At 38.1% G+C, this 144,179-nt stretch overlaps 11 protein-coding genes and 5 pseudogenes across 12 annotated transcripts in view; 8 read left to right on the forward strand and 8 right to left on the reverse strand.

Moving 5' to 3' along the window:
* Window positions 1-10,204: 10,204 nt before the first annotated feature.
* Window positions 10,205-12,674, reverse strand: LOC145482821 (uncharacterized). The gene is made up of 3 exons (XM_081461464.1): window positions 11,606-12,674; window positions 11,389-11,451; window positions 10,205-10,258 (listed from the first exon to the last, which is right to left on the reverse strand). Exons 1-3 carry the CDS (start codon window positions 12,611-12,613, stop codon window positions 10,205-10,207), a joined length of 1,125 nt encoding a protein of 374 aa, XP_081317590.1. The 5' UTR covers window positions 12,614-12,674.
* A 9,864-nt stretch (window positions 12,675-22,538) lies between these two features.
* Window positions 22,539-24,011, forward strand: LOC145482839 (neuromedin-U receptor 2-like; annotated as a pseudogene).
* Window positions 24,012-25,429: 1,418 nt separating this feature from the next.
* On the forward strand, window positions 25,430-27,797 carry LOC145482448 (uncharacterized). The gene is made up of 3 exons (XM_081461063.1): window positions 25,430-26,302; window positions 26,813-26,875; window positions 27,701-27,797. The coding sequence occupies exons 1-3, from the start codon at window positions 25,430-25,432 to the stop codon at window positions 27,713-27,715; spliced, it is 951 nt and encodes a 316-aa protein (XP_081317189.1). The 3' UTR covers window positions 27,716-27,797.
* A 1,105-nt stretch (window positions 27,798-28,902) lies between these two features.
* LOC145482843 (trace amine-associated receptor 7f-like) lies at window positions 28,903-33,100 on the reverse strand. Its single transcript, XM_081461481.1, has one exon. It carries the CDS (start codon window positions 30,531-30,533, stop codon window positions 29,562-29,564), a length of 972 nt encoding a protein of 323 aa, XP_081317607.1. The 5' UTR covers window positions 30,534-33,100; the 3' UTR covers window positions 28,903-29,561.
* Window positions 33,101-43,890: 10,790 nt separating this feature from the next.
* On the forward strand, window positions 43,891-49,347 carry LOC145482449 (uncharacterized). The gene has a single exon (XM_081461064.1). The coding sequence runs from the start codon at window positions 43,891-43,893 to the stop codon at window positions 49,345-49,347; it is 5,457 nt and encodes a 1,818-aa protein (XP_081317190.1).
* Window positions 49,348-56,015: 6,668 nt separating this feature from the next.
* On the reverse strand, window positions 56,016-58,352 carry LOC145482911 (uncharacterized). Its single transcript, XM_081461557.1, has 4 exons — window positions 58,323-58,352; window positions 57,980-58,039; window positions 57,266-57,364; window positions 56,016-56,069 (listed from the first exon to the last, which is right to left on the reverse strand). Exons 1-4 carry the CDS (start codon window positions 58,350-58,352, stop codon window positions 56,016-56,018), a joined length of 243 nt encoding a protein of 80 aa, XP_081317683.1.
* A 2,128-nt stretch (window positions 58,353-60,480) lies between these two features.
* On the reverse strand, window positions 60,481-66,624 carry LOC145482451 (uncharacterized). Its single transcript, XM_081461065.1, has 4 exons — window positions 66,595-66,624; window positions 61,451-61,510; window positions 61,224-61,313; window positions 60,481-60,534 (listed from the first exon to the last, which is right to left on the reverse strand). The coding sequence occupies exons 1-4, from the start codon at window positions 66,622-66,624 to the stop codon at window positions 60,481-60,483; spliced, it is 234 nt and encodes a 77-aa protein (XP_081317191.1).
* Window positions 66,625-71,349: 4,725 nt separating this feature from the next.
* On the reverse strand, window positions 71,350-74,962 carry LOC145482452 (uncharacterized; annotated as a pseudogene).
* A 1,998-nt stretch (window positions 74,963-76,960) lies between these two features.
* Window positions 76,961-82,160, reverse strand: LOC145482807 (steroid 17-alpha-hydroxylase/17,20 lyase-like). Its single transcript, XM_081461448.1, has 3 exons — window positions 81,617-82,160; window positions 79,727-79,884; window positions 76,961-78,263 (listed from the first exon to the last, which is right to left on the reverse strand). Exons 1-3 carry the CDS (start codon window positions 81,898-81,900, stop codon window positions 77,092-77,094), a joined length of 1,614 nt encoding a protein of 537 aa, XP_081317574.1. The 5' UTR covers window positions 81,901-82,160; the 3' UTR covers window positions 76,961-77,091.
* Window positions 82,161-84,775: 2,615 nt separating this feature from the next.
* On the forward strand, window positions 84,776-85,792 carry LOC145482878 (uncharacterized). The gene has a single exon (XM_081461518.1). The coding sequence runs from the start codon at window positions 85,060-85,062 to the stop codon at window positions 85,600-85,602; it is 543 nt and encodes a 180-aa protein (XP_081317644.1). The 5' UTR covers window positions 84,776-85,059; the 3' UTR covers window positions 85,603-85,792.
* Window positions 85,793-97,008: 11,216 nt separating this feature from the next.
* LOC145482828 (histamine H2 receptor-like) lies at window positions 97,009-101,367 on the forward strand. The gene is made up of 2 exons (XM_081461467.1): window positions 97,009-97,276; window positions 99,558-101,367. The coding sequence occupies exon 2, from the start codon at window positions 99,591-99,593 to the stop codon at window positions 100,626-100,628; it is 1,038 nt and encodes a 345-aa protein (XP_081317593.1). The 5' UTR covers window positions 97,009-97,276; window positions 99,558-99,590; the 3' UTR covers window positions 100,629-101,367.
* On the forward strand, window positions 100,807-104,274 carry LOC145482453 (uncharacterized; annotated as a pseudogene).
* A 2,382-nt stretch (window positions 104,275-106,656) lies between these two features.
* Window positions 106,657-111,715, forward strand: LOC145482924 (uncharacterized; annotated as a pseudogene).
* A 2-nt stretch (window positions 111,716-111,717) lies between these two features.
* LOC145482814 (uncharacterized) lies at window positions 111,718-118,602 on the forward strand (annotated as a pseudogene). Its single transcript, XR_014048820.1, has 4 exons — window positions 111,718-112,850; window positions 114,188-114,256; window positions 114,766-114,855; window positions 115,873-118,602. The product of XR_014048820.1 is annotated as an uncharacterized LOC145482814 (transcript).
* A 12,945-nt stretch (window positions 118,603-131,547) lies between these two features.
* LOC145482909 (uncharacterized) lies at window positions 131,548-133,605 on the reverse strand. The gene is made up of 4 exons (XM_081461555.1): window positions 132,963-133,605; window positions 132,606-132,665; window positions 132,255-132,344; window positions 131,548-131,601 (listed from the first exon to the last, which is right to left on the reverse strand). The coding sequence occupies exons 1-4, from the start codon at window positions 133,032-133,034 to the stop codon at window positions 131,548-131,550; spliced, it is 276 nt and encodes a 91-aa protein (XP_081317681.1). The 5' UTR covers window positions 133,035-133,605.
* A 7,761-nt stretch (window positions 133,606-141,366) lies between these two features.
* LOC145482805 (steroid 17-alpha-hydroxylase/17,20 lyase-like) overlaps window positions 141,367-144,179 on the reverse strand; it is an 8,558-nt gene continuing 5,745 nt past the window's right edge. The window contains exon 3 of the mRNA XM_081461446.1: window positions 141,367-143,773. Within this exon, the coding sequence (XP_081317572.1) occupies window positions 142,602-143,773 (1,172 nt within the window). The 3' untranslated portion in view covers window positions 141,367-142,601. The remainder of the gene's footprint in view (window positions 143,774-144,179) is intronic.

Consider the following 144,179-nt stretch of genomic DNA (forward strand, 5'->3'; position numbering starts at 1 on the left):
GGCTGTCAAAGCATTTTTGGGTTATTTGTGGTTCATATTCTATCAAAACTGGACAGGATTTTTCTTTTTTTTTTAAGAACTGTATCATCTAGAATCTAGCATCTGTATCATCTACGATTTGGACGGCTGCGAAGTATAAGTGCGGGTCGCCATAAATGTATAAATAATGGCTGAAGAGTTAACTTACAGCTCTCAAAGAACGATAAAGATGTCAATGAACACAAAGAGTTGGTAATTTGACTGAACAGAGCGTGCAGATTTCGGAGTGTCAAAACACATTAATTTTGTGAAGTATATATGAAATAATTCATATTTGAACTGCGGTAGTAGATGAAAGTGAAATATGATCATCGCAGTAAATTTTCCAATTTAAGCAACTGGAAAGAAGAAGCCTGAAAAAAAAAAAAAAAAAAAAAAAAAAAAAATCAGGGCTTCAACGGGATTCGAACCCATGACCTCTGCGATACCGGTGCGATGCTCTACCAACTGAGCTTAAGGAACACATTGGGAGCGAGGTCAATTAATTAAGTTCATATCTTCCCGTGAGTGAAATGATGTGAAGTATATATGAAATAATTCATATTTGAACTGCGGTAGTAGATGAAAGTGAAGTATGATCATCGCAGTAAATTTTCCAATTTAAGCAACTGGAAAGAAGAAGCCTGAAAAAAAAAAAAAAAAAAAAAAAAAAAAAAAAAAAAATCAGGGCTTCAACGGGATTCGAACCCATGATCTCCGCGATACCGGTGCGATGCTCTACCAACTGAGCTATGAAGCAACACATTGGGAGCGAGGTCAATTAATTGAGTTCATATCTTCCCGTGAGTGAAATGATGTGAAGTATATATGAAATAATTCATATTTGAACTGCGGTAGTAGATGAAAGTGAAGTATGATCATCGCAGTAAATTTTCCAATTTAAGCAACTGGAAAGAAGAAGCCTGAAAAAAAAAAAAAAAAAAAAAAAAAAAAATCAGGGCTTCAACGGGATTCGAACCCATGACCTCTGCGATACCGGTGCGATGCTCTACCAACTGAGCTTAAGGAACACATTGGGAGCGAGGTCAATTAATTAAGTTCATATCTTCCCGTGAGTGAAATGATGTGAAGTATATATGAAATAATTCATATTTGAACTGCGGTAGTAGATGAAAGTGAAGTATGATCATCGCAGTAAATTTTCCAATTTAAGCAACTGGAAAGAAGAAGCCTGAAAAAAAAAAAAAAAAAAAAAAAAAAAAAAAAAATCAGGGCTTCAACGGGATTCGAACCCATGATCTCCGCGATACCGGTGCGATGCTCTACCAACTGAGCTATGAAGCAACACATTGGGAGCGAGGTCAATTAATTGAGTTCATATCTTCCCGTGAGTGAAATGATGTGAAGTATATATGAAATAATTCATATTTGAACTGCGGTAGTAGATGAAAGTGAAGTATGATCATCGCAGTAAATTTTCCAATTTAAGCAACTGGAAAGAAGAAGCCTGAAAAAAAAAAAAAAAAAAAAAAAAAAAAATCAGGGCTTCAACGGGATTCGAACCCATGATCTCCGCGATACCGGTGCGATGCTCTACCAACTGAGCTATGAAGCCACACATTGGGAGCGAGGTCAATTAATTGAGTTCATATTTATGAAATAATTCACATCATTTCACTCACGGGAAGATATGAACTCAATTAATTGACCTCGCTCCCAATGTGTGGCTTCATAGCTCAGTTGGTAGAGCATCGCACCGGTATCGCGGAGGTCATGGGTTCGAATCCCGTTGAAGCCCTGATTTTTTTTTTCAGGCTTCTTCTTTCCAGTTGCTTAAATTGGCTTTCCACCAGAGATAGAAAAGAATATACAGGCCATGAAAGTATTTATGTTTTTACAGTAGCGGCGAACCCGAGATCGAAGAAATCCTCGATGACTCCCCGGCTTTAGCTTCGCACAGATTAGCCCACTTCTCTAGTCTTTTTCTCGTTTCTGGTCGAGTTTCATCGGGATAGAGGTATTGAATGAAGAGGAATACTCTATCCTACTCATCCTGTATTGCTACAGCCTCCAACAACACATCTTTGCTTTCTGCAACGATTTTGACACACACTGTCGGATGTTCGGATACATTCCTCTCAGAAACAAAATATTGTTATTCCCGAAATGACGTACCGCGTCAGGAGCCAACTCGTCCCATTCTCCGCTATTCCTAGTTCGTTAACATGGAAAAGGGCAATTTTGCAAACTTTGAAAATTCATACAAAATTAACGAAAATAGCAGCAAGGAAAATTTTTTCGCAGTGGTGATCAGGAGAGAAAGAAAATTTATATTAGTTTCGGGTTAGTGGCACTTTAATGTTAATGTTACATATTATTCCGTATTTCCATTCCCCAGTTGCTGCTTTTTCTGTTTTACTTAAACGGAGAACCAAAAGGCCTTTCCATTGGAGGACTCGTAGTTATCACCAAGTCATTATCTTTAACGGTATGAGAAGAATTGAATGATACTACATTTGCTATTGTTGATGTTTAGAAATCCCGAAACATTCTCAAATTATTTTATTTCCCATTTGATATTATTAACTCAAAATTTTGGTTTATCATAACGAATATAGACTATATTCTCTATTTATTTCCAGATTGTCGGAATCCTTGTTTCCTATTTTGCTGTTATGCTTACATTGCCTAAATAAATGGAAGCGGATTAAAGATGATCCTATGCAAGCACATAGTTCTATTTCTTTCTCCAACTCATTAATAATTCATGAAGATTAAACACAGGAAATCATAACTGTGATATCTGATCTCAGTTAGCACAGCTGTTTACTATTTTTTCTCCTTCATTTTAGTTTCAATTAAGAAGATATATCAAACACTCAAGACAATGTTTAGCCACATTTCTAAACCTCTTAAAGTTGGTCAAAAATACTCCGTTGCGCGTCGTATTTTCAACTCTCTTCTCGGTGTTTGGAAATGTGGTCAAAAACGGTCTTTCGCGTTGATATATGACGTTAACTTGCGGGAAGTTTACACCAAATTGTAAACTGTCAAATAAGTGTACTTGAGAAATGAAGATACTTTTCAAAACTCAATGACGTAGTGCGGAAGTATGCGGCTAAATAAATGATATCTTTATTTAGTAAACCATTTAGCCAATAACAAACAACTTATTTCCGTATACAAATAAGCACTAGGAATTGAATTGTTTCTTTCCTTGATGTTTGATGAAACGATAAACTGCTTCTAAGTCGCGTCATATCGCAATCTTATATCTGATATTTTAGGAGCACGAAAATATCCGTTTAAGAATTTCTTCTTCTTACGTCCAAATCTTTGCCCGGCTTACTGCTTACGCCAGCATGCTGTAGCTAAAGCTCTTACAGGTTCAACGACGCTAATAAATGCTTAAGTTATACTTATGATATCCTACATTTCGATGCAAGAAATAATTGCTACATACAGACAAAAAAAAAAAAAAAAAAAATTGAAGAGATGTAAATCATTGCCACATCAGGCTTTTATCGAAAAACCCCGTCAACCTTTTGTAACATTGTCAGGTAATAGTATTCAGATCAGGAAGGACTGCATAACAGTACTAAATGAATTTTGATGTAATAGAAAGCGTCTTGTAAGTATAAAAGAGTACATGAAGCGTAAAAAGAGCATTAAAATATATAGTAAAGACAATATTATGTTATGTAATGAAAGGAAACTAACATTATTTAAGTTATAATGTTTTATTTTCTAATTTAATAAAAGTGGTGTAAATAGCTTATATCTTAAGTAAATACCAAGTGTATCGCGAGCAACGCATTGCCATGTATTGTTACTTTCTTTTCTCGTGTAATATATCAAATTTAATGCCAGTAAATAGGGCCTGTGCGAAACGTATCGTTAAGTAATACAGCAAATGAGAGGTTTATTTGCATGTAATTTGAACCCATGTAGAAAGAAATAAGAATCGTCGCCTTGGTCATTGTCATTGTTGTTGTTGTCGTTTTTGTTTGATGTTCATTATTCCAGGCTGATCTTCAGTTTTAAGATGGCAGAGTTAACAACACTGCAAGGTATGAGATGATAATTCCTACAATCTGAAATGTAATCAAATCAAAATAGATAATTCTAAGATATAATATAGCTAGAGACGGTACATTTGAACACATATGAAGTGTGCTTTATAAAGTCTTTGAATATTAAACAAAGAAATCAAGGAAATTAAAAAAAAAGAGGGAAAGGAAGAAAGAGACAAATGGAGATAAAAAAGGGGGGGGGAGAAGGAGAGAATGAAAAAAAGAAAAGAAAAGAAAAGAAAAGAAAAGAAAAGAAAAGAAAAGAAAAGAAAAGAAAATACTTAAATCAAAATATATTCGTTTGGAACATACCGAGAGAGCAAGAGATTTGTTTATCACTACCAATCCTCCTACGGACAATCCGATTGGCTCTCCACCAAGATGTATCAGGAATTGCAATAGCTGAAAAAATTATGAACAACTGGCTTTCGATCTGTCGATATAATATAATATACATGGAAGTTCGTGCTATTGGAGCTAAATTACGAAGCACGTGATGACGAAATATCAACACATGGTGGTTCATCAAAGTTTACAAAACTCTACAATCCCGCAGTTACTTCACATTAAAAGTAATGACAGGATATGTCACAGGAATTGTAGTGACGGGCAACATAATTATACGTACCTGCAGATGCTCTTTTTTGTCTGGTGTGCCTACATTATAAATGGTGTCATAGAAACTGTGAATCTAAGAAAAAAAATATTCATTTCACAACTACAGTACAAAATAAATCGCTGAATCAGTGGTACAAATAAAGCGCCTGGAACATAGTTAATACATGGGACTGGTTATGAAGCCCGGAAAACATCAAAGGAGAAAACAAAGATGCCAAGATTTATGTTGGAAGGTCCAAAACCGTGCGCAATCTTTTGATTTGCGCTCATACACTCTGCATGAGTTACGTAACCAAAACATTTCTATTGGTTGATTCCTAGGTCAGTAGTAAACAACTATTGTGTTTTGTGCACGGTTAAGGCGAAAAAAGAGAACAAAAACATACAACACAGAACTTTTGTTGAGTTTCATAGCAATTTCACTCTATTAACTATGGCCTGGAAGTATACCGAATGTATATATAAAAATATATACTGCTGTTGTAAGCTTGTTAAGTTAGTTAAAAGATTGCCACAGAAATCGTAACCGTGTGCGTTCTTCGTTTTATAACCAGTTTAAAATCAGTCGGATAATAAACATATTATTAGTAAGTCAAATGCCTTCTTATCGCAGAATATTTTTGTTGCATAATTATAATTTAGTTGTTGTTCGGGTCTCGACACATTTGGTGGGTTTGTCTTCTGTTTAGCAGGTCTCGATAAAATTTACAGCAAGGATCATACTTAACAGTCCAATATGGTTAAGATACGCTATATAAGTCTGTTTGTTTGTTTTTTCTGTTACCATTACCAGTGTAACCAGTAAGAAAAGGACATATGGCATGAAATGTGGTGATATTCAAAACCCCACCGCAAGAAATTTAAAGCATGGCCAAGAACAACGGTTACGTAAAGCAAAACAACAACAATAACACTTGCTTGCAGCTAGAATAAAACAACGACAACAAAATTTGACAGGAACAGCTGTTACCGCAATAAATAGCTAGTTTTCTGCAGGTTGCAAAAAAGACAGGGTAAAGGCGAGCTTACTGAACATAACCAACCGTGCTCTCACCTTCTCATTGACTCTTATTCCAAACACAAGGATAAGAGCGACTTCCCCCGACAGGCCCATCCACCAGTAAAGAACAGTAATGATGTAAGATACGTCATCTTCATTTGAATTCTTTAACAACTGATGAAAATTGAAGCAAATAAGAGGAATATGCAGGGACATTACAATAAAGAGGTACGGCGAAAAGACTTTATCGGCCAAAGCAACTGTTTCACAGAGTTTGTGATGCTCCTGCCTCAGCCATCCGATGTTGATAGAAGTGGAATTCTGCGTGGATAACTTCTTGTGCAAATTCTCAAACATTCCTGACAAAACCGTGCATACGACACAAAACAACAACCCTGGTAATACCCATGCAAACGAGTTAAAAGCGCCAAACACTAAGTGAAGCAAGCGGTATGCCAAAAATCCATTCCACGGTTGAAACCGCGCTACCGAGATACATCGGTAAAAATCTAGAGCTGCGAGGCAGATAGAGTTAAAGGCAACGGCACAGCATGCTATAGCCAAAAGGGTACTCAGCCTTCGCTTGGTCAGTCCACTGAGATCAGATTCTTTTGTGAATAAGTTGCTAACAAGTTTTGACAAACGCGATGGCTGTTTCTGGGATTTAGGCAAAACAAAAAGGCATATGATGTTAGTTCCCATGCATTCTAAATACCAAATGCTAAACGTCAGTAAAAAGTAAGTATTTTGCATTTGGGTAAAACCTTCAAAGAAAATGCTCATGACTGCTTGTACAAAGATGATGCACTGTCCCAGCAACACACTTGCACAGTAAAATCGCGAAAAACAGTTTGAGCCCCCTTGTGGAGTTTCCAAAAAGGACGAGTCACCATAGAACTCTCCAGCCAGTTTCATCATCTTCAAAATAGGACGAAGCCTGTACGAAATTTCCATGCGACGATTATTGCAATTGTCCAGTTCCGTTCCAAGTTCGTTTGCCTGAGACGCTTCGTGTATCTCTTCCATTTCAAGGTTTTCTATTCGCGGCATTCTTTGGTTTTATACGGCGACGAGGGATGATCTTCATTGAGGCGAATCACCTGCATACAGAACTGTCCCTGTGACTAACATTTTTATACCACTGTTGAAAGAAAAATAACGGTGCCCGTGACTTTCTTTAGAGGATGTCCAATAGTTCTCTTTTCTCACGCATATAGTTGTTTTCATAAGTAATGTTCTGCGGGATATCAATTAACACCCTTCCGGACTTTTTTTTTTTCATTAGCAGCAATAAATTGACCCAAAACTTCACTGCATTTTTTCACTCCAGAAATCTCAAAACAAAACATTGGAAATGCGAAACTGATAGACTACTGAAAAAGGGATATGCTAAACAGATTTTTGAAAACGTTTACGTACTTCTCCTGGAAAATTAAAATCGTCTTCAAAACAGTAAAAAGTAATTATTTTTGCGATAAGAAACATGAAAAGGCGCAAGGTCAACTAGCTGAAATGAAAAACAATAAAAGCCTTTCAACTGTCAAAACTTAAATGCAATTGATGTTCGGAAATTGGACGCAGAATCGTGGCTGGAGGTGATCTTAATTAAAAAAACCCCAGAAGTAATTTAAAAAAATATATATTTCTTAATCAAAAAATAACACTATGGTCATTTATCTCTACTAAAAACTCAAAATGTGTTTTCAGCAAATTTCATTGTGAATGGTAGGATAAATTTGTTCTTTGACGTTCCTAAAATATATATACTTTATAGAGGTATTTTATAGAGGTAGCAAGCTCGAAGTAAAAAGGGGAAGAAGAGGCACATCCATGGAGTGAAATGCAACTCTCAATCTTCCTCAATCAATTGAAATTTTCCCGTTGCCTTCAATAGTTTACTCTTTACACCCGTAGATACAAAGGAATGACGTGCAAAGGGTATTAATGTGGTGCAAATACTCTTAAAATTATTTGAGCAGGGAAAGGAAAGTAATAATAATAATAACAAAAAAATAATAATAATAGCAAAAAAATTAATAATAACAAGCAGACATCCAGATTAACAACAACAACAATAACAACAAAAACGTTAAGATTGCTATCACTGTACTGTAGAATGAAATGAGTGATTAAAAACAAGACTTTGACAATATATTGCGGAGCCTTGAGTTCATTATTTATCCATCTTGATCTGGGACTGAAATAAGAGCTGTAGAAAAATATTTCTGATTCTAAAATTACAGTGGTAGCAAATGGAAAGTCATTTAATCTAAATTAAAATGGCGCCACTGTGCTTCCTCGCAACTGCGCGCAAGCGCTTTAATCAAACGCTATACATTATACAAACCTTACTCCAGTTACAAGGAAAAAGGAATTTAAAACACTTTACCTCTTTTTGTCAGTTTTACAGAATTTGCAGATAGTTTACTTTGACGCTAAGTAAAGGCAGCAAGGTGTACCAACTCCAAAACTATGTTTACTAGCAAATAACAAATATACGAAGAGTGCGAATCGACCTTTTTCTTCAATTGCAAACAGGAACACTATGGCATTGTCATTAAGTTGACGATTTACGTTTTTATTAACTTTCGATTTTGATTAGTATATACCTAAAATGAATGAAACGAATAAAGGTCATGTTAAGAACATTCTCATTTGGATCATTGTAACGTAGGCTCCGCAGATTCTACTGTACAGTCCTTCGAAAGTTAGCCTTCGTCCAAAACTAGGACACTTCAGCAATATGCAAAATGAATCGTCTTATTTTAGAAAAGAGTTTACTGCGTTAACTGACGGGCGTTGATCATCCAAAGGGTTTAAGAGTTGTGGGAGTGGATTCTAGCACATAGCATCCTGTTTTTCTATTTTTTTTTTCCTTTATAGGGGGACTAACGACAGATGTTATTAAGGGATTTATCTCATGAGGGTCATTATGTTCCATAACGAGGCAGCTGTGGATACACAGCGATCCGTGGCCTTATTCAGGGCGAACACGCTCATGTATTACCCTCTGACGCGTAATAGAATTATTTTAACTTTGTTTTCTTTTCCTTTTTAAACTTTAAATAAACTAGATATAATTTATGAGTTCCAATGATGAAAGCGCCCAGTAGAAGCAGTGGCATCACTTTTTCTCTTAAAAAAACAGGGTTAGCTATGCATCAGGCATTGACACTGAGTTGAGATAACGTTATTCTCGTAAGACAAGACGAGCCATAAATGCCAATTCCTGAACTGGACGGAAAACTCCAAAACTCGCAAGGTCTCTTTTAGATTATAATCAGTTAATCGCTCAATTTCAAGTGATAATATAGAAAAAAAAAAAAGGACAATTTCATAGCTTCGATAGATTACTGTTTTCCTACGAAGTGATTATATTCCTTTTAATTATGAAGGCGGTATGGTTGATCATCGCAGTTATACACACAACTTAAGCTGTTGTTTGTATAATCTCGTTGGTGCGTTTCTATCTTAATAAACTACTATTTCAGGTTTCATTCAATTTAAAGGTAATTTAGTATGTGGCCAAAATACGTCATACACTGTAACTGAACTCCTTCAATGATGAGGACAGTTCTACCCACACATTATTTTTTCTTAAAAAAAAAAAAAAATGTTGCGCAACATTTAAAGCGACTCTACGCATTAACTGTCAGAAAAGAGGGCGCTTTGACATACGCTTGTAATTTACTGAAATGTTCAGCAACCTTGCCCTTAAAACGGATTCGATGTTCCAAATTTTTCTACAATAATATTTATGTGTTTTAGGCTTTGGAAGGTAGGTAGTAAGGGACAGCTAGATAGCCCTACGTTTGATGGAAATGGCGGCGTATTAGCCCATGCGTATTAATCATTCCGTTAATTGTACTACGACGCTCAGAATACTAACAAAACATACGCTTTCGGCTCATGATGAAGCCAGCCCAGAATTATATCGTCAGTTGTTGTCGTTGTTGTTGTTTTTTTTGGTGGGGGGGGGGGGGGGTGGGGGGGATTTTTGGGGGATTTCTGGTTATATGTTTTAGCCTCGAATAATCTCAAACTGCAAAAAGCCATTATCAATGAAAAACACATTTTAAAAAAATAGAAATTAAATCCTGGATTAACGTTCAATAGGGCCTACCTGTAGGCTTACTACTTTTGTAGTAATATTAGGGAGCTTATAGCTAGAACGACAGCATATCGTCGAAGCCTAGCGCAACGTCGATTGAGCGTCGATTAATTTAACCTACAAATCAGCGAAATTCTAGAGTAATTCAGTTTATCTATTACTGTCAGAGCAATCTCAAAACTGATATCATAAACTGAAAGATTAAAATTTGTACAGTGTAGAATGTATTATTGCCGTTAATTATATGAAAAGATATCGTTTGGTAATCATCAAAAAAATGAAAAAAAAAAAAAGCGTTCATTGCTGGGCTTTCATTACTGCCAGTTGGGAGTAGAGTCCTCGAGACGCGTGATATATAATTTGCGCATAAACCAGACATGGAAGAGGAAGCCTGTATGTACGAGGAAGAAGATCACGATTGATTTAACTTGGCAACGTTATGAGCACTGCGAAGTATGAGATGATTATCCCGACGAGCTGCAATGAAACAGAAAATGTCTATTAGATTATTACTGTAAAATGTTTAGTTTTGGGAAGTAAAACACTTCAGAGTCTATAAAGTACACTTTTTTAATGCAAATAAGGTTTAGACATCATTGAAATAATTCGCTAAACGATTAAATATGCTTTTCCTACACGATCTTCGATAGTAAAACTAAAAATGCTTGATCGCTTCAGCTGGGGCGTTTCCTTTAAAGTATTTAATTGTGGGTCAGTGCCATTAAGCTCTTAACGCCGTTTCTTAGAAGGCTCCGGGCTGTCTCTTAGTTTCGAAATGATATTGCATGCAGGTCACCAAATATAAAAATAAATTTTAGAATGAGAAGATGCACACCAACATACAACAAGAACATCTGTGAACGAGAAGTGCATGATTACATTAACTGTTTTAAACTACTCACTTTTGAAATTTGTTATTAGTTTTGTGTCGATAAATTGTAGCATGCTCCGCCCCTGATACTCATTAACACACGATGGATCAGCCGCAACAGCCTACCCGAAGGTTTTAAGTTTATGAATACGACTTAGTTAAATCACTAGTTATTGCTCCATTTTGCTCTGGCTCTGCTTTTGTCGACAGTTTTTGTTTTATTGGTAGTTTTGTCAAAAACTAAATTTGGGTAAATTCATACCGAGAGTACAAGTGATCTGTTTATCACTGCCAATCCTCCTGCCGACAATCCGATTGGTTCTCCACGAAGATGCATCAGGAAATGCAGCAGCTAAAATAAAAGGAAATACTCTCCTGTTTATAGAGGATTTTGCACCTCTCTGAAGACAGAGGTGGAGGACTTTCAAACCGAACTATCGATCTGCTTGATGGGTGTCTAATTCAATTTTGTTATTTGTTTTTGGTGTTTATTTATAAAACTGAAGACAAATGTGCATCATGCCATTTGAAAGAGAGTGATAGCTTCCTACTGTTGCCCGTTACAATAATCAGCTGACTTTAATACTGGCATTATTCTGTAACTTATCTACTCATGCGTAAGCAATGTCTCGATTCATACCAAAACAATCCCCTGCTAACATAAAAAAAAATATATATTATTATTACAAAATTGAAATAACAACATTTTCTTCCGAAATATAAAAAGTAAACTAACCTCCAAATGCTCTTTACAGTCAGCAACATCAATGTTCTGCAGGGTGTCATAAAGGCTATGAATCTAGGCGGAAAAAGTTTAATAAATTGCATAATTATGGTTTCTCCTAAAATGAATATAAAATTGAGAATAACCCAGATCTAGACTTAATCTGGAGTCCAACACACTACCTAAGCTCCTTCCTTCCTTCTTAATGGCAGGAGGATGCGCAACTCACCTTCTCATTGACTTTTACCCCAGACCACATGACAAAGGCTAACTTAACCGTGAGTCCAATGCACCAATACGAAACATTAACAATAAATATGATGTTTTTGTCGCTAGAAAATGGAGATCTCACGAGCTGGTGGAAATTGATGCACATCAAGGGGACGTCCAAAATAACTGTCAACAAAATCAGAGGTGAGAATACTTTGTCGGCGAGAGTAACTATTTCGCAGAGTTTACCGTGTTCCAATCTCAGAGATCGAATATTGGGGACATAGGGACTCTCTGTTGAAACTTTTTTCGCCAAATTGTCAAATATTTGGACCAAAAATTCGCATGAGACATAAAACAATGTACATGCTAATCCCCATGCGAGGGTGCCAAAACCAGAAAACGTTAACTGAATCCAACGAAATGTAATTAATCCATTCCATGGTCGGAAACGGGCTACCGAGACATTTTCGTAAAAATCTAGCATCAAAAGCAAAACAGTATTGAGAAAAGCGAAGGTGCAAGCAAACGTCAGTGTTAAATACACTTTATGTGTCGTCTTTCCACTGAAATCAGATGTTGTTGATAGTAAGCTGTCGAAAAATCGTCTAAAGCGAGACGACTCTGCTCGCCTTTTGGGCAAATTAATGAGGCTGATCGTGGTAAATGCCGCACATTGGACATACCAGATGGTGAAGATCAATAAAAAGTAAAATGTCTTCATCTCCCTTAGGCCTTCAAAGAAAAGGCTGGTGGAAGCTTGTACCACAAGAAACCACTGACCGATCAATACCATCCCACAGTAAAAACGAGAAAAGAAGCTGGAGTCCGACTGCACCCCTTCATCCATTGAAATATCCCCATAGTATTCTCCGAATAGTTTCATTAACCGCAGAATGGGACGAATTTTGCAAGATAAATCTTCGCGATTGTCCTTCTCTATTCGTGACTCGATCGATTGACTTTCGTTTACGAAAGACCCTACTGACTGAATGTCCTCAAGCTCAAAGTTATGTACTCGTGACATTGTTTGTAAAAGCGGAAGAGAAAAAGTATCAAAGTGAACGTCTATACCGGAGTCTTTTAAGCGGGTCGATGACCGTAAAGCTCAAGACAACAGCCAGCTTGCAGCTGTTCAGAAATATATCCCTATTTCTCTTTAATAACTTGAGTATTTATGTTCTATGAATAGTGGGTGGTCGATTTCCTTTCAAAAAACATAACTAATGTTAACTTCAGTAATTGCTTTTATTCTTATTCTGACTTGCAGGATATGAAGAAAAGAGTTAAAATGTGCCAAAATAATTAGATATTGTTCATATTTAAAGAAAAGATTAGAATTTCAAAAACCCAAAAGGCTATGTACAATTTAAACTCATTTTGAACCCTGTACGGCTTTCTAAAGAAAAGAAGTAATTAAAAACCTAGATTTAGCATACGGTGACTTGTAAATGTCACTTACTTGTGCAAGCAAGATGTCACGTTTCCATTTGGAACGATAAGCTGACTGGTAGAAATTGTTTTCGTGCTGTAAAATGACATAACGAATACCGCCCATCTTTTCAAGAGGTCTAGAAAAAAAAATTGTTCTATTTTGTTTTTGCTTACATTTTTTATAACTGTTCACTGCCGGGTTTCGCATCAGCTTATCAGAGTTCCCTTAAATTTCGTGCTTTTATCGCGAAGGAACAATCTTCTTTTAAAAGAAGGTAATGTCAACACCGCCGGATACCAAAGCCACGTCGTAGAAATAGAGGCCTCAGTACACCCATATGCTGAAATCAGCTGCAGCGCCTCAAACTCTGGTGGGAGAGATATTCGGGTACAAATTAACAATCGCTAAGAGTAAATCTCTCAAAATTTATACTGTAAAATTTGGTGATGGAGGGAGATGTTGACTTACGCATATCTCAAATCAGTACTGTACCCATAAAACCCTTAACTCGAACTCAATCCTCTGATTCGTGCTGACAACCTGGCTACTTCAGCGCGCGCTTGTTCTGCAGTGCTACATTGTCAGAAGTTATATTTGTTTTCGCTGTTCACTTCACCCTCACTCAAGTTTAAGGTGATGGTGAACTTTGAAACTTCTTATTTTTCATCAAGAATCAGGAATACTCAGATAAATTTTTAAAAAGTAAATATAATTAGTCCAGTTTAAGAGATTTCCATTTGTACTAGTAATCAAAGTTCGTCATTGTGTATCTGTTACTGTAATTGTAAAGATTCTAGAGGTTGCTTCTTACTCAAATCTTAAACAACTACAGGGGTAGCGCGGCGCGAGATATTCGAACTCCACTTGGTAGATTCAAACTGATTTAATGACAGATCAAGTCCATAGACCCAGTTGACAATAGGTAGCGACTGACGAAATGGCGAAAACCAGTAGATCGCTACTGTTAGCAGATACGAATAGGAGTAGTAGTCGTACAAGTAGATGTAGTAGTAGTAGGTTCGAACTGAAAAGCGATAGTTATGAATACGTCCTACTTAGATAAGGCATAAAATGTAAATCTAACAGGATAGAAAAATCATAATAAAACTAACAAGATCACAGCGTGAAACAAATAGACGTGACAATTGATACTTGAAACTAATAAAACTGAGACGATAACAACTCTTGTCATAACAAACGAAGATATCAACGGCTATCGCGCAAAATATAGCTAAATATAGCGTGAAAGAATCACAATTTGGTAATCATATGACAATAAGCCTTAGCAATAGTAGAGCTGTGAAAGCGATTTCAACAAAACCTAGATAAACTAAATGAAACCTTTTCGTGATAAAAGAAAAGACTAACAATTCGCAACTTAGCAAATATCTACAACAATAAGAACTTACGTACTTTGGTTGACGACTCGTACCAAAAGGTAGCAGAGAGACAGCAAAATACACTTGAAATAGCGGTAACTTGGATTCTCTGATCGTAGCACGGTAGCGGTGTAACTTCACTAACAATGTCTGACTAAAAGAAGTTGCGCGTCGTCTTATATTGCCTATGCTACGTGAAAAAACGAGGGCGTTGTGAGAAACGTGGCGCCCACAATAAAGACAACTTCCTAGCGGCAAAATTCTGGAACTATTACATACGTGTGAAAGTCACGATTTTATGAAAGCTCTGATTTTGAAATCACGTACTTGGCTTGAATAATAACTGATAATAAATCAGTAGGAAGTTGCATAGGAAATTGATAAACGATCGGCGTTTCAAAACTGACAGTTACAATGATATAAAATAATTGGTACATGCTTTTAGCAGTTCTCTTAGAAAGTAGAGTTGCTCTTGGCTAGGCCTCGAGCAACTCTTCCGCTTCTTCCGCATCTTCTTATCTCCAGCGTGCATCCATAATTCGATGGACGCGCGCTAAGGAATAGGCAATTCTTAAAGGATTGATCCTCTGATCTATTTGTTTAAGAAGTCAATTAAGACTTGGATAGCATCGAGGGTAGAGCACATACAATATGTGTTGCAGCTAGACTATCAAGAAAACGTACAAATAAAAAGTGCATTAGTGTGTGGCGTGTTACCCATCATTTGTGACTGTACTTGAATCCGGCCATAAATAATATTTGTCAAACTGTGTTCTTAATTCTAACTCATTTACTGAAGAAAAGGAAAAGGAAATCTAGAGCAAGGACGTGGGCTTAAATTTGGCCCTCGTGCTCCATCTCCTAAATATTATCCTAATGGAAAACTGGGATGCCAATTCTTATTTGAATCACTACTGTTGTAGGCAGATGTCATTCCGCAAAAAGAATTATTTATGTTTTTTCCTCCGGGCTTCTCCTATTAACGTATCAACTGAGTGCTGTATTGACTGAGCTCGTTTACTGGCCAACAATAATTTTACTCTCACACAAACGTTTGGAGTAAAATGGCTGAGGGAAAGCCCGAAGCCGCTTTTATTGAAATAATCAATTTATAGTTCATATAAAATTTACAATCTGTTAGAAATCTTTTGGCCCAGTATAGGTGAGGGCAACCAAAACGCCATGCCATATGGCTTACATCCTGCATAAACATAAACAAGGTGGACAGGATCAGGGGAGGAGGAGGTGTGAGTTCAAATAAGTGTCTTCACTCGATGGAAAATCTGAGGGAATGCACAACCACGCTCGATAGCGAGGTTACTAAGCAAGCAGTTTGCCTAGAGGGGTTGCAATGTATTGCCCCTATCCTCCACCCCTAACCTGTGTCACGCAATACTACTTGACTGTAACACTGCAATAAGACCAGAGGGAAAAAAAAAAAACATAAAAAATTCCTTTCACAGACAAATATTTTATATTTAATGGAAAAAAAATTCATAAGACGTAGGCTTTAAGTAACATTTATATTGGTAGAAAGTAGTGGGTGGACCTTGATTCACTAACAGCTTCAATTGCTTCAAATGTGGTTCACTCCAGTAATGTCTAGCAGTTGCATTTAAACACCGAAAAAAACATATGCTACTCGCAAAAATAGCCTGGTTGCCCGACCAAATAAAATATGGTCCCAGCTATTACCTATATATGTTCTTTGCCGTGTCTCCTTTCAGAGGAACTTGCATTTGATTATCCCATAGCAGTTTGCTTATTTGGAAGGGAAAAAAGCTCACTTCTTGTTTGTTAGACTGAGTGTTGCATACGGGAACGGAACAGTATCTCGGTTCTTTTGAGAATGACTAGGACTTGCTTTTTAGGACCTGCTCTTTACAACCCACCTTTTTATCCTTTTCGTGGTCACTCCGCTGTTAGTGAAACGTTTCCTTTCTTATTTAAATTGGTAAAACGCCGTAGATGCTGTCCTTGATAGACTAGGACAACTTTCGCAAAAGTAGACTTCTGTCGGCAAATTCGAGGAAAAGTTGGGAAACACACTTTTTTGGATAAAAATTATGCGCTGAACACGAAACTCTTCTTTACCAAGTTTGGTTCTGCCATTTTGACCTTCAAATCAGCTATTTATATTACCATACATAATTAAGACATGAAGTCGAGGCTATACGTTGTATCACGCCACAACACACGTTAAAACTCTTTAAATATCAATAAAATGCAGCGGGTTACAGACGCAATATATGTTTGTCAAGTGCTCTGTTGGTATTACACGGTAATTACATGATTTTCTGTTCACGTGATTCTTGAAAACGAGGCTAGTAGCTATTTCCTGATTAAGTTAAGTAAGAAGGAGAAGAAGATTCACATACGTTTTCGAAGCAAGAGAAAACAGTTTCAAATACAATTTGTTTCATTCTATACAAATACAGTAGCACAAGGATGAGTTGGAAGGCATCTTAAAATCCTCGTCTGAGCATCCTACGAACAATCTGAATGCCATGAAATCCTTCAGATAGCAGACAAATACAGCGTCTCTGATGTCGAAATCTGATGAAACGCTCGGCAGTAGCAACAGGACATTCTTGATATTTGATATTCGTCCTATAGAAGGAGAGACTAAATTTCAGATCAGCTGTTTGAATAAACCTAATTTTAAAAGATATTAAAATATCCTAAACAATCTAACAGTACTGTACCATTCAATGCCCTTGGTTTTCAATAGTGTCATCATTAGGAACATTTTGGCAGCGGACATCTTTAGTACCTCTGCATTTGCATGCTCCAATGCATGGTAGTCCTAAATTCCGGCTGCTACACTTCATTGTTTTGCATCCTGATTTGCAGCCACAGTTTACCATCTCATCACAGCTTTCAGATACATGAGCAAGAGATAATATTATTAGCTTGGGTACGAGCTTGTCATTCAGTCTCGACCAGCCCATAGTCTCTGGAAGTGGTAGGGTAGGGGTTGTCAGGTGGGCTTGTTTCCATATCACTGCTTGTAAGTGGGCCCTTCTAATATGCAATCGCGCTGCATCACTCGTCGGGGGAAGAACTTCTGGTGACCGACATCTAGAAAATAACATTGTGCGTGCTTCATTGCAGCTCTCAGCATCAGCAACATTATATACTCTGCAGATGAATTTCTCAGAGGACGTCAGTGTCAAGTTGTCCAGGTCACCATTTCCTAGGTTTCTCAGCAGCATGTGGTGTTCTGTGAACTTCTTACACGATGTTTTCTTGCAATGGTCATCAAAGTAGGAGACCGTATCGCACCCTGTTATTGCATGAAAGGAGAGCATGGTATCTTCTACAGGAATTGTTTCCTTCAGAAGTTCACGAATCGAGTGGATTAGCAGATACATGGGCTTCTTTGATGTTCAAGCTTTCATCCACAACTGCTTGCAGCTCGTTTTGTCCAGCTGTGAAACTAAAAGGAAGAAAACATCCGTGTCTTGACACGAGATGACAAGGAATTCTGCATCCGAGTGTACACAGGCTAGTGTAGAATCATTCGATGTCCCCCTCTTCATGGAAACCTTTAAGCGTTCTGATGTCAATGTTCCGGCTGGAACACTTGACTGCAACTTCCTCTTCGAATCCACCACCAACAATGACGATCTTATCCGCTGGAGCTCCTGCAAGAATTTTATCTGATGAGAAACGTGCTAGATATGACTTGTTTTTTATCGAGAGCCACGAAATTGGACCAGGACTAGCGATAGCGACTAGGTAGCTATAGTGAGCCATCTTGAATAATTCTTCGAATGGGTGCGTAGCCTTGAGAACGCTTCTTTCTAGTCGCACACTTGATCGACGTTTCCCTGTATCTGTCAAATGCCACGTCTATTCGATGAAAGTCCTTTCCAGAGGCAAGAACAGCTTTCACAAATTTATCCTCGAGATCGTCGAATGTGTTGCAATCTGAGGGTCTTCCTAGCGCAATTACCAGTGCTTGACCATCTACTAGTAGCGTCGATCTCCCTGCGATTGGCGTGACCAGAGGACGTTCCGTACCACTACTCAAAACTTCCATCATGACCGATATATTTCCAGTCCGCAACTGACTAATGGCATTAAAGATGGCGAGGGGAACTGCCATTAGTTTATAGCTGAGGATTCTTGAGGCAAATCTACTCTTCTACCGACATCGTATGCTGTACTAATGCACTGAAGGGTGTTTCTGTCGGCTTTGATGGCTGCACACTTTTCAATATCGTTCTTCTTGACCTCATAAAGGGTTGAAAATGTGGGAGCCTTATATTTAGGAAGAGTGTCTCGGAGCTTCTTATGATGCCCATTTTCTCTTGGCGCCATAAGTCTGTCCTTCAAAAAGGTGATCAGCTCTTCCTGGCCGAGATTGTTTGCTTTAAGTAGGGACTCTTCTATCCGTGTCGTTGCCACGTCTTTGGTCACCATTTCCTGCAACCTTTCAGGGATCGTTGCCTGATTGTTTAGCATTGAAAACAGGGCAAAGCGATAACTTTTTTTCATCGGAATTATCTCGCGGTTTCCTTGACGGGTTGTACTCGTTGCATACGATCTGATCATCGTTGGCAACATGGAACATCTCCCTTGCTAATACAGTAATATGTGGAGGTTATATCACAGTGTCTATCTGCACAGCGCTGCTGTCGTCTTGGTTATGCCAACTATCCCACCACTTCTCTTTCCGGTACCATTGAGCCACTCCTGACCTTGATCCAGATCTACGTGATTAAATTGTCGACAAGAACCTTTAACTACCCAGTTGCCCTTGTTAAACTCAGTTTGTACCTCTACTGGAGGCTGTTTCATTTGCGCAAGGTACACAGCACCCCATTGAGCGTAATTGTTGTGATCATAATGATGGAAAAATTGCAGCATCTTTTGAAAGGCATACAGATGTAGGACCGTTATAAAATCGCCCGTTCTTCCATTATTTTAACCATGTAATCTCTCAACACAACCCGCCATGGAGCTCTCCGAGCTACCTGCTCGATTTAGCAGCCAGGCAAGTTCACTGGGACTGGGACGGCAGCGCAGGATAAAAAGCTTTACCAATATTGAAACTTGTGAATAAAATTATATTTCCTTGAATGAAAATGTCTTTTGTTCTCAACCAGAACTTAATAACGTTTCTCTTTTCGAAGTCCAAGTATCATAATTTTCATTTTTAATTCAAATTTGATTCATTTGCAAAAACAATATTCCTACACGCATTGCTGAATTACGTTTTCGATCAGAGTCAAAGCTCAAGGTATACGTGTGGGTTTCTCTGTGTGTTTAAAATTGCCGCTTTCATTTTATCGCGTAGTATTAGCTTTTAGATTCTTCAACCATTTAATCACAACCCTGGAGGGTCTCAGAAACAAAGTCCATTTCTTAAAAGCTTTACAATATAATAATAAGAAAAACATATCTATTTCTTAAAGTGGACATATCCTTGCGGTTGCAGCCTGCATAAATGACCTCTGGAGACGAAATAGTTTCGATATAACACGTCTAATTAAAGCATCCACCATCAATTTGTGCTTTTTTTTCTTGTGAAATATTTATAGTAAGCTGATTTAGAAAAATATTGCGATTCAAAACTAACTTTCGCCTCGTTTTCATGCTTGGTATTTGGGTCAGTTATTTAAAGCTGAAATTCCACGGTTAAAAACTCAAAATCAGGCCTGGTAAACAGTTTTTTCGTGTTCAGCGAATAATTTTCAACTAAAAAAGTGCGTTTACCAATTTTTCCTCGAGTTTGCCGACAGAAGTGTAAAATAGCAGGCTTTCTTGGAATTTGTCCCAGTCTACGAATAAGATTAATAATTGATGTTGTTAAAACGCGAGGAGAGAGAATCCACCATCTCACGTTCTTTGTTGACAGCTGTGTGTGAAACCACTTCTACATGAAGGAACTATCCTTACAATGATGAAAAAGCTTCCTTAAACCCATTCCAAATCAGTCTAACAAAACCTGATTCAATCGAGTTTGTTCTGCTACATGTAAATACACATCATGAGGCCTAAGGGAACATAAGGGATGTGCTGCTGGGTCCAGAAATGATTTTTGATTTGAGAATTAAAAATTGCTCGATATCAAATTGCCTTCCAGGTGAATATTTTTGCAATAATGAAATGTATTTTATTTATTTATTTATTTATTTATTTATTATTTCTGACTAACCTTTCAGTGCCAGTGATTTTTACCGAAACCCTTGTGCTTCTGATATTAATAGTTCAAAACAAGGCTCTGATAAATCGAGTCGATTATCAAGGGGTTGTAACAGTCCAAGACGTCCATTGATACAAAACGTGGACTCAGAAAATTACAAATACAGGTGCTTAAATATATTTCTTTTATATTAAGTTATTTATTTACCCGTGACCTGAATTTCAGGAGCAGTTCTTTTTGCTATTCTGCTTAGATCATAATCTGGAAGGTCTCCAACTAAATACCTAAACTTTACACGTTTGAGATTACTGTCTGTGGGAACTAAAGAAAACCAGACAACTCAGTCTGACGTACGCAAATATATGATGATGATGATGAAACAACAAAAACGATTGGAAATTAATTCTTCAATGGAAACTGGCCATGATTAAAACCTTTGCAGAGGTTTCGACCAAGGTTAGCACGACTGCCGAGACGTGGTAGCCAAGAGAACATTCACTTTACTTTACAAAATTATGCAGCTGGCTGACTCTCATTGAACAACATCCGTTACCATGTTCCAATTTTTTAATCTTTGTTTCGCTATTGAGAAAAATAAGAACTGATTCAGCCTGTTCGCGAAATGTGACAGTGCGAAAAGCGCCTTTTGTTTTGCTAACATGTTTTTAAGAAACCACCAGCAAAATATCTTTACCCAAGAAAAAAAGAAAAGAAAAAAATTGCCAACCTTATTGTCATCCGTTTCCTTTAGTTGTTTTCCTTTGATCTTTATGGCTAAGAACTGTTTCTAGTTGACAACCGACACTTTAAAATGGGCTCAAAAACAAACAGATAAGCTATCTAACAAACAACAAATACAAGGTACGTTTCTTGTTTGTGAACAGAATAAGAACCGCGAGCTTTACAGAATGTTCACAGTAGTTGTAAATAATACTATATTTTCAGCACCGATTCATAACAGAGACATACTTGGCTTGTGCTTTAGATTGGTCCAATGATGACTTATTTGATTATCTCATTGTAAATGGCAAATCGTCTTTAGTATGTCTTTTTCTACAAATAAATCCAGTGATTTATCTTCTATTTATCATTATAGGTCTGGATTTATGAAAACTAGGTCAAAACTTGGGGCAAAACTTTTTCGCCTAAAAGCTGGGGATAGCCAGCCGTTAGGCTGCTGCTGCGCTCGAAAACCCAACGGGGCTTTCGTCAAAGAGGGTTGGGGCAGACAGCCCAATTCCTTGGCTACCAGCTGATACCAGTCCGGGGCCCAAGGACCTAAGCCCCAGGGGGGTGGGTGAGTCACAGAGAAAGACATATTTGTCAATAAAACTGGTCATTTTCTTTGCAGGACAGCTTGGCCGACCGTGTCGTGCAGACTTAGGGACTGGCAGCCAGTCAGCTACACACAAACAAGGTTGGTGGGTAGGCTGTGTAGTGACAGACTGCCTATGATTGACTGATTAAAAAAGCCTGGGTATTTTCTTGGAAAAGTGGCAGGATCTTTTAGTTGACAGTTACATTGTTTTCATAAATCCAGACATACACCATTATGCTTGTTTTTACAAGTGCATAAGCAGTAAGTATAACTAACATATGCAGACGGAGTGGATTTTCCTAACAAAAGCGTTCTAATTATCAATATCTTACTTCGTCTTAAGGGATATCTCAATGATCTTAAGGGATTTCATTTTCAAGGAAGTCAATTATTCACCATCTATGCAAATATACAGTTTTAATTTCAGTGATACCTAGGACTATGATGTTCGTTATAAAGAATTTGAGTCACTTCCCTCCATGTCATTCAAACTGACGCGGTGTACAATTATCATACCAGAAAAGTACGCGTTACCATGACTTTATTCTAATTGACTTTATGAGTACCTTATGATTTATTGAATACGTAAACAGTTTGGTGTCTCGTGTTAACTTTGCATTAGCATTCTTTGCCACGTTTTAGTAATCTGTAGTTCGTCATCGTGTATTTGTTCTCTATATATGGTTATTTTTAGCGACACTAAATGGTAAATTTATCAATTTTTTCGTTGTTATTTCCTTTGCTGAGGCCCTTGAACTCAATTTGAAGTTGACGAAAATGACGGTGGAGGTAATAGTTACCAAGGCTATTCACTCAGTGTTAGTAGCAGCAACGTTGGTTGGAAATGTTTTGGTCTGTCTTGCTGTCCTGAGGAACAAAGTTTTACAGACCCCAGTGAACTATCTGCTTATGAATCTTGCCATTGCCGATATGATGATGGTGATTTCATTCACGCCAAGGCATATCCTCGAAGGACTCTACCATCATCCGCGTGGATTGGTAGGAGAAATATTATGTAAAACAATAACGTCGGATACATTTACCTGGGTTGAGGTGTAGCTTCGGCGATAAGCTTGGTAGTGATGGCATACGAGCGGTTTGCAGCGATTACAGCCCAATTCGGAAGGCTAGCTACTTTTAATCATCGAAAATTGAGGATCGTGGTCGTCTTTTGCTGGACTGCTGGGATAATATTCAACGTTCCATTATTTTGCGTAAGACATCTTAACAGCGAGCGTGGATTCTGTGAGAGCCATTGGCCAAGTGTAAAATTTGCACTAGGTAATAATTTTGCCTGGTTGATCTTAATTAGAATAGTTCCGTTCAGCCTCATGACATTTTTCTACGGGAAGGTGGTGATGCACTTAAGGAGAGAGGTTGTACCTAGACAACATTTATCAGTACCCATGATGAAATCCAGAAAGAAAGTCACCAAGATGCTCATGACAGTAACAGCTATATACGGGATCTGCTGGATCCCTAACTTAATTCTTTACGTTGTTTGGTACTTTGCTTCGGAAGAAGATGTCATGTATACTATAAATAAGGTTTTTTTAGTTTTAATATTGGTAAATTCATGTGCCAATCCTATTGTTTACGCTCTACAGAGTAGATTATTCAGAAAGCACATGGTAAATATTTTCTGCTTGTGCAAAAGGCGTTTTGGAAATCGACAGGATTTTTGTATAGCTCTCAAAAAATGGGAAGGAAACACAAGTTCATCGAACCCAAAACCTATCCGCCTCGTGCAACGTGGGGACGAAGTAAGGGTGTTGAAATTTCCTAGTTAGGGGCATTGTGATAAGTTGACATTGTTGTAAAAGTTGTGTCCGTGGCTCGCTATAAATCGGTCCTCATTTGCATATTTTCCTTCGTCTGAGTAAACAAAGTAGAAAGCATTTTGTTTTTTAAAATTCTGACTCTTTATTTATTCACGTGACAGGACAAAGAAACAGAAATATTTTACACCCACTCAAGATGCTACAGCAAGTTTTCAATGTCCTAGTGTTTGTTATATAACACATATCACATAGGCCCAAGAATTAAATGAATACCTGTTTACATTTTGCGTTTTGCAAATTTTGAATAACGCATTAGTTAACTATTAAAGAGCCAAACGAAATCTTACTTTAAGCACATTTAATATTCTGCTTTCCTTTGATGCTCAATTTACAAGTAGTAACGTCTTAACATAATTGAAATATTAGTAAGTTTAAAGTCAAAACAAAACCAGACCTGGCTGAAGAAGCTACTGTGATGAAATAAAATCCGCAATTTAGACTGGGAAGCCATATAATCATTATAACATAACAATGCAGAATTTTTAATACTTCAGTCCTTTTTACATCAATTTTGTTTGGTTGTGTGGAATTTTAACTGACTTGATACGGCGTTTTTGAATTACATAAATGTGGTTCCTTTTTATGTTAACGTTTGGTGTGTAGGCGCAATTATTTGATTCATAAATAATCATAACTACATTGCAAGTTAAAAAATTATATATGTTGATAATAAAAATGTAACATATCAACCCGCTACCACGGGGCAAGGCAAAATGCGAAATGAAGTCAGTTTAGTAAAACGTTTGCCTTAATGACAAAAAGGAGATGCGCTTGTCTTTTCTGTACATGACGCAGTCAACAGATTCCAATGAAAACTGCAAGGCAGGTTCAAAGTCCGACCGAGGTATCAGCGTTTAGTAGAAATAAAAACTAATTTAAAAAACATTGTAAAATGACATTACTTTTTTTTCACCAGGAGGTACCATAAATTAAACGAAACCCTAAAATCTACTTAAGGTGGAATAATTCGTATGGGATGAAATTATTAAAAGATAAGGTAATGATATATCTTCTCAGATAACATCGATATATGAATAACGCCATAAAATAACACTTTTACTTACTTCCGATCATTTCTTTTTTTTACTGGCAAGCTCTGGTTCGCCGCACCCATATCACATAACAATGCAAATGACTAATAATGGAATTCGCCACTGCCACCTTCAATAGCTTTTATTTTTTCAGCTGTGTTTAGGAAAATGAATTTCATCAAAACAGCAATTAAGTTTACTTCAGGTCCAACCTAAAACACCCTTTATATGAATTTATAATAAAGCTCAAAAATAGGAATTCAGGGTATTATACTGATAGATCGTTTCTATCTAGTGTTTAAAATCTAGTTTTATCTAGCGCGTAAGTATTAACAACACAGGCAGAATCAGGAAGATGATGAATCATCGCGTTTTCTTTGGAATATTTTACAACAAAAGGCGCTACCTAGCAATATCTTACTCCGTCTCCGTATGTTACTTACGCTTATGGGCAAGAAAAACCAGTCTCAACAGCGCAGCTGGTCACACAGTTCTACGAAAAAATAACTACCTGTTATGGTCTCTTGCACGGACTGAGTAGATTTATTGTAACAAACAATGACGCAAGTACACTGCTTACAGTTAGAAGACTTGCACTCACAAATTTCCGTGGCAAATGAAAGTACGCAAGATTCAGGAAATGACTATCTACGCCGCATAAAGGTTTCGTCCTATTTTACGGTTAATGAAACTAACTGGAGAGTTCTATGGGGATGTTACAATGGACGAGATTTTACAAGAAGATTGGAGCGTCTTTTCTCGTTTTTGCTGTGGGTTGGTGCTTCTAGGTCAATGGTTTATCGTCGTGCAGGCTGTGACGAGTCTATTCTTTGAAGGCGTAGCTCAGATGAACACGTTTTTCTTCTTATTGACCTTTAGCATTTGGTATCTGCAGTCTGCAATAGTTAACACAATCTGTCTTTTCATTTTACCCAAAGGTCAGAAAAAGCCATCTCGTCTTGGGCAGTTTCTTGGTAACTTACTCGCAACAACATCTGATGGAGGGATAAATACATGTAATATGTATAAAGTGTCTTCATTACTAGCCTTGGCGTGTAACTTTGCACTCTTCAACACTGTTTGCCTTACGCTACTAGATCTTTATCGAAATAGCTCGATAGGCCGTTTTCGACCATGGAATGGTTTATTGGCATATCGCTTGATTCACTTGATATTTTGTGCTTTTGATGCCTTTGCATGGGCTCTACCATATACACTGTTTTATGTCTCATGCAAATTGCTGGTCGGTCTATTTGAGAATTTGGAGAACAAAATAACAGCAGGTAGCCCTGATGTTCGCAGGATTGAATCACTACGCAAAGAACATAGTAAACTTTGCGGAACGGTTGCTCTCGCCGACAAAGTATTTTCACCTCTCATGTTGGCAGCCGTTGGTTCGGACGTTCCCTTGATATGCATCAACTTTTACCAGCTGGTAAAACCCCCAGATTCAAGCAAAGAGGACATAACATTTGTTGCCACTGTCTTTTATTGGTGTATTACAGTGACTGTAAAAATAGTCTTTATTACGATATCTGGAGTGCGAGTCAACGAAAAGGTAAGATATCACTCAATGTTTAGATAAATAGCACGTTACTTTTTGGACATATGTTATTTATGTTGAGGCTTTTGATGTACAGTTTTCTTAAATCCCATTTCGTGTTTCAAAAAGTCTTCACTGCATTCAATGTCCAATAATCTTAGACACTTTCGCATCCTGAAAAAAACAAAATTGTCATCCTTTGGAAATGACAATTAAAAAAAGGTTCCTGAATATGATTTTTAATATTTTCGGGAATTTTGTCTCATATTCCTAACACAACACTGCCGTCGAAATACAATATACCACCACCCTTTGGATTTGGAGAATTCTCTAGTGAGAAACCACCGGAAGATTAAAAGTTCCAAAAAATTAACGCGCCACTCTCACCATACTCTCTTGCGTGTAAGCATGAAAGATGTCCCTAGCTCTGCTGATAAATATTGCTTCACACTCTGAGATCTTGTCAATGGATCACAAAAATACTGTTAATCTATATACCAATAAAGTTTATTTTCCTCTCTCTAGATTCACAGCTTCTATGACATTCTGCACAAAATAACTGTGTCAGACTGTAAAGAGCATCTGGAAGTAAGTTTGCTTGTCTTTGAGTTTCTAGAAAAAAGAAAAGAAACATAAAAATGAATAATAAACACAATAAACATAACGGCAATAGAGGAACGTTGAGTCGTGATGTTTGCCGTGTGAACATTCTGAAATAATGACATAGAACCATAACCGTATGAACATAACGACATTGGGAAAAATACTCATCCTTTCCCTTTGTCTTTGTGTCGATGTTTACCGTGATTTCTTATATGCCGTGGTGTCACTATGGCTAGGGCGAACCAGGCTTTATGACGTCCAAATATGGTAAGAACAGAAAAGTGGCAAACGAGCCGTTAGGCGAGTGTGTCACTGATGTTCTTACTACATATTGAAACTAGTCTTCTGTTCTCTATTACTGAACGAACGCACGGTAAACTAGAATTCGTCGGTGTTATATTGTAAAGAAAACAAAATAAAAATGTTACTGACGTCATATGTACGTCTGTCCTCAAATATATGGTGAGTAAGAACCAATCAAAATACGAGAATAATTAACAAGCATGCACACAGGGGAAGAAATGTGACAACGCACGGTTTTCGTAACATGTTAGAGCGTGACAACGACACTAAAGGAAAAGCGGAAGAGCATGTTATGTGAATTGATACCGTGGCATGGATAAATAAAGAACACCTACCTACCTACCTACCTACCTACCTCCTACCTGCTGGTCAATACAATTAGCAGTATATGCATTCTAACTAAGCCGATGGATATTACACACATGTAGAGCTACTGATAGACAGTTTAGAGGGAGAAATGGAGTGTGAATTACATACCTGTAGTAATATTTATTCCCATCGTTTAAGCTGTTCAGTTTCTGATGCATCTTCGTGGAGAACCCATCGGGTTGTCTGTTGGAGGATTGGTAGCGATAAACAAATCCCTTGGACTTTCGGTACGTTTGTTAAGACACTTACACTGAAAGGTTTGCTTTGATTATTTAAAATTTAAAAAAAAAAAACACTTCTGACCATAGAAAGCTTATGAGAAAACTATTATCCGACGGAAAGAGGTGACTTACCTCTCTCACTTCCTGCGTACTTCATTCAAATTTTCAAAATCCCTCAATTCTTACTTAGATCATGTGCAGGCTGTTACTCAACTTAGATATGATGAAAGTAGCTTGTTCGAATTTGGTGGGTTTGGTAGGCGGGGGATTGCCTGTGATTGTACAATGTGACGATATTTGGTCGCAACACTGTGAGTCATGATCCATTTTTTAAGCGGAAAAATAGGCGTTACTTAAGAGAATTTCAGTTTTCTAAGTAGAAGGTAGCTTACGTATTGAAATCCGAGAAGCGCACGATATGAAGGCAATTCCCATGGTAATTGGTTTAACGCATCGCTAAACATTAAACTTTTGGCGCCCAGTTCAATGTTACTTCCGATGTAAAATCGTTTTGTTCGTTGCTAAACGTATATACAGACGGTGGGACACAGGGCTTAAGGCCAAATGATTGAGACAAATTAAACCAAGCTTTGTGTGCTTATTTTATTGCAGCTCGTCGGGATAGTCGTCTCGTGCTTCGCAGTGTTGATAACTCTGCCAAGTTAAGATTATTACCGCAGTGAAGACACGTACCTATCAGAGCATCACGCTGTTTGGAGGCTTAGAAGAAAGCGAAAAACACACGGGGGTGGGGAAAAGAAAAACGATTTAATTTTCGTTAATTTTGGGAGACTACCCTGATTTATTTAATTTATTAGGAAATGGTCGCTCATCATGGATATTCTTTATAAGCATAATTATTGGATTTGGTGTTAGTACGGTGGAAAAATAGATTAAATCGTGTTCGGCGATTTATGTAAACAACTTGTGAACAAATAACATTAGGAAATACGATTACCATACTAGTAAAATTGAGCGAATCATCTGATTCTGGTAATTTTCAACGTCATGAAATGCGGTACTCTTCTATGAGAATTATTATCGAGTGAGACGAAAAATTGATTACATTCCAAATATCTTTCTGTTTCTTTTTGTTTTGTTTGTTTTGCCTTTGTTTTCGTTTTCATTTTGTTTTTGTTTTGTTTTGTTTTGTTTTTGTTTTTGTTTTTGTTTTAAATTTCTGCGAGGATTACTGATTAAAAGTTAACTGCGAATGCATTAGGTGAATTAAGATCCGTTTTCAAAAACAGCTCTCCAACATATGATTTATCAATCAGCTCTAAACCCGAGTTAAAGGAATGCCATATACCTCCAATGTGCAGTATTTCTAGAAACAAAATTTATTCATTAATTTCATTATTTCTTTAAAATGTATTTATTTATTCATTTTGTAGAATTCAGACCATTTTTTCCGCATTAAACACGGATCATGTTACTATACGAGATTTATCCTTTCTTACGTACGTTTTGCACTGCTTTTACAACTACCCCAGGCCAACAATTCTGATTAACTAGAGCAATAATTAGATGTCATATTTTGGCGTCAAAAATTAGCGTTCATTTTTCTTAGGAACATTTATTTGACGTAGTTATTTACATAAAATCCCACTCGTTTCTGGGCAATATACGTGCATATTGTGCACACATATTCTCTCAGTCAGTAAATGTGTCACTAGTACTGTCGAAAGGCTGCCAATTTCATTTCCTTACCTGAATAGAGATTGTGCAATCTAATGAGAGTTTTCGACTTGTCGCAAACCTGGTTAGTGGGAAACACTCTAGAAGATACTGTCAAGGTTTATGATAGTCATATATGCATTGTTTTGGCTCTGTCTGTCCCTGTTTAATGCTGTCGGACGTACAGTATTTCTTTTCTTGAATTTGAGGCACTTTCGCAACGAACGCCGAAACTTTGGCACCCTCCAGGCGTACATAAAAGGATCCATTAGCGAAGACAAGTACAGAAAAATATGAGCAACAAAGGAAAACTTTCTGTATGGCTTAGAATCTAGACATCTACAGAAATTTAAAATCTGGATCTTTATATAACATGGCAAAAATGATGCACAAAACAAGATCAAGATCATCAGGCATGTGCTTGCCATTTTCCTTTCTGTCTCAAGAGTGTGACGGAGCGTCATCGTTGAAATGGACGCGGTTAGTCTCACGAGCTCCGATCTTCGTCTGGACAGCGAACGAAAAATGCGAAAATAAACAACCAGCAACAAAAGAACGGGAATTGTAAAATGTGTATGGGAGAACGCTAATAAAACGATTGGCCAAGATTTCCCTGCAAACGAATAGGACACTGGTAATGTCATCGCCAGCGGCCAACTGTGTAAGATGTACAAAACCACTCGACGTGCTGTTACTCTCTCGCTGTAGCGTAAAGGATCGGTGACTGCTAGGTAGCGGTCTAATACCAGTGCTATTACTGTCCATATCCCACAAACAAGAGTTGCTCCCCCTCCTATATTGATGACAGTGGCTATCCACTTTGGTTCGGGTTCGTCGACATACTGAAGGTATTCAACCACAGCGCGGCCGTAACCGATTAAAAGTCCAACTAAGAGGTCGCTGAAAGCCAAGTTGGCGATCAAATACGTAGTGGGTGTGCGAAGACATCGAAGTGGATCGAACAATATGGTGATAAGAAGAAGGAGATTTCCGCAAATGGTGAGGGTCGCTAGGATGAAGTCGATGATTGTCAAGGAAAGAAAAAAGGAAGAGGTATTCTCCACAACAGACATTTAGTTTCCCCTAGAAATCAAAATACGCCGTTTTGGGACCGCTCTAACCGGATCGTGCACATTTTTCTGAGGCATGGTCGATTTACATTTAAAATTAAGTCGATTACCTCGCAAAACAAACATAGCAGGTTAACTTCCAGTTTCTCTCAATCGCCGCTCAGTTGAGCAAGGCAGTGTCTATCAGCCGCCGACAGTTCTAAAAGTGGAAAGATTTAACTTTTTTGCTGCTATTTCAAAATCGTGTCAGCATTTGTACCTGCTTGAGGCTATCACGTTTTCACTGCGTTTAACAATCATATAGAAAAAGGAAAACTGTGATCTGTTTACTTAAGTTTTAATTAAATGTAAATACTTTAGGCCATCTGCTTCTTCTTCTTAATAATAATAATAATAATAATAATAATAATAATAATGTAAAGTGGTAAAAAATAACCTTCTGCGTCCACTATGTATTCTTCGCCTATTTATTATTGCACCCAGAAGACGAGTACTTTAGGCAGACCGCTTTTCTAAAAGTCATTAAACAGGCAGTCTGTTATTAACAGCTAAGTCCTGTGGGAAGATTTTGGAAAATTGAACGGGATATGATAAGAGGAACTAAAAAAAAAAAAAAATTACCAAAACATAAAACGAAACAAAGCAACAACAAAAAATTAACACCACATCGGTATAGTCTGAGAATCTGCGGTACGTACGTAGAGAAACATCTTGTAGAGCCTATTTGAAACGGGATTATTATATTTACGTAGGAAGATTCAGGAAACCAGGTCGACCAAAAATAAACCTGGCGCCGAACTGTCATGGCTGAGCTCAGTTGAGTAAAACTCACTTTTGGTGAGTCACTGCATTTCGCACAAAATAGGGATATGTCAGGAGGAATCATCGTTGCCTTACGTCCCACAGAGGACTGAGAGGATTTTGTGAGTAAGTAAGAGAGATTCGGACATTGAAGAAGCTCTGCACCGAGTCTTTTTATAACGCTGATCAAGAACAGGAACAAACACAACAACAACTTCACTAGTAAGAACATCGCCGGTCCATGGCACGGCCGAACCCATTGACACACGTCAAAGTAACAGCTCTTGGACGTATTATATTCAATGCAAGCTTCATTAACATACAGTGGCTTTAACTGATATTCTGGAATAGTTGATGCGAGAAATAATTAATGAAAAAAGAACCTATGCCGTGAGTCTGATTTTCAGTCAGAATAGACCAGTTTTATTGAACCTGACCCAGTTTACAAGGCAACCATTTACAGTGAGGAAAGATCTCAAGTAGGGTACCGTATGTAATTGAACTTGAACTTGAGCTATATTGTGTGACGAAGAGCTACAGACTGTTCAAATATCAGTGAAGTATAGAGCGCTGCTGAATACGAAGCTTCCATCAGACTAACAGTAAAATAAATACTTAATAATGCAAATGAGCAGCTCAAAATTTGGGCTTAAATATTCATTTACAATAAGCTTTTATATTGCAAATATGTATGTAGTATATGTATCTCGTAAAGTTACATAGCATATGTATATAATTATATAGAGAGAGATATTGCAAGGAGATAAAACTGTATAAAGATTCTCTCCTTTAGGGTAATTATGTTCAAATCTGTGAGACATACTGGGGGATCAGTGCTGTAAACGGGCTCAGTTGACGACCTTTAGACGTTAAGTTGTAGCTGTGTAGTATTTTTTTGAGTGCAAAATACAACTAAAGTGTTGATAATCACAGCATCCCCATATGCTGTAATATTTATGATGTTCCCGCTAAAAAAAAAATAAAAAATAAAAAAACTGTAAACTTATTTTAACATTTTTACATTTCTTATCTTACTTAAGGATAGTTTTTATCTGTACAATCAGGAGCCATAATCGGGGACGGAGACCGTAAGTCTTGGGATCCGCGCGAACCTATGATATGGGACAATTTTTCTATTTTTAGAACAAATTGCGCCATCCTGACGTCATATATCCGCGCGGATGCACGCACATGTCGGGGGCTCTCGCGTGGATGTTGTCACGTTGCGTGATCAAATGGTGAGAGTTGAGAGATTATCTTGCGTATTTTTCACAGCCATGGCAGGGAATAAGACAGGAAATACGAACAAGAGCGCTTATATGTAGTTTTATGCTCTGAGCTAACGGAAAAGGTGCGTTTTTCCAGGGTCGAAAACAAGACTTCAATCTCGCGCTGGGAATGAATAATAAGATCTGCTCGCGCTAGTTGTAAGCTTACGCGTATGTTTTTGCGTTTGTTCTCACTTAAGAATATAGCGAGAAAGCTCTCTACTCTGGTATCGAGTTAATTTGTGAGTTTCTCAGACAATGGTTAATCATAACCAAAGCCTGTTTTGATGGTTTCTTATTGTTTCTGCTTGTTTGGTGAGCTTGCAAAAGTTTTCGAAAGGAAAGTCTGACGCGTACAATTAGCTCATTTGCATAGTGCAGCTCGTGCACTTTCAAGTCCGACTCTTCTTGACAGAGATTTCTTTCGTTATCTTTTGTGCTGAGATGCTTCAACAAATTTCACGAACGCAAAAAAGGCTACTGACATCGTGTGTTTCTTCAACATAAGCATAGTGAAGTTTTACACTGCGAAAATGAAAATAGACAAGGAGTTTTGATAACTCGATCAACAAAATCGAAATCGTCATTCGAAGTTGATTAAAGAAAGCGTCATCGTAACTTTGCTGATTATTTCTGCTTTATTCACATATTTTCAGCTAAGCTTCTAATATGTTTTCAAACATTTATCAGTCTTAAACATGTTTAAAAACTATAGAGTTATTGTTTGAGTTCGATGTACGCTTTCACACGAAAGTGCGGCGGAAGTACAATTTGTCATGTTTACTGACTGTAGAAAACACGCATCGGCGGGCGCTCTCATTCATCGACAACAGAGACTTAACTGGATTTTTACACAAATAACACTGAGCAGTATCTACGGACGTAAAGTTATTGAGCCTTGATGAAACATCAAGCGTTGCGTACAATTCAGACGAAACTCAAACTAGCAATTATTTTGTTTTACTTTTCGGTCGCGATAGACTGGCAAATTCCTCGCAAGCGTGTGGTAAGAGGAGCTAGGAAACTGTGAAGTCCTGAAGCTCTGCTATATCTTAATATATCCAGCTAGTTTTTTTCTGTGTAATGGAAAAGCTGTTAATCTTCAACATATGTGAAATTTAAAGTGGAATAATGTACAGCTCATGTAAAAGAAGCATCCGTCGGAACACAACTTGGTCAGCGATATATATCTAAGCTTAAAGCGGAACATACCTAAATTCGACACTGTCTTACTTCACTCAAACTGGAGCAGCTTACGACGAAAATACTTGAGCAAAATTCCAACAGACGTAAACGCGTTGAGTTCTGGGCGAAAAACATGAAAAATGTCGGGAATTTCGGACGCCATTTCCCCCGCGCGACATCCGCAAAAATCCTCGCAGCATGTACGCGCGTGTGCTGTAGGCGATGGCGCAATCTGTTCTAAAAATAGAATTATTGTCCCATATCATGGGGACAACCCCAATACTTGAAATGGCGCGCGCTTACGGTCTCCGTCCCCGATTATGGCTCCTGGTACAATTTATATTCTTTATTCTTAGATAGTCTTAGTTTAATATTTATAACCAATTGTATGCACATATTTACTTTGTTGTTTTGTTTTTTTGACGCACCTGTAAATTAGCCGGTGCGTTCTGTAGACTCTGCTTATCAAGTCTATGGGACGCATCGTTACCATAGCTAAGTGTGTTGTCCAAGTGAAATAAACTTTCTAGGTCTATGTCTATGTCTATTTTACGCGGAAGCACGAACTGATACCAAAATCCAAAGTCATGATTAACTACTTAATAACCGAGAGTGAGGTCATTACGGGGAAATCTCAAACTGAAGCCTTGCCGTGTTGACCCAGCGATAGCGAGGTCAATACGGTAGGCCGAGGTTTGAAATTTTCCCGTAACGACCAAACGGTCGAAGTTATTTACTTGTTTATTATATGGCTTATGAATTAAAGAAGTGAAAAAAATTATTCGAGCGGAAATCGTCAACTTACATCCGGCGATGCGCGCGTTTACCGATTCATTCATCTTCTCAAACCCAGGGAAAACTACACAGTCAGTGAACTTTACCACTGTATTATGTATTCTGATAAAAACAGATTTCTTTACGGGAAAAATGATTGTCACAGCCTGAAAAAGGTATTTTAGAATCGTGGTGCCACAACTTGATGTGGGAGTTTTTCAGACGTTTGTGGCGAAACGTCAACGCATATAGAAAAGACAGAAAGTGCTTCAAAATAGTTCAAAAAACGGTCTTTGGGTGAAAGAAAATACTAATGCTTCAGAAGGCACTGCTCAGAATAAATCCAACTTTTGCATTCGCTTTCGACAACATATCTTCGCCTTCTTCATTCTGGGATTTATGGATGAACTTTTCAAGCCTTGTGAACGTCTAAAACTTCCCGCAGTTATCAGAAACACTGCTACCGACAGAAGCCACCTGATTGTTTACATCTGATGATCCTGGAAGCGATTTACCCTTGCTTGTGTTAAAGCGATGAAATCTATTTGATGAGAACTGTGACGGAGTTCAACATTTCGGTAATTGTTTTGACTAAGATGATGACTTATAAGTTTCTTCGTGGTGCTCTGCTCAGGATGCATGACAGATCTGCCGATGGTGTTTTTCACTTAGCACTTTTAGTGTTACTTAATTAAGATTCGGCAAACTTTGATTGTTTTTGATCACTAGTGCCCGCCAAGGTTACTGGCTGGTAAGTCAAAAACGACCTCTATATAAATTGTATTAAAGAAAATCCCTAAACTTTTGGCTACTCGGAATTAAATTTACTCTCTCTTACTGTTTTTAATCGGCTTTCAATAATATAATAATCAATTTTTATTTGTACTCACTCTTGCTAAAGAAAAAATTACAATTTCAATGAAAATATTAAAAGTAAAAATTAGAGTATTAGCTGCCTGGAATAACCATAGGGGCTAGCGGAGCCAGGCAGCCAGTTAACATCAGCATTAAATAGAAAGAAAATACAGGTCAGCAAGAAAAATTCAGCACAAATGCACACACAAGAAGAAAAAAAAAAGAAGAGGAAAAACGCAATGTCTATGCTATGAAGGAAGTCTAAAATAGTTTAAGTTATATATGAATACAAAACATTAATATAAGAAGAGCACACAATAGCTATGGCAACTAATAAAAGCCATATATTAAACTGTAAAAGAAAGACTTGAAAAGGTGACTTTCATCGTTTCAATGGGCTTGAATTTTCAGAGCCGGGCTCTCCTTAATTTGCATAATCCGTAATCGGCCCGTGGGCATTACTTAGCTCTTATTAACCGAGCAGGAGGTCTGTATGGGAGAATCTTGACCGAGGTCCTGAGTACAGACCGAACGCAGTGAGGTCTGTACACACGACCGAGGTCAAGATTCTCCCATACAGACCGACTTAGCTCGGTTAATAAGACGTTTATTATATGGCAAAGAAGAAAACTTTAATTCGTTTAATGTATGGTTTGCTGACATTTTGCTAGCGAACGGCGATGAGCTTGACTTAATTTACCGAAATTTGCTCGTCCTCTTTGGTTCTTTTTTGTCATGAGGCTTTTTGGCACTTCCATAAATGATTGAGAAGAAAATAAAAGAAAATGGTGCCCATTTTTGTATTTTAGTTTGCTACTTTTGCAACGCAAAATGAAACCAATCTACAGATGCCGGTCTAGATGGGAAAATCTATACCGCGGTCAATATCGATTTCAGCCAATCAAATTCGTGAATTCGGTAGTTCCCAGTCCTTGTGAGACGCAGCCATATAATAAGGCTGCTTATTACATGGCCAGCTCCGTGAGCGGGCAAGATGAATCAAATCCTGCGCTGTGATTGGCTGCCTGAGCGGGCAAGATGGAGCTATCTTGCCCGCTCGGGACTACCCGCCGTGTCCCGCAAGAAAAATTTCCCCGAAAGCCATATAATAAATCCTTTACTGACCAAGCTTGTTCGGCCAAGATGGCTGGATATTGGCCTCGTTCTTTTTTCGCGAGTTTATGGACCTCGACTCCGTCTTGTTCCATAAACACGCAAAATAAGAACTCGGCCAATATCCAGCCATCTTGACCTCACACTTGGTCAATAACCCATATATAATGACCGCTCAGATTTCGCTCTTAGCCGATCAGAGCGCGCGTTATATCGGCCACAAGCCACATAATAAAACGAAATAATGGAATAAAGCATTTTCGTATCTCGGTATTGGACTGGAACTACCTTGCAACTGAGGCTAATTAATGCAGTGAGTCTTTCAATCGCAAATGGCATTCATCTTTTTTTAGTGATATTCCCCCGCGTGAGTCTTCACTACAGGATTGTTCCAGTCTAATACCGAAAATACGAATAATTGCCTATTATGGATTTGGCAGATGCGGCGTTGTTGATTCACAATTAGCTGCATCATAAATTATTTTATTGGTCACGGTAACTCATTTACTTTGGCAGGGACAACATAACAGTAAAGTACGAAACAATCATTCCAGCAATCTGAAAAATAAGAAATGAGCTGCAGATGATTTAAAAATTAACCAAGGGAATGTCTCCAATTTCTTTGTGATAATGGAGAAGGGAACATAACAATAAAAGATAAATGCTAGACTAGAAAGATTGCTCAAATTAACGTTAATTTCACAAACAATACTTTCTTTAATAAATACTTTCTTTAATAAAGTGCATAGATCTCCCTGTCAACAACATCAATCCGTTTCACCATGGAGATCGAGAACAACAACAAGATCGCCTTTCTCGACACGTCAGTTTACAGAGAACCTGATAGCCGCCTTACCACCAGTGTCTACAGGAAACCAACACATACTGATCAGTACCTAGCGTATGATTCACACCACCCTCGTTCAGTAAAGGGCGGTATTGTGAAGAGTCTGTACGACCGGGCTAAACGTCTCGTCACCAAACCATCAGTAATCGCTGGAGAGAAGAAACATCTGTCATCTGTACTTGTTTCTAACCGATATCCCTCCTCTTTTGTACAGAAGATCACAAAGGCACGAACAACCCCAAGAAGAGAGCCTGTCGCGGAATTTAAATCCACCGCCGTTTTACCTTATGTCCAAGGAGTTTCGGAGTCTCTCCGCCGCTGCCTAGAACAACAAGGCATTCGCACCGTCTTTAAGTCCGACACGACACTTCGGTCACACTTAGTGCGACCAAAGGACACCGTCAACCCGGCTAAACAAGATGGTGTTGTCTACAGGATTCCCTGTGAGTGCGGCAAAGTCTACATCGGGGAAACAGGGAGATCTATGCAGGAGAGGATCAAAGAACACGACAGGGATATACGACTCGCCCGAACTCAGACCTCCGCCGTTTCTGAACACACCCACGAGACCGGCCACTATCCTATCTGGAATGAGGTCAAGTTTATTGATCGAGATCCTCACTGGTACAGACGTAGGGTCAAGGAAGCTATTCACATAAGACTTCACCCTAACAACATCAACAGGGATAGTGGAATTGAAATTCCTGAAGCATGGATACCCACGATCAAGAAACACAACAACAGGAGAACGGTACAACAGCGGACCACTGAGGGAACAGCTACTCGCCGGAATAATGGAACAATAGGAGGATTGAAATGCACCAATCACAGCCGACCTTTGTGATATAAATGATACCGTGCAATCAGTCGACCTTATCGCCTGAAGAAGACTAGCAGTAAGCAGTCGAAACGTCGCGATCTACATCTCAAGTGACTACATCGTGAGACAAACGATAATACACTTTATTATTGCATCTACCACGATGAATAACAACAACCTTTTCCTCGACAATACTTTCTTTTTGTTTCAAAACATTTTCAATATTTCTTTTTTAGTTTATCAGATAAATATACTTTGGGTTTTTCAAATTTAAGTGGAGTAATCAAGATCGACATTAAACCATTATATTGTAGATACTGCACATCCTGTTTAACAGAAATTATTCTCTCTTTCAGCAATTTTTACAATTGTAATCATTCAGAAATACTTCCTCTACTATTAAATACCAGCGTCCTGAAAATGTGTCGACATAAAAAAGCGCCTTTTCTTTTTTGTGTTGTAACCCCCAACGAAAACCACCATGAAAGGCAGACATTTAGACTTTGTCGTTGGTTTGTTCCACAATTTTAGGAAGGGAAATGCTTACAATCAGTCTGTGATATCCCCCTTACTAGTAACTGACTGGTTTCACCGTTAGTGACGTGGACTTGGAAATTAAGATCAAATCCCCGATGGAAAGACCCTTTGGTTCACCTTAAGGTCCAACATAAGCGATACTAACTGAAATACAATTAAAGTCAACCTACAAAATAACTCCTCTAATTTATAAATGAGGAAGAACGTCTTCATGAAATCACTCATAAATTGTTAACTCTTCGGATTTGTTTGTACTTGAATATTTAGTTACTAAGTCTTGTTATTCATTTCTATTTCTCTCTGCCTTTCTCTCTCACTTTCTATTTTTCTATATTTCTTTCTGTTTTCCGTTTTTTTTCCTTTTTTCATTGTGGAGGGGGGAGGGTGGATGGTGGGACAGAAGATGTTTCTTGCTGGACAATGTTTCATAAAAAGAAATAAATAAAATAAGTTAATGATAAATAACAATATTTAGGGACGAAACAACATCAGCCTTATCTGGTTTACATTCGGATTCTCCGATTTATCCTGGTCGAATTTACGGAATTTGGAGTGTTGGAGGGAGGAAAACCAGAAAACCCGGAGAAAAACCCTCGGAGAAAGGCGAAAACCAACAACAAACTCAGCCCACATATGGCACCGGGCAGGAATCGAAACCGGGCCACATCGGTGGAAGGCGAGCGCTCTCACCACTGTGTGATCCCTTCTCCCCATCTTCGTGAATATTTAGGAAAATACATTTCCCACTCCTGTAGAGCAGCAAACACCTCCCTTTCGTCTTCCTTTGATCCAAGAGAAGTTTGTAAGATATTTTGGAAGTTGTGAATCTCAAAAAGGAGTATCAAATTCACGATACGATACATTCATTCTTAACATGGGAGTGCTTTGCAAGTTAGCATATGAAAGTAAAAAATAGATGTTTAATTATAAGAAAATAGGAGAGTAGCAACAGAAAGACTCTAAACACTTCAACTTACCTGCAATGAACGAAAGGAGAAATGTGCACTTAATGGTGATAGAAGAAGGGCATTTAAATGCGAAAAAAAAAAAAAATAGAAAGGAAGAAATTGAGTAACTAAACTATAGTTTAAAAAAGATTCAATGCTGCATACCTTTTCGCATACTTTAGATCCAAATATCATGATAAGTGCTAGGAGACCAGAAGAAATCAAAAGCAAAAATATATTCCCGACGAGGAATATAATTGTCTCTTCCTCGGGTAAATTAATAGCTCTGTAACAATTGAAGCAAATCAGAGGAATGTGCAGAGAGACCAGTTCGAGTAAAATAGGGGCGAGCATCTTGTCGGCAGTCTGGACCACTTCACACAATCTGTAATGTTCCATCTTAAAGGTTCCTATGTCCACGATGACTGAATGATATGATGACATTCGCTTATGCAGATCATCAAAGAATGCCTCAAGTATCAAGCAAGTAATGTAGAAAAACAAGATAGGAAGAAACCACACACCCATACCATAAATAACAAAGACAAGGGAAAGTATTCTAAAACCAAACCATCGATTCCAGGGTGTAACGGCTGCAGGGCTGATTAGGTAACTCACCAAAGCGCCGATTGCACCACAAACAAAAAGAAAACAAAAGATTACAAAACCCCTTTTTGCTTTAATTTTCACCTTCTCTAAATTACCATTGTTGTTGATTACGGTTTAACTTCGAAAGAAATTTTCGAATCGAGATTTCCGCGAGTCTCCTAAAGGCAAGTACAGTACAGTCCAGCAAATCGTGGCGCTCAGAACAATCAAAAGACACCACAAGCTGAACATAAAGAAGAGATAAATGTTATTTCTAAAGAAAAGATCGGCAAAGGAGATAATGAAATTCAACCAGAAACCAGAAAGTACCACAACGCAATAAATGCGTGGAAATTGTTTCCCGTGACGACCAGAAGCATTTGACAAGTGTTGTAAATTTGTCTGTTCAGATTATATTCCAAAACACTTCATCAGTTTCAACGCCGGACTGTAGATTTCGTCGATTAATATTTTGATTGCCTTTTGGTTGGCATCTGCTCCTCCAGCAATCGAGTCTTCGACTTTGTAACATTATTCCTCGTAGACTGAATTGAAACTGTGGAAAGCATTTCGTGATCGCTAGGCATGGAAGGTTCGTTAGGCGTCGCTCTTGAAGGCATGATTTACGATCGCTAGTGATGCAATTGGGGCTCAAACGTAACAAGTTTCACTTTGATATCAGTCTTAAAAGTGAATTACCTTTTTTTTCATTTGGTATGGGTTTTAATTAAGATTTAAATTTGTCTTTAACAACAACGTGCATTTAATTTGACTCATTGTGAAGTTACGATTCTTTTATCTTGAATGACCTGCAGAGAGGTTGCCATTATCTCTTAAGGTTGGTTATTTTGCTGCATTGTTTTTTTTTGTTTTTGTTTGTTTGTTTGTTTGTTTTTACATGAGAAAAGTCCAGATGTTTCTCATTATTGTTGTATAATTCTGTGCTCTCCTGTTTAACTTCCAATGAAGAAATAAATCATGAGTAGATGAATATATAAATAAACGTTACAGGTAGAAATCGAGTGAAACATATATTCGTAAACAAACTGTGCCACTCGGAGCGCACGGGAAAAGTTGAAAATTTCTAAGGAAATGTTAATTTGTATGTAAATCTTGATTTGCATATTTCTGTAAAATTGTAAATTGCATGTTGAGGTTCTGTAAAAATAAAATTACTGGAAACTTAAAGCTTTTAACACAGCAGGTACATTTCCCGTGTAAAATGTGATTTACACTGTCCTTTTCTACAATGATACTTTGAAGAACATATGAAAAACATGTAAAAATATTTTACGTTCTTTTACAGTACCTCCCGTTGTAAAAAAAAAAAAACTTGTAAATTGCTTTACTAAAGCATGTGAAATACGTGGAAATAATTCAACGGAATGCTGTGAAAAGTTTGGAAATGTTTTTGTTTGTAACCCTGTAAAAACCATATAAATGAAAAAGGGGAGCCCGTAAGAAACATGTAAAAAAAAAAACATGAAAATGAAAAAAAGGGGGACTGTGTGAAACATGTAGAACCCATCTCAATGAAAAAAGGGAGCCTGTAAGAGACATGCATGTAAAAACCATGTAGATGAAACGAGGGGCCTGTAAGGAAAATGTAAAACCCATGTAAATGAAAAAGGAGCCTTTAAGAAACAAGTAAAGACCATGTTTAAAAACCACAAATAAACAAGGGGCCTCTAAGAATTGTGTAAAAACCATGTAAATTAAAAACGGAGCCTGTAAGAAACATGAAAGGACCATGTAATTGGAACTAGCTAGGGGGTTATAGTCACCTGTAAATAGCCTGTAAACACCATGTAAATTAACAAGGGGTGCCTTGAAAAGGCTGTGAAAACAGTGGGGGCTTTTCGAAAACATGAAAAAAACATGTTAATGAAAAATGGAGACTCTTAAAAAAAGATCTAATTTTAAATGAGGGCCTGTTTAAACCTTGCAAAAAAGTAGGTACTGAAAAAATGGGTGTTATTTATAGAACCCTCATGTAACCGGTTAGACCAACGTGGACTGTTCAAACGCTGTAAATTCCAAGTTATTTACAAAATGGGACTTTCACGACACGAAATGGCAAAGTTGGAAAGAGCATTAGAACTGTACAACATTTTAGTTTGGCGCACGCGCGTAAGCCAAAATTTGGACTTTTTTTGCCATTGCCCGTTCCAAGTTTTTTTCCTTGCCCCTTTGCTTTCCTTTTTCCCGGACCTTTTACTCTCGCTACCCTTTGCGTTTCATATTCTCTCTGACTGCCACAAAAAGTTGGGCATTAGTTATAGGCAAAGCCTGGAAATGGGACTTAGGTATAATGGGCCATTTTACCACCATTTTTGCATCAAAACCGACAACGTTGTTTTTGAATTTGCCGTGTCAAACAAAACTCTGTTAAGAAAAATCAGTTACACCATGTTGTATATGCGCTATTATATATACACCAGCAAACTCTACAATGGATCAATTACTCTCTTTGCTTTCGTCAATAAATTAAACACAAAATATAGCGCTGAAAATATAGATTAAAATTCATCTAATAGTTAAATATCTTAAGGAAGATTCTCCTTCAAGGCATCGCTCTAGTTCGTTTTATTTATTTAGTGTACGAGTAGATATTTGCATTTCCTTACGTAGGTGTTATAAATAATGATAATGGAACATTTAAATAGAACTGAACTGGAATATTATGTTTTTATCTTGTAAGTAGTTTGCAAGCGTACTTGACTGTCACACTATGTTGTAAATAATGTTTGTATTTTGGAATTAAGCATAGGTAAAAAAAAAAAAACATGGTGAAATTTGAACTGATGACGTCACAAGTGGTATAAAGAACACGACCACTCAGGGCGTGTACGCCGTTGGCAGTCAAAGGGTTAAAATGAAGTTACGCAACAGAAATTTAGTTTCCACTAGAAATCAAAATACGCCTCTTTGGGACCGCACTGAGCGGATATATAGAGTTTACTATGTCTGAGGCATTGTAAATTTACATTTAAAATTAAGTCGATTACATTACCTCGCAAAACAAACACGCAAGTCAACTTCCCATTTCTCTCAATCACCGCTCAGTTGAGCGAGTGCAGTCTCTATTAGCTGCCTAAAATTCGTGAAATGGAAAGATCTTTTTTTTAAGCTAGCTTTTTCAAAATCGTGTCAGCATTTGTACTTGTTTGATGCTATCACATTTTCACTGCGTTTAACAATCATATCTAAAAAAAACTGTGATCTGTTCACTTCAGTTTTAATGAAATGTAGATACTTCAGGCCTTTGACCTCTTCTTTGATCTTAATTGAAAATAGGATAAATAGAAAAATAAATTTTCTGGCTCTGTTGAAAACTGGGACCGAGCTTGTCACGTGACTTACACGATTTGACCCCCTTGGACACTGAACTGAAAGGGAACGAATGCAAAACTAATGCGAAGTCGTTGTTCTTGAATTGTATTCTGGAGTTTTTTTGTCTTTGAATAGAGTCTTTATCTACGAAAGTGTCGTTTGAATACGTTTTCTACATTTGGTGCCGAGACCCGGGAATTGAAACTGGGATTCTAGCGTTGTGAAGAACGTCTCAAAGGAAGCTGTTGTGAAGTCAAAGCTGCACTAGCTGAAAGCACGTGGGCGACCAACTATGCCGCCGAAATTGAGGAATTTGAAAAAATTTCGCGATGGTCACCGAAAGTTCGTCCAGAAAACTATCGAACAAGCCAAAGGGCTAATCTCTGAAGGCAATTCCATCGAAGTGAAAAGGCTGAAATTTCTTCGAACCGCCCTTGAAACGAAAATGTCGGAGCTTCAATCGCTCGACCGCGAAATTGTGGAGCTGGTGGACGACGTAAAAACCATCGATACCGAAGTCTCTGAGAGCTGTGAGATAATGAGTTCCATTCAGGAGTGTATTGTTGAGTTAGAATCTGTTTTGGAAGCTCAAGAAATGCAGGGTAAGAGTCAGGAATTCCCTTCTGTGGCGCAACTTCCTCCTTCCGAAAGCGCGGGAACTTCTCAAGATCACGTTTCGAAGGCAAAGTTGCCGAAGCTCGAGCTTAAGAAGTTTCACGGAAATCCCATACACTGGTATCCCTTTTGGGAATCTTTCGAGTCTGCGGTTCATAAGAACCCAAATTTGTCTTCAGTGGATAAATTCAATTATTTGCAGTCACTTCTTACTGGCACCGCGCGTAGTACGATCGCTGGTCTGGCCCTGACGAGTGCAAACTACGAAAAGGCAGTTGGACTGCTTAAACAAAGATTCGGAAATCGACAGATAGTGATCTCCAGCCACATGGAAGTGCTCACTAAACTCCCCAAGGTGGAATCGATAAGCGAAGTAAAGAAACTCCGAAGCTTGTACGACACAGTGGAATCTCATGTTCGTGGATTGGAAAGTATGGAAATCTCATCTGAAATGTATGGTTGCTTCTTGACACCAATCGTTATGCAGAAATTACCGGAGGAATTTCGGATCGCTATCACACGAAATTTGGAATCGGAGACATGGAATCTGAAAGATATTTTGGGTGAATTTCACAAGGAACTGCAACTGAGAGAACAATGTCTTGTCAATAACAAGGATTCCAGGCCTTCACATCAGAGAGGTGAGTCGCCATTTTCTACATCAGCTTTGTACACTGACAGTTCTGAGAATAAACAGTCTCCTCGTGTTTGGTGCTCATTCTGTAATCAAAATCATCAGAGCTCTAAATGTAATGTTGTCACAAGTATTGAATCTAGAAGGGAAGTTCTTAAAAGGAAGGGCAAGTGTTTTCTCTGTCTCAAGCAAGGACATTTGGCACGTAACTGTCAAGCACCTATGAAGTGTCTTAAATGTCAAGGTGCCCATCATGTAGCAATTTGTGGTAACCCTGATCCAACCCTGGGTGGGCAAGATCGAGAACATGTGGCCAGTGTCTCTACTAGTATGTATGTGGATCAGTCTAGAGGGTCGGTGTTGTTGCAAACCGCAACCGCTGAAGTTGTGCGTCCGGATAATGACAGTTTTCCACTAAGTGTTCGTCTGGTTTTTGACTCATGCAGTCAGCGATCATACATGACTAAGGACCTTAAAGACAAACTGGGGTTATCAGTAATTGGTAGAGAGTCACTTCTAGTCAAAACCTTTGGTGAGTCTGACGCCAGGCTACGAACATGTGAAATTGTTCAAGTGGGTATCAAAACCAGATGCGATGCAATTGTGTACATTCAAGCCTATGTGGTGCCAGTCATATGTGGCCCTCTGACCCAACAACCCACAGAGCTTGCTCAGTCTAGCTACGAACATCTGCATGACCTCAGTTTAGCCGACAGGTGTGGCGGCAGAGATTTGCCCATCAGCATTCTCATTGGTGCTGATTATTATTGGTCATTGGTCGAAGGTACTATTGTGAGAGGTGCACCGTGGGAACCTGTTGCTCTTGCTACAAAGCTAGGATATGTCCTCTCCGGACCCACTATGATTGTGTCTAACCGTGACAATGGTAACACTGTGAATCTTACTGCGACGCATGTACTGAAAGTGGAAGCAAGTGTCGTCGGTCAAGATGAACTCGCCTCTGAACTTGGAAAATTCTGGGACTATGAGTCACTTGGCATTCGAGATAAAGGTTCGTCTCTGTATGACAAATTTGTTAGCGAAGTTGAATTCACTGAAGGAAGATATCAAGTACAGCTACCTTTCAAAGAGGACCATGAGCTGCTTCCAGATAATTTTGCTTTGTGCAAATCAAGGTTGGTCTCACTACTGAAACGTCTGAAATTAAAGCCCGAGATGTTAAAGCACTATGATGATGTCATCCAAGATCAGCAACAACAAGGAATTGTGGAACCTGTGGATCAAGGTGTCAACAATGGTGTGGGAAAAGTACATTACATTCCTCATCATGAAGTGATTCGCGTGGACAAGGACACCACAAAACTTCGTATTGTTTATGATGCCAGTGCACGATCAGGAAAGAACACATCAAGTCTCAATGACTGTTTGTATGCTGGTCCACCACTATCTCCCCTCATCTATGACATCCTCCTGAGGTTCCGGGCTCACAAGACAGCCCTCATAGGAGACATTGAGAAAGCTTTTCTAAATGTTTCAGTTCACCCCAAAGATCGTGACTATCTTCGTTTCCTGTGGGTTGATGATGTCACAAGCAGCCACCCGAACCTACAAGTTTATCGATTTGCAAGAGTTGCATTTGGCGTCTCCGCAAGTCCGTTCCTATTGAATGCAACAATTCGTCATCACTTGACTTCTGCTGACATCCCCAAAGAATTTGCTGAGAGAGTTCTGAAAAGTCTGTATGTGGATGACTTTGTTGGTGGAGATGATTCTGACAATTCTGTTTTCGAGATGTATGAGAATCTGAAGTCATCCTTCAAGAGCGGAGGCTTCAATATGAGAAAATGGGTCTCCAACTCTGAAGCCCTTCAGGAAAGAATTGAACAATCTGAAAGCCAGTCTTCTCAAGTTACAAGCAAGTCTGTCAAGGAGCACCCTGTTCAAGAGGAAGATCAAACCTTCTCGAGTTTCCTGTTTGAGACGTCAAAGAACCCCAGCACAGTAAAACTGAAAGTACTGGGAGTTGGATGGGATAGACGAAATGATTTATTACTCTTGGATCTGGCCTCTCCACTAGAAACTAGCAATACTTGTCCAGTTACGAAGAGAGCAATTCTTGGTACAACAAGCAAGTTGTATGATCCCCTGGGACTAATTAGTCCAGTCATCATTCTACTGAAGATCATCTTTCAATCTATTTGCAAGACAAGAGTGGGTTGGGATGACCCCGTGGATTCATTCATCCATGAACAGTGGTTAAAGCTTGTTCAAGATGCTAAGAAGGTGGGGGTGGTGGAAGTGAGGAGACACTACCACCTTGGCTTGTCATCAGGAGATTTACAAAGCATTCAACTCCATGGTTTTGCGGATGCAAGTGAGAAAGCCTATGGAGCAGTTGTGTATTTACGCCTTGAAACAACTACTGGAACTGTCTTCACCCAGCTTTTATCGTCAAAAACCAGAGTTGCTCCGATAAATGGAGAAACCATACCTCGACTGGAGTTACTAGGTGCTCTTGTTCTGGCCCGACTGGTCAATACTGTGTTGACAGCATTTGACGGAACATTGGAAGTTGATGCTGTGTTCTTCTGGTCAGATTCGCAAATTGTTCTGTGGTGGATTTGGGGTGTAAACAGAGAATTCAAGCAATTCATTCAAAACAGAGTGGTTGAGATCCGTCGACTTACAAAGCCAACTCAGTGGAATTATTGCCCCACAGAATCCAATCCAGCTGACATCTGCTCACGTGGTACGATGACCTCGAAACTGATCACCAACCAATTGTGGTGGAGTGGTCCTGAGTTCCTTAGAAAGGAAAAGCAGTGGTGGCCAAGTCTTGCAATGAACTCTGCTGAAGTCACAAGTGACGATTCAGATCCTTGCCTAGAACTGAAGAAGGGAAGCTGTAACAGCCACACAAAGCAGCATGATGGTACAGTTCTTGCAAACATTGCCTCTGGAGAGGTGACATCAGAAAAGTCACTAAATCTTGATTGCATCATTCCCTTGGAAAGGTTCAGTAGTCTTCAAAGACTTGTGCGAGTCACTGCATATGTTGTGCGATTTGTTTCTAATCTCAAGCAGAGTAAAATGAAGAAGAGGTTAGTGGATGGAGTAATAAGGCATGAAGAGGTGGATTGTGCAAGAGAGCTTTGGATCAAGGAGGTTCAGAAATCTGTATACAACAACAAGAACTTTGACCAGGTCAAGATCTCATTATCACTGTTTACAGATGACAAGGGAATTCTGAGGTGTGGTGGTCGTCTTAAAAATGCCCTGATTCCGTATGATGCTCGTTTTCCAATATTCCTTCCAAGATGTTCACGACTAACTTACCTAGTGATAAATGATTGTCATCTCAAGGTTCTTCACAATGGTGTGAGGGACACTCTCACAGAGCTAAGGTCAAGATTCTGGGTAACAAAAGGAAGGCAGACTGTGAAAACTGCGATAGGAAAATGTTCTGTTTGTAAGAAGTTAGAGGGCAGAAGCTATGCAGTTCCTCCTCCCCCACCTCTTCCTGAATTTCGATTGAGCGATGACTTTGCTTTTACTCGAGTAGGAGTGGACTTCGCTGGGCCCATGTATGTCAAGGATGTATTCTCAAAGAATGGAGATTTGAACAAGGTCTATATAGCTTTGTTCACGTGCGCTGCAACCCGAGCTGTTCATCTGGAACTTGTCCCAAATCTGAGTGCGGAAAGTTTTATCAGAGCCCTTACTCGCTTTAAAGGGAGACGAGGAATTCCTGTCTTGATTGTCAGTGACAATGGGAAAACATTTAAGGATTCAAGAGTGCAGGCATATTGTCAGTGCGACGGTACACAGTGGAGGTTCAATGTCGAAGCGGCCCCTTGGTGGGGTGGTTTCTTTGAACGTCTAGTAAAATCAGTCAAGTTGAGTTTGAAGAAGGTCATACGAAATGCCCGGTTAAACTATGACGAGCTGTCTACTGTCCTTGTAGAAGTGGAAGCAGCCTTGAATTCACGACCCTTGACATATGTCTTCGATGAAATGGAGGAACCATTAACACCTTCACACCTGATTGTGGGCCGCAGAATTTTGTCAGTACCATCAAAGAACTCATCGAACGAAGTTGATCAAACTGAGGGAACACTTACAAGAAGAGCCAAATTCTTACAGCGAACACTGAATCATTTTTGGAACCGATGGAAGTCTGAGTATCTCACACAACTTAGAGAGTACCATCGCTACTCAAAGAGAGCAAATTCTGTCCGTAAAGTGCAAGTGGGAGATATTGTGTGTCTACATGAGAACAAAACCCCGAGACAGCAGTGGCGGCTTGGGAAGATCGAACGATTACTTCCTGGTCGAGATGGTCATGTTCGAAGTGCAGTGGTGAGAGTCAAGTCTGGTAATTCGCCAACCGCGGAATGGAGACGCCCATTGCAGAGGCTCTATCCCCTGGAAGTGAGGTTGGATAATGGAACTGCCAACCCTGTGCCCCGAGTGGCAAATGTTCCTGTTACAGTAGTGAGGGACGAGGATGTCCCAGTTGTCGTCGTGAATTCTGACTAAGATAGATGTATTGAGTTCATTCTGTTATATAGAGTTTATGCTCGTAAGATTGTTTCAACTTTAAATGAACTTTAAACTTTGATTGATGACGTCAATCAACGCGGGGGAGTGTGTTGAAAACTGGGACCGAGCTTGTCACGTGACTTACACGATTTGACCCCCTTGGACACTGAACTGAAAGGGAACGAATGCAAAACTAATGCGAAGTCGTTGTTCTTGAATTGTATTCTGGAGTTTTTTTGTCTTTGAATAGAGTCTTTATCTACGAAAGTGTCGTTTGAATACGTTTTCTACAGGCTCAGATCTTTGACTTGTGCTCGTACAATGTCGGCTGAAGCATTTAAATGGCGGAGAAACGCGAACACGATCATTGTTAACAGCTGGTAACTCGGGAACAGGCTGATCAGAAGCTTTGACTGGAATAAAGCGCTAGATGGTGGGATTAATTAGCCTGTCTCGGTAACTCAGTCGAGAAAACACCATTTTGAGCGTATCACATTCCTTGGAAAAGTAGGACCAGTTAAAGCCACGATTTAGTAAGCCGCCCTTGTAGCGATCATCAACATGGCTCTTGTAATGCAGCAGAAGGCCAGTGTTGGTAGGTTTGGCGTATACTTTTGTTTGGATTTATATAGATTTGTTAAGAATGGCTTACTGTTAGGATCGAGAAACGCCTGTCAACGACCCATTTGGCAAATCGCTCATATTTTGCCCAAAGATACCCTTTGGTGACCTTATTCTAAAAATCATATTTAAAGGTTCCAGCAAATTTTTATTTTTCAGAAACTCGCGAAAATTTGAAAGCGCGGTCAAAGTGTGGTCTTTCTTGTAATAAAATAACCGAAATAAGTTGCGAGGACGAAGCGCTGCCAAAGTCTTAAAATAAATTCAATTGACTTCATACTTCACACAAATGTGGCACAACCACTCTAATTTATTCCTCGTTTTATATTAATCTCAGAGATGTTGATATAGTGGTTTTCCGAACCATTTTAAAAACACCTCTGAAGCGTGTGAAAAATAACGGTAAAATATAGGTCATGTTTAACAACATAAAAATGCATCTGGTACCTCACTTTCCGATTATTTTACTTCACGGCCTTAAAATATCATTATTAAACATATATCATGCCAAGTTTCATGCTCGAACTCGCAGTATTTCCCTTTGAGAAAAACAAGAATCTATGTCAATGTGTTGGGCGCAAATAACGCAATAATTATACACGAACAAGAGACAAATCAGTTTCAACGGCGAAAGTAAAAGGCTATCATTCATTAAAATGCCGTCAATTCACTGCTATCAGTAGAAACATAATGTCCATGACGCAAAAACTGTTTTTAGACTTTTTCGAAACATTGCGTGCTGGACAACGCTAAATCACAATGTGCAACAGGCTTTTCGGGTTTAACTGTTTTTCAACCTGTCAATGCAATATACGCGCCAACAGGTAATTGACTCTGCGGAGCTAAACTCAAAATTATTTAGCTTAGTGACCCCTGTGATACTTCGAGAATCATCTGGTGTTTCAGTGTTAGCGTTAAGAGCTGGAGACCACTTAATCTTCCACGGCATATAGGTATCCGAAATTTCCAGGAGTACCCTCTTTCCCCTCCCCGACTGTAGCTACTACTAAGAGCCATTCAAGAACAAGAAATAATTGCACCTGGATAGGTCAGCTTTAAAAAGCGCATTTCAATCTACTGTCACTACTTTAAACTTGTAATCGGTTTAGGTAAATTGCGAAATGTTGTACATTTGCGCAAGAGCAACGAAAGCGTGACTGGGCTGCTCGTACGGTTGTGTGACAACTTTTACTGAGTCTGGAATATCAGCCACGCAGCATGGTTGCCGATACGATAAAAACAGATTCATGAGGCCCCTTATTCTTACAGCAGAAAGCTTGGGCTCTTTGAGGCAATGTGGAGTGGTATTGAGGGGAATCGACGGCTTTTAGGTATGTTTTCTGTAACATTTTAGGATTAACTTAGTCGTATTAATAGTTTGTTTATTTGTTTCAGGTCAGACCGTTTCACTTCTTGTTTCCAATTTATGTAGGCGAAATTTATTTGGAACTTGCCACTACACTTTTAAACTTACACTTTTGATGACTTCGGTTTGATTTTGTTGTTGTACCAGTAATACATTGCCAAATTAACCTCTCCACTTCTTGAACTTGAACGGAGGTCGGCTGTTTACCAAATTAGAATAAGGGCACGATTTTGATTTGCTTCAAGATATTTCAACTCGATTAATTTACAGTCCTTTAACGTCCTTAATGCTAAACAGCATTCCAAGTTGACCCATTATTGTGTCTGAACGAACTTAAAGCGTTTTGTTGAATCGAAAACATTAAGGTTACAGGAAATATCTTGCGTTTGTTATGACAACCATTCACAGTGTTGTTTACATTAAGGAAATACACGCGATGACAAACTAGACATGACAGCGGACAGGAAATTAAACAAAGTTAACGCGCAATGTTTCGAAAACGTCTAAAAACAGTTTTTATGTAGTGGACGTTATGTTTCTACTGATAGCAGTGAATTGACGGCATTTTAATGAATGATAGCCTTTTACTTTCGCTGTTGAAACTGATTTGTCTCTTGTTCGTGTGTAATTATTGTGTTATTTGCGCCCAACACATTGACATAGATTCTTGTTTTCCTCAAAGGGAAATACTGCGAGTTCGAGCATGAAACTTGGCATGATATATGTTTAATAATGATATTTTAAGGCCGTGAAGTAAAATAATCGGAAAGTGAGGTACCAGATGCATTTTTATGTTGTTAAACATGACCTATATTTTACCGTTATTTTTTCACGCGCTTCAGAGGTGTTTTTAAAATGGTTCGGAAAACCACTAAATCAACATCTCTGAGATTAGTTTAAAACGAGGAATAAATTAGAGTGGTTGTTCCACATTTGTGTGAAGTTTGAAGTCAATTTAATATGTTTTAAGACTTTAGCAGCGCTTCGTCCTCGCAACTTATTTCGGTCATTTTATTACACGAAAGACCGCACTTTGACCGCGCTTTCAAATTTTCGCGGTCTACCTCTACTCTTTGGTCTCTCCGGATCAACCATTATGAATTTGGTGGCATTATTTATTGATGCATTAGCTAGCAAACGTAAGTATTAATCCTTGTCCATCACTACCGCTCCCGATCCTTTGTCAGGATTGCGTTATTCTTCCATTTAAAGACCAGGCTTCAGCTGATATCGTAGCATCACAACTCAAAGATATGAGCCAGAAGATACAAGTGGCAGTCCAGCCCACGTTTGTAAGTCACAAGGTCAAGCAACATCCGAAACCGCTCGAAGTCAAGCCGTGTGTTGTTAACCAACAATCCCTTGTCTATCAATTTAAATGTGACCTGTGGGATACAGATTATGTTGGTTACACGCGGCGGCATTTGCATCAATATAAGACGTAGACGTAGACGTATAGGGGTTTAGGTATCTACAGTTTAAACCGGACGCGCGACATCGTTTGGACCTGAGACACCTCTAAAGGTATAAACGGTAACCTTGAACAAATATACACATATACAACAATCTATGCTGCGGGTCTTTTTGATTTCCAATCAGAATGGACAAGTTTTATTCAAGCTCACTTTTATTTAAATGTATGTACAGTTACGGTACATAAGCATGAGAGATCACAAACTGCCAACAACAGCGCAACATCAACAGAAATTTAATACTTAAAACAATTTCTAGGATACGTTTAACAAAGCAACTATGTACATTGAGTAGGAGATCTCGAGCTGGCCAACGTATATGTTTGAACTTAAATTTGAGCTCCGGACGGCGTAGCAATCGTAAAACCATCAGTAAAATGAAGAGCGCTAACGATGGCGAAGCTACTGTCAAACTACCAGTAAAATTAGTCCTTAAAAATGGAACTATGCAGCTCAAACTTGGCCTTAAACATTCATTTACAAGAAGCATTTATATTAAAATTATATGTGTAGTATATAAGGTGCATGACACAAATATTATATAGTCATATGGTAAGTGGATAAAAGTTTATAATAGTTCTCTTCATGGAGTTTTGTTCAAACTGAGAGGCATTACACATAACCTCAATTCTCGCCTTCACTATAGCTACCATAAGTGTTGTGGGCTCTCTCAACCACCGATCGCAGACACATACCCGTGTAATTTTATTGTATTTTATCATTTATTTATTTACTTTTTTCATTTTATCTTCCCGCAAACACCTCAGAAAGTAGTAACAAGACAACCACTCTAGCAACGAATAAAGTCGCCATTAAGTATTCAGACTGAATTGAAGTCGCCATTAAGTATTCAGACTGAATTGATTTTATTCGAAACTGCTTGTAGTTTATGAAAGTAAAGTCTGTGCAACAAGGTACAATAGTCTCCGTGAATATCCCTTGGTTACGGCTGATAACAGTAATAACTCACAAAAGAAGAAAAAAAAAAAAACTTCGTCCGGTAATTGTTAATGCTTTCTTATGTTTAATGCGAAGGGACGTCCTTAAAAGGCTATTGCAATGTACTGTAGTGCAGTGCAGTGCACTGCACTGGGCTGTATTACATGGCTTGTGTTTGTAGCCGATATAACGCGCGCTCTGATTGGCCAATTGTAGGGCAATATTCTCCCGTAATGTCCACGGGCCGATTACAGACCCGAAAAACCAAAGCAAAAAGCCACACAATAAACAACTTATTAACCTCGAACGTTTAGTCTTAACGGGAAAATCTCCAACCGAGACCTCACTCTCGGTAAATAAGTGGTTATTATTTTTTTCTCAAGCATCTGAGCGGGCTGGATTCCTAAATCCTCGAATTTGATTGGCTAATCATACGCACGTGACCGGTCCAGCTTTTTACGATACGGCCCACGGGCCGGATTTTTTTCCCGCTGCCTAAATTTCGCTCCTAAAAGTAAGCGGCAATCGTCAATCTTTTGCCTTTTTACACATCCATCGACGATTAGTCAACGCAAGTTTATCTTTGTTCACTTTAAAATGGCAAGGAAAGTCACGGTAAGTAAATTCAATATACTGTTTTGAAGTTGTGAGAGTTTGCTTGGTTGTTTATGGCTTGGCGCCGTAATGGCGCGTAATCTTGTGTTTCAGTCTCGCCGTAAAATTTGAGTCAATTTCAGTCGAGTTTAACTTCTCTTATCGTTGCTGTATTTAGAAGAATTTCTGTGGAATACACTTAACGAATTTCCTTGCTTTCTGCTATTCAATTTAGCGTAGAAACGCGACGAAGTGATTTTAAAAGCAATGACTGACAGAAATTGTTTTTGTAGTAAAACTTCAAACTTCGCACGAATTTTCACACCGCAAAAACAACTTTGGAGAACTTAACTGGTGAAATAAATGCAACTAGCACAAAGTAGTTCGGAAAAAAATTTGTTCTTTAATACATCTTTCTTTGTCTACTATCTGACTTACTCGCTCGTTGCCGAGATTTCTTAAAAATCGTTAGTAAGCGGCGCGCAAGCCGATTCAATGACAAGAGTTGCGTAAACAAACCCATTTGTAATCTGTAAAACCAATTTACTGCAGGAAAAAAAGTAATAAACATGTTATTTGCCGGCTTAGGGTCGGTCCGTGTAGTGAAAAACTGTGACCTCGGGCTTGAAAATGCCGTCCTCGGCCTGCGGCCTCGGGCAGCATTTTCAAGCCCTCGGTCACAGTTTTTCACCATACGGACCTCCCAGCCGGCAAATAACATATATGTACTGTACTGTACTGCACAGCACTGCACTGTACTGCACAGCACTGTACTGTACTGCACTGCACTGCACTGCACTGTAGTGTGCTGTAATATGCTGTTTTAGTGGAGCTCCAGGGGCCGCCAAGCGGAGCCCCATACTCATATAGGAAAGAAAAGGAAACCCATGAGTTGATTTTCTCATGGTTATCATGGCTAGTGCTATTGCTCGTGGGCGCGTACGCACGAAGACGACGGCCGCGGAGTTGCCCAACATGGCGGCCATACTCCAAATAATAGGTTGACAGAGACATGCAGCCTTGGTTTACCGTGTACTTCCTTGATATTGGACATCCATGTTATGATCAATTGACACCTGTCAAAACAAGGTATCCGCTGACCAATATCACGTGACCATATCGCAGGCTCAGGTTTACAGCTCCTCGAGGCCACGTGTTTTCTTGAAGTTGACAGCTGACCAAGCGCTGGTTATCGATTGGATCGTGGGCTCATATTGGGTTAGCTTGTTGGAAACAGGGCAGGATTGCTCGGAAGCCGGTTTACGCTAACCCAGGATTGAAAGTTAATCGAATTATAACTTTTTCTTCTATACAAATGGCTTTTGCTGTTTTGTTTTGTGTATATGGTGATTATTAAAACTCAAAACAGAAGGCCAAACAATATACAGAAACCTCACCGCAAAGTTACAAAACTCAAATCAAAATTCTACCTTTTTCTGGGTTAGCTTAATCGGGCTTTGAACACCCCGGCCCAGGAGCTACGCTTTTAGGCTGGCCTAAATCTATATATTATTTTGTATTGTACTGTCCATCTGATTTAATAATTATGTTTTCCGCATTTTACGCGGAAGTACCTATTAATACCAAAGCCAAGATTATGAGAATGAAATAATGTAACTATGGATTGCACAGATGTTACGTAGTTGATTTACAAGTAGGTGACGGTTACTCCTTTACTTTGGCAGGGACAACATAACAGTAAAGTACGAAACAATAATTCCAACAATCTGAAAAGTAAGAAATGAGATACAGACATTACCAAATTAACATAGGGCTGACCATCTTCATAGTATTTCTCCAACTCCATTTTCTTAATGGAACGGGTATACATAATAATGAAAGTTAAATGCTAGACTAAAGAGATTACTCAAGTTAAAGTTAATTTCACGGACAATACTTTCCTTTTCAATATTTTTAATATTTGCTTAGGTAAGATAGAGTCTGCATACGGGCCAAGTGGTCCATCAGGCCGGAGCTTATCCCGGTTTCTGTAGCATGAAGCGACTAGGAGTATTTCTACTCTTCTCTGGATGGGATGCTAGTCCATCGCAGTGTTGCTCCCAGCATTAAGGGCGCCGTTGCCCATTTGTAAACTTGGGTGGAGAGAGGCACTGTGAGAGTAAAGTGTCTTGTCCAAGAACACAACACAATGTCCCTGGCCAGGGCTCGAACCCGGACCGGGTCCGGAGACGAGCGCACTAACCATAAGCAAACCGCGCCTCCCACCAATATTTGCTTACAGACTTATAATTTATGGTTTATCAGATAAAAGGTACTTTTTGGGTTTCTTGTAAATTCGTGCAGTGATCAAGATGGATGCTAAGCCATTATATTGTAGATATAATGGGTGTAGAGAGGCATTGTGAGGGTAAAGAGTCTTACTTGAGTAAAGCTAAGTGTATACACAATAAACGTGACTTACTTACCTACTTACTTACTTAGTCACTTGTCCAAGAACACAACACAATGGCCTTGGCCAGGGCTCGAACCCGGACCACTAGGTCCGGAGACTTGCGCGCTAACCATAAGCAAACCGCGCCTCCCACAAATATAGTTTATAGTTTAAAAGATACTTTGGGTTTCTTGTAAATTAAAGTGCAGTGATCAAGATGGAAACTAAGCCATTATATTGTAGATACTGTACATCATCTTTAACAACAATTTTTTTTTCTGGCAATTGTTTCAATTGTAACCATTTCGAAATACCTCCTCAGCTATTACATGTACATATCAGTAACAATCAAATGCGTCCTAAAAATGTGTCGAAATTAAAAAAAGGAGTTTTCTTTTTTATGCTATAACCTCCACCGCAAAAAAATCATGAAAGTTAGACATTTGGACCTTTTTCGCTGATTTATTGCACAATTTTTGGAAAGGAAATGCTTATAATCAGTCTGTGATATATACGTTATTAGTAACGGACTGGTTTTATCGTTAGTGACGTGGACGTGGAAACTACAATCAATCCCCCAATGGAAAGACCCTTTGGATCACCTTGAAGGTCCAACATAAACGACACCAACTGCAATACAATTAAACGTCAACTTACATAGCAACTTCTCCAGTTTACCAAGCATGAGGAACGTCCTCATTGGCCCATAAATTATTTACTCCTACAGTTTGTTTGTTTATTTCAATACTTGGCTACAAAGTCTTGTTATGCATTTCTGTCTCTCTTCCTTTCTCACTCCCTTTCTCCCTTTCTTTCTGTTTTTTTTTTTTTTTCCTTTGTTTTCTTATTACGGAGGGAGATGGTGGAGCAGGGTGTTTCTTTGCTGGAAAAATTTTAATGAAAATGAATAATAAACTACAACAATAAATTGCAACATATAGAGAAGAAGCCACATCAGCCTTTGCTGGTTTTCATTCGGGTCCACTGGTCTATCCTCGTCGAATTGGAATTTAGAGTGTTGGTTTTTGAGGAGGGAGGGAAACTGTAAAACCCAGGAAAAAAATATCAGAGAAACGTGGGAACCGACAACAAACTCAGCGCACATATGGCAACGGGCCGGAATCGAACTCCGGCCGCATAAGTTGGAGGGGGAGGGGTGGGTGGGGGGGGGGACGCTATCAGCACTGCGCCATTCGGTGAATATTAAAGAAAAGACAATTTATGTACCTGTAGAGCACCAAACACCTTCCTTTCGTCTTCCTCCGATCCAAGAGAAGTTTGTAAGATATTCTGGAAGTTGTGAATCTAAAACAGAAATATCAAATCCACGATATGATAAATACATTGTCAACTTGGGAGTGCTTTTTAAGTCAGCAAATGAAAGTAGAACAGAGAGGTTTATAAGGCAAAGTGAGAGTAGCAACAGAAAGATCTTAAACACTTAAACTTACCATGCAATGAATGAAAGGAGAAATGTGTAAATTGATGATAGAAGCAGGGTATTTAAATGCGAAAAAAAAAAAATAGAAAGAAAGAAATTGAGTAACGAAACTACAGTTAAAAAAAAAGAAAATGCGATGCTTCATACCTTTTGGCATACTTTAGATCCAAATATCATAATGACTGCTAAAAGACCACAAGAAGTCAAAAGCCAAAATATATTGCTGACGAGGATAACATATTTGTCTTCTTCAGGTAAGTTAATAGCTCTGTAACAATTGAAGCAAATCAACGGAATGTATAGAGAGACCAGTCCAAATAAAACAGGAGCGAGTATCTTGTCAGCCATCTGGACCACTTCACACAATCTGTAATGTTCCATCCTGAAGGTTCCTATCTTTACGAAGACCGAATGACATGATGACATTCGCATATGCAGATCATCAAAGAATGCCTCTAGTATCAAGCATGTAATATAGAAAAACAGGATAGGAAGATACCACACACCCATACCATAAATAATAAAGACGAGGGAAAGCATTCTAAAACCAAACCATCGACTCCAAGGTTTAACAGCTGCAATACTTATGTCCAACATTAGGTAACTCACCAAAGCAGCGATTGCACCACAGACAAAAAGGAAACAAAAGATTACAACACATCTTTCCGCCTTAATTTTCACCTTTTCTAAATTTGCATTGCTATTGATTGCGGGTAAACTTCGAAAGAAATTTTCAAATCGAGATTTCCGTGAGTCTCCTAGAGGCAAGCACAGTACAATCCAGCAAATCGTGGCGCTCAGAGCGATCAAAAGACACCACAAGCTGAACATAAAGAAGAGATAAATGTTATTTCCAAAGAAAATATCGGCAAAAGACATAGTGAAATTCGACCAGAAACCAGAAAGTACCACAACGCAATAGATGCGTGGAACCAGTTTCCCACGTCGACCAGAAGCATTTGGCAAATGTTTTAAACTTGTCTGTTCAGAGTATATTCCAAAACATTTCATCAGTTTCAACGTTGGACTGTAGATTTCGTCGATTGTTTTGAGCGTCTGTTCGTTGGCATCTGCTCTTTCAGCAATCGAGTCCTCGACTATTATAAAATCATTCCTCGTAGACTGAATTGAAATTGTGGAAAGCATTTCGTGATCACTAGGCATGGAAGCTTTGTTAGGCATCACTCTTGAAGGCATGATTTACGATCGTTAGTAATGCAACCGGGGCTCAAAACGTAAAAAGTTTCACTTCGTTATCAGTCTTAAAAGTAAATTACTTATTTATTTTCATTTGATAGGTTTTTTGTTTCGTTTCCTTTAATAGCGTCTGTAGGCATTAGAGTATGTATTCTTAATTAAGATTTGAATTTCTCTTAAACAACAAGGTGCATTTAATTTGAATCAGTGAGCAATTACGATTCTCTTCTCTTAAATGACCTGGAGAGAGGTTGCAATTATCTCTGTGCAAGCTAAGTTCAAGTTAATTATTCCTTATGTTTTCAAATAGGGAAGATGGACGAAAACAAGATGTTTTATTGTCCCGCATCAAAGGTTTATTTAAAATCCTTTATATAGACAGAACGTTTGGTTTTTTTTTTTTTTTTTTTTCATGAGAAAAGTCCAGATGTTTTTCCTTACAATGCTGAGTACCTACAATGATGACAGTTGTATAATTTTGTGCTCTCCTGTTAGCATGCAATGAAATAAATAAAATATATATAAATAAAAGTTGAAGGTAGAAATCAAGAGAAGCATATAGTCGTAAATAAACTTTGCCACTCTAGGCCATATAATTATTTGATCGATTTGACTCTTCAGCGCGACTATCAGAAGCAAAATAAAAGTCGACAATCTTTACTACATCCACATTAATTTATTTATTTTATTTTTACATATTAACTTTACATTAAACTTTCATTTCTAAAATTTTAGTCAATCGATCTAGAAGCAATATACTTTAGACATCCTATAGAATACCGCTATTCTGGGTTATATTTTAAGCTCTACCGCATCATGTGTTCTGTGCATCTTTGTTAAATGTAATAGGAAATTAAATCAAAAATTAAAAAAAAAAAAAAAAAAAAAAAAAAAACACTTTTGGTTGTCGTCCAATTATGCCAAACTTTCCCCTTTCCTTTGATATTACATCGATCTCAGAACTGTTGGGTACTTCACAACTCTATTAACGACTTATACATTGTTCAAATATAATCGACGAAAACAAAAACTAAGGTCAACGGTAGAGGGAGTGCCGGATCAAAACGTTGTTCTCGTTTTTCTTCACAGCTTTTCCTCTGGGTATGAGTTAGCTTGGGAGACTCAACATGACAGCAAAGTAAGAAATAATTATTCCAACAACCTGGAAAAAGACAACACCAAAGATTTAGAACATAGTTACTTTTTAATCAAATAATAATAATATAATGAATGGAGCTTTACGGAAATTTGTACCCTTTTTGAACTTAGGGTCTCTCTTTGGTTTTAGTGAGGCCGTATGCATAGGTATAACTAATGAGGGTAAACTCGTAAGGATACATATTGACCATATTGAAGTAGTAAGGTAAAGGTAAAGTCTGCATACGAGCCAAGCGGCCCGCCAGAGCGAAGCTTATCCCGGTTTCCTTAGCATGAAGCGACTAGGGGTGTTTCTATTCCCCCCATGGAATGGTAGTCCATCGCAGGGTTACCCTCAGCATTAAATTGGCTGGTACCCATTTAAACACCTGGGTGGACAGAGGCACTGTGAGAGTAGAGTGTCTGGCCCAAGAACACAACACAATGTCCCCGGCCAGGGCTCGAACCCGGACCGTTCGATCCGGAGACAAGCGCACTAACCATGAGGCCACTGCACCTCCACACATATTAAAGTAGTGGTTCACTGAAAATTTCATTTGCTAAATACGAAGTTGAACTGACAGCACACATGTACATTTTTTTATCATTTATCACCATCACAAAGTACACAAAAAGGCAAATGTTGGAACAACAAATGCCCTAGGCTACTCATCGTCGATTTTTCTAAACATTTGACATAAAAACAGACTTTACCGTTAGAGACATGGATTTATTGATGACAGCCAGTCCTCCAACGGAAAGACCCTTGGGGTCGCCTTGAATATCCAGCACAAACATCAGTAACTGAAAAAAAAAAGTTACAAAGAAAAATTGAGGGTCCACTCGCTTATGTCCAAATAGAGAGTTAAAGTGGTTTGTATATAACATGTTCAAATGGGTACGTAGGGTATAAACGTCCTCAATTTTGGTATAATAAATACCTTCGATTCATCTGCTGTTGAGACAGGAAACATTTGCAAAACTTTTTGAAAGCTATAAATCTGAAAACCAAAAACATAAAATAAAGAAACAAATAATGGCAATACTAATAAAATAGGATTTAAGATACATACATCATCAGAAAAATGTGGGCTTTCAAACTGATGTAGCTGATTTTCACGTACGTTTTAAATTGTTTTAAATTATTGGAACTTGATTCGGGCCAAAAAAAAAAAAATATTGCAACCTCAAAAGAGTGCTTTCCAGCGTGTAAAAACAACTAAATTTATCAGACGGCGCATTTTTTGACGAAATTCGAGGTGTATGGATATGACCCAGATATGAGATTTTCTTAACCTTAGGAATTCTTTTTTGTTTTTTGTTTTTTGTTTTTTGGCTAAGAGCATCGAACACTTTAAATACCTTAAACAAAATGAATAACATCCTAAAAAAGTCTGTATAATATCGGTTACCCAAATACATTTACCGCCACAGAAATGATTTCCTTTGTTATAACAGTTTGGTATGAGTTTGAGAAATTATGAAGGAATGACTTTCTAAGCTATACCTTTTCGCCGACTTTGGATCCAAACACCAAAATAACTCCTAAGATAGCAGCTGCTAAGAGAAACCAGAACAGATTGTACAAAAAGAATATTTGCGAATCTTCGTCACGGGGTTTAGCAACATTGTAGAAACTGAAGCAAAGGAGCGGAATGTACACAGAAACAAACACGAGAAGAAGAGGGGCAAGCACTTTGTCAGCAAGCTCAACTACTTCACATAGTTTGTGATACTCTCTTTTCAAGGCTGTCAGGTCCATTGGGGTCGAATGTGATAGCAACATTCTCCTATGCAGATCTTCGAAAATAGTCTCCAGCATCAGGCTTGTAATGCAGAAAAAGATAATTGGTAGCAGCCACGAACCGACTCCGATGATCAGGAAAGTTGGTGAGAATACCCTAAAACCAAACCATCCATGCCAAGGCTTAAATATACCAATGTTGAATTCATTAAAAAACAGTAATCCAGCGAGGATACCTGCTGCGGAGAAAATGAAGAGGATATAAAACACAGCTAAGGCTATTCTGGAGTTCTTTTTCACCTTTTCTAAATTAATCGTCTTAACGGTAGCCAAGAGATAACAAAGACACTTTTCTAATCGAGATTTCTTCGTTCCAGTTATAGGTAAGACCACCAAGCTTATCGTAGCGTTGAGTGCAATAAATAAACACCAGAGAGTCATCATTAGAACGACATATATATCATTCTCAAACATCATTGCCATAAAGGACAAAATACAATTAAGCCAGAAGCCAGAAGCTAACACACAACAATAAATGCGGGTAAGACCATTCCGTTTCCTGTACGGACTAGAGGTGCCTCTAAAATGTTTTAAAGTCACATCTCCAAAATATATTCCAAAACTCTTCATTACTCTCAGCAACGGACTGTATACATCTTCGACTGCTTTAAGAAACCGCTCGTCGGCATTTTCTTGCTCTTGACTTTCAACATTGAAGGGAACGTCATTTGTCACACTTGGTGCTGCGGCTGCTGAGATCCGTATTTCTTGGTTCCCAATAAAGGAAGCTTGGAAAGGTGTCACTCGAGAAGGCATGATTACATTGACTCCTGGTTACTGAAGGAAAAGGGTGATTATATTTCCTAATTTAGACGTCGATGTTTTTTTTTTTTCATAGTGTTGATAAACTGAACCCCTTGCAGTGAAATGAAAATCATTTTCACTAGAAGCGATAATGGACTTTATATTTTCAATTTAAATACATTAAGTCAATATCAACAGGCATAGTTCATTTCCCTTATCAAATTGTAATAGGAAGCAAATTATTAATTATTGATCTGCTTATCGCAATTCTTTGGTACTTTTTTCTAGTTTTCGTCCTTTGTTGTAAATTCATATAATTTGTTGGAAGATATATATTTGTGTCGCTTTTAATTTGCTTTATAGATTTTTATGTGAAATTGCCTCCATCTCGCGATCTCAGTGGCGTGGTTCCTCTATTGAAGTGCAAATGATTTCCTTGGGCAAAGTTCTGTACAATGAAATACAACTTGTTTTCTAAACGTTCGGAAATTCTTAATAATCCATCTCCTGGTCGGTGTTCCCTCTTGTTAATTCAATCTAGCACTTTAATTAAAATTCACTGTTATTAACACATTTGAAATTTCAAAGAAGAAAAATAAATAAACAGTATTATCACCAGCAGTGTGATTTAATTAAAAACGTACAGTACCGAGAAATGAATCGGTCTCTATGACATTTACGATCCACACAAGCTGTTTTTGAATGTTTAATTCTTTTCTTCGTGTGTGGGAATTGTAAGTAATGAATTCGCGGTAAAGATACCAGTAATAATTTACAATTTTTGAAACTGCAAAAGAGTTTCGCCACGCAAGCTTTTGTGGTGAAAATTTCAAGTCAATATCACTGACCTAGCCAGAAGTAATTTTTTTTTTGCGTCACCATTTATAAGTTCTCTGAGTAACTCAGTAGAATGAGTAACTCAGAAATGGCATTTATAGAGACTGAATAAATAATAACTTTTCCAGAAAAAGCTAGATGTGATCATCTAGCTGAATATGGATTGAGTTTGCGAGACAATTGTTTACGTTTATGAAACGTTTACCCAAATCCCTGTCGTTTGTTCGCCTCCCTGTCAATACTTTTCTTATCAGATCTATGCGCGAAACCAATCTTGCAATAGGTGGGCGGCTTACGCACTGATCTATACTGACTGTTTTTGTTTTTGTTGTCGTTTGTTTGTTTGTTCTTGTTTGTTTGTTTGTTTGTTTCTTTATTTTTTTATTTTTTATTTGTTTCTTTTTTTTTTTTTGCTGAGAGTGAAAAGTTATGAGGCTAATGATTTTGATGAACCAAAATATTAGAAGTTTGGAATTGTGTCGAACGGTTCTATATACAAAAGACCGATGGCCCGTAGCTGTTCTGAATAGCGGCTAACTTGGGTTATTTCTATGTCTAGTATGGTGACAGCTTATGGACATGGCTCTACTCGCGGATATGCCAAGCTAATATGCCTGAGAAAGAACGTTCTGGCATTCAACACCATTACGGTGTCTCTGTACTCAGGTCGCTGGGCAACCGGAGGCCAATAGAGAGTTCCATTCAGCATTGAGACTCTTTGCTAATATTTCGAAATGATAGCAATCTGAGAGCATTGTTTGGTTGTTTTATTATTATTATTATTATTATTATTATTATTATTATTGCCATTTATAAATACATTTACAAAATGTCAATTCAAAGGAATTTCACCCCTTCCTCCTCCACTCTGTTATCTTCCTATTCCTGCTCTTCTCTATTTTTACCTTTATTTTGTCATTTATTTATATTTAACTATTTTGACATCATTTGGAGTTATTTTGAGGCTGTTAGGAATCGTGATATCAAAGTGCGCAGGTCATTTGGTGCAAAAGAATGTATTTTACATCGACAACAATTTTCCTTTAACTAAACTTTGCCAGAAGAGTGCAGTTGTAAAGATATGAAATGTGTAAAAACACACACATGATTTAAAATGTTGTTCGCATTTTACACGAAAGCATCTCAGATACCAAAAGCCAAGATCATGAGAATTAAGTCAGTACAAGTCATGGATTATGATTTAAACAACTTTGACGTAGTTGGTTCACATTATCTTCAGTTTTTATCGGTGACCTTTGCTCTATTACTTTGGCAGGGTCAACATAATAGCAAAGTATGAGACAATTGATCCAACAATCTAAAAAACGAGAAAGATATGTAGACATTTAAAAATTAAAACAGAGCTAACCTCTTTCCTTGTAGTTTCTCAATTACGTTGTCATAATGGGGAGACAAAATGATAAAAGATAAACGCTGGACATCACTTTTTTGTATGAAACCATTTTCAGTATTTGCATAGGTTTTGAACTAATTTCGAGGGCAACGGGGAATAATTGATTACAAGTAATTGGAAAAACTAAAAGGAAAAGAGACTTGGGATTAATTGACGTGTTCTCAGCCAACCAGCATGCTGATTGAATGTACAGTATTAGTTGTGATATTTCGAAATATCTCGTGATATTTCGTGTTTCTTGCAAATTTCAGTCGAATGATCAATATCCACACTACGCTAATATAATGTAGATACTGCCGCCCAGTTCAATTGTAACTATCAGGATATTTCTCTTCAACGATTTCAAACAAGTGACAATGCAAAAAAGAAAAAAAACCCTCTTAAAAACATGTCTAACACAGACGAAAATCGGTCCTTTTCTTTTTTAATATGGTATATTTTCTTACGGCTAAAATCGTGGAAGGCAGACATTCCACATTTGTTGCAGATTTATTTCGCCATTTTGTAAAGAACATGCTTATAATCAGTCTGTAATAGCTTCTTACTGGTAACTGACTCGTTTTACCGTTAGTGACGTGGACTACGACCAGTTCCCCAATGGAAAGACCCTTTGGTTCACCTTGAAGGTCCAACATAAACGACACTAACTGAAATACAATTAAATAAAAGTTAACGTTAAGTAATTTGTCTAGTATACAAAGGACAGTTAGCGTCGTCCTTGACTCACACAGAAACTTTATATCTGATATCATAATCATATTTATTTAATGATACTTTTGGTTTGTTTGTTTGTTTGTTTGTTTGTTAACTTAATTAATAAGTTTTGGGGTGGGGGAGGGGAGAAGGGGAAGGGGAGGGGAGGAGGAGGGGAGGAGGGGAGGATGGGAGAAGGGGAGGACGGGAAGTACCTGTATAGCAACAAACACCTTCCTTTCGTCTTCCTTTGACCCAAGAGAGGTTTGTAAGATATTTCGGAAGTTGTGAATCTGAAACAGAAATATCAAAACACACGTCGACAAATGCAAAGTCAAACAAATGGAATACAAAGTGAGTACTACAGTAGCGCTAGAAAGTCTCCAAGCATTTCAATTGACCATGTACATGTAATGAATGAAGGGGGAAAAGTGACAATGATAAAAAAAAAAAAAAAAAGATATTTGAAATTCAAAAACAGGTAAACAACAAATAAAATGAAAGACATCAATGAACAAAACTATTTGAAAATAGTTATTGTTGTTATTGTCAAAGAATAAATTTATCCGATGCTATGAACACAATTGATGTACCTTGTCGCAGACTTTGGATCCAAATGACATGATGACTGCTAAAAGACTAGAACACGTCAGAAACCAAAATATATTGCTTACGAGTGACACAACTTTGTCTTCTTCAGGTAAATTAACCGCTTGGTAGAAATTGAAGCAAATCAGCGGAATATATAAAGAGACCAGTCCAAATAAAAGACGGGCGAGCATCTTGTCAGCAATCTGGACTACTTCGCACAATCTGAAATGTTCCATCTTAAACGTTCCTATTTCGACTAGGACCGAATGAAATGACGACATTCGCATATGCAGATCATCAAACAGAGCCTCAAGTATCAAACACGTAATATAGAAAAAAGGATAGTAAGAAGACACACACCCATACCATAGATAAAGAAGATGAGGGAAATTATTCTAATACCAAACCATCCATCCCAAGGTTTGAGAGCTGCAATGCTAAAGTCCAACATTAGATAGGTTGTTAAGGTACCTATGGCACCACAGACAAAAAAAGAACAAAATATAACTATGCCCTTTTTGGACTTACTTTTCACCTTTTCTAAATTAACATTGCTATTGATGGCGATTAAATTTCGAAAGAAATTTTCAAAACGGGATTTCTTCGAATCTCCTAGAGGCACCCATTGTACAATCAAGGAAATTGTGACGCTCAGTGCAATCAAAAGACACCATAAGCTGACCGTTATGAAAAGATAAATGTTATTTCCAAGAAAAACTCCGGCAAAAGACATAATGAAATTCAACCAGAACCCGGAAACTACCACAACACAATAAATGCGTGTGAGATAAACCAGTTTTCTGCAACGACCAGAAGCATATACCAAGTGTTTTAAGTTTGTCTGTCCAGAGTATATTCCAAAATACTTCATCAGTTTTAACACCGGACTATAGACGTCGTCGATTATTTTAAGCATCTGTTCGTTGCATTTGTTTCTGCAGAAATCGAGTTGTCAGCTGCTGTCACATCACTCCTCGTAGGTTGAATTGAAATCGATGAAGGCATTCCCTGTTCACTGTGCATAGGAACTTCGTTAGATGTCACTCTTGAAGGCATGATCATTGATCGGTTGAGATTCAAAGAAACCTCAAATCGTAGAAAGTTTCACTTTGTTATCAGTCTTGCAAGTTAATTACTTTTTTTTCAATGGGTATGTTTTTGTTTCATCGTCTTTAATAGCGTTGGGAGAGACGCCAGCCTGTATTCTTAATTAATATTTGAAATTCACTTTTAACAATATCGCATATTTAATTTAAATTAGTATGCAGTTGATTTTTTTTTCTCTTCAGTGACCTGCAGAGGGCCTGCAATTAACTCCGTTAATAATTCGTCTCTTTTTAAAAGGTTCGTTAGAAATAAAAGCTATGTACTATGTATCGTGTTGTCCTGCATCAAATGTTTAAAAGGAGAGTGCACGGGTGTTTTTCTTACATGGGAAATTCCCAGATGTTTATCATTACAATACCTTATACAAACAATCTTTTCTTTACTTTTCTTTTCTTCTTTTCCTTCTTTTCTTTCTTTTCTTTGTGTTTTCCCTTTTCTTTCTTAACATGAAATAAATAGAAAAAGGAAGGGAAAAAATCAAGCAAAACTCAAACGCGTTGAAGACAAGATATTTAGATGCGCAAATATTCAAATGTGCCACAACGGGCTATTTAACGATTTCATCGATTTCACGAACGATTTGAGACGCTATCAGAAAAAAAATAAGAGTCGACAAGTTTTACTCCTTTTCCGTTATGTTATTCATTCTTTTATTATTGTTCTGTACCTTACAGTTCGTTTTTTTTATGCCTTTGTGAAACGTAATGAACATGTTAATATGTTTTTTTTAAAGACAGAAATAAAAAAAGGGAGAAACAAACGAACCAGTCAAACATAAAAAGAAAGTCAGAGAAAAATTATTCCCTGATTCATTCCTGCCAGCATTGAAGTGTTGTTAAGTGTGCGCAAATAAACCCTGCATGTTTAATTATACAAAACCAAAATTGCGCCTTCCTTTTGCTATTTTTTGATGATTTTTATTTCACGTGCCTGGAAGATCTCATTGAGTATAGGGAGAGAACGAACTTGACAAGTGTTATCATTGTTGAAATAAAATAGGGGAAACATTAATGTCTACGGTGTTTTGCTTGCATGGACCATATAATCGAGATCAAAACGGTTGTTCTGGGTTTTGTTCACTCCATCTTCATGCGAGTTAACTTCGTAGCTAAGGTAAGGTCTGGTGGCTCATCAGGCCGGAGCTTATCCCGGCTTCTGTTGCGTAAAGCGACTAAGAGTATTTCTACTCCCCCCTGGTTGGGATGCTAGTCCATCGCAGGTTACCTCCAGCATTAAGTTCTGCTGTACCCATTTATACACCTGGGTGGAGGCGGCACTGTGAGAGTAGCGTCTTGCTAAAGACTACAGCGCAATGTCCTCGGCCAGGAATCGAACTCGGATCGTTCGATCCGGAGACGAGTCAATTTGTAACTGCAAGCCGGATAGTTTAACCATGCTTTCTCGATCTTTTCTTTTTTTCTAATTTTTTTGGGAATAACAACAAAGCGAGAATGGTTTGTTTTACTCAACATATTCAAATAGGTCCAGAAACATTGGCAAGGTACCTACATCTTCAAACTGCCTATAATAAGCAACTTCAATTCGTCGGCTGTTGATAGAGAGAGCCGTGAATGTGAAAGCGAATTTGATTACAAAGTGATGACATTTGAGGTCGGCATGTCTTGCTCCCCACTGACGAAAGCTTCCAACAAAGCTGTCACTTGAGAAGATATAATTACAGTAGGAGAATGGTGATTATTTCGATGTTTTTTTCTTGCTATTTATAAGCTCAGCCCCTCGTAGTGAAATGAAAATCACATTATTTTACTAGAAGTGGTAAAAGACTTCTGAAATTTCAATTTGAATACGTTAACACAGTTTCAACAGGCATATAGTTCATTATCTTGTTCCCATTGTAAAGTCAGTAGAAAGTAAATATTTGTTATTTATCTTCCTATTACAGATCATTGGTAGTGGTGCGTTTAATTTTCTTTATAGTTTTGTTTTTATGTACTTTGTGTCACCTCCTTTATTTATTTCTTTTCTGTTAGTCCTTCTTGAAATTACCTCCATTTGAAGAAACTATAGGGATCTCATGGGCGTTGTTTCTCTATTTAAATGAAAATGATTTCATCGGGCAAATCATTAGTTGTGTTCGATATAATGCAAACATTTTCGTAGACTCCTTCCGAGGCTTTCAATTTCTATCTTCCGGTGGATGTTTCACTCTTTCTAATTCAACCCTAGAAATTTGATTAAAATTTATTGCTAGTAATACGTATGACGTTTTGAAAATGTTTGGAGAGCATTTGCAATGTATTACCACCGGCCGCGCGATTTAATTAAAAACAAAAAGTACCAAGAAAACCGTGTTTCTACATGACGCAAAGGAACTCACCAGCTGTTTTTGGATGTTAACTGTTCTCTCCGTGTGAGATAACTGGAAGTTATGAATTCACAACAAACATGCTACTATACTATACAAACTTCAAACTATTAAAGCATTTCACCATGCAAGCTTTTATTGTGCAAATTTCAATATCATATAACTACCTATTCAGGATAATACGTTGTCACTGGCAAAGCGTTTATAGTTCTCTTTCTAACTTAATAGCTCCCTTCAAAGGTTACAATTATTCAGCCTTTTTTTTTTCTCGTCAAATCAATTGGAAAGAGCTTCGCGTTGGCATCGATGACACATTAACTTTTCTTTTTAAATTAAGTTATCGAGAAATCTCCTGATCCTCTGGCATTGTTTTGACAACAACACAGTTTTTCACCTGAACGTTACCTTCGTAGGATTACATGTTTTTCCCCTTCCGTCTCACGCGCGCGTTTGAAGTCGGTAGTATTTCAGGGCCCGCCTAGTTTGTAACTTTGGGATAACATCCGGCTTATTCCGGACCGAGTTTAATATAATCTTTATGAAAGGCCTGCAATCCCTCCAATTTTCATTGTAAAGACTGAATATTCTCAAAGATACAAGGTGTGGGCCTCAAACCACCGTCCCTTCTCGAGTGTAATTCGCTCCTGGTGCAGAAAACCAGCAAGACTATTATCATGGCTACAAAAAAGATTACCTTCTTTCGACAACTGACAAGGAAGCTTCTTTCTGAGACCTTTTGTGTTTATAACTAGTAAATAGTGACAAGAATAGTGCCATTATAACAGTTGCGACATTTACGCTAAGCTTTTGATCAGCAACTGAATAGATATGTTGAAAGAAAAAAATTGAACCTGAAGTTCTTCCATTTATCTCAATGACTGGCTGGATGGATGGACGGACAGACAGTGTACTTCACTGAATAGCTGTAAGTGAAGAGGGTGAATCGATTCGTCTGCTAAATTAAAATGACAATAGAAAAAAGTTCTAATTTTGCAATGGCCTTGAGAAAAAGACCTGCGCAGGAAAATGCGATTGCTGTGACGATATAACATGAGAAAGTCAGAAAGTTCTACCACTATAGCTTTTAAGTAATAGCAATTTGAAATCAGCGCGGATCTTGCTATTGTTATTGTTTTTCCTGCTTATATGACATAAGAATTGCGAGTTGCAAAATAATTACACCTGGGCTAACCCTAGTTTGAAATCTAAAAGGATATACATTTATTTTTTTCCAGTAAACAATATATATCAATAAGGAAATATTTGCTGTTATCAAGTCATTCATTACTTGGAAGTTGGTTATGTTGGAAATGCTTTTTTATTTTCAAACTTCGCTTGGCAGAGTTAGCATAACAGCAAAGTAAGAGGCAATTACTCCAGCAATCTGAAAAAGATAAAATGCAGAAGTGCCGTCACCTACATAAATTTTACAGTGCAATTGATTAGTCAATAGCTTATTCTTAGAAAAAAAGACCTCTTTGTAAAGAGGTCTCTGTGTTTTGTTGTATCTAGGAAGCGAGTAAATTTCTAAATTCACAGTTAATGCAAGAGGCTCAAAGTTTCCTCCAGCGCCACTGCTATGATTATTAGCTCTTAACCTTTATAGGCAAAGAAACTGTCTTTCAAAGAATTGCTTCATTTTTTCACGTAATAAATAACAAAAAATAGAAATATACAAGTATAAAATTTACTGATTAATGTAATCATCAGACTTTAGACTTCTGGAATTAAAAATGCCTATTCTCAATAACAGACGAAAGTTGTGTTTTTTTCCAAGTTGTTATCAATAATGTTTATCAATTATTCTCATAGCCCGAATCAACTAAAACTGATTTACTTTGAATTACGTCGGGTTTTTTTTTTTTTTTTTTTCTTTGCGTTCTTTCCTTTGTATTTCGCCATGGTATTTTGACAGTGTGGTGTAAATCATAATAGTTACTGACATTGCGTTAAAAGAAGAAAACCAAAAAAATTATCTTTAATTCTGGAAAAATGAATAAGTAAACTTACCGTTAGGGACATCGATTTAGTGATGACTGCCAGTCCTCCAATAGAGATGCTCTTTGGATAACCTTGAAGGTCCAATAGAAACATAACTAGCCGGAATGAGAAAGCAACCTTAACTTAACAATCTTGTAACTGCTAGGAGTGGTGTTAACTGGCATTCCTTTTCGTAGTTTGTACTGCAAAAAGAATACGGAAGGAGTGATTTTCTGACTTCGTTCATAGGTGTGAATACACGAATTTAAGTATAGTTATTGATCGATACGTGGCATGTTATAATACCATGATAGTCATAGTCACCTTTCTTTCTTCAGCTCTTTCCACTGAAAAAGTTTGCAATACCGTTTGGAAACTGTAAATCTGAAATGAGAATGAAAAGGATAAATTCAGGCAAAATTAATAAGACTATACAGTTTTTTTTTTGTGTGTGTGAAATTTAAATGCCCATTATTCACGCCACTATACAACAATGCAAATTTTATATATTCTCTTAACGATACTTACATGAACGAAGCGAACTGTTTAAGCGAATATTAGTTTGCTTTTTGTTTGTTGTTGTTGTTGTTGTTTGTTTTTGTTTTTGTTTTTGTTTTTGTACGTTTGTTGTTGATGTTTTGCAAAATTTCCGTGCTATACCTTTTCACTGACTTTGGATCCAAACAATGAGATAACTCCTAAAACACCAGTTGCAACGCAAGCAGAAACCAGACTGAATTATTCGCCAAGAACACTAGCGAATTTTCTTCAGGTAAGTGAATAATACTATAAAAACTAAAACAAAGAAGAGGAATATACAGGGAAACTTCAGGGCTGTCATTAAGGGCCGTAACCCGTAACACCTGTTGCGGCTGAGTTCACTTGATGTTACGGGTGAAGATGTCGTTTGATGGTACGAACATGCTTCACTTACCTCATTTATTTTTAAACATTTACCTATTGAAATAAACATAACTGTTTCTTGGTGTCTTGCCTCCTTGGTTCTACTATTTATATTCTACTCTGGAGATGAACTTTCAGTTTGCTTTATCGCCGTGAATTACATTTAGACGCCATTTTAAGCAGCAGAACTTATTACGCAATGCGTTGCTCCTACCTTTTGAGAAATTCCGCCGACCGATGTAGAGTGTTGTCCAGGCTGATCGATCGTGTTTGGTCCCGCGCGTGTGTAGAGAAAATTATGTTTTAATATGAATAAGAGAAAAGAACCCACGTCAAAACAGCCTGGGATCGACAGATTTTTTTCAAAATCCCAACGGACCGATGGAAATGAGGAAGCTTACAAAATAGCCGGTTGAGGCGGTCGACAAATACCAACGATCCAGCTTCAAGTACTGCAAGTACTTCAGCCGCACATGGGCAGCCTGTAGAACCGAATACTATGATACAAAGAGTGGAAGAAAAATTTACCGAGTCTAGAAATTGTAAAGCATTTCATTCTTATTACCACTGTAACGGACAGAGATGTTCAATGTCTGATCCAGCTTATTTGAGCTCCTCTAACGGTAAGATAGCTCGGTAAGGTAGAGATGATATAATAATTTTTATTTCCGGTTTCACTCCCGTTTTATTCATTTGACCATAATAACGAATTATTATAACTGCTAGCAAACATCAAACCATATTGCTGACTATGGACTGTCATTTATTTTATTTTTTTTAAACAGGGAACACTCGAGTCTGTTGGAGATATTTTGTAACTTTCTTCATTTGATCTCTGTAAATTAAGGTGCCTGAATTTGAAATTATGCACTGTGAAAAACAAACAGTACTAAAATAAGGACCACTTGCATAGGTTAGTGCAACAAAGATGTTATTTCACTATTTGCTGATGATGTACTATAACATATCACTCTGTTTTATCAGCATTTTTGATTAGGAAAATTGCCATTTTCATGCCCTAGAAAGCAGGAAAATGCATTTCCAGGGGTTTCGCGTTCAAAAAATTTCTGGGGGGTATGCCCCCAGACCCCCTAGATGCTCAGGCCCTTTCGGGCCTTCGGAACGTGTGGCCGTTGGTCACGTATTTCATTGCTACGGGTGATAACTTACATGCAACGGCTGCTTCAAAACTTAATGACAGCCCTGACTGAAACCATTCCAAACAGAAGAGGCGCTAGGAGCTTGTCTGCAAGTTCAATAACACTACATAGTTTTCGATACTCCATCTTTAAGGCTGCAAGGTCCATTGAGGTCGAATGAAATGATGAAATTCCTTTATGTAAATTATTGCAAAATCCTACAAGTATAAGGCACGTGTTACAGAAAAAGAGAACTGATAGAAACCACACACTATTACCAATAATAAGGAAGATCGAGCGAAGTATTCTCAAGCCAAACCAATGATTCCAGGGCTCAAAAGTTGCTAGATTAGGTCTATCAATACTTCAAGGACTATGACAGTCACTACAGTGGCTAGAAAGAGATAGAAAAATGCAATTAAACCTTCTCTTGATTTAGCTTTCACCCTCTCTAAATTAGCGCTCCTGATGACCGCCAGTGCCTTTGCAAGGAACATTTCGAATCGAAATTTCCTCCTATCAGTTAAAGGCAGTACGCTTACGGATATCGTGCTATTGAGTGCGATAAAAATAAAAAAAGAGGCTCGACTTGATGAAAAGAAATATATCTCGTTTAATGAGGATCTCGACGAACGCCATAACGAAATTAAGCCAGAAACCAAAAATGGCTACCACGCAATAAATTTGTGCAGGATGGATATCGATCTGCTTTCTGCTTTGAACGAAAGTAAAATCCACTTGTATTACACTGGTTTAACCAAAGTACTTTCCAAACAACTTCATCAGGCTAAGTACTGGACTGTATTTTTCATCAAACCCTTTACGCAGCTTTTCGTTAACATTTTCTTGCTCGTGAATTTCAACCGCAAACGGAACGTCGTTTATCGCATGTTGCGCTGAAATTGATGTGGCCATTTCTTGCGCGCTCGGAAACTTCGTAAGGTATCACTTGACAAAGTTTGATCACGATCAGCCGAGATTTCAGAAGAAAAGAAAAAGCTGATTATATTTCTAAGAATTCCGTATGAACCTTTTTCTCATATTACATTTTACACGCGCCTGTGAATTAGTCAGAAAAAGTTACATAATCAGGGACCTTGTATTGTGTGTCTTTGCATTCCGTTTGAATTCAAATATCAATGGACTGAAATGAAAGTCATTTGCTGAGCCCAAATTAATGTAGATCGAATCATTTGTTCGGTGATTATTGATGAATTGTCCTTTCCTGTTGATCGTCTTCCTGTTTTGCAAAATGAATTCTGTGCAATTAAATTAGAAATTATTATTATTATTTTTTTTTTAACTAAAATAAATGAGTCATCTCATATATATTATTTTTTTAATTAAAAGACGCCCAATAAACATCAGCAGGCGTAGAGTATTACTTTTAATCTACGATGTGAGAGTGATTCATACTCCTAGATCGACTCCTAGACCTCCCTTGTAATTAAATTCGTGAAATTATTATTTAACAAAAAAAGGTATCTTAATATCAATGTAAGAAAAAAAAAAAGGAAAAAAAAAAACTCTAAAAGGTCTGGTTTAGAAGTCTGGAAAATATTCAGAAGCATATAGATATACCTAGAACCAATTGTGTCCTTAATTCCAGCTGAGCAGTGCAGTTCCATTTGAAAACTCACCGTACCAACAAATAATAGAATCTCGACGGGACACAATGGACCATGTAAACTGTTTTATTAATGTTTAGAAAAGAGCCCGAAGAAAATAAGTGCGCTGATTTGTTTAAAATCGTGTTTCTATGACTTGATAAGAAACACAGAACTAGCGCGAGCAAAGTAAACAAGTTGCTTCTCGTTTTTTCGTCGCGGATTTTTCTAAAAGAAGTAGAAAACATGTTCTCCGTGTTACTATCGGTTATAGAAACACACTCGTGGAAGTTTGGGAGAACTAGAAAAAGCTGTGGAAACACTCGCCTTCCCTTAGCATTTCTCTTTCTCCCAAACTTTCACTCGTGTCTCTATAACACGATAGAAACACGGTGCGTACATGTTTTCTATTTCTCAATTTCACTGTCGTAATTCAATTTGCTTTAGTCCTTGAGTTTCGGAGACCATCTATGTCAATAGGGAAGTATTTTGATAGCCGCGAGTCTATTTCTTTACATGTACATCAACTAAATATAAAAAAGCCTACTTTATCTAAAATTATGGAAAGTTATTAATAAGATAATGTTTGCTTCGAGTGAGTGCAGAAATTTTAACCAAGTAGCTTCTATATAAGCCTCCTTCCCCCTCCCCCATCCCCTACCCTCCTATATAGGATCCTCCCATCAAGTTACAGGACGAATAAAAAGTATCTGCTTTAGCTGGCTTCCTTACTTTATTGCGACCATTAATATTTTGAATTCTATACATGATCAACTTGTGCAGCATCTGGAACCAAGAAATTTATTGTCGGCCTTTCCACATCTCTTCAGGATATATTCAACTTCCTACCCCGCACCAGATGACCATGTAGCTGAAGTTGCAAGACAACAGAACGTTTACAAATGCCATTTTCATTTGACCTCTAATTTTTCTGCAAGGGCCTCCTGTGCCCCACTGCAGCCACTTTCTGCTAAGACGAAATTTACATTTACACATCTAGTGCGCTATACAGGCATCTCAATAGCTAGAGCTTTTCCTCTCTGATCAGCTCTAAATATTTTGTTTACACTAACTATGTCACTCTGTTGAAACGTATATATACCAAAGGTGTTCGGTAATCACTGTCATGCACTACTACATAGTATAACACAAATACCATCCATTTAGTTTAGCTATGATACTACATCATTATTAACTTGAAAGCCATCAGGTACCTTGGCCAACATCACACTTGCTGCTTTAGAATCAGGAAAAAAAAAAAACAACAACAACAACAAAAACCAAACAAAACAGAAACTTTTTTCACGAACTTTTCGAAGTATATGCTTTTTATTATTATCATTGTTATTTTAAATTGCTTTTATCTTGAGAGGAGCTCGAGTGGGATGCTGAGATAAGCACAAAACATTTTGCAACTGTTAAATCCGTGTGATTACTCTAATTTCTCTTTATCGCTCTTATCTTGAAGGGTGCAGGGTACTGAGTGATAGCCCTTCGATGCTTTATTTCAGGAGGTTCTCGTCCTTCTTCTGGAAGAAACGTAAACTTGCTCAGCATCCATGATAGGAACACAAACATTTCCAGTTTAGCCAGAGCCTCTCCCGGGCAAACGCGGCGTCCTGCGCCAAAGGGATAGAAGTTGCCTTGATTGGTGATCAAGTTGCCTTCTTTGTCAATGTGACGGTACGGGTTGAAAACCTTTGGGTTCTCCCAGCATTCTGAGTCAAGATGCACAGCTTCGGTATCAGGATAAACAATGGTATCTTTAGGAACACGGTAACCACATAGTGAGGTGTCTTCTACCACTCGGTGAGGCAAGGCTTGTGGTACGACGTTTCCTAACCTCAGGCTTTCCATGATGGTAGCATTGATCAGTGGGAGCCCAAGACGATCATCCAAGAGTGGCATTCGGTGTCGACCAACGACGTCATCCAGTTGCTGTTGGATATCAATCTGATATTTAGGGTGCTGTACCAGATAGCCAAGAGTGAATGCCAGCCCATGGGCGGTTGTCTCGTAACCAGCAGTAAACATGTTTTGTATAGCGCCTATGAGATGATCTTCAGACAATACAGAAATCTCCTCTTCTTTGTTTTCCTCGATGGCTTCTCTCTGTGAGAGCAATAAAGCCTCCATTAAATTACCAGCAGGTTTCTGAGGATCAAATGTTAGTGTTCTTTCTCTCAGCTTCAGGCGAATAATCTCAAGAGTGGAAAGAAATGTGTCAAATATTTTCTTATGGGACTTCACGGGAAAGTATTTGGCCACTGGAAAGAAATCGAGAAACATGACGACTTGAAAATCCTTGTAACTTTTCAATCCGAGCTCGTTCAAATAGATCAATTTGTCAATGTTAGGGTTGGTAATATCCCAGTAATTGCCGAATATTATTCTTCCTAATACTTCTACGATACTCTGATTCAAGAGTTGAGCGGGATCAAAACTATTCTCTTCTTGTTCGTCAAACAACTGCAACAGTTTTCCAGCTGCTTGAGTCACGCGTTCCTCGATTAAAGGTGTGTTGGTGAGGTGTTGCCTTAAAGTAGAGACCAGAATACGTTTGTGGTATTTCCAAGTCCAACCATCGCTGAAAGCTACGTCCTTGTAACCTTATACGGAATAAAAGAAATAAATAGCGAATTAATTTGAGTACAACTATCTTACCAGTTACAAGACAGCATGAGCAAAAAAATGTTTACTACTTCCAACCACTGGTTTGTTGCAGTTTATCGTAGATCGTTGAGGTCGCAGTTTCACTTTTCATTTCTCGCATGTTTTAATTTCTTCCGTTTCGTCCAATTGTGGGGAATGTTTTGCCCACTTAGGTATAACCCCTTCTCTTTTCCGTGGATTGTTGAAAAATCACTGCAACGTTTATGTACCCTGTAAGTGAAATCTTATAACCAAGGGGCCATTATATAGGCGTTCTAATGTTCTCAAAATATTGTCTTTTTCAGATTCTTAAGGCAACAGTAGACTTATCGAATCTTAGATCCACGGATCAAAACACAGGCGACCCAAGCTCTCTCTGCGAGGAGTTGTTTTTTTTTTTTTTGAAAATTCTGAAAAGAATAAGCTGAATAATTGCTGACTGGATGCAATGGATTTCCTCTGAGTTTGTGAGATCTTTCTTTTGTAAACACGACTCAACTTGATTTTGATTGGCCGATGGTAACAATGCGCCTCTTGGTGGGTTTGTCAAATAAACCACGAGGGTACCCGGGGAGCATTTTGGTTAGCGTGTTGACAAATCGTTACTGACTACCCCAGGTTGGACTAATTATAGTTATCCGACGTACTATGCGAACCGCGAAAGTGTCCTAACTTTTGTGAAGCGGCTGTTTTTCGAATTTGGGAGCGAAGCAATCTCGAAATAAATGTTTCGTAGCGAAGGCGTTGTGGACGTAATTGCGCAGCGAGTGAACTGCCATGGAACTTCAACATCTCTTTCTCGATTCTACGGAGGAATTGAGCCAGCAGGGTTAACGTTATTTTCAGTGGATTTATTCGCTTCGAGCGGCGGGCACTACAGAAATCAGTGTCCGGACTTGTCTTTCTTTTATAGTGGAGACCCACAGAACGATAACTCGCCGAAATCGCGTTAGATCGGCCTGAGCAGCTGGCAAACAAAGAATACAACACAGCAACAGGGTAAGTAGATTTTATTCACAAAATATAAGAATAATTGACTTTTCAAGCAAAACAGTTGCATTCCCATACAAACCTTTATAAATTCAAACCGTTGTAACACAACACCTCCATATGCTTTAAGGCCAGAGTCACGTTTCGCGTGATCAAATTCGGTCGTTATGTAATAGTACATGCCATATTGCCATATGTCACGTTACGCTGAACGTTCGCTTTAAAAGTAAAGGAAACAAAAAAAAAAACTCCTCGCAGAGAGAGCTTGGGTCGCCTGTGATCAAAAGGGCCAGTGTCTCCACCAAGTTACCACCATGCATGCAAAGAATACTCCTGTTCCTGTTTGAGCTCTTAACATAGTAAAATTGTGTCTAACTTTTAGCGTGAGGCTCCGCGCGCTTTGCAAGAAATAAGAGTGGGCATAACTTACCTTTGCTCAACACTTCCAAGGCGTGTGTCTTAGGTCTACCACAGAATTTGGCTGATCTCGTTACCAAAACCTCCCTGACGGCCCCCGATGAGCCAGCGACAACAAGCTTGTAGCTTCCGAGTTTCAGGGAGAATAGTCGTCCGTATTTACTTCTCAGGCTGCAAGGAAATAAACACCAAGGAGTCAAATTAAAAGACCATCGTCTCTTGGTCAAATTTAGTGCACGGAATGGTTTATTTGGGGCACGGATCTGAGAAATTTTAGACACTAAAACCCTCGTTACACCAATTCCGAAAGATTCAATGGAATATTTACTATTTTGTGCACCATTGTAGTAAATCTTTACTAAAAATTAACAAAAAAAAAAAAAAAAAAAAATGGGAATCTTGAAGAGCATAGCGGCATATCTGACACCTCGCGAGTCGTTAGTGCGAACTCTCGCAATTAAGGACACCAAATGACGGTCCGTAGGGTGTCCTATAAAAAGAGTTGACTGAAATGGTTCGCTATTAAAGGCTGATTTGATTATTCAACTTTAACTCGCTATTTCTATTGAGGCCCGTCTAACGGGACTCGGGTCGTTTACGGCGTAAGATTGCAGATTGTAATTATGTTAAGACAAAAAAACTTAGGCCCAGACGTACGGCTTTTAAACGTATCAGTTTTCCTATGCCAAAATGAAGAAAATGTTTTCGCCCACACTAGCCTTTTCGTTTTAATTTGATTTCACCTTTCCCCGCTAACGGGTTTTCATTCACCGTTTTAATCCGGGTGTTTTGTTGTGGACAACAGGCGAAAACGCATCAAAAAGTATGCGTTTACAACCGCATTAGTTTGGACCTGCATATAGGGACGTCGAGATCTTTTATCGGAGTTGGATTTGACAGACTGTCTTTGAACGATGAAATTTAATAAACCGTGACCAATGGTATTGCAAATTTTAAAAGGATATTTTAATTCCCTGAGGGCATGAGACTGCAGAAAGAAATTAAACTTTAGAAAATAACTTTCATAACATCAAACGTTTTTGCAGTGTGACTATTTTATCCAAATGTTGAAATCACAGAACATGAAATTTTTAAATTGAAGTTAAAACTTTGGATGACGGTCGTTGATATATTCAAGTTGCGTCGTTCAATTTAGCAACACGTTGTGTGATTATAATTTAGAGAAAAGATCCTAATTAAGTTATCTTAGTTAACTTGGCTATTTCGAGCACTTCAAGCAAGAAATTTGTCTGCGAGGTCAAATAATGATACTCAGGACACAATATCTTGCTGAGCATCTATCATTTGTTAGTGTCACGCGGCAGAGCATTTTGATCAGTGATTGCTAGTCAGACGAAAATTTTGCATACTTTTTGAAGGACCATTCGCCACCCCTGCTGTTATCGTTGAATATTCACTAACAACTTCACGGGTCTCGCAATCTCGTTTATTGAGCGGTTATGTACATCTTGCTGTCTCGATTTTTTTCACAAAGTCGTCTTGCAGTCTCGATTTTTTGCAAGACTGAGAAAGTCTCGAAGCAATGATTTGTTTGTTATTCAGTTTTATAAGTGAAATCCGAACGTCTTCGAGCTGAACGTCTCGAGCTCGCATTTTAAACTCTTTAAAGTCTCAGTTCGTAATTGAATAAGTGAAAATGTCTCGGGCTCGCAAACAAAACCGCTTGTCTCGCCTCATGGCAAAGTCTCGCATTTACCATTCATCACGTTAACAGTAGAACTTCCGATAGATCTTGATATTAACTGTAGCGCAGCAACTGGAGTTTCGAAAGAAACATTAAAAGCATCAATTCAAATCACGAAGTGGACTACAAAGAAGAACGAATAAACAGGTCGCTCACAAGGCTCATGCAATTATCATTTTGAAAGGATAACTAACCTACCTTGCAACTACATCTTGAAAGATCTCGCCATCAAAGTTGAAACTGAAAAGGTTTCCGATCAGCGGGAGATTGGTGAATCGTGGGCCAGGCGGCATATCTCTGAACTGGTACAACTCGATCATCTGGTACGCCATGAACGCCATCAGTATGACAAGAAGTATATTTCCAAAGCTGAAATACTCCGTGACGGAAGCCATCTTTGCCAACATCGCAAGCGCGCGGTTAAGCCTGGTTCTCATATGCCGCCGACATACCTGGGACACCGTTACGGCATACGTGTACATTTATTGCCGAATCATAATCTGTCCCAGGCATTGACCGCCGGCTTGCCTGCGAAGTTGAGCCGAGTTCAACTTCACAGGCAAGCTGGCAGTTGTCGGCGGTTGTCGGCGATGAAAATATTTTATGTGAACATCATCTGCGGACGCAACATACTCTAGTAAGACGATTCCGGATCCATATTTACAGGTGAAATGGTTGACAATTGCAGTTGCAACCGCGGATTAAATAAGACGCGAACTGAACCATTTATAACGTGACGAGTGTGGCTTATATGTTGGATGTACATCCCGACATATCTTTCAACGCATCGCCAAACATAAACATTCTGCTATTGGTAAACACCTGAAAGAAGAACACAAGTTGCAAGCAACTAATCTACAAGACCAATTTATAGTTTTAAAGAAATGCCGCACAAAGTTTGACTGCTTGATCTACGGAGATGCTGTTCATCAGGAACATTAAACCAAAACTTAACACGCAGTCAGATTCAGTTCGCGCCAAACTCTTTAAATAACAATGGAATACTTTAACACCCTTTTAATTCCCTAATTATTTTCACACTATTTTTATTATTTATATTTATTCAATTCTATCATGTATTTCGAACTTGAGAATGATGAGATGGAGTCATCGAAATGTCGTTCACTTTTCATATCGCTTATTTTCCCTCTAAAGTGTCATACGAAACCTTTTATTATTAGTATATTTCCCTCATTTTATTCTGTATTACCCATTTCTTGCTGCGCAGGTGAATATTTAGCTGTGATCTACTTGAGAATTACGTCTTGTTTTCTCTGATTATCCATTTCATGGCGTAACAGAACTCAGACGCAGACTTGATTTTTATACTGACTCTATGTTCCAAAAGGCATGGAGAGGCGCAATTTGATTACCCTCTTCCAGCAGTTCGGTAAGTTTGTGGCGGAGCGCAAACACGGCGAGCAAAATTGAAGAGAGGGACTTGGTGCGAGCAGCCTTCTGGGAGAAGCTATGTCTGATCGTGCAAAATCATCGCACGCTCACGTGAATTTATAGTTCTTTTTTCACTCAAACAGATAGAAATACTATAGTCATCACATCTTCTTACCTTGGGTCATAGTTAATGAAAAAAAATTATAAACGAAAGAAAGGTGGGTTTATAGAAAATCTTTCTCTGTGTCGTTGCTATCATTGTTTACCTAAATAGCTAGGAATAGAATCAAATAAACATTTTGTATCCTGTATAAACAAACGGTACGCTGTCAGTTTGGGCAGAAAGGGTCCAAATTCATACGTGCTTTTCCGTTACGCGTGCAATAAAAAGTTGTTTTACACCAAAGAACAAAAACCCAGGTTGACACGTTTATCTATGTTGTTTTGTTGGCCACAATTTCAACAGGTTATTTCAGTAAGTATGTAATATATTGAGACGAGGGATTAAATATCGGATTGATTCTGATTTATAATCTGTCTTGTGAAATTACTTTGTAAAGCTTTATTTGCTAGTCTCGAGAGCTTATATAATACTGTCAGAACTTTCTTACGTCAAGAATCCATCTCATCGTAACTTCGAAAGGCAGCTTATATCGACAGCCGCAGAACGCTAGATGAACTTTACATTCAGCTGCGCACCCAGTTCGTAACAATGTCTAACACCTGCAAAAGATGACGCATTTTGTAGATACACATATAAGACAGCAGGGATTATAAAATTGTTCAGCAAACATGTTAACTGCGGCATTTTATCCTGCGGCATAAACAAAGAGCCATTACAAGTTTCATTGAAAGTTTTGTCTTCCTCTCCGGTTGGTAAGTATATGAAAAATCTCACACTTCATAGTTAGTCCAGTTTGGTAGAGTTACATGCTATAGTACGTGTGCCTCGGTTAAGTTATCTCCTTTATTAGCTAATTTCTGGTATTTAGGATTTAGCCTAAAGTGGGATGAATAGTATGCAATACACATGCAACATGCGCCGTTACAAGTTTGTCAGAAAAGTTACAAGCAGATTTTAGTGAGCACTCTTAGTGAGCACTCGGTATAGGTCAATCTGTTCAAGACCACAAAAATTACTTTCACCACTTAACTGACGATAATAAAAAAAAACAACAATTGTAATAAAGCCCTAGTAATGCTGGATTACAGCGGTCCATTTTTTAAGTAAGCGTCCATGGGCGCTTTATGGAAAAATCAAGCTAAGTACTGCGTGAGTAGTCAAATGGCTGCTGCACCTTTACTACATGGAATTGCAATATGTGGTAAGAAAATGTAATGTAAACCATATTCATGTTACATGAAATCTAAGGGAGGTTTTAATATGAGAGTTACTAAGCTCGAAAGGCAAAAATATTGTAAACACTTGCAATACCCATATGAATCATGTACGTTCTGATTTGCACTCGACACATTTATGTAGTAATCTATATTTTGTTTTTTTAACAGGTAGAAAAAGGAGGAACACACAACTGGGGACTTTGCACACGGTCATGACTGCTGTTTTCCTTCTTTCGACCATTCAATTCTTTTTGCCTTTCGTTGCATGCATGCGATCAGGGTAAGTTTAATCATAAAATGCATTTTCTCTTCTTTTCATTGTTTTTGTTTTTGTTCATGCTAGAACACCACTTACACGAAGGGAACTGTTTATTATTATTATTATTATTAGTATTATTATTATTATTATTATTAATTCTACATTCCATAAGTACAAAAACGAATCCTAAAGCAAACAAGTTATTGAGGGCGAAGGGTATAATTGTTTTAGTATCACCCAACTAGTCGGACAGAAAAGGCAATAATAAAGTTAGCAAATGCAAGTTGAAGAAATATTTATTTGGGAATAAAACAAAAGAAAGCGTCACAATCGATTGCGCCAACTTCGCCACTCGAGGGCTATTACCAATAGTCCTCTAGTAGCCTAGCCAATTAAAATGCAGGATTTGCATTAGTCCACTAGTTGGGTGATACTAAAGTACGGATAGCAAAGGGTCAGGGCTGATTATCAATATTAAAAACGCTGAAATTATGATAAATTTTGGTTTCTATAGAACAAAGTAAATTTTCTGGTTGTAATGCTTATCAGTAAAAAGCTGTTCAACCGCACAATCTGTGATGTAAAGGAAAATGCAATAACATAACTGAAAAGTATGTAATTTTCTAGCTGCGTGGATGGCTATTGCGCAATGGAGGGCTGCCGAAGCAGTTCTGGCTCTGGATTCTCAAACTTCTGCTGGATGTCGGGTTATGACGACGGTTATTATGAAAGATGCGGTGGCAATAGCGAATGCCGCGCTGCCGTGAAAGCGGGAGGTTCCTGTAAAGCTTTCTCGTGTGCCTTTTTCCGGGCGCCGAACCCATTCACATCACATGAAAAGACATGCAGTTACAAGATTGCGAAGACGCTTAGAGATTTGCAAAGCGAATGCAGTGCCGAAGGAGCCACTTTCGATTCCTGGGCTCAAGCATATCGGACGAGTGGAGACCTGTACCGCAAATTCGAGCCTTGTACTGGCCATTTGATCGAGGAGAAGACCAAAAAGGTGATCAACTTCTGTTACTGCTACAACTTCTGTGGAACTGGGCAGGTTTACAATGGCTGTGAGGTTGATGGACTTGAAGGCAGATTGGATAAGGGCGCCAACTTGTTTTCTTCTTACAGAGCAATGTATGTTGATAGATTTCTGTCTTATTGTGTACGTGTTTTATTTTATTCTTTATTTTCTTGATTTGTCGTAGCTGTTATTGTTGTTGTTGTTATTATTTTTTTTTCTAACATTCATTGATCTTTTGATTATTGCTCAGTACAACTATAGGGCGCTCTCCAGTGGCGAATAGAACTTACGTTCCATTTGATATTTCCCTTGGAATTTCCAGAATTTTCAGTTGAATGGAACACCTTTTTGAAACTAAGAAGTTTTCGAAATTTTAAAAAAATGTCAAACAATTTGCCTCGGTGTTGAAAGTTCCGGAATTTTTTGATTGAATTGAAAGCGCCCGTGATCTTACGTTTACTCAAGCATATTTTTTCTCTGGGAGGGGAGTGCTTATTTAACTTTGTAATTCTCCAACTATCTTCAACAACACTGAGGAAGCAAAGTAACAACTTCAGACTAGTGGACAAAAATTGTTTCCGGTACAAATTTTATTGATAAATGAGGTCCATGCCGATCAATAATCTGTACCAATATGTATGCTGTAAGACTTTTCCTTTGTTTGATTAGATGCAACATTGACTGCAAACCAGTGGATAAGGTAAAGAATTTATTACCATTCCCTCTGCCCTTTGTTTATAGTAATATGAGCCTAGGAACTCGAGATCTGTATAGACATGGCATGTTTCGTGGATACATTTCTTTCTTTCAGTTTAAGTGGCATGCCTGTGAACTAGCTAGGTGAGACCAAGGCGCATTGACCACTAAAAACAGCATCATTTAAACATTTTGAACGTTGCAGGCAAGAAAAACTAGACTAGTAGAACAAACAAAACAATAGTCGTTTTAACTTGCTTTTTTTCTATACAGGCCTTGGTCGTTTCAGGGCTTCTGATGTGAATATATTTTCTATATATGAATTATTTAAACAGCTTGACCGTATTTCAACGTTAAGAAACGAGCTGAGTGACGGAATAGTCACCAAGGTGGTTACAATCACTGAGGGGACCACATCCTCACGAACCAGCTCAGCCGGTGGAAGCAGCAGCGACTCCATATCTGCGACTGTTTGAGCGAACCTGAAGAGCATCGTCTCGGTTGACCTCGGTTATTCTAAGACCACAGGATTTGACTGGAGTTATAGTTCCACCAGCTCCTTCTCTCGGAAGGAGAGTCACCAAGCTCGCATACCGGTCAAATCAGGGGATGAAGTCAGTGTGTACCAGGTGGTTGGGATCTGTGACAACAGCGATGGAACAGTTTACACCGTCAACACAAAGACGCTGGTCATTCGAGGAAAAGATGGTACCAGTACCGAGGTTGTCCCAGAATGAATGAGGAAGCAAATAATTAATTGAACTGCAGGGGTTAGGAGATCTTTCACTTGGTTGAACTCTCAACTGTACCAGAATGATTAAAAGAAGTATATATTGACTTTCGACCTTCAAATTGTCCTATTCTTATATGTAAAAATATAGATCACGGCCACACTTTTCTCTCAACTGAAAACAATTTTCATGTGGTACTCGCCCCGAATATATCAAATAGCCTTGATTTGAAGTTCGAGTCTCGTATACTGCTCATATTTGCTGACCATAGACAACCTCGAGCTACTAAATGAAAAACAAACAAACAAAAAAAAAATGGAATAACCCTCCCATTGAAAGTTCAATGGATTTGTATTTTTTAAAGTCAGTTCCCCTAGGGCTTCCTCCGCAAAGTCTCCCCGCGTGCAATATCGACTTTTGCTGGGTAGCAGATAAAATATTGATGGCGACGGCATAAGCATTATAGTTATCATCAGTGGTTTTGAAAGAAGAAAACTTTCATAAAACAAGTGCAATGATCGTTGCTTCGAATAGGAGTGAGTGAGTGTTTTACACGCATGTATTAACACCGAGGCTCGCTGTATCAACGCTATATCACGTTAAAAAACCCTCATCAATGCAAAAAAAGTTCTTGAAACATAACAGTAATATAAAATGAAGGGGTGATCGGATATTGATCAAATAACCACAATCCTACATTCTGCCTGGCCTTGTTCTACCAATTAGCATGTGAGATAACATCTTGATCACTTGACTTAAATCCTGGATTTTGATTGGCCTAGTCCTATATTGTCCCCTATAGTACTCATTACGCGTCGGTGAGTGAGTAACAGAATAAAAAAGCCAAATCTTTTGGGACCAGGATAAGAAAGCCTTGAACTTCGGAGCATTCTAAGAACATAAATATGCCTGTGACGTTGGTGAGCTTTTTAACGGTTTTTGCTTTTGCTCGACACTCAAAGTAATGGAATTATTCCTGAATTATCCCCTTGGTTGTTTCTTATTAGGGTGGCTTCAACACTTTTCCATTTTGTTTAAGCCAGAACAGTCAAAAATACGAATTCACGGCAAAAGTGGGATACCGTAGAATTCCGAAAGTAACGCCTCCCTCCCTCCCCCCGAAAACAACGGCTCCCCGAAAGTAACGTTTTTTACCTTCCTATTGAGGCCCGAAATCAACGGCCTACCCGATAGTAGCAGCCCTTTAAAGAAGTCACTAAAAGAGAACCATCCTGATCTCAAACACAATGCGGATGGAGGAGCCTGACTACAGGACTGAACAACTTGAAGAGTTAGTTGTGATTCAATTTCGAACTTAAGGTGGCTCGTTCCAGTTATCAGGTTTTTGATGGCTCTTAACTTTGTAAGAATAGAACAAAAAGGCAGACCAGGGCCACCGTAATATTTTTGTAGGTTTGGATTATATAATTTATACTTGACCTAAACCAGCTGTTATTTTGTCGTCAGCAGTTACCATGGCAACATTCCAAAAGGATTTTTCAGACCTGATTTTTCGCTTATGTCACTAATAACTAAAAAATTAACCCACTGACCCCGAGTTTTTTTTTAATCAGTAACTTTTAGCATCAGAAAATGAAAATGCACAACAATTTTGAAATAAGTTTACAGAGCCGATTTCTTGTAAACTTAGAAAAACGACAATTTGCCCAAAGTGCAAATTTCCTTCCGTAGAATTTTTATTATTATTATTTTTTTTCTGACGTTTCCTTTCAATAATAATATAATATTAAAACAATAAAAAGAAGGTATCACCGGGCTTGTTTTCATGTAAAAGCCTTCACGAGTTCCGTTATTCCCACGCGCGTAGACACGCATTCAAAAATCCAGACTTATAAGATCAGCAGTTGCTCATGAGCTGTTTTGACTACCGCTGACTGCTTCGTGTGCCCGCGCAGGCGAGCGGGCTCCAAACAGGCGTTTTGTTTTGTTTGCTGCTAAAACATCATTTACAGTTGTAGTTGTCGTTAAATACAACCTCTTGGGCTTGCTCTGTAGGGTTTTTATACAAATTCTGGGTAGATTTGCTATGTTTTGCGAGTCCTTTATACGCTCCCGGTGGCTGTCACGATCGATCGAGTTGCCTTTGAAATTTGGGAAACATTGAATTCCCGAAACAATTTTTCTTAAATACACAGAATTGACGAAAGTTGTTCTAGCAGGTAAAGCCTTCTTTATATGCGAATTTCGTCTCCAACAGTACAAAAGTGACCTTGCGCGAAAAAAGTCGCGCGCCGCCATATTTGTTTTGGTCTTTCGGGTTTTAAATCTCGCGGCTCTATCGTGCGTGTTTCCCACGCGTGACGCACGATGGTGATCTACTCCCCGCGGGAGAAAACTGGTACCAGCGACCTTAAACATCAACATCACAATTTTCGTTTACGTTCCAGCACAGCGGTTTAAAAAAATGTTTTTTTTTTTCCTTTGAAATTGCCTTGAAGATGGATGTTTTCGAAGGTAAAAATAAGCTATATCACAAACGGCCCACTAAACTTTGCGGAAACCGAGTTTTACGAGGTAGGCCTCGCGCCGCCACATTTGTTGTGCGTTTTGCAAGCTTTAGATCTCGCGCGCCATTACGCGACCCCTCGTGTGATGGCGTGATGCTTCGTGCTGAAGTGCGCGTTAGAGCCCAGGCTTCTCACGGAAAAATTACTGTTTTGTGGCACCTTAAATGGCAAGTCTCTTTAGCGAAACATATAAGTTTTCTGATAGAAATACACTTGGGCGCCGCCGAAATAAAATGTGTCATTGATATTATTAAAATGAGATTGACAATTAAGTCATCAAAAAACATGTTTCTGGATTTTGACGGGAAATAGTTTATTATTATTATTATTATTATTATTATTATTATTATTATTATTATTCAAACGAAGACGTTTTCACTCGACTGAAACTACAGTGGAACCTCTGGTTGCGACCACTTCTCGTAAGCGACCTCAGCGACCAGGTTTCGAAAATACCAAAATTTTCTGAGTCAAATCACTATATTTGGAACCTCTTGTAAGCGAACACCTCTCGTAAGCCACCGCGACCAGTTTTAGAACTAAGATTTTGAAATTTTCTTTTGTTTTTCACCTTCCATAAGTAACCACTTGACAGATAATAGAGCGGAAATTGGATAATAAGGTGTTGTAACTGATTATCGCATTCCTGGGTAGTACAAGAGATGGAAATTTCTCAATGGGAAGTATCGAAATTGACTTTTCACGCGAATAAAACATTTAAAACATGGGGTAAGTCTCTTCAGTTACCATATGCTAATGAGGCAAAATTTTGATCCAATATGGTGTAAGCTCTCGTAAGCGACCACCTCCCTTAAGCAGCCGCCTAGGCTTGACATTTTGGGTGGTCGCTTACGGGATGCTCAACTCAAATGAAAAAGGATATACTTGCCGGCTTTACAAATTCGACACCTTAGCTGTGTAACTGGAAACTGACGTGGAGAAGCCGAATTCTTTTTAATTCTACTTGTTTTTAACTTCACTTGCTTCTCTTCAAAATGATTTTTGCTAGTTGGGTTAACTTAGGCAAGATGCAGTTTAATGTTCAAGGCGTCAAACACGACCTTCGAGGCTTCAGACATTGGTTTCGTTTTAGTATAAAAGCCAAGATAATCAGCGTGTAATTCATGCAATAGCAAGCAAAGTATTCAACACTAAAAGACTGCAAACAAGTCAGACGGGTTTATTGCATTCCAACACGCCAGTAAATGACTTCCTTTTGGGGTTTTGGGAGTTTGAAAACCCGCGCAAGCGGAGAAGTGTCCTGGGCAAGCAAAACTTGAGAGTTACTAATCCAAAGGAAAAAACAATTCAAAAATTTTTCGAGCCCTGGAAGCAGAAGAAAACATGATAAATACTTTAATGAAAAAATCTTGACCGAGGTTTGAGCTAGTAGGCGGCCGCTCTGATAGAAGTGGCCACTAAATAAAGGTTTTATTTACAGTGTTTTACTAACAATACTTTCAGCACTTTGATAACTGGCCGCCTAATAGGGGATGGCCGCTTGATGGGGTGCCACTTAATAGGGAGGGTTAGACTGTAATAGTGTTAACTGTAATAAAATTAAATTTTCGCCTATAACACCGCACAGCTCACCATAACATAATACCACATTCACGACTTGGCTCACATGTATTGAGCTCTTTGATTTGTTTATACAGTCTGCTTTGGTTATGGGTAGTTAGGAACAAACATAAACGAAACTTTTAATTTTGTGTGTTACGCGTCCGCTTTGTCTGAAACGACTGATGGCGTACAAACGTTTTTAAACATCCGAAAGTTACGGCTACCTGTAAGTAACAACTACCTCAAAGTAGCGGCCCCTTTTGCCTGCGAAATCCGAAAGTAACCGGGGCCGTTACTTTCGGGATTCTACGGTAGGTCTGATAATTGCCCCGCTACTTCAGAGAAGAGTGTCCCGTTTTAAACTGAGCCAACACCACTGTGATGAAATTGCGTGCAATCTGCATGAGAAACTAATTATGCTGGATACAATCGCGGACACCTGCACCTGAAATGCTAGCTTAAATGCTTACATTCTGAAATGTTTTTCCAAATGTCCGAAATAGATAGTGGCCTTTGTCTGCATGAACAGCTGGGAAGTTCTCATCAATACAATACACCGTTATAACTATCATTGTCTGTTTTTCTTTTCTCATTATCATCAGCCTGAAACTGTCTAAATATGTATGACGGCTTATTCTGAAGTTTTATTTGAATTTAGAAAGCAAAAGAACATAGCTGTAGTTAATATGTTCCTTTCCGAACATTATTTATCGACAATTTCGGTGCATAGCCCAACTTTCCCGTTTTCTACGTACGTATAATATTCTGGTGCTACTTCTGATAGCGCATGTGCATAGAGGATAGCATAGCATGGGTAATTATCGCGCTTAACCGATACTAACACCAGGTAAAGCCAGAGGGTAACAACAATACACGATGTTGACGGAAGCAAAATTGCCTAACATTTCCGAGGTTTAAAAATAGATGAGTAACCAGGATAACACATTTGGAAATATAGAAAAACAATCTCTGGTTAAAAATTTGTTTTAAAAGGAGCTTTCGACCACCAGTCTGTAGTCTTTAACGAGTAATAGCTAGAAAACGCGAACGTTGAAATATATACTAAGAAAAGTGTGAAAAAACAAAATTATAATAAAAACAATAGAAATGCTTGTGTGCGAGTAAACAAATGCTAATGTGAGGTTCAAAATAAAATTGAATATTGTCTTGGTAATTGTTTCGCATTATTGTCAGCATGGTTCGTAATTGCTGTGTGCCAGGATTCCAAAGTTTTTCTAACACGGAAATTTCCCTTGTCAATCACATTAGCATTTTTTTACTCGCACACAAGCATTTCTATTGTTTTATTATAATTTTGTTTTTTTCACACTTTTCTCAGTATATATTTCAACGTTCGCGCTTTCTATCTATTACTCATTAAAGACTACAGACTGGTAGTCGAAAGCTCGTTTTAAACAAATTTTTAACCAGAGATCGTTTTCCTATTTTTACAAATTTCCGAGGTATTAGAGAAAAAATATCAAGAAGAAATATATTATTTTGTCTCTATGCAATCACCATAGAATCCACCTTTAGCGGGGTAGATAGCGGATGGGTGCTTACTGTGATGAAGGGAAGAATATAATAAAAAACTCCCAGCCAGAAAGTCCATAAAGAAAAGCATTACTTTGCTAGTTAAATACAGCTGAACTTGGATATTTTGCAAGAAAGGGCAAAACGCACACTTATACTCTGTGAAGTATGTCAATAAAGTTTTATACCGGGCAGAACTCAACTGAAATGTCGTGTTAGCCTTCTGTCATACATTCCGGTGTTAATGAGAATCATTTAACTCTTATATTTTTGAGATATTTTTATGTATTTGATTAATATTTACTGATATGAAAAGTGCACATCACATACACCTACATTTACATATTCGCATCTCAGTTCCTATTAATTCTTCTTTACTTCTACATGTTAGTGTAGAATTGATAACGCTGATACTGAGCGCAGCAATAACACGAAGCTTGTTAAAAAAAAAAAAAAAAAAAAAAAAAAAAAAAAAACTGGATTTGTCCTTGCCCCATTCCATATTCTGAGCTGCAAATGTACACATTACAGATTTATTTGAAAGGTACTGGGAACAATTTGATATGAGTTCCTTTTTTTATGGCACGTGGTGTTTCCATGGCAACCACATATTGACAGGTACTATTTTCCAAATTTCGAATTGTCTTTTGTTTTTTAAGAGTGTGTCTATGAGAAGACCAGGCAAAAGGTGATACAACAAAAATTACCTTTTCTGACCTAAACTCGCCACAAATGTTGGGTTTGGTGAGTGAATGATTATGGCAGAAACAGTAAGTCAAAATACTTTATTCGCTTAAGGTTAAGGGGACCCCCTGCAAAAAAAAACAAAAAAACTGGCCACTTCACACTAGTCTATGCATAGTTAATTAGCTGTCGTCTGTTTAGTATTTCTAAAACAACAAAGGCCATGTGAAAATGAAATCCACTGGGTCATGTTCTGCAATTAACAGTCTCAAAGTGCAAATATTCATTTTAAATAGGAAATTTGTTTGTTATTCATGGTTCCTTCATTAGTAAGCTGCATAAATGCTTAGCTAGTTAAGTCTTGTTAAAACTGCAGAAAAGCGGCTTTTGTGTTTTAGTCAATGTTCAAGAAATGGCCATGAATCATAAAGACCTATGAAAAGAATACGCCAGCGCAGAAAAAAATATAGAAGGTTCCAAACATTTTACGGCATTTTTGGGAACTTAAGTGATTCCTCCCACTATCCATGTTAGAATAATGTGCCTTTGCTGTTGCTCATAGCAGAAATTTGACGTGAAACGAAACGTGTTCATTTGAACATAATCGAAAGCGTTCCTAAAACACTAAAACTAGTAATAGTTATCACTAAAGCTACCCCCGCTTTCTTTTATTTCTGCTAATTGGAAACGTGACAATAATATTGAACAGTTTTATAAGAACTATTAAACACTCTCACAAAGCATGTACAACAGAGCAGTTTACCATATCTCGTTAGAAAGGACGCAAAAAGTACTTTCTGGGAAAAAAAATATAGGTTGCCTTCATGGAAACCAATATTTCTTTTACAAAAATTTCACTCAATAGAACTTTGTGAGGAAAAAAAAAAGGTTAAAAAGTTATAGCGAAACAAAAAATTAAGTCAAACTACTCTGCTTTTCGAATTTGATGCTTAAACAAACCATTTGTCTTGATATATGATATATGAGCAAACGTATCTCGAAAGTAGAACGGAAGTCGATTTTTTTTTTTCGAGACGTAAACAGAAGGTCCGGGTCCGAGCCCTGGCCGGGGACATTGTGTTGTGCTCTTGGGCAAGACACTTTACTCTCACAGTGCCTCTCTCCACCCAGGTGTATAAATGGGTACCGGCGAACTTAATGCTGGGGGTAACCCTGCGATGGACTAGCATCCCATCCAGGGGGGAGTAGAAATACTCCTAGTCGCTTCATGTTACAGAAACCGGGATAAGCTCCGGCCTGATGGGCCACTTGGCTCGCATACAGACTTTACCTTTACTATAAACAGAAGTATAAGAAGTATCGCGTTACAGTCACCATATATGCAAATTAGAGTCAAGCTTTTTGACCTCAACGAAAACGCTGCAAAAACATTTACATTTACATTTGGATCCCTGCAAAGTCACCCAACCCACACATAAGTTCTACGCCACGTAAGATTACTCAATACAAATAAGCGATCCGAATAAACGAGATGCCAAAGCTGGCGATCGGAAGGGTATTAAGTTATTTAGTTGCAATTGAGCCATGCCACACTGACCTCGAATTTCTAGTATACTTCAGAATTTCTTACGATACCTTCTGAGTTGTTTTTCTCCCAAAATCCGTCTTCAGGATCTTTGAAATCTTTTTCAATTTGTCCTAGATGAGAATCTCGGCCATTACGAAGCGACTTTATTTGATCGCACTAAAATCGTCATAATGCAGGCCATATTGCATATTGTAATTGGAGTGTATTTTTGACCTCGAAATGCCTCTCGAAGATGGCGAAATGCGAACTCGTGGTTCGGAGACCTTGAAATGCTGCTCGAAGATGGCGAAACGCGAACTCGTGGCTACAGGAACCTTGAAATGCTGCTAGAAGATGGCGAAACGCAAACTCCTGGTTGCGAGAACCTTGAAATCAAGAGTAGGCTCGATTATACAGCCGTTTTGTGAGCCCGCGTTCCTTGCCTTACATTACCCGAGACCAGCGTGCGCGCTTAGTTTCATCAAATCCAGAACGCTTTGCATACTACCAACACATTTCTTACTTTTTTGAAATTCCTTGTATGTATACACGCGGGGAATCCTAGGGTGCCTCCTTGGTCCAAAACCCTGCGGGGGCAATAAACGGCGGCTCATTGGATAACAATCACGTGATATGACATTACAACTCCATGTTGTTTGCCTCGTAGACCATAAGAAAACCGTTTTTGATTAGGTATGATTCCGACGATAAAATGCAAGTTGTGTCGACTTGTCTTTAATTTATTGTTTCTTTTTTTTAATAGGAAGAAAAGGTTTAGTAAGAGCTCCTAGTGCAGGCAACACGCAACTTCACAAGAAAATGAATTTTTACCTTTCATCATCTATCTTTTCGCGAAACAATAAGTGTATAGCAGTTAAATAGTCCATCTTTTGTATAAAGTCGTCGTTTGTGAGCGTTAAATTATTAGTAGGCTTCAACCTTCTGGACTCAAATGTGAGCAGCCTCGAAAGCTGTTTCCCTGCTCTTTAGGGGCGTCATAATTCTGAATAGAGCAGCTGCTTGTAGAAAAAGCCATCAAACTTTTTCTATTAAAACGAGTGGCTCTTTACTATCCAGAAGGACCATCAAATGGTTAAAATCTCGATCCAGTCATCTGCTGATGTTTTGTTATAATACCTACCTTTGTTGATGGCTTAAGGATAAAACTGATAACATATCCATAGTAAAGAAACTGTCTTGGCTTGAATATTGCAATGTGTTTTCTTTATTAATTTTAAAAGAATAAAGACAGCTGAGTTTTCTCTTCTATTACATTTGTTGATTTTCACAAGAGTAACATTTATACTCAGAAAGAAGCATCTATTACCTGTAAGTAGTTCAGTTTTCGTTTACTTTTGTTCGGTTTTTTACCTTACAAAGACGGCTTGGTGTACCAAATGCTCGAATTTTTTTACAATGCACGTAATAGAATATATATCGGTCAGGTGAAAAAGATTTTGCCGAGTCTGCCTAGTTCAGTTCGGGCTGTTTCCATTCTCCGTCGTCAACCTAATGATTGATCACAAGTAATTCTAAAATTATAAAGCCAGTTTTTTTCTCCAACTAGGTTACAGGTTGATGAAATCTACTACATTTGAAAACGATCAGTGTCTGTTTACTGAAAGACCTTCGTGTGAATATCGAAGCGTTTGGGAAGTTTCAGCACCAAGAGTAATTACGTCTTTTTTTCCATTTCCAGTTTGAATGTAACTAACTGCTGCTGTAGACAGCTGATTCGGACTTTCCGTAGACGTCATAAAACTGATGAAGATTAAAACTCAAGAAGCCATCAAATAATTCTTTAAAAAAGAAAAATACGAGAGTTCATTTCTAATCGAAAAAAAAAAAACATCAAGCACGTCTAACAATAGCTAAGTGACTTTTTCGAGCAATGAGGAAATCGTAGGTTGACAAACTACACCAGAGTTAAGTTACTTTCAATATAATCTTTTAAGACTATACGTCACTCACTGCAGGAACTTTCCTTTGGAAGATGATTTCCTGAAGAAAAATTCGTATTAAAGAAAAACTTAATGACAGTGGGGGAGTTAGCGGTCAAAAAATCTCATTTTGTCGCTTCAATGATAAAGTTCCATTGTTTAATTTCATTCGGAAAATCTCATTTCAAGGTTACAAAACTAATCAGTCCCCTATAGTTAGCGCTGCACGTTAATGTATAGAGACGGTATCAAATATTCTCAATTTTTGGCTTGAACATGAATTCAGAAACAATTAAAAAAAAAAAAAAATAGTTATCAAGACGAAAGGAGCAATGCACGTTTTATGTTCAACCCATCGTTGCTGTCGTCTAAGATTGAAACAGCTGTCTTTAAGCAGAGGTGGTACGAATGCAAATGAGGCTAAAAAGTAATTAAACGATTTCATGTTTTGTTTGTTTGAGTTCAATAGCGGCCAAAGGTGAAGCGAAATAACTTGAAAGCTACCAGTGTGGCTTTTTTATGACCACAACTATTAGTTTACTTCTAGCTTGTGGTCGCGGCCGCGTGTATTTGCAGTTTTTTGATATTTTCTTTGCTCCAGGTGAATACTGTCCAGCTAGCCTGAACTAGCTGCTCGATGTACAGGTACGTTTAAAAGTGAATGTATCGTTTCCACTGCATTAAAAATAGCCCATGTGCATGGAAGGCAAGCACCACGTTAAAAAAAAATTAAGAAAATATTTCATGATATACCGAGACCTGGTTATCTACTCTAAACGAAGAGCCATAGTTCGTTTCATTCAGTTTTTTAGTTCAGTTTGTGCAGGTAAGTTCGTGTTAAGGTAGATCTTAAGGTCGCCATCCAAAACCCCGCCATCTTGAGTGAAATTGAATGTACATTTACAGAATCTGACAATTGCGCGGGAGCTGCTGTTTGAGCACTTCATATGAAGCAAAGCCAGAAACATGCAACGAAAATTTTCCCGGTTAAATTTTACCTCTGGTAAAACCATTTTTCCAATTTAATCTCAATAAATTTTTAGATATATAAGTTTCCGAAAATTTTTACCAAATCTACATAATACAACAAATAATAAAAGCCGCATTTAAAGGTGAAGTGACCATTTCAACCCAAAGAGACTTGTTCTGAAAGCATAAGAGAACGATGTTAGTGTTCCGTTCCATTGTAAAAACAGGGAAATATGAACGGGTGAGCATAGTTCTTTAGTCATGGGACCTTCCAACTTTTTCTGTTTTTTTTTTTTTTTTTTTTTTTTTTTTTATCTTTCTGTTCCCGTATCTCTCTAATTAATTTAGTAACGCCTTGCGCTTTAAATTAGACTTCCGAATAATCTAATCATACCTAGAAAAGGCATCAACCCAAATTCTTATTTAGTGAAGTTACACCTGGTATGCTATTCTCTAAAGGCCGGTGAATTTTACGTGCATCTATTTATAAACAAGCTTCATAAAAAAGATTTGCTCGATGTGAAAGGAGATGTTTGAACAAGAGCTGCCGGTCTGGCGTAAATGGAACCTTGAGCAAAGCTTCTATTTACTTTGCCATATGGCAGCGGATGTCTCAAAGCATTTTAGCTTTCATTTCTCTAGAATTCACTAGGCTGTACATCAGTAGATATTGCTTAAATAAATAGCATCTTTTTAGGAAACACACTACAAGACAGTGCTCGTATATTTCCATATTGTCAGGAGAGAGATTAAGAACGGATAACTCTGAAGCAACATCCTACTTTTAGAAAATTGGAAGGAACTTTAGCAGGAGTGACGATTTAAAATTTAAATAATCAAATTTTACCTTCAGAAAATATGAAACGAATTTATTTATAAAACAAGACATTACTTGCCATTTTAAGTCATCAGTGAAAAGATCAAAAAAGTACACTGATCATCATAAAGCCTGCATATTGATTGCCTAAAAGGATCTGATATTTTCAACTTACTGCTTTGCTTAGACTTTTTAGATTAATCTGTCATTCGATCCCAATTTTTCACGCCACAATTTTTTTTTTCCTGCAAGTAATTGATTCACTAAGTGAGTGAAAAAAAGCTTCTTAGTTGTGGTAATTTATTTTAAACTTCGTGAAATAAGCTTCCGAATGAGTGGTATTTGCTAGCCAACTGAAATTCGATTCAAATTCGAGTTGTTTTGCTTTCCGTGATATGATTTTGTGTTACAAGACAAAACAAATTAGACGGCTCAAGAGGTCATAGATATTAGTGGTTTTAACATTATTTTAAGCTTTTGAAAAACAGTTCATTAGTTTGAAAGCATACTTTGGTCACAAACCAAAGGGTCATTCTTGTTGCCGTAGTTTAGCCTTCATTTGCATACACGTACACGTTTACCTCGAGACTCCTTGGCCAAAACGTGTCAAGTGAATTTTAATCTTATGTACTTTAAACAAGAGATATTAGTCATTATACCCTACCCAAATTTGTGTGTAATGTCCTGGTACATCCTGCGATATCAAGTCACTGACCTTATGTGGCTACGATAACAATGTCACTTTCAAGTACAATAATTTTGCCTTGAGTCAAATTGAAAGGAAGCTTTAAAAAATGGAATATTAAGATCGCAATTAAATATTGAGCATTTTTATTTTCTTTCTAAAATGGAGATGGAGTTTCCAGATTTCTTGCTAAATGTGGTCATAAAATTCTGAACATGAGACTCCAAACAAATGAGCTTTAAAATAATGACTGACGAGGAACTAGTCCAAATTAAAGTATTGAAGAACAGAAAGGTATACAATTTGTGCCTCGTGAAAATTGCTGAAGCTATACAAGAGTATCCCCTAAATTTTCGCCGAATTCAGCTATTTCGGAATTTTGGCTCGTTTGTTTTTGCCAAGATACGAAACGATGGTTTTGTTGACAACAAAATTTTTTTTCTCTCTCTCAACAGAGCCGCCAAGTCACAAATCAACAACCCGCAACAATGAATAGCACCTTAGAAGGAAATCCTTATGATGATCTAATAGCGATAATGGATTCCAGGAGCACTACCGACTACATTATAGAGACGACCCCGTATATCATAATCAACTTGATGGCGCTATTTGGAAACATTCTCGTTTGTTTGATCGTTTATAAAAATCCTCGTTTGCAAACCATCACCTTTCAATATATTTTTGCACTGGCCATTTCTGACGTCGTCATGGCAATGTTTTGCATGCCACTGGTTTGGGGAGTGCTGCTTGTGGGCGAATGGCGGTACTCACAGGAGGTGTGTGGAGTGCATGGCTTTGCAGTTCTCTTTTTGGCCTTTGTTTCTTTGCAAACGATTGCTCTACTTGCTTTCAACCGCTATTGTCGAGTGGTAAAACCTTGGCTATTTCGCAAAATTTTCACAAAGAAGTTCGTGGTGCTCTCCTTGCTCGCTGTAGTAGTCTCCGCTGCGTTCTTTCTCGGCTTACCATTGGTCACAGGTTGGGCATATTTCCATTTCCACTCAGGCAAAATCACGTGCGTGCTTGAATTTCACCATCAAACCATTGACAAGATATATACTGGCGTTTTGGGTTTAGTCATAGTCGTGATTCCATTCGGCTCCATAACATTTTGTTACACCAAAGTGTTCTTGAAAGTACAGAAACATCGACAAAGGTTTCAATCTATCGACTCAATAAGTGCTCAGAGTTCGAGGATGAGTGTCGAGGAAGTAAACATTACCAAGACCCTGTTTGCCATGGTGTTGGGGTTTACGATTTGCTGGGTCCCTGTGTTTGTTATCGAGTTTACTGATTCTGCCACGGGGAACCACTCTTTACCCAGACGAGTATATCTCCTCAATGTCTTTTTGGTATCAATTAGTTCTGCAATCAACCCAGTCATATACGGAGTGCTCAACAGGACATTCAGGTTGGAATATTACAGGATGTGGCCCTGTTGCAGCTGTTGTTCCATGGACGTTTGGGACATCCAACGAGAACAAGAACAAAACGACAAGCCCAAAAGAGCCGACACTTCCACCTGATCTTCAAAACAATTCCCCCTCTGCTACGGGGGAATCACCTTTCCATTGAATAAAGATGCTATTCTGACTTCTCCAAGCCCGTAAACTGGGGTTCCTAGATCAGATCTGTAACTAAATGGCGATCGTGTTTTGGTTTTACTTATAACCATGCAGACAACTTAGAAGAGAATCAGTAGAAATGAGACACTATGACGACAAAATAAAAATGAGACTGAAAAGGCTCTTGAAATTGTCCGATAGTAGCTTGTTTACTAAGCGTTTCGGGCTTAGTCCTTCTTCAGTGTATCAAACTGAAGAAAGCCTAAAGACAAAACGTTTAGTAAACCAGCTGCTACTATTTGACAATTTCAAGAGCCTTTTCAGGCTCAAAATTAACTTAGAAGAGAGTCAAGCTACCAAAGTTTAATTAGAAGTTTAAGCATTTAAACTGTGGTTAATGGGCTCTGTAGTCTACATCATAGCTGTCATCTAAGGTTGTCACCAGTTCTGTTATCTTCTCCCTATTAGCCATTGTGCAATAACCTTAGGTTGATGTCCAATGCAACCCAATAGTTTTACCATATGGGAAATCATACGACAAAGCTCCCAGTGATTTTCCACCATGCTCTCATGTGATTTCAGCGTGCTATACCCCTCCCAACTCCTTCAATCCCCAGTTAGTAAAATCCCATTGTTTTCTGACCCTGTCGCAGTTGTGAGCTAGTATTCAAGCTAGGCCGTTCTCCGTTTTCTCTACCGCCTGCAAAAGGTCCTCTCTGGCATTAAACGGTCCCAAATGCCTCCCAAATTAACTCGCCACCCCATAACTATTCAAATTTTGGTTTCAATTTACAATTATTTCCATCCCCCCCCCCCCCCAAAGTTACAATGTAGACTAGATAATGCTGTGGGCTGCCTTCAACCTAGCCTTTTTTGGTTTTCTACGTGTAAGTGAATTTACTTGTAATAGCAGTAGTTTTAACCCTACTGTCCATCTTTGGCTAATGGATATTACCTTTATCCCTAACAATGAATCCCACAACCACATGCTTGTTTCCATTAAGCAATCCACAACTGACCCCTTTCGGAAAGGCTGTACCTTAACTATAGCAAGGTCCACCACCTCTATCTGTTCTGTGATGGCTATGAAAGACTACCTGCTGCGATGTAAACCAGCTGCTACAGGCAATTTGTTTACCTTCACCAATGGCAAGTGGCTCTCCCGTACCTCCCTGACTAAGGAGCTCCGTTCTGTACTGCAAGGTTGTGGCCTACCTGCTGATCATTATTTCACACAGAGTATCCGTATTGGTGCAGCTACCACTGCAGCCGTAGCAGGTGTACCTTCGTGGCTTATCAAGGTACTGAGCCGCTGGAGCTCAGACTGTTATGAACGCTACATCAGAACTCCTCAAGAAACACTATTAGCTATCCCTAAGAAATTAGTCATGGATAATTCTAATGTTGTAATTTAGGTCTACTATAAGATCTGCTTGGACCCTTTCAGCCTTATTATCAACATGCAAATTTCCCCCCACTGGCTTATCCTATTTACTAACACTAGTCGGTTGAAAGAGATTGATTCCCAAATGGCCTTATTTTTTTAGCACAATTTCTCGTCCTTTACTGCCTACCAAGCAGCAATACTCACTTTAATTTCAATGCTGCTTACACAACTGGGCTGAAAGGGTCAATCATTTAAGTTAATTCCATTATCTATTGATTTATAACTTTGTGAATCTAGTTAGTACTATTCATTGAGAACCATGCTTCTTGTATCTTATTGTGTGTGGCAGACCTCCTACTGCTATGGAGATCTGCTTTGCTTTTCTTTCCTGTGGGGTGATTGTGTTCACCCCTCCCCCTCTCGGGCTAGCAGTTAGCTCACACAATCGTGGCAGGGAAGTGCAACCTAGGCTGCACTTTGCCCCACAGTAAGTGCTATGGCCACCCTTGGAAATAGGTCCGGATCTCTCCAGGTTAGTGTCATCGTACCATCTGACCTATTGTCCTTCCAAAAGGGCACCCTCTCTTCTGGTCCATGCTATGTTACTTCCAAGGAAATAGGTCCGGATCTCTCCAGGATGGTGCCATCGTAACATCTGACCTATTGTCCTCCCAGAAGGGGTCCCCTCTTTTGGTCCCCTTAGTAACATAGGTTCCCCTAGAGACGCCGCTACTCTAGGGGATATAGGCTCTGTCTTCCCTGCTATGTTTTGCCACCATAATCAGTGTTTTGTCTCTGTTTCCTGTATCTACCCAGCAAAAGGGGAGGGTGAATTGCAATCTTGTTACCCATATAAATATCCTCGCTGGTACTGTTAGATCTGCCCCTCCCCCTGTGTGGGTGTGGCTTTAATAATTTACACTAAATTGCACACCAGCAGAATCTCATTACGGCGAACCAACTAGGAAGGTGATCTTTTCCGTAAACAGATAACGGATTTGGACCCAATTCTGATTTGTTGAGCATGCGCAGATTACTTGTGTTCCACCAGGAGCCATAATCGGGGACGGAGACCGTAAGCGCGCGACATTTGTAGTATTAGGGTTGTCGCCATGATATGGGACAATAATTCTATTTTTAGAACAAATTGCGCCATCGCCTGCGGCACACGCGCGTACATGCTGCGAGGATTTTTGCGGATGTCGCGCGGAGGAAATGGCGTCCGAAATTCCCGAAAATTTTCATGTTTTTGGCCCACAACTCAACGTGTTCACGTCTGTTGGTATTTTCGTCGTAAGCTTCTCCAGTTTGAGCGAAGTAAGACAGTGTCGAATTTAGGTATGTTCCGCTGTAAGCTTATATATATCGCTGACCAAGTTGTGTTCCGACGGATGCTTCTTTTACATGAGCTGTACATTACTCCACTTTAAATTTCACGTATGTTGAAGATTAACAGCTTTCCATTACACAGCAAAAAACTAGCTGGATATATTTAGATATAGCAGAGCTTCAGGGCTTCATAGTTTCCTAGCTCCTCTTGCCACACACTTGCGAGGAATTTGTCAGTCTATCGCGACCGAAAAGTAAAACAAAATAATTGCTAGTTGGAGTTTCGCTTGAATTTTAAGCAACGCTTGATGTTTCATCCAAGGCCCAATAACTTTACGTCCGTAGATACTGCTCAGTTTTATTCGTGTAAAAATCCAGTAAATTCTCTGTTGTCAATGAATGAGAGCGCCCGCCGATGCGTGTTTTCAGTACAGTCAGTAAACATGACAAATTGTACTTCCGCCGCTCTTTCGTGTGAAAGCGTACATCGAACTCAAACAATAACTCTATAGTTTTTAAATATGTTTAAGATTGATAAATGTTTGAGAACATATTAAAAGCTAAGCTGGAAATATGTGAATAAAGCAGAAATAATCAGCAAAGTCACGATGACGCTTTCTTTAGTCAACTTGGAATAACGATTTCGAGTTTGTTGATCGAGCTATCAAAACTCCTTGTCTATTTTCATTTTCGCAGTGTAAAACTTCACTATGCTTATGTTGAAGAAACACACATGATGCTAGTAGCCTTTTTTGCGTTCGTGAAATTTGTTACAGCATCTCAGCACAAAAGATAACGAAAGAAATCTTTGTCAAGATTTGTTGACAATTCAAACACCGACTCGGACTTGAAAGTGCACGAGCTGCACTATGCAAATGAGCTAATTGTACGCGTCAGACTTTCCTTTCAAAAACTCTTGCACACTCACCAAACAAGTAGAAACAATAAGAAACCGTCAAAACAGGTTTTGGTTATGATGAACCATTGTCTGAGAAACTCACAAATTAACTCGATACCAGAGTGTAGAGTTTTCTTGCTGTATTCTTAAGTCAGAACAAACGCAAAAACATACGCGTAAGCTTACAACTAGCTGAGCAGATCTTAGTATTCATTCCCAGCGCGAGATTGAAGTCTTGTTTTCGACCCTGAAAAACCCACCTTTTCCGTTAGCTCAGAGCATAAAACTACATATAAGCGCCCTGGTTCGTATTCCCTGCCTTATTCCCTGCCATCGCTGTGAAAAATACGCAAAAGAATCTCTCAAACTCTCACCATTTGATCACACAACGTGACAACATCCACGCGAGAGCCCCCGACACGTGCGTGAATCCGCGCGGATATATGACGTCAGGATGGCGCAATTTGTTCTAAAAATAGAAAAATTGTCCCATATCATAGGTGCGCGCGAATCCCGAGACTTACGGTCTCCGTCCCCGATTATGGCTCCTGGTTCCACTCTTTAACCAATCTGATGTGGTTGGAAATCCATGAATTGCTGCCTTTCAGTCTGAAGACGGCTAAAGTTCGTTATGCTTAAAGATGGCTAAAAGAATTCTTTGTACACCCTAATTAAGACGCTGTCACAGTATATTTGCTTAAAACTGTTATAAATTCACGAAATGGTCCCTACATTTATGTAGTAAGAACTTAATTAGCTCTAACGAAATGATGATTAAAGGCAATTTCTTGAAGAACGTCCACAGTGCAGCATCAATTTGGCAAAATTTCAACGATTTTTGAGCCAAACTTGAACTTTTGAAAAACTGACAGCCTGATGCTTTTTCAAAACTCCATATCGCAATCGGTTTCCATGGCCGCCATCGTTAAGCCCCGGCCAAACGATCGCAACATGTCAACGCAACATATCGCAACATTGTTGGACGCAACATGTTGCGCGCGTGTGACCACCCTGTTGTGGTGTGTTGCGACGTGTTGCGACATGTTGGGTGTTGTTGGCTCAAATTTGACCATTTTCAAACTTGAGCCAACAAGACACAACATGTCGCAACACTTCGCAACAGGGTGGCCAAACGTGTGCAACATGTTACGCCCAACAATGTTGCGATATGTTGCGTTGACATGTTGCTATCGTTTGGCCGGGGCTTTAGCCATCATCACTTCCTAATGGGTTTTAATCATTTGTCGGCTACTGCTCTGCAAAATAAAACCATTATTGTTCAGTTTCCAAGGATCGATATATGTTTTTGAGATTTCCCAAATCCTGCTAAAAATGGTGACGATGTCCCTTAAAGCATCCAGGCAACATATCTGAAACTAAAAAGAGACCGAATATAAAGGAGTGCAACATGATAGTTTGACTCGAATGTATAAATAATTCAAACTATCAAACAACAACGTACGCTTTGTTTTGTTTTGTTTTGTTTTGCTTTTTCATCCTTTTGTTTGCAATGCAACGCAATACACAAAGTGCAAAATTAGATAAGGCCGCGAACTCGCTGTAATTTAAAGCTAATGGAGAAGAGTAGCGATCAGAGAAATGCTTTTCCTCATCCGATCTACACACAGTAAAATTACCTCTTGTAAATATTAATCGAACGGACGCGAAAACAGTTGTATATGAACGTTATTTTCCAACAAATACACTTATTCAAACCTCATTTTTTGTACTCCATTATTATATCACACACTGCAATAAGGAATAAAGTAAACAGATTTCAAAAAGTGTTTACTTAATTAATCCCCATGGGACTGAAGTAAATGATTTAAATTTACATCACGTACCAAATGAAGCTATAAGTTCCAAGTTCCCATTTTTAAAAACAATAAAATAAAATAAAACTTCTCGACAAGGTTTTCTTTCTTGCTTTTATATTTCCTTGAATGTAACTCCAAACACTGAACAGGGAGAAAATTCCGTAACCAATAATTTTCAGCCAAGGTAGTTTATAAAAGAGAGAGATTTGAAAAAAAAAGTTTAAAAACGATATCTTGTTAGAGACCCTTTGGCTAAATTGTAATTCCCAGAGAGAAGATGGCAGCGGCTGCAATAATTATCAACTTTAGATGGATATTTCCTTGGGTTGTTATGCAAGTTAATTTGTTAGCCAATCTGTACTGTCTTTTGACAGCCACCTTTCAGTTTGAAGAAATTTCTAAATAAATCGAGCTGGTTCAAGTTTTATGTCAAAAGGTAGTGATCTTTACAGTCAACAGTGAAAAGTAAATATTACAAAGGATTTGCATATGAAACAAAACATTATTAATCCCTCATTTTCTGTTCACTAACTGCGTTCGCGAGTAACACCTAATTGGAAATTTAATATTGAAAATAGATTCGTTAATTATTATATGACGTTTTCGAAACTCAACACTGAGAAACCTTCATTTCAAGCTCGGAAAACGCCATGCTATCATCGCGAGCAGTCTATAATATATACACTAGAAATTAGCCAAAGGCCTATAAATAATATTGATAATACTGGCCAAACCCAAGAATATCCGAGAGAAAAGGAAATGAACACAAATCGTCAAAATCAGCTCTCAGCGATTTTCAGTCCAATTTTGATCGCTATGAAATTGTCGGGGCAGATCTTCGGAGAAACCGCACTGGCTGAGAGAGGTCGTCTGAAGACATGCTACGTTTCGCGATTTTTCAGCACGCTCGTCGTTCTGGGCCAATGGCTACTCGTGGTATTGAGTGTTATAAGTCATTTTCACATAGGTTTCTCGACAACGCCGGAGTTTTTCTTCTTATTGGTTACCACCATTTAGCATGCCCAATGTGCTAGTAGCACCACCGTTTGCTTGGTCGTTTTGCCATTAGCGCCAAACAGGCGACCATCGAGATTTGCTCGATTTCTTTCCAGTTTTGGAACGAACGCACCCGAACTCGAAGGAATGAAGGAAAAAGCAGTGAAAGGTTCTTCTTTGGGTTGCCTTGCAGTTCTGATCAATACCGTTGTCGTCACCTATTTCAGTGTCTGCTACAGAGGTATAATCTCTATTTTCCCACCATGGTATCCACACTCAGATAAGTACTTGGTAGTGCGAGTGATAGAAGTGGTCTTTGGGACTTTCGACTCCTTCGCTTGGATTCTTCCAGCCTTGATCATCTGCATCATCTGCATGCTCCTGGAAAAGACGTTCGAAACTCTGCAAAAGAAAATGTCCAAGGAATCCTTCCACTCTTTCACCATAGCACACCTGCGGCGGGAACACCTGAAGCTTTGTGAGATGGTAGAGCTGGCTAATGCTGTGTTCTCGCCGCTCCTCTTTGCGATCGTTTCACTGGACATACCACTTTTGTGTATCAACTTCCATCAACTCATCAAGTCGGCAAGCAGCCAAAAAGACACCATCGTTATTATCAGCTACCTCTACTGGAGTTTGTGTATAGCGACTTTGCTTGGGGTTGTTTTCATGTTTGGAAGCCGCGTTAACGAGAAGGTAAGTCTTTACTGTCTTAAAAAAATATATTTTATATATTTAATTATATTTCAGATTTTTACCATCTACGATTCAAAGTGCATCGAAGCTGTACTTTCAATCAGCATTTTTCAATGGCCTCTTTCGTTTTTTCACTGAGCAGAAATATTAATTTTTTTTAAAAACTTGGTGCATTAATGTTTTGCGCATTTTAAGATGTAGTAAGTACATTAAGAGTCATTAATTATCTATATTATATCATACGATTCTCATAAAGAAGAACAGAACTAGAAAACTTGGATATAAAATACATTTTACTGTAAGCCACATTCGTCGTTAATTTATTCATTTTCATTTCCTTCGGCACATCTATATATGGGGCGATTAAAAAGCCTCAAAGTGATTTTCAGCAGATTTAAATTAAATTGTATCCATTTATTTAACATTTATACTATTTCTTTTTTGAAAATTTTATACTAATATCTCGTGGAACAGAACACTGATGAATTTCCTTTACATTGCTTCCCTTTTTAAGTTCAATTTCCTAATTATTTTGGGCTTTTTATTGGGATCGGCTGGGCAAATTTGATGCAATTCTTAAAGAAACTAATCATGATTGTCGAGAAAAAGAAATCAAAAAATAAATATGCCATTTTAAACACCTTACTAAGATCAACACAATCGGCACGAAAACGAAAATGTGTACGGCCCCCAAAATGTTCACTCAGAAACAGTGTGTGCGTAGAACATGAAAGCTCAGTACAACTCTGGGGATTACAGTAAACGTTTTTCTTTATTCTTACTGTAAAACTGACGCCCCCTGTATATAGGTTACATTGTAATTTAGCCTTATTAACCAATCAGCTCATTAACCCAACCCGTGATATTTGAAAAGACGTTTGTCAAAAAGGTTTTTAGTGGTTGTATGTTGCGTGAGAACGCATACCTTTCACAACAATCATTCCCCACACGACCAACCGATCGACTGCTCATTTGCATTATCTGGTCACTACTCCAGGTCCCTATAGCTACCCTATCACGTTAATCACCTGCTGAAAGAATAAATTAACAGCGAGATTTCACCGAAGACCAGGTGACTGGCCGCTAATTTGCATAAATCTGCCCGGATCACTCCTATAACTCCCTCTAGCTATATTCTATCACTCGTTAAAAATGGAGTATGTTTTACCCCTTATCACTTTGCCATATTGATGCAGATTGAACTGCTTTAGATCTGGGACTCTCTACTCATAAATCATCTCACCCCAGATGTAAACTAAATGTTCCTTATTCGTGTTATATGGCAACAGTAAGTCTTAAAGTGTTATAAGGCACCATAAGCTGCATTATGTTTTGAAGTCGGGTTATTTCCCGAAATTTTTACTTGCAGGCTCACAGTTTTTATGAAACCTTACAGAAATCTAAGTTTTCTGTCGAAGACATAAAAGAAAATACTGAGGTATGTGCTGGAAACGAAAATGGTGTTTTAATTATCATCAGGGGTCGAACGGAACACGTGTTCCATACCCTCCCAAACAATGACCAAAACAATAGCGTTATCAATACTGTGCAAATGCAGCAGTAATTGCTAAATATTGTATATATGACTTTGTGGGGAAAAGAAAGAAAATAAGTAAAATATCCATCAATTATAGCATCGGTTCTTCAACAAAGTGCGCAGTAACATTGTTATTCTCTTGTAGAAAACAGAAAATTTTTCTCCATTTAAATAATGCTTCAGAAGTGCAATCCCCTCTCGCGAACCCATTTACAAAATTGTAGCGGAAAAAAGCCATCGGAGCAAGGACTTGAACCAACTCCACAATCAACTCACATATGACGACGGGTCTAGGATACAACCCAAATCATTTTCTCTCACTTCGAATTCATCGAAATATTCTATGACCCAGTTAACCGACCAGTCAACTTAAATATATTATAATGTTAATGGCATCGTAATGGTTTTTATTTTGTGTAGTTGATGCTCTTCCTTGCCCATCTGCGGGGAGATCCCATCGGATTGTCTTTGGGGGGATTAGCAGTGATCAGCAAGTCGGTGTTCCTCACGGTTAGTATAGAAATGACAAACAATTGATGACCGTAAATAAGAATTACTGCATTACTACATTACTGCATTATATAGACAGGGCTTCAAAGCTTAAGGTAAATAATATATTTCATCTGAAAAAGAAAATCAGGAGTCGGACGGAATTGGTTGATTGATTGATTGATTGATTGATTGATCGATCGTTTTATTTATTTATGGACTGGTTGATTTAATGTTTGGACTGCAGGTTTCTTGATGAACAAGCTCTCTTTTCGGTCTTGAATCTCAGTTCCTTAGGTGTTTTCACGGTTACATGAGATCGCTTGCAGAGGAAAGAACGAAATTCTGTACCAGGTAACAACAACGGAAATTTAACCACTACTTGAATGAGGATGAGCAGAAATCGACATCTTCCACCTGAATCTGCACACTCCCACCCCCCTCCCCCTCACCTTCCTGAAAGTTATCTTACATCTTAAACTGACGTGTATATAATCGTCTTTTGTTTCATACCTCACGTTATTTGGTTCCATAGCTTTTTGGATTAATTGTGTCGTACTTCATCGTACTGGTGACGTTACCGAGTTAAGCTGACGGAAAGAAGAATACCCAAAGAGAGCTAAAGTTGTAGAAGCTTGAAATTTAGCTTCCAGCTAAGGAGTGCTCAACTTGTACAGGACATTCACGGGTTGCAATATTACAGGATGTGGCCTTGTTACAGCTGTTGTTCATTGGAAGTTTGGCACATCCAAAGAGAACAAAAACAAAACAACAAGCACAGAAAAGCAAATTTCGAAACAACTTTGCTTCTGACTAACCAGCTGTCCACTAAGCAAAGTTGGTATTCTGACCTCTTCAAGACCGGGAAATGTGCTCAAGCTCTTCAGTTTCTTCACATTTATTGTAATCTTGAGGGCATTTTTTCAACAGCTTAACCGTTAGATGATCCTAAATGATCTTAGATATGGCAAATAGTGATGCCAGCTCTGCTGCAGTAAGAGTTTTGGTCTCCTTTTATCTTACGGCCATATCATATCGTGATATCGGTCATATCGTACTCTTTCATAATACTGAGGTACCAATTCGTTTTTAGGAGAAGCCTTTGAAAGCACGCATAAATTCACAATATCTATCGAAAGGGCCAATCTATATCTTACATTTATTACATTCATTATTTAATGTATTTTTCTGGGAAAGAAAACCGGGATTAGGGATAGTGATGAAAAACGTGCGGGATGCGTGATTCTCGTCAAAAAGGAGCGGGAATGCGTGATCAGACCCCCCTCCCTTCCAGACCCTCCTATTCAAATCCTTTTGCAGTCCATTAATACATTACGTATAATAAAGAATACAGTAAACAGATGGGGTAAAGTATTAATTAAACCCCCAGGGACGGAAGTAAGTGATTGAAATTCATGTCACGTACCAAATGAAGCTTTAAGTTCCCAGTTTCCATTTTTACAAAAAAATTCAACACAAGGTTTTCTTTCTTACCTCTTTATTTCTCTAAATGAAACTCCGAACACTGAATAATTTAATAGGGAGAAAATTCCGCGATCAAACATATATATGTACAATATCCCGTAAGAGACCCTCTGGCCATATTGTAATTGGTTGAATGAAGATCAGCGGCTGCCATGATTGTCAACTTTGGATGGGGTCTTCTCTAGGTTGTTATGCAAGTTCATTTGTTAACCAATCAGCACTGTCCTTTGACAGCAACCTTTCAGTTTAAAGAAATTTCTAAATCATTGGAATCGAGCTGGTTTAAGTTTTATGTCAAAAGGTAGTGATCTTTATAGTCAACAGTAATAAATAAACACTGCAAACGATTTCCATATGGTAGCAAAACATTATCAAGTTCTCTGTACTGTAACTGAGTTTGCGAGTAACACCTGTTGGAAGATTTGATATTCAAAATAAATTTGTCAGTCAGTGTACGACGTCTTCCAAACTCAACACTGAGAAACCTTCATTTCAAGCTCGGAAAACGCCATGCTATCATCACGAGCAGTGTATGCACTAGAAATTAGCCAAAGGTCTATAAATAACATTGATAATACTGGTTCAACCGAAGAATATCCGAGAGAAAACGAAATGAACACAAATCGTCAAAATCAGCTCTCAGCGATCTTCAGTCCAATTTTTATCGCCATGAAATTGTCTGGGCAGTTTTTCGGAGAAACCGCACCGGCTGAGATAGGTCGCCGAAGAACGTACAGGCTACATTTCGCGATTTTTCAGCACGCTCGTCGTTCTGGGCCAATGGCTACTCGTGGTATTGAGTGTTATAAGTCATTTTCACATAGGTTTCTCGACAACGCCGGAGTTTTTCTTCTTATTGGTTACCACCATTTGGTATGCCAAATGCGCAAGTAGCACCACCGTTTGCTTGGTCGTTTTGCCATTAGCGCCAAACAGGCGACCATCGAGATTTGCTCGATTTCTTTCCAGTTTTGGAACGAACACACCCGAACTAGAAGGGATGAAGGAAAAAGCTGTGAAAGGTTTAGCTTTGGGTTGCCTTGCAGTTCTGATCAATACCGTTGTCGTCACCTATTTCAGTGTCTGCTACAGAGGTATAATCTCTATTTTCCCACCATGATATCCACACTCAGATAAGTACTTGGCAGTGCGAGTGATAGAAGTGGTCTTTGGGACTTTCGACTCCTTCGCTTGGATTCTTCCAGCCTTGATCTTCTGCATCACCTGCATGCTCCTGGAAAAGACGTTCGAAACTCTGCAAAAGAAAATGTCCAAGGAATCCTTCCACTCTTTCACCATAGCACACCTGCGGCGGGAACACCTGAAGCTTTGTGAGATGGTAGAGCTGGCTAATGCTGTGTTCTCGCCGCTCTTCTTTGTGATCGTTTCACTGGACATACCACTTTTGTGTATCAACTTCCATCAACTCATCAAGTCGGCAAGCAGCCAAAAAGACACCATCGTTATTATCAGCTACCTCTACTGGAGTTTGTGTACAGCGACTTTGCTGGGGGTTGTTTTCATGTTTGGAAGCCGCGTTAACGAGAAGGTAAGTCTTAAATGTCTTAATAAAAAACATATTTTGTCTTCTTTAATAATATATCTAGGATTTAACTTGCATCGAAGCTGTCCTTTCAATAGTCATTTTCCAGTCGACTTCTTCATTTTTGCACTGTACTAGAAATTTTAAATATTTTAAAACTAAGCACATTAATGTTTTTTTATCCACTTCAAGGTATAGGTACGTACATTAAGAGTTAGGAATTTTATGAAAAAACGAAACTACAAATCTTTGATATAGGAGGCATTTTAGTATAGGGCAAAGCCTTCAGAAAACATTATTCTTTTTCTTTAATTTATTTATTTTCATTTGGTTCAGTACATCCACGATGCGATTAAATAGAGTGAAGGTGATTTAATTTTCAGCATATTTAAATTAATTGAATCCATTTACTTTACATTTCTACTATTTCTTGTTGCAAATTTTGATTTTATATTCTCGCGGAACAGAACACTTATGAATTCCCTTTATATTGCTTCACTTTTTAAGTGCAATTTCTTCATTATTTTGGTTTTTTATTGGTGCCGGCCTTGGAAAATTTGACGCAGTGCAAATTTTAAAGAAAAGAACCGTTTTGTATAAATATCATGATTGTCGAGAAAAAGAGATCAAAATGTAAATATGCCATTACCGTAGTAAAATCAACACATTCGGCAGGAAAAAGAAACCGTTTACAGCACCGAAAATGTTTACTCAGAAAACGTGTGGGACGAAAATGAATACTTGGTACAGCTCTAGGGATCATTTTTTTTTTTGTGCTGTGAAACTGACGCACCTAGCTGTAGTTTATATTATAGCCTATTTCAACCTTATCAACTAATCAGCTCTTCAAACAGACATGCTCATATCATGCATGTGACAAGGGTGGTCAAACATCTTCTGAGGAGTTGTATGTTGTGTGAAACAGCATAAATTTTAGAACAATCGTTCAATTAGAACAAGAGCGACCGACCGCCGCCTGATCATTGGCATTATCTAGTCACTCCTATAGCTCCCTCTAATTATGCTATCACGTTAATCACACTCTGACAGACTCTATTAACAGCGGTGGTTGACAGACGACCAACCGATCAACCACAAATTTCCATAAATCTAATCACGCCTATAACTTCCTCTAGCTATATGCTATCACTCGTTAAAAATGGAGTATGTTTTACCCCTTATCACGTCGCCATAGTAATGCAGATTATCAACTCGTAAATCACTCCAGTCCAGCTGCACACAAAGCGTTCCTTATTCGTATTATAAGTCTTAAAGTGTTGTAAGACAACATATGTTGCATTATATTTTAAAGTCGGCTTATTTCCCATACATTTTACTTGTAGGCTCACAGTTTCTATGAAACCTTACAGAAATCTAAGGTTTCTGTCGAAAACATACAAGAAAATACTGAGGTATGTGCTGGAAACAGGATAAAAAGGGGGCTTTAGTGTCGTCGGGGGTCGAGCCGAAACGAGTTCCATACCATTACAAACAATCCCCAAAATAATAGCGTTAACAATATGGGGCAAATGCAAAAGTAATTGCTAAACATTTTATATGTAACTTTGCGAAAACAAAAAGGAAATAAAGAAAAATGGTGCATCAATTTTTTCCAATAGAGTGCCCGATAACATCGTTAGCCTCTCGTAGATTCTTGATGAGTCCATCTTACCAATCTTCTCAGGCCAACTCATTTAAATAAAATTGTAATATATAAAAACCTTGGGAGCAAGGATTGGAACCAATACCAAACCCACCCCACATATGAAGACGGGATCAGGATTAGAACCCAAATCACTTTCTCTCGCTTCGAGTCAGTTGATCAATTAATAATTAAAATATTCTATGACCCAGTTTACCAACCAGTGAAGTAAAATAGGCTATAATGTTAATGGCTCGTAATGCTTTTTATTTTGTGTAGTTGATGCTCTTCCTTGCTCATCTGCGGGGAGATCCCATCCGATTGTCTGTGGGGGGATTGGCAGTGATCAGCAAGTCGGTGTTCCTCACGGTAAGTATACAAACGACAAACAATAATGACTGTAAATTAAAAAATACTACATTACTACATTATATAGACGCTTATTGGGATATTTCATCTTAAAAAGAAAATCGGGAGTCGGGAGTCAGGAGTCGGGAGTCGAGAGTCGGGAATCGGGAGTATGTAGTTTCGAGTTTTAAGTTTCAAGACACTATACTGCACATTTTGAACGAAACGAGACGCAGCATACATAATAACATCAACAAAAAGTAGAGACAATTAACACAGAGAAAAAATACATAGGTACATAAGTTCTTTGTTTCTATGTTTTCATTACTCGTAACTCGAACAATTCGACGCGACACTCCAAGCAGTATCGAGCGACTTTCAACTGGTCATTTGACCGATAGCCAAATGACTGCCGCTCCCCTGATTTTTTTTTTTTTTTTGGAATGCTTGCTTGCTTTTTTACCTACTTAATTGATTGATTGATTGACTGATTGATTGATTGATTGACTGACTGACTGACTGATTGATTGATTGATTGATTGACTGACTGATTGAATGACTGACCGACTTACTGACTGACTGACTGACTGACTGATGACTGAATGAATGACTGACTGACTGACTGAATGACTGGCTGACTGACTTACTACTTGATTGATTGATTGATTGATGATTGATTGGTTGGTTGACTGTCTGACTGACCTGATTGATTGGTTGATTTACTGAGCGACTGAGCGACTGAGCGACTGAGCGACTGAACGACTGAGCGACTGACTAATCGATAGTTTTTTTTAAATTTGAACTGTGGGCTTCTTTAAGAACAAGGAGTCTTTTCGGTCGCGAGTTTTAGTCCCTAAGCCCGCAGATCTCAGGTGTCTCAAGAGACCAGATAACAAGAACTTGAATGAGGATTAGCATAAATCGGCATTTTCCACCTGAATCTGCTTACGTCCCCCATGCAACCCCCTACCCTCCTGAAAGTTAACCTATTGTTACACTTGTGTTTTGTTTTTTACCTCACCGTATTTGGTTCCATAGCTCTTTGGATTAATTGAGTCATACTTCATCGTACTGGTGACGTTACCGAGTTAAGCTGACGGAGAGAAGAATACCCAATGAGAGCTCAAGCTGTAGGAGATTAGAATTTAGCTTCAAACTAACTTTATACTATTTATTTCATAATGTGTTTATGATTGGCGGCGTCTTCAAACTTATATATTCTCTACTTTCCAATTGCCCATAATTCACTCTGTTTGCCCCCCAATGAATAAAATACTCTTGGGAGGTCTGCATATTCCCAAGAGCATTTCACAACAATAGTTTATGCTGAATTTGGGGGGCAAAGAGAGTGAATTATGGGCAATTGGAAAACAGAGAATAGGGACCTTACGCAAAAACGACGGTAACGGCAACGAGAACGTCACCAAACAAAAGTTTTAATGAATAGAACAATGGCTCTACACATGCGTTATAATTCTTGGTACAGTTCTTTGCCGTCCTCTGCAAAACAGAAACGTGAAATTAAAATGACCAGCTTTTGCGTTGTCTGGAGAACGCGAGACACAACAGCTAATTTTTCGTATTTCTACTTGGAAATGAACGCATGCGTAGCATATTCGATGGGCAAGTTTGAATATCGAGAAACACACTGAATAGATCTAAATACATGCGAAATTCCAAAGTAAAATAAAAACACATTTTCTACTAGGCGTCGTCCCCGCCGTCGCCGTCGTATATGCACAAGGTCTCTAATCACGTTTGAAAACGACGGTGGAGTTTTCAAAATAACGAATGCCTTAATTAGCATGAAAAAGAGAAAACATGAATGATTCTGCTGGTAGTAGTAGTTATGTTGTATAGTCGAACCTCTATTAAGCAGCAACCTATTAGCGGCCTCCCCTTATTAAGCGGCAAGATTTTCAAAATCCCGAAATTATTTTCAGTAAAATACTGAAACAATAATAATAATAATAATAATAATAATAATAATAATAATAATAATAATAAAACCTATTTAGGGGCGTAGCCAGGATTTTTCAAAGGGGAGGACACACTGTGTCAAAGTGAGGTACTTACCAGATTTTCATGTCGTTTTTGCCACCATATTAATTCTTTTAAGTCAACTCCGAAATGCCTAAGATGTGGTGTTCCCCAGGGAACAATTTTGGGACCTCTTCTGGTTTTGATATACATATACATATCCTGCTGTCTGTGCGTGTTTCTATTTTCACACACCTTTCGGTTGCTCCCATGTAGTTCTCGAAAAAACTATCGCGTTCACTGTCTCAGGAGCTCTACATTTCGGAGTTTGAGCTCCCTTTCTGGGCTATCAGTGTATTGAAATAATATCTTCATGAAAATTCAAACGGCTTGTTTTTCCCGCATTGTACTATCGAAGCCTCAGCATGTAAAGTCACTCAAGTAAAAACAAAAGACGGATGCATAGGAACTTCCCCTGGGTGGAAAAATCGAAGATATTTTGAACAAAGAATTCATTTTTGTATCAAGTTAACTTTTCAATTCTCCTGCTTCAAGTTTGCTGTCAGCTCCTTCCAGTTACATTGAAAACAATCCCTTTTCAATTCGTACATTTCGAACCTGCCTTCATTCGAAACTGCTCAGAGACCATTTGAGGGGTTTCTTTTAAACAGCCGCGACAATATTCACACAACACACTCTGTTGGCGATATATATTTACAAGTCACACTCTTACGCAGCTTTTATTTCCACGTATTTTATAAACCAACCAACGACCCCATATAAAGTGTGGCATATAATTCTTGGTGACCCGCAAGCACGCGAAACTACCAATGGTTTGAGCTTGGCAATACATTATGCAACACCTTAATTGCGTAAGCATCACAACGAACAAGTTGAGATTTTATTTTCTTGTACCGAACATTTGATTGGTTGGAATTGAAAGTGGGACATTTGATTGGCTGGATTTGAAAATGTTGGAATCTATTGTTTCAGTTCGGCCATCTGATTGGTTTTCTTTGTCTGGGTGGCCCCGGTTTCAGTAAACGCACTGTAACGCCTTAATCACGACCTGAGTATTGTGTACGAATGGCTTGCAATCTGCTAACAAGCTTCTTATTGCATCAAGGCAGAAGCTATCACAATTTATGGAAAGTCCCTCTATTCTGTTACTATAAACGAGAACGCAGTAGAGCAAGTAACCTCCTTGGAGTCTATGTCCATCAAAATATAAACTGGGAGTGCCATATTGAAAATATCTCTAAGAAGGTAGCTGGTGCCATTGGTGCAATTAAACGAATTCGGCATCTCACTCCATTTAATATTTAATATCGCGCTCGACCACATTTTGATTATTGGAATGTAGTGCGGGGAAACTGTAACAAGGGCCTTTCTGATAAACTCCGAAGGCTTCAAATTCGCGCAGCTCGCACCCTAATGTCTGCGAGCTATGATAGTAATTTGGATGATTTGTTTCGGGCACTGGGGTGGCGAAGACTCTACTATCAAAGATTGGAACAGAAGTCTATCCTAATGTATAAAATATCACATGGCATCTGAGATCAAGATTCGTATATTGTGATAATGTAAGTGATTATCGTTTAAGGTATGCTGAAAACAAATTAGTTCAACCCCGAACTGATTTTCTTAGAGAATTTCAAGTTTCGTACCGCGGAGCTCAGTCTTGGAACAACTTACCTATAGTCCTTAGACAAGCATCTTCACTGACCGATTTCAAATCTAAATTATGTCGCCACAGTTTTAAGTGATATCTTAATTTTAAGTAAATTCTTAGAAACGACCTCCATGAATAGCAGTTTACATTATTTGAATTGTAGGTACTAAAAAAATGGGTGTTATTTATGGAACCCTCGTGTAACCGGTTAGACTAACGTGGACTGTTCAAACGCTGTAAATTCCAAGTTATTTACAAAATGGGACTTTCACGGCACGAAATGGCAAAGTTGGAAAGAGCATTAGAACGGTACTAAAAAGGCACGTAGAGTTAAATTTTGAACACCGCCAAAATGCTCCGCAAACCTACCGTGAAGCCCCCGTAAAGATGCCTTTTACGTTGAAGCATTTAAATTTCCGTAGAGTCCAAGCGTGGGCATCATTATACTTTAACTCTTTGACTGCCAAACGTTCACAAAAAATGCCGTTTTTAACTATTAAATACGTTTTTTGGCTGCCATGACGCTAAATTGACCTTAGTTTTGCTGAGACAGCTATATTATACCAACAATATAGATTTCCCCAAGATTAGGTACTAAACCGTACAACATTTTAGTTTGGCGCACGCGCGTAAGCCAAAATTTGGACTTTTTTTGCCATTGCCCGTTCCAAGTTTTTTTCCTTGTCCCTTTGCTTTCCTTTTTCCCGGCCCTTTTACTCTCGCTACCTTTTGCGTTTCATATTCTCTCTGACTGCCACAAAAAGTTGGGCATTAATTATAGGCAAAGCCTGGAAATGGGACTTAGGTAAAATGGGCCATTTTACCACCATTTTTGCATCAAAACTGACAACGTTGTTTTTGAATTTGCCATGTCAAACAAAACTCTGTTAAGAAAAATCAGTTACACCATGTTGTATTTGCGCTATTACTTATACACCAGCAAACTCCACAATAGATCAATTACTCTCTCTGCTTTCGTCAATATTTAAACACAAAATATAACGCTGAAAATATAGATTAAAATTCATCTAATGGTTAAATATCTTAAAGAAGATTCTCCTTCAAGGCATCGCTCAAGTTTTTGCCTTTTCTTTGGTCTTAATTGAAAATAGGGTAAACAGACAAATAAATTTTCTGGCTCAGATCTTTGAGTTGTGCTCGTACAATATCGGCTGAAGCATTTAAATGGCGCAACAACGCGAACACGATCATTTTTAACAGCTGGTAACTCGGGAACAGGCTGATCAGAAGCTTTGACTGGAATAAAGCGCTAGATGGTGGGGATTAATTAACCTGTCTGGGTAACTCAGTCGAGAAAACACCATTTTGAGCCTATCACATTCCTTGGAAAAGTAGGCACCAGTTGAAGGCACGATTTAGTAAGCCGCGCTTGTAGCGATCATCAACATGGCTCTTGTAATGCAGCAGAAGGCCAGTGTTGGTAGGTTTGGCGTATACTTTTGTTTGGATTTATATAGATTTGTTAAGGAGCTGTGGGCCAAGAAACGGAAGCGTTCCATTATTCCATTAACCTGGAGTCTGATGGGCGTACAGAGTCTGTAGCCTCAGCAGGGAGGATTCGGCGAACCAGTGATTCTAGCTCATTCTCTTTCTATAGGATAGGGTGATAGTGCTTCGGAATTTTTCCATTATGAATTTGGTGGCATTATTTATTGATGCATTAGCTAGCAAACGTAACTATTAATCCTTGTCCATCACTACCGCTCCCGATCCTTTGTCAGGATTGCGTTATTCTTCCATTTAAAGACCAGGCTTCAGCTGATATCGTAGCAGCACAACTCAAAGATATGAGCCAGAAGATACAAGTGACAGTCCAGCCCACGTTTGTAAGTCACAAGGTCAAGCAACATCCGAAACCGCTCGAAGTCAAGCCGTGTGTTGTTAACCAACAATCCCTTGTTTATCAATTTAAATGTGACCTGTGGGATACAGATTATGTTGGTTACACGCGGCGGCATTTGCATCAATATAACACGTATAGGGGTTTAGGTATCTACAGTTTAAACCGGACGCACTACATCGCTTGGACCTGAGACACCTCTAAAGATATAAACGGTAACCTTGAATAAATATACATATATACAACAATCTATGCTGCGCGTCTTTTTGATTTCCAGTCAGAATAGACAAGTTTTATTCAAGCTCACTTTTATTTAAATGTATGTACAGTTACGGTATATAAGCATGAGAGATCACAAACTGCCAACAACAGCGCAACATCAACAGAAATTTAGTACCTTAAACAATTTCTAGGATACGTTTAACAAAGCAACCATGTACATTGAGTAGGAGATCTCGAGCTGGCCAACGTATATGTTTGAACTTAAATTTGAGCTCCGGACGGCTTAGCAATCGTAAAACCATCAGTAAAATGAAGAGCGCTAACGATGGCGAAGCTACTGTCAAACTAACAGTAAAATTAGTCCTTAAAAATGGAAATATGCAGATCAAACTTGGCCTTAAACATTCATTTACAAGAAGCATTTATATTACAATTATATATGTAGTATATAAGGTGCACGACACAAATATTATATAGTCATATGGTAAGTGGATAAAAGTTTATAATAGTTCTCTACATGGAGTTTTGTTCAAACTGAGAGGCATTATACATAACCTCTATTCTCGCCTTCACTATAGCTACCATAAGTGTTGTGGGCTCGCTCAACCACCGATCGCAGACACATACCCGTGTAATTTTATTGTATTTTATCATTTATTTATTTACTTTTTTCATTTTATTTTCCCACAACGAAATACACACATTTAAAAAAAAAAAACAAAACACCTCAGGAAGTAGTGACAAGACAACCACTTTAGCAACGAATAAAGTCGCCATTAAGTATTCAGACTGAATTGATTTTATTCGAAACTGCTTGTAGTTTATGAAAGTAAAGTCTGTGCAACAAGGTACAATAGTCTCCGTGAATATCCCTTGGCTACGGCTGATAACAGTAATAACTCACAAAAAAAGAAAAAAAAAACTTCGTCCAGTAATTGTTAATGCTTTCTTATGTTTAAAGCGAAGGGAGTCCTTAAAAGGCTATTGCAATGTACTGTAGTGCAGTGCAGTGCACTGCACTGGGCTTTATTATATGGCTTGTGTTTGTAGCCGATAAAACGCGCGCTCTGATTGGCCAATTGTAGGGCAATATTCTCCCGTAATGTCCACGGGCCGATTACGGGCCCGAAAAACCAAAGCAAAAACCCACACAATAAACAACTTATTAACTTCGAACGTTTGGTCTTAACGGGAAAATCTCCAACCGAGACCTTGCCATCAATACGGCAAAGACCTCACTCTCGGTAAATAGGTGGTTAGTACTGCACTGCACTGTACTGCACTCCACTGTACTGTACTGTACTGTACTGTACTGCACTGCACTGCACTGCACTTGACTGCACTGCACTGCACTGCACTGCACTGCAATGCACTGCACTGCACTGCACTGCACTGCACTGCACTGCACTGTACTGTACTGTACTGCACTGTTCTGTACTGTACTGTGCTGTTTTAGCGGAGCTCCGGCGGCCCAAAGGGCCGCCAAGCGGAGCCCCATACTTATATAGGAAAGAAAAGGAAACCCATGAGTTGATTTTCTCATGGTTATCATGGCTAGCGGTATTGCTCGTGGGCGCGTACGCACGACGACGACGACGACGATGGCGGCGGAGTTGGCCAACGTGGTGGCCATACTCCAAATAATACGTTGACAGAGACATGCAGCCTTGGTTTACCGTGTACTTCCTTAATATTGGACATCCATGTTATGATCAATTGACACCTGTCAAAATAAGGTATCCGCTGACCAGTATCACGTGACCATATCGCAGGCTCAGGTTAACAGCTCCTCGAGGTCACGTGTTTTCTTGAAGTTGACCGCTGACCAAGCGCTGGTTATCGATTGGATCGCGGGCCCATATGGGGTTAGCTTGTTAAAAACAGGGCAGGATTCCTCGGAAGCCGGTTTACGCTAACCCAAGATTAAAAGTGAATCGAATTATAACTTTTTCTTTTATACAAATGGTTTTTGCTGTTTTGTTTTGTGTATATGGTGATTATTAAAACTCAAAACAGAAGGCCAAACAATATACAGAAACCTCACCGCAAAGTTACAAAACTCAAATCAAAATTCTACCTTTTTCTGGGTTAGCTTAATCGGGCTTTGAACAACCGGCCCAGGAACTACGCTTTTAGGCTGGCCTAAATCTATATATTATTTTGTATTGTACTGTCCATCTGATTTAATAATTATGTTTTCCGCATTTTACGCGGAAGTACCTACTAATACCAAAGCCAAGATTATGAGAATGAAATAATGTAACTATGGATTGCACAGCTGTTACGTAGCTGATTTACAAGTAGGTGACGGTTACTCCTTTACTTTGGCAGGGACAACATAACAGTAAAGTACGAAACAATCATTCCAACAATCTGAAAAGTAAGAAATGAGATACAGACATTACCAAATTAACATAGGGCTGACCATCCTCATAGTATTTCCCCAACTCCATTTTCTTAATAGGACGGGTATACATAATAATGAAAGTTAAATGCTAGACTAAAGAGATTATTCAAGTTAAAGTTAATTTCACGGACAATACTTTCTTTTTCAATATTTCCAATATTTGCTTAGGTAAGATAGAGTCTGCATACGAGCCAAGTGGTCCATCAGGCGGGAGCTTATCCCGGTTTCTGTAGCATGAAGCGACTAGGAATATTTCTACTCTTCACTGGATGGGATGCTAGTCCATCGCAGTGTTGCTTCCAGCGTTAAGGGCGCCGTTGCCCGTTTGTAAACCTGGGTGGAGAGAGGCGCTGTGAGAGTAAAGTGTCTTGTCCAAGAACACAACACAATGTCCCTGGCCAGGGCTCGAACCCGGACCGCTAGGTCCGGAGCCGAGCGCACTAACCGTAAGCAAACCGCGCCTCCCACCAATATTTGCTTACAGACTTATAATTTATGGTTTATCAGATAAAAGATACTTTGGGTTTCTTGTAAATTCAAGTGCAGTGATCAAGATGGACACTAAGCCATTATATTGTAGATATAATGGGTGTAGAGAGGTATTGTGAGAGTAAAGAGTTTTACTTGAGTAAAGCTAAGTGTATACACGATAAACGTGACTTACTAACTTACTTAGTCACTTGTCCAAGAACACAACACAATGCCTTGGCCAGGGCTCGAACCCGGACCACTAGGTCCGGAGACGTGCGCGGTAACCATAAGCAAACCGCGTCTCCCACAAATATTATAGTTTATAGTTTAAACGATACTTTGCGTTTCTTGTAAATTAAAGTGCAGTGATCAAGATGGAAACTGAGCCATTATATTGTAGATACTGTACATCATCTTTAACAATAATTCTCTTTTCTGGCAATTGTTTCAATTGTAACCATTCCGAAATACCTCCTCAGCTATTACATGTAAATATCAGTAACAATCAAATGCGTCCTAAAAATGTGTCGAAATAAAAAAAAGGAGTTTTCTTTTTTATGCTATAACCTCCACCGCAAAAAAGCTTTTTAATCAGTCCGTGATATCTCCCTTACTAGTAACAGACTTGTTTTACCGTTAGTGACGTGGACGTGGAAACCACAATCAATCCCCCAATGGATAGACCCTTTGGATCACCTCGAAGGTCCAACATAAACGACACTAACTGAAATACGATTAAAGAAAACGTCAAATTACAAAGTAACTTCTCTAGTTTACAAAGGAGGAAGAACGTCCTCATTGACCCATAAATTACTTATTCCTGGGGTCTGTTTGTTATTTGAATACTTGGTTACTATGTCTTTTTACTCATTTCTGTCTCCCTTCCTTTCCCACTCCCTTTCTCCTTTTCTTTCTGTTCTTTTCTTTTCTTTTCTTTTTTGTTTCTTTCTTTTCTTGTTATAGAGGGAGATGGGGGGATAGAATATGTTTCTTTGCTGGACAAAATTTAATGAAAATAAATAAACGAAATCAATAAGTAATAAATTACAATATATAGAGAAGAAGCCACAGCGGCCTTAATTGGTTTTTATGCGGGTCCTCTGATCTATCCTGGTAGAATTGGAATTTAGAGTGTTGTTTTTTGAGGAGCGAAGAAAACCGGAAAACCCGGAGAAAAAATCTCGGAGAAAGGGGAGAACCAAAAACAAACTCAGCCCACATATGGCAACTGGCCGGAATCGAACCCGGGCCACATAGGTGGGAGGAGGAGTGGTGGGGGACGGGGGGGGAGAGCGCTCTCACCATTGCACCATCCCCCTCCTGATCTTCGTGAATATTCAAGAAAAGACGTTTTCTGTACCTGTAGAGCAGCAAACACCTTCCTTTCGTCTTCCTCCGACCCAAGAGAAGTTTGTAAGATATTTTGGAAGTTGTGAATCTAAAGCAGAAATATCAAATTCGCGATATGATAAATACATTGTCAACTTGAGAGTTCTTTGCAAGTTAGCAAATGAAAGTAGAACAGAGAGATTTATAAGGCAAAGTCAGAGTAACAACAGAAAGATCTTAAACACTTCTACTTACCATGGAATGAATGAGAGGAGAAATGAGCGAATTGATGATAGAAGAAGGGTATTTAAATGCCGAAAAACAAAAATAGAAAGAAAGAAATCGAGTAACGAAACTACTGTTTAAAAAAAATGCGCTGCTGCATACCTTTTCGCATAATTTAGATCCAACTATCATAATGACCGCTAAGAGACCGGAAGAAGTCAAAAGCCAAAACATATTGCTGACGAGGGTAACATATTTGTCTTCTTCAGGTAAATTAATAGCTCTGTAACAATTGAAGCAAATGAGAGGAATGTATAGAGAGACCAGTCCAAATAAAACAGGAGCGAGTATCTTGTCAGCAATCTGGACCACTTCACACAATCTGTAATGTTCCATCCTGAAGGTTCCTATGTCCACGAAGACCGAATGACATGATGACATTCGCATATGCAGATCATCAAAGAATGCCTCTAGTATCAAACATGTAATGTAGAAAAACAGGATAGGAAGATACCACACACCCATACCATAAATAATGAAGACAAGGGAAAGCATTCTAAAACCAAACCATCGATTCCAAGGTTTAACAGCTGCAATACTGATGTCCAACATTAGGTAACTAACCAAAGCAGCGATTGCGCCACAGACAATAAGAAAACAAAAAATTACAACACATCTTTTCGCCTTAATTTTCACCTTTTCTAAATCAGCATTGCTAGTGAATGCGGGTAAACTTCGAAAGAAATTTTCAAATCGAGATTTCTGCGAGTTTCCTAGAGGCGCGCACAGTACTATCCAGCAAATCGTAGCGCTCAGAGCGATCAAAAGACACCACAAGCTGAACATAAAGAAGAGATAAATGTTATTTCCAAAGAAAAGATCGGCAAAAGACATAGTGAAATTCAACCAGAAACCAGAAAGTACCACAGCGCAATAAATGCGTGGAACTAGTTTCCCGCGACGACCAGAAGCATTTGGGAAGTGTTTTAAACTTGTTTGTTCAGAGTATATTCCAAAACACTTCATCAGTTTCAACGTCGGACTGTAGATTTCGTCGATTGTTTTGAGTGTCTTTTCATTGGCATCTGCTCTTTCAGAAATCGAGTCCTCGACTATTATAACATCATTCCTCGTAGACTGAATTGAAATTGTGGAAAGCATCTCGTGATCACTAGGCATGGCAGCTTTGTTAGGCGTCACTCTTGAAGGCATGATTTACGATCACTTCGTTATCAGTCATAAAGTGAATTATTATTATTATTATTTTTTTTTTTTCATTTTGTATGTTTTTTGTTTCGTTTCCTCTAATAGCGTCTGTAGGCACGAGAGTGTGTATTCTTAATTAAGAACTGGATTTGTCTTAAACAACAACGTGCATTTAATTTAAATCAGTGAGCAATTACGATTCTTTTCTCTTAAATGACCTGGAGAGAGGTTGCAATTATCTCTGCGCAAGCTAAGTTCAAGTAAATAATTCCGTATGTTTTTATATGGGGAAGATGGATTAAAAGAAGGTGTTTTGTTGTCCCGCATAAAATCCTTTATATAGAGAGAACGTCTGGTTGTTTGTTTGTTTTTTTTTTATTTGTTTATTGTTTGTTCTTTATTTTTTTACATGAGAAAAGTCCAGATGTCTTTCCTTACAATGTTGCGTACCTACAATGATGACAATTGTGTAATTCTGCGCTCTCCTGTTAGCATGCAGTGAAATAAATAAAAAATAGATGAATATGTAAATAGACCTACGTTGAAGGTATAAATCGAGTGAAGCATATAGTCATAAACCGACTTTGCCGCTCTGGGCCATATAATTATTTCATCGATTTGACAAATTTTTTGATCGATTTGACTATTCAGTGCGACTATCAGAAGCAAAATAAAGGTCGACATTCTTTACTACATCCACATTAATCTCTTTATTTTATTTCTACATGTTAATTTTACATAAAACTTTCATTTCTAAAATTTTTTGTCAATCTAGAAGCAATATACTTTAGACCTCCTATAGAATACCGCTATTCTGGGTTATATTTTAAGCTCTACCGCATCATTTGTTTTGTGCATCTTTGTTAACTGTAATAGAAAATTAAATCAAAAATCGAAAAAAAAAAATATGTCCAATTATGCCAAACTTTCGTCTTCCCTTTGGTATTACATGTTATTACATCGCTCTCAGACCTGTTAGGCACTTGACTTCTTGGTTAACGTATTTTACATTGTTCAAATATAATAGACGAAAACATAAACTAATGTCAACGGTAGAGGGAGTGCTGGATCAAAACATTGTTCTCATTTTCCTTCACAACTTTTCCTCTGGGTATGAGTTAGCTTGGAAGACTCAACATGACAGCAAAGTAGGAAATAATTATTCCAACAACCTGGAAAAAGACAACACCAAAGATTTTAGAACATAGTTACTGTTTGATTAATTAATAATAATGTTATGTATGGAGCTTTACGGAAATGTATACTTCTTTTCAGCTTAAAGTCTCTCTTTGACAGGCGGCATGCGTAACCTCGTAAGGACGCACATTGACCGTATTGAAGTTGCGGTTCACTGAAAATTTCATTTGCTAGATAAGAAGTCCATACTGAGATGAAAAAAAAAAATGTTTCTTCCAAGTTACAACACAATTTTTTTTTTTTTTTTTTATCGTTTATCACCATCACAAAGTTCATCGAAACAACTGATGCCCAAGACATAAAAACAGACTTTACCGTTAGAGACATGGATTTATTGATGACAACCAGTCCCCCAATAGAAAGACCCTTCGGGTCACCTTGAATATCCCGCATAAACATTAGTAACTGAAATGAAATTACAAAGAAAAGTTGAGAGCCCACCCGCTTATGTCACTATGAAGAGACAAAGTGGTTTGTACATAACATGTTTAAATGGGTACATAAACCTTGGTAGGGTATATATGTTCTGAACTGGGAATAATAATCACCTTCGATTCATCGGCTGCTGAGACAGGAAACATTTGCAAAACTTTGTGAAAGCTATAAATCTGAAAACCAAAAAGTGAACAAATAAATAAATAAATAATGGCAATACTAATAAAACAAGATTTGAGATACATACATGATAAAAAAAAATGCGAGCTTTCAAACTGATGAAGATGATTTTCACGTACGTTTTAAATTGTTTTAAATTATTGGAACTTTATTCGGGCAACAAAAAAAACATTTATTATGACCTTGAAAAAGAGCTTTCTGGCGTGGAAAAACAACTAAATTTATGAAACGGTGCATTTTTTGACGAAATTCCAGGTGTTTAGATATGACCCGGATATTAGAATTTCTTAATCTTAGAAAAAATGTTTTTTGGCATGGCCAAGAACATCGAACACTTTGAATACTTTAAACAAGATTAAGAACATCCTAGAAATCTATATAACATCGCTTATCCAAATACATTTACTGCTACAGAAATAATTTCCTTTGTTATAACAGTTTGGTTTATATGGTTTATAAATGAGTTTGAGAAAGTATGAAGGAGTGACTTTCTAAGCTATACCTTTTCGCCGACTTTGGATCCAAACACCAAAATAACTGCTAAGATAGCAGCTGCTAAGAGAAACCACAGCAGATTGTGCAAAATGAATATTTGCGAATCTTCGTCACGGGGTTTAGCAACATTGTAGAAACTGAAACAAAGGTCGGGAATGTACACAGGAACAAACACGAGAAGAAGAGGGGCAAGCACTTTGTCAGCAAGCTCAACTACTTCACATAGTTTGTGATACTCTCTTTTCAAGGCTGTCAGGTCCATTGGGGTCGAATGTGATAGCAACATTTTCCTATGCAGATCTTCGAAAATAGTCTCCAGCATCAGGCTTGTAATGCAGAAAAAGATCATTGGTAGCAACCACGAACCGACACCAATGATGAGGAAGGTTGGTGAGAATACCCTAAAACCAAACCATCCATGCCAAGGCTTAAATGTACCAATGTTGAATTTATCAAAAAACAGTGCCCCAGCGAGGATACTTGCTGCAGAGAAAATGAAGAGGAGGCAAAACACAGCTAAGGCTATTCTGGAGTTCTTTTTCACCTTTTCTAAATTAATCGTCTTAACGGTAGCCAAGAGACAACGAAGACACTTTTCTAATCGAGATTTCTTCGTTCCAGTTATAGGTAAGACCACCAAGCTTATCGTAGCGTTGAGTGCAATAAATAAACACCAGAAAATCATTATTGGAACGACATTTATATCATTTTCAAAGATCATTGCCGTAAAGGCCAAAATACAATTAAGCCAGAAACCAGAAGCTAACACACAACAATAAATGCGGGTAAGACCATTCCGTTTCCTGTACGGACTAGAGGTGCCTCTAAAATGTTTTAAAGTTACATCTCCAAAATATATTCCAAAACTCTTCATTGCTCTCAGCAACGGACTGTATACATCTTCGACTGCTTTAAGAAACCGCTCGTCGGCATTTTTTTGCTCTTGACTTTCAACATTGAAGGGAACGTCATTTGTCATACTTGGTGCTGCGGCTGCTGAGATCCGTATTTCTTGGTTCCCAATAAAGGAAGCTTGGAAAGGTGTCACTCGAGAAGGCATGATTACATTGACTCCCGGTTACTGAAGGAAAAGGGTGATTATATTTCCTAATTTAGACGTCGATGTTTTTTTTTTTTTTCATAGTGTTGATAAACTGAACCCCTTACAGTGAAATGAAAATCATTTTCACTAGAGGCGATAATGGACTTTATATTTTCAATTTAAATACATTAAGTCAATATCAACAGGCATAGTTCATTTCCCTTATCAAATTGTAATAGGAGGCAAATTATTAATTATTGATCTGCTTATCGCAATTCTTTGGTACTTTTTTCTAGTTTTCGTCCTTTGTTGTAAATTCATATAATTTGTTGGAAGATATATATTTGTGTCGCTTTTAATTTGCTTTTTACATTTTTATGTCAAATCGCCTCCATCTCGCGATCTCAATGGCGTGGTTCCTCTATTGAAGTGCAAATGATTTCCTTGGGCAAAGTTCTGTACAATGAAATACAACTTGTTTTCTAAACGTTCGGAAATTCTTAATAACCTATCTCCTGGTCGGTGTACAGTACCGAGAAATGAATCGGTCTCTATGACATTTACGATCCACACAAGCTGTTTTTGAATGTTTAATTCTTCTCTTCGTGTGTGGGAATTGTAAGTAATGAATTCGCGGTAAAGATACCAGTAATAATTTACAACTTTGAAACTGCAAAAGAGTTTCGCCACGCAAGCTTTTACTATGAAAATTTCAAGTCAATATCACTGACCTAGCCAGAAGTAATTTTTTTTTTGCGTCACCATTTATGAGTTCTCTGAGTGACTCAGTAGAATGAGTAACTCAGAAATGGCATTTATGGAGACTGAATAAATAATAACTTTTCCAGAAAACGCTAGGTGTGATCATCTAGCTGGATATGGATTGAGTTTGCGAGACAATTGTTTACGTTTATGAAACGTTTAACCAAAACCCTGTCGATGATTCGCCTGCCTGTCAATACTTTTCCTATCGGATCTATGCGTGAAACCAATCTTGTAATAGGTGGGCGGCTTATGCACTGATCTATACTGACTGTTTTTGTTTTTGTTGTCATTTGTTTTTGTGGTCGTCTGTTTGTTTGTTCTTGTTTGTTTGTTTCTTTGTGTGTTTATTTTATTTATTTATTTATTTATTGTTTGATTTTTTTCCTGAGAGTGAAAAGTTATGAGGCTAATGATTTTGATCAACCAAAATATTAGAAGTTTGGAATTGTGTCGAACGGTTCTATATACAAAAGACCGTAGCTGTTCTGAATAGCGGCTAACTTAACTTATTTCTATGTCTTCTATGGTGACAGCTTGTGGACATGGTTCTACCCGCGGATATGCCAAGCTAACATGCCTGAGAAAGTACGTTCTGGCATTCAACACCATTACGGTGTCTCTGACCTCAGGTCGCTGGGCAACCGGAGGCCAATAGAGAGTTCCATTCAGCATTGAGACTCTTTGCTAATATTTCGAAATGATAGCAGTCTGAGAGCATTATTTGGTTGTTTATTATTATTATTATTATTATTATTATTATTATTGACATTTATAAATATATTTACAAAATGTCAATTCAAAGGAATTTCACCCCTTCCTCCTCCACTCTGTTATCTTCCTATTCCTGCTCTTCTCTATTTTTACTTTTATTTTGTTATTTATTTATACTTTGACTATTTTGACATCATTTGGAGTTATTTTGAGACTGTTAAGAATCGTGATATCAAAGTGCGCAGGTCATTTGGTGCAAAGGAATGTATTTTACATCGACACCAATTTCCCTTAACTAAACTTTGGAAAAAGATTACAGTTGTAAAGATATGAAATATGTACAAATACACATAATTTAAAATGTTTTTCGCATTTTACACGACAGCATCTACTGATACCAAAAGCCAAGATCATGAGAATTAAGTCAGTACAAGTCATGAGATTATGATTTAAACAACTTTGACGTAGTTGATTCACATTATCTTCATCAGTTTTTATCGGTGACCTTTGTTTTATTACTTTGGCAGGGTCAACATAACAGCAAAGTATGACACAATTAATCCAACAATCTGAAAAACGAGAAAGATATGTAGACATTTAAAAATTAAAACAGAGCTAACCTCTTTCCTCGTAGTTTCTCAATTACGTTGTCATAATGGGGGGACAAAATGATAAAAGATAAACGCTGGACATCACTTTTTTGTATGAAACCATTTTGAGTATTTGTATAGGTTTTGAATTTATTTCGAGGGCAACGGGGAATAATTGACCATAAGTAATTGGAAAAAAATAAAAGGAAACGAGACTTGGGATTAATTGACGTGTTCTCAGCCAATCAGCATGCTGATTGAATGTATAGTATTAGCTGTGATATTTCAAAATATTTCGTGGTATTTCGTGTTTCTTGCAAATTTTAGTTGAGTGATCAATATCCACACTACACTAATATAATGTAGATACTGCCGCCCACTTGCAACAATCAGGATATTTCTCCTCAACGATTTCATACAAGTGACAATGCAAAAAAAAAAAAAAAAAAAAAAACATGTCTAACACAGACGAAAAACGGTCCTTTTCTTTTTTTAGATGGTATAGTTTCTTACGGCTAAAATCGTGGAAGGCAGACATTCCACATTTGTTGTAGACTTATTTCGCTATTTTGTAAAGAAAATACTTATAATTAGTCTGTAATAGCTTCTTACTGGTAACTGACTGGCTTTACCGTTAGTGACGTGGACTTGGAAATTACGACCAGTCCCCCAATGGAAAGACCCTTTGGTTCACCTTGAAGGTCCAACATAAACGACACTAGCTGAAATACAATTAAATAAAAGTTAACTTTAAGTAATTTGTTTAGTATACAAAGGACGGTTAGCGTCGTCCTTGACTCACACAGTAACTTTATATCTAATATCATAATCATATTTATTTAATGATAGTTTTTGTTTGTTTGTCTGTTGACTTAATGAGTACGTTTTGGGTTAGAGGAGGGAAGGGGGGTGGGGGGGAAGGAGGGGAGGAGGGGAGAAGGGGAGAAGGGGAGGACGGGAAGTACCTGTATAGCAGCAAATACCTTCCTTTCGTCTTCCTTTGACCCAAGAGAGGTTTGTAAGATATTTTGGAAGTTGTGAATCTGAAACAGAAATATCAAAAAACACGTCGACAAATGCAAAGTCAAACAAATGGAATACAAAGTGAGTACTAGAGTAGCGCTAGAAAGTCTCCAAGCAATTCAATTGACCATGTACATGTAATGAATATAATGAAGGAGGAAATGTGCCAATGATAAAAGAAAGATATTCGAAATTCAAAAACAAGTAAACAACAAATAAAATGAAAGACATCAATGAACAAAACTATTTGAAAACTAGTTATTGTTGTTATTGTCAAAGAATAAATTTATCCGATGCTGTGTACACAATTAATGTACCTTGTCGCAGACTTTGGATCCAAATGACATGATGACTGCTAAAAGACTAGAACACGTCAGAAACCAAAACATATTGCTGACGAGTGACACAACTTTGTCTTCTTCAGGTAAATTAACTGCTCCGTAGAAATTGAAGCAAATCAGCGGAATCTATAAAGACACCAGTCCAAATATAAGAGGGGCGAGCATCTTGTCAGCAATCTGGACTACTTCGCACAATCTGAAATGTTCCATCTTAAACGTTCCTATTTCGACTAGGACCGAATGAAATGACGATATTCGCATATGCAGATCATCAAACAGAGCCTCAAGTATCAAACATGTAATATAGAAAAAAAGGATAGTAAGAAGCCACACACCCATACCATAGATAAAGAAGATGAGGGAAATTATGCTAATACCAAACCATCCATCCCAAGGTTTGAGAGCTGCAATGCTAAAGTCCAACATTAGATAGGTTGTTAAGGTACCTATGGCACCACAGACAAAAAAAAAGCAAAATATAACTATGCCCTTTTTGGACTTACTTTTCACCTTTTCTAAATTAACATTGCTATTGATGGCGATTAAATTTCGAAAGAAATTTTCAAAACGGGATTTCTTCGAATCTCCTAGAGGCACCCATTGTACAATCAAGGAAATTTTGACGCTCAGTGCAATCAAAAGACACCATAAACTGACCGTTATGAAAAGATAAATGTTATTTCCAAGAAAAACACCGACAAAAGACATAATGAAATTCAACCAAAACCCGGAAACTACCACAATACAATAAATGTGTGTGAGATAAACCAGTTTTCTGCAACGACCAGAAGCATATGCTAAGTGTTTTAAGTTTGTCTGTTCAGAGTATATTCCAAAACACTTCATCAGTTTTAACACCGGACTATAGATGTCGTCGATTATTTTAAGCATCTGTTCGTTGACATTTGTTTCTGCAGAAATCGAGTTGTCAACTGCTGTCACATCACTCCTCGTAGGTTGAATTGAAATCGATCAAGGCATTCCCTGTTCACTGTGCACAGGAACTTTGTTAGATGTCACTCTTGAAGGCATGATCATTGATTGCTTAAGATTCAAAGGAAGCTCAAATCGTAGAAAGTTTCACTTTGTTATCAGTCTTGCAAGTTAATTACTTTTTTTTTCACTGGGTATGTTTTTGTTTCATCGTCTTTAATAGCGTCGGGAGAGTCGCCAGCCTGTATTCTTAATTAATATTTGAAATTCACTTTTAACAATATCGCATATTTAATTTAAATTAGTATGCAGTTGATTTTTTTTTCTCTTTGGTGACCTGCAGAGGGCCTGCAATTAACTCCGTTAATAATTCATCTCTTTTTAAATGGTTCGTTAAAAATAAAAGCTATGTACTATATATCGTGTTGTCCTGCATCAAATGTTTAAAAGGAGAGTGCACGGATGTTTTTCTTACATGGAAAATTCCCAGATGTTTATCACTACAATACCTTATACAAACAATCTTTTCTTTACTTTTCTTTTCTTCTTTTCCTTCTTTTCTTTGTTTTCACTTTTCTTTCTTAACATGAAATAAATAGAAAAAGGGGGAAAAGGGAAAAAAAATCAAGCAAAACTCAAACGCGTTGAAGAGAAGATGCTTAGGCGAGCAAATATTCAAATATGCCACAACGGGCTATTTAACGATTTAACTCCATTCCGTTATGTTATTCACTCTTTTATTATTGTTCTGTACCTTACAGTTCGTTTTTTTATGCCCTTGTGAAACGTAATGAACATGTTAATATATTTTTTTTAAGACAAAAAAAAAAAAAAAGGAAAAACAAACAAACCAGTCAAACATAAAAAGAAAAAGGTCAGGGAAAAACTATTCCCTGATTCATTCCTGCCAGTGTTGAAATATTGTTAAGTGTGTGCAAATAAACTCTGTATGTTTCATTATACAAAACCAAAATTGCGCCTTCCTTTTGCTATTTTTTGATAATTTTTATTCCACGTGCCTGGAAGATCTCATTGAGTGTTGGGAGAGAACGAACTAGACAAGTGTTATCATTGTTGAAATAAAATAGGGGAAACATTAATGTCTACGGTGTTTTGCTTGCATGGAACATAAAATCGAGATCAAAACGGTTGTTCTGGGTTTTGCTCACTCCATCTTCATGCGAGTTAACTTCGTAGCTGAGGTAAAGTCTGGTGGCTCATCAGGCTGTAGCTTATCCCGGTTTCTGTAGCATGAAGCGACTAGGAGTATTTCTACTCCCCTCTGGATGAGATGCTAGTCCATCATGGGTTACTTCCAGCATTAAGTTCTGCTGTACCCATTTTGTACACCTGGTAGGAGCCGGCACTGTGAGAGTAGCGTCTTGCTTAAGACTACAACGCAATGTCCTCGGCCAGGGACCGAACTCAGATCGTTCGATCCAGAGACGAGTCAATTTGTAACTGCAAGCCGGATAGTTTAACCATTTTTTCTCGATCTCTTTTTTTTTTTTTTTTTTTTCTAATTTTTTTTGGAATAACAACAAAGCCAGAGTGGTTTGTTTTACTCAACATATTCAAATAGGTCCAGAAACATTGGCAAGGTACCTACGTCTTCAAACTGCGTATAATAATCAACTTCAATTCGTCGGCTGTTGATAGAGAGAGCCGTGAATTTGAAAGCGAATTTGATCACAAAGTGATGACATTTGAGGTCAGCATGTCTTGGTCCCCACTAACGAAAGCTTCCAACAAAGCTGTCACTTGAGAAGGTATAATTACAATAGGAGAGGTGTGATTATTTCGATGTTTTTTTTTTCTTGCTATTTATAAGCTGAGCCCCTCGCAGTGAAATGAAAATCATATTTACTAGAAGTGGTAAAAGACTTCTTAAATTTCAATTTGAATACGTTAATACAGTTTCAACAGGCATAGAGTTCATTATCTTGTTCCCATTGTAAAGTCAATAGAAAGTAAATATTTGTCATTTATCTTCCTATCACAGATCATTGGTAGTGGTGCGTTTAATTTTCTTTATAGTTTTGTTTTTTATGTACTTTGTGTCACCTCCTTTATTTATTTCTTTTCTGTTAGTCCTTCTTGAAATTACCTCCATTTGAAGAAACTAGAGGGATCTCATGGGCGTTGTTTCTCTATTTAAATGAAAATGATTTCATCGGGCAAATCATTAGTTGTGTTCAATATAATGCAAACATTTTCGTAGACTCCTTCCGAGGCTTTCAATTTCTATCTTCCGGTGGATGTTTCACTCTTTCTAATTCAACCCTAGACATTTGATTAAAATTTATTGCTAGTAATACGTATGACGTTTTGAAAATGTTTGGAGAGCATTTGCAATGTATTACCACCGGCCGCGCGATTTAATTAAAAAGAAAAAGTACCAAGAAAACCGCGTTTCTACATGACGCAAAGGAACTCACCAGCTATTTTTGGAGGTTAACTGTTCTCTCCGTGTGAGATAACTGGAAGTTATGAATTCACAACAAACATGCTACTATACTATACAAACTTCAAACTATCAAAGCATTTCACCATGCAAGCTTTTATTGTGCAAATTTCAATATCATATAACTACCTATTCAGGATAATACGTTGTCACTGGCAAAGCGTTTATAGTTCTCTTTCTAACTTAATAGCTCCCTTCAAAGGTTACAATTATTCAACCTTTTTTTTTTCTCGTCAAATCAATTGGAAAGAGCTTCGCGTTGGCATCGATGACACATTAACTTTTCTTTTTGAATTAAGTTATCGAGAAATCTCCTGATCCTCTTGCATTGTTTTCACAACAACACAGTTTTTCACCTGAACGTTACCTTCGTAGGATTACATGTTTTTCCCCTTCCGTCTCACGCGCGCGTATGAAGTCGGTAGTATTTCAGGGCTCGCCTAGTTTGTAACTTTGGGATAACATCCGGCTTATTCCGGACCGATTTTAATATAATCTTTATGAAAGGTCTGCAATCCCTCCAATTTTCATTGTAAAAACTGAATATTCTCAGAGGTACAAGGTGTGGGCCTCAAACCACCGTCCCTACTCGAGTGTAATTCGATCCTGGTGCAGAAAACCAGCAAGACTATTATCATGGCTACAAAAAAGATTACCTTCTTTCGATAACTGACGAGGGAGCTTCTTTCTGAGACCTTTTCGTGTTTATAACTAGTAAATGGTGACAAGAATAGTGCCATTATAACAGTTGCGACATTTACGCTAAGCTTTTAATCAGCAACTAAATAAATATGTTGAAAGAAAAAAAATGAACCTGAAGTTCTTCCATTTATCTCAATGACTGGCTGGATGGATGGACGGACAGACAGTGTACTTCACTGAATAGCTGTAAGTGAAGAGGGTGAATCGATTCGTCTGCTAAAAATGACAATAGAAAAAAAGTTCTAATTTTGCAATGGCCTTAAGAAAAAGACCTGCGGAGGAAAATGCGATTGCTGTGACGATAGAACTTGAGAAAGTCAGAAAGTTCTACCACGATAGCTTTTAAGTAATAGCAATTTGAAATCAGCGCTGATCTTGCTATTGTTATTGTTTTTCCTGCTTATATGACAAGAACTGCGAGTTGCAAAATAATTACACCTGGGCTAACCCTAGTTTGAAATCTAAAAGGATATACATTTATTTTTTCCAGTAAATGATATATATCAATAAGGAAATATTTGCTGTTATCAAGTCATTCATTACTTGGAAGTTGGTTATGTTGGAAATGCTTTTTTATTTTCAAACTTCGCTTGGCAGAGTTAGCATAACAGCAAAGTAAGAGACAATTACTCCAGCATTCTGAAAAAGATAAAATGCAGAAGTGCCGTCACCTACATAAATTTTACAGTGCAATTGATTATTCAATAGCTTATTCTTAGAAAAAAAGACCTCTTTGTAAAGAGGTCTCTGTGTTTTGTTGTATCTAGGAAGCGAGTAAATTTCTAAATTCACAGTTAATGCAAGAGGCTCGAAGTTTCCTCCAGCGCCACTGCTATGATTATTAGCTCTTAACCTTTATAGGCAAAGAAACTGTCTTTCAAAGAGTTGCTTCATTTTTTCACATAATAAATAACAAAAAAATAGAAATATACAAGTATAAAATTTACTGATTAATGAAATCATCAGACTTTAAACTTCTGGAATTAAAAATGCCTATTTTCTATAACAGACGAAAGTTGTGTTTTTTTCCAAGTTGTTATCAATAATGTTTATCAATTATTCTCGAATCAACTAAAACTGATTTACTTTGAATTACGTCGTTTTTTGTTTTTTGTTTGCGTTCTTTCTTTTGTATTTCACCATGTTGTTTTGACAGTGTGGTGCAAATCATAATAGTTACTGACATTGCGTTAAAAAAAACAAAACCGAAAAAAATTAACTTTAATTCTGGAAAATGAATAAGTAAACTTACCGTTAGGGACATGGATTTAGTGATGACTGCCAGTCCTCCAATAGAGATGCTCTTTGGATCACCTTGAAGATCCAATGGATACATAATTAGCCGGAATGAGAAAGCAATTTTAACTTAACAATCTTGTAACTGCTAGGAGTGGTGTTAAATGGCATATCTTTTCGTAGTTTGTACTACAAAAAGAATACGGAAGGGGCGATTTTCTGACTTCGTTCATAGGTGTGAATACACGAATTTAAGTACAGTTATTGATCGATACGTGGCATGTTATAATACCATGATGATCATAGTCACCTTTCTTCAGCTCTTTCCACTGAAAAAGTTTGCAATACCTTTTGGAAACTGTAAATCTGAAATGAGAGTGAAAAGGATAAATTCAGGCAAAATTAATAAGACTATACATTTTTTTGGTGAAATTTAAATGGCCACTATCCCCGCCACTATACAACAATGCATATGTTCTCTTAACGAAACTTACATGAACGAAGCGACTAGTTTAAGCGAATATTAGTTTGCTTTTTGTTTGTTTTTTGTTGTTGTTGTTGTTTGTTTTGTTTTTGTACGTTGGTTGTTGTTGTTTTGCAAAATTCCCATGCTATACCTTTTCACTGACTTTGGATCCAAACAATGAGATAACTCCTAAAACACCAGTTGCCAGCAGAAACTAGACTGAATTGCCGCTTTTCATGTCACGTCATCATTTTCCTTCTGAAGTTTTAGTTTTATCAGATGTAAGACCCTCTAATGACTTGATGTTTTGCAGCGTTTAAGCTCGACAAGGTTCCTCATTTTGAAATAGGGCACGTTTGAATTTCCAAGTTTATGCGTTGCGTGACATTAAAATAGCAGCCCGATAAGGCTCTGGAGTAGTCAAAAAGATGAGTTATTGCTCAAGTTTTTGCTAACTAAACAGTTGTTGCTCTATAAAAAGTGTTAATTTCAATGTTTCGGAGCGCTAGAGTAATAACTTTTCGTTTCAATGGCAAAACTCGATGACAGATGTTTCTGTTACTTTACGGCCGCCATGTTTGTGTCCCTCTAAGGGCCACAAACATGGCGCCTTCATACAAAGCTCTATAAATTTGAGTGAAACACTGCGAATAACGGGAGAATGAAAAACTGCACAGACCTAAATCTTGGCAAGGTTGTATATATATCAATCATCTTTCATATCCCAGCTTCTTGACTTAATTTATTGAATAGTTATGATTTTTATTTGATGGCGTGACACTGCAAACCAGCCATTATTCACCAAGAACACTAGCGAATTTTCTTCAGGTAAGTGAATAACACTATAAAAACTAAAACAAAGAAGAGGAATATACAGGGAAACCATTCCAAAAAGAAGAGGTGCTAGGATCTTGTCTGCAAGTTCAATAACACTACATAGTTTTCGATACTCCATCTTTAAGGCTGTAGGGTCCATTGTGGTTAAATGAAATGATGAAATTCCTTTATGTAAATTATTGCAAAATTTTACAAGTATAAGGCACGTGTTACAGAAAAAGAGAACTGATAGAAACCACACACTATTTTCAATAATAAGGAAGATCGAGCAAAGTATTCTCAAGCGAAACCAATGAGTCCAGGGCTCAAAACTTGCTAGGTTAGGTCTATCAATACTTCAAGGACTATGACATTCACTACAGTGCTAGAAAGAGACAGAAAAATACCATTAAACCTTCTCTTGATTTAGCTTTCACCCTCTCTAAATTAGCGCTCCTGATGACCACCAGCGCCTTTGCTACGAACATTTCGAATCGAAATTTCCTCCTATCAGTTAAAGCCGGCACGCTTACGGATATCGTGCCATTGAGTGCGATAAAAATAAAAAAGAGGCGCAACTTGATCAAAAGAAAAATATCTCGTTTAATGAGGATCTCGACGAACGCCATAACGAAGTTAAGCCAGAAACCAAAAATGGCTACCACGCAATAAGTTTGTGCAGGATGGATATCGATCTGCTTTCTGCTTTGAACGAATGTAAAATCCACTGGTATTACACTGGTTTATCCAAAGCACGTTCCAAACAACTTCATCAGCTTAAGTACTGGACTGTATTTTTCATCAAACCCTTTAAGCAGCTTTCCGTTAGCATTTTTTCTTGCTCGTGAATTTCAACCGCAAACGGAACGTCGTTTATCGCATGTTGCGCTGAAATTGATGCGTTCACGGAAACTTCGTAAGGTATCACTTGACAAAGTTTGATCACGATCAGCCGAGGTTCCAGAAGAAAAGAAAAAGCTGATTATATTTCTAAGAATTCCACATGAACCTTTTTCTCATATTACATTTTACACGTGCCTGTGAAATAGTCAGAAAAAGTTACATAATGTGGGACCCTGTATTGTGTGTCTTTGCATTCCGTTTAAATTCAAATATCAATGGACTGAAATGAAAGTCATTTGCTGAGCCCAAATTAATGTAAATCGAATCATTTGTTGGTGATTATTGATGACTTGTGCCTGTTGATAGTCTTCCTGTTTTGCAAAATGAATTCTATGCAATTAAATTAGAATTTTTTTTTTTTTAACTGAAATAAATGAGTCATCTCATATAATTTTTTTTTTTTTTTAATTAAAAGACGCCCAATAAACATCAGCAGGCGTAGAGTATTACTTTTAATTTACGATGTGAGAGTGATTTATACCCCTAGATCGACGGTATCTCCACCTCCTCCTGGTAATTAAATTCGTGAAAATTATTATTTAAAAAAAAGGTATCTTAATATCAATGTAAGAAAAAAAAAAAAAAAAAAAAAGGCTGTAAAAACTCTAAAAGGCATTTGGAAAGCGTTTAGAGGCCTGGAAAATATTCAGAAGCATATAGATATACCTAGAACCAATTGCGTCCCTAATTCCAGCTGGGCAGTTCAGTTCCATTTGAAAACTCTCTGTACCAACAAATAATAGAATCTCGACGGGACACAATGGACCATGCAAACTGTTTTATTAATGTTTAGAAAAGAGCCCGAAGAAAATACCTGCGCTGATTGGTTTAAAATACTGTTTCTGTGAGTCGATAAAAAAAAAACACACACAGAACTAGCGCGAGCAAAGCAAACAAGTTACTTTTCGTTTTTTCGTTGCGGATTTTTCTAAAAGAAGTAGAAAACATGTTCTCCGTGTTACTATCGGTTATAGAAACACACTCGTTGAAGTTTGGGAGAACTAGAAAAAGCTGTGGAAACACTCGCTTTCCCTTAGCATTTCCCTTTCTCCCAAACTTTTACTCGTGTCTCTATAACACGATAGAAACACGGTGCACACATGTTTTCTATTTCTCACCTTCACTGTCGTAATTCAATTTGCTTTAGTCCTTGAGTTTCGGAGACCCTCTAAGTCAAAAGGGAAGTATTTTGATAGCCGCAAGTCTATTTCTTTACATGTACATCAACTAAATATAAAAAAAACCTACTTTATCTAAAATTATGCAAAGTTATTGATAAGATACTGTTTGCTTCGAGTGAGTGCAGAAATTTTAACCAAATAGCTTCTATATAAGCCTCCTTCCTCCTCCCCCACCCCCTGCCCTCCCAAACTGGATCCTCCCATCAAGTTACAGGACGAATAAAAAGTAACCGCTTTAGCTGGCTGCCTTACTCCATTGCGGCCATTTTGGATTCTATACATGGTCAACTTGTGCAGCATCTGGAACCATGAAATTTATTTTCGGCCTTCTCACATCTCTTCAGGATATATTCAGCTTCCTACCCGCACCAGATGACCATGTAGCTGAAGTTGCAAGACAGCAGAACGTTTGCAAATGCCTTTTTCATTTGACCTCTAATTTTTCTGCAAGGGCCTCCTTTGCCCCACTGCAGCCACTTTCTGCTAAGACGAAATTTACATTTACACATCTAGTGCGGTGTACAGCCATCTCAATAACTAGAGATTTTCCTTTCTGATCAGTTCTAAACATTTTGTTTACACTAGCTATGCCACTCTGTTGAAACGTATATAGAACCAAAGGTTTTCGGTAATCACCGTAATGCACTACTACATAGTATAACATAAATACCATCCATTTAGCTTAGCTATGATACTACATCATTATTAACTTGAAAGCCATCAAGTACCTTAGCCAACTTCAGACTTACTGCTTTAGAATCAGAAAAAAAACCTTTTTCACGAGCTTTTCGAAGTATATGCTTTTATTATTATCATTGTTGTTTTAAATCGCTCTTATCTTGAGGGGAGCTCGAATGCACGGATGCTAAGATAAGCACAAAACATTTTGCAACTGTTAAATCTATGTGATTACTCTAATTTCTCTTTATCGCTCTTATCTTGAAGGGAGCAGGGTACTGAGTGATAGCCCTTCGATGCTTTATTTCAGGAGGTTCTTGACCCTCTTCTGGTAGAAACGTAAACTTGTGCAGCATCCATGATAGGAACACAAACATTTCCAGTTTAGCCAGAGCCTCTCCCGGGCAAACGCGGCGTCCTGCGCCAAAGGGATAAAAGTTGCCTTGATTGGTGATCAAGTTGCCTTCTTTGTCAATGTGACGGTACGGGTTGAAAACCTTTGGGTTCTCCCAGCATTCTGAGTCAAGATGCACAGCTTCGGTATCAGGATAAACAATGGTATCTTTAGGAACATGGTAACCATATAGTGAGGTGTCTTCTACCGCGCGGTGAGGCAAGGCTTGTGGTACGACGTTTCCTAACCTCAGGCTTTCCATGATGGTAGCATTGATCAGTGGGAGCCCAAGACGATCATTCAAGAGTGGCATTCGGTGTCGACCAACGACGTCATCCAGTTGCTTCTGGATATCAATCTGATATTTAGGGTGCTGTACCAGATAGCCAAGAGTGAATGCCAGCCCGTGGGCGGTTGTCTCGTAACCAGCAGTAAACATGTTTTGTATAGCGCCTATGAGATGATCTTCAGACAATACAGAAATCTCCTCTTCTTTGTTTTCCTCGATGGCTTCTCTCTGTGCGAACAATAAAGCCTCCATTAAATTACCAGCAGCTTTCTGAGGATCAAATGTTAGTGTTCTTTCTCTAAGCTTCAGGCGAATAATCTCAAGAGTGGAAAGAAATGTGTCAAATATTTTCTTATGGGACTTCACGGGAAAATATTTGGCCACTGGAAAGAAATCGAGAAACATGACGACTTGAAAATCTTTGTAACTTTTCAATCCGAGTTCGTTCAAATAGATCAGTTTGTCAATGTTAGGGTTGGTAATATCCCAGTAATTGCCGAATATTATTCTTCCTAATACTTCTACGATAATCTGATTCAAGAGTTGAGCGGGATCAAAACTTTTCTCTTCTTGTTCGTCAAACAACTGCAAGAGTTTTCCAGCTGCTTGAGTCACGCGTTCCTCGATTAGAGGTGTGTTGGTGAGGTGTTGTCTTAAAGTAGAGACCAGAATACGTTTGTGGTATTTCCAAGTCCAACCATCGCTGAAAACTACGTCCTTGTAACCTTATCCGGAATAAAAGAAATTAATAGCAAATTAATTTAAGTACAACTATCTTACCAGTTACAAGACAGCATGAGTAAAAAAATGTTTACCACTTCCAAACACTGGTTTTTTGCAATTTATCTTAGATCGTTGAGCTCGCAGTCTCACTTTTCCTTTCTCGCATGTTTTAATTTCTTCAGTTTCGTTCAATTGTGGAGAATGATTTGCCCACTTAGGTATAACCCCTTCTCTTTTCCGGGGATGGTTGAAAAATCACTGCGACGTTTATGTACCCTGTAAGTGAAATCTTATAACCAAGGGGCCATTAGATAGGCGTTCCAATGTTCTCAAAATTTTGTCTTCTATATTCTCTTTCAGATTCTTAAGGCAACAGCAGTAGAATTATCGAATCTTAGATCCACGGAT

Source organism: Orbicella franksi, chromosome 3 (genome assembly GCF_964199315.1).
Source record: "Orbicella franksi chromosome 3, jaOrbFran1.1, whole genome shotgun sequence".
Classification (NCBI taxonomy): Eukaryota; Metazoa; Cnidaria; class Anthozoa; order Scleractinia; family Merulinidae; genus Orbicella; species Orbicella franksi.

Coding starts and splice junctions, on each gene's coding strand:
- LOC145482843 (XM_081461481.1), bottom strand. CDS start 30,533: ATGTCTGTTGTGGAGAATACCTCTTCCTTTTTTCTTTCCTTGACAATC.
- LOC145482451 (XM_081461065.1), bottom strand. CDS start 66,624: ATGTCATTTGGATCCAAAGTCTGCGACAAG. Junction 61,511..66,594: donor GATCCAAAGTCTGCGACAAG/GTACATCAATTG, acceptor TTTGGTTTTCAG/ATTTATAGCTTTCAAAAAGT. Junction 60,535..61,223: donor ATAAATCCATGTCTCTAACG/GTAAAGTCTGTT, acceptor GTCTTTTTCCAG/GTTGTTGGAATAATTATTTC.
- LOC145482878 (XM_081461518.1), top strand. CDS start 85,060: ATGGAGGGCTGCCGAAGCAGTTCTGGCTCTGGATTCTCAAACTTCTGC.
- LOC145482821 (XM_081461464.1), bottom strand. CDS start 12,613: ATGTCACGAGTACATAACTTTGAGCTTGAGGACATTCAGTCAGTAGGG. Junction 11,452..11,605: donor GGGTAAAAGTCAATGAGAAG/GTGAGTTGCGCA, acceptor TTTTCCGCCTAG/ATTCATAGCCTTTATGACAC. Junction 10,259..11,388: donor ACTGTAAAGAGCATTTGGAG/GTTAGTTTACTT, acceptor GTTTCATTGCAG/CTCGTCGGGATAATCATCTC.
- LOC145482449 (XM_081461064.1), top strand. CDS start 43,891: ATGCCGCCGAAATTGAGGAATTTGAAAAAATTTCGCGATGGTCACCGA.
- LOC145482828 (XM_081461467.1), top strand. CDS start 99,591: ATGAATAGCACCTTAGAAGGAAATCCTTATGATGATCTAATAGCGATA.
- LOC145482807 (XM_081461448.1), bottom strand. CDS start 81,900: ATGTACACGTATGCCGTAACGGTGTCCCAGGTATGTCGGCGGCATATG. Junction 79,885..81,616: donor TTTCAAGATGTAGTTGCAAG/GTAGGTTAGTTA, acceptor ATTTCCTTGCAG/CCTGAGAAGTAAATACGGAC. Junction 78,264..79,726: donor CTTGGAAGTGTTGAGCAAAG/GTAAGTTATGCC, acceptor ATTCCGTATAAG/GTTACAAGGACGTAGCTTTC.
- LOC145482448 (XM_081461063.1), top strand. CDS start 25,430: ATGAAACTAACTGGAGAGTTCTATGGGGATGTTACAATGGACGAGATT. Junction 26,303..26,812: donor GAGTGCGAGTCAACGAAAAG/GTAAGATATCAC, acceptor TCCTCTCTCTAG/ATTCACAGCTTCTATGACAT.
- LOC145482909 (XM_081461555.1), bottom strand. CDS start 133,034: ATGTTTTGGTTTCTGACGTGTTCTAGTCTTTTAGCAGTCATCATGTCA. Junction 132,345..132,605: donor CAAAGGAAGACGAAAGGAAG/GTATTTGCTGCT, acceptor ATTGTATTTCAG/CTAGTGTCGTTTATGTTGGA. Junction 131,602..132,254: donor CCAAGTCCACGTCACTAACG/GTAAAGCCAGTC, acceptor CTCGTTTTTCAG/ATTGTTGGATTAATTGTGTC.
- LOC145482911 (XM_081461557.1), bottom strand. CDS start 58,352: ATGATATTTGGATCTAAAGTATGCCAAAAG. Junction 58,040..58,322: donor GATCTAAAGTATGCCAAAAG/GTATGAAGCATC, acceptor TTTCTGTTTTAG/ATTCACAACTTCCAGAATAT. Junction 56,070..57,265: donor CGTCACTAACGATAAAACCA/GTCCGTTACTAA, acceptor CTTACTTTTCAG/ATTGTTGGAATTATTGTTTC.